General features: G+C 44.7%; 5 protein-coding genes and 2 non-coding genes across 11 annotated transcripts in view; 6 read left to right on the forward strand and 1 right to left on the reverse strand.

Moving 5' to 3' along the window:
- The first annotated feature begins 3,478 nt into the window (after nucleotides 1-3,478).
- su(r) (dihydropyrimidine dehydrogenase su(r)) lies at nucleotides 3,479-30,071 on the forward strand. The gene is made up of 22 exons (XM_070524792.1): nucleotides 3,479-3,945; nucleotides 8,939-9,049; nucleotides 10,229-10,311; nucleotides 11,223-11,310; nucleotides 13,063-13,224; nucleotides 13,830-14,026; nucleotides 14,515-14,596; nucleotides 14,712-14,793; nucleotides 14,874-14,981; nucleotides 15,286-15,455; nucleotides 17,098-17,308; nucleotides 18,382-18,566; nucleotides 18,915-19,130; nucleotides 20,228-20,392; nucleotides 21,002-21,070; nucleotides 22,540-22,623; nucleotides 22,721-22,841; nucleotides 24,327-24,589; nucleotides 25,523-25,702; nucleotides 27,052-27,198; nucleotides 28,402-28,485; nucleotides 29,679-30,071. The coding sequence occupies exons 1-22, from the start codon at nucleotides 3,889-3,891 to the stop codon at nucleotides 29,934-29,936; spliced, it is 3,123 nt and encodes a 1,040-aa protein (XP_070380893.1). The 5' UTR covers nucleotides 3,479-3,888; the 3' UTR covers nucleotides 29,937-30,071.
- A 17,685-nt stretch (nucleotides 30,072-47,756) lies between these two features.
- Nucleotides 47,757-61,020, reverse strand: LOC139049731 (uncharacterized). 4 transcript variants are annotated; one of them, XM_070525522.1, is made up of 7 exons: nucleotides 60,797-61,020; nucleotides 59,558-59,653; nucleotides 50,665-50,724; nucleotides 49,799-49,840; nucleotides 49,430-49,450; nucleotides 49,239-49,319; nucleotides 47,757-48,003 (listed from the first exon to the last, which is right to left on the reverse strand). In XM_070525522.1, the coding sequence occupies exons 2-7, from the start codon at nucleotides 59,630-59,632 to the stop codon at nucleotides 47,986-47,988; spliced, it is 297 nt and encodes a 98-aa protein (XP_070381623.1). In that variant the 5' UTR covers nucleotides 59,633-59,653; nucleotides 60,797-61,020; the 3' UTR covers nucleotides 47,757-47,985. The 4 variants fall into 4 exon arrangements, with proteins under 4 accessions (XP_070381623.1, XP_070381621.1, XP_070381622.1 ...); XM_070525520.1 differs by having other exon boundaries at nucleotides 49,430-49,529; XM_070525521.1 differs by lacking the exon at nucleotides 60,797-61,020 and adding an exon at nucleotides 60,533-60,637 and having other exon boundaries at nucleotides 49,430-49,529.
- A 1,816-nt stretch (nucleotides 61,021-62,836) lies between these two features.
- On the forward strand, nucleotides 62,837-62,909 carry TRNAA-AGC (transfer RNA alanine (anticodon AGC)). The gene has a single exon. It is a non-coding gene; the product is annotated as a tRNA-Ala (tRNA).
- Nucleotides 62,910-72,837: 9,928 nt separating this feature from the next.
- On the forward strand, nucleotides 72,838-72,910 carry TRNAA-AGC (transfer RNA alanine (anticodon AGC)). The gene has a single exon. It is a non-coding gene; the product is annotated as a tRNA-Ala (tRNA).
- A 4,811-nt stretch (nucleotides 72,911-77,721) lies between these two features.
- LOC139050119 (carbohydrate sulfotransferase 11-like) lies at nucleotides 77,722-84,182 on the forward strand. 2 transcript variants are annotated; one of them, XM_070526333.1, is made up of 2 exons: nucleotides 77,722-78,375; nucleotides 82,063-84,182. In XM_070526333.1, exons 1-2 carry the CDS (start codon nucleotides 78,310-78,312, stop codon nucleotides 83,062-83,064), a joined length of 1,068 nt encoding a protein of 355 aa, XP_070382434.1. In that variant the 5' UTR covers nucleotides 77,722-78,309; the 3' UTR covers nucleotides 83,065-84,182. The 2 variants fall into 2 exon arrangements, with proteins under 2 accessions (XP_070382434.1, XP_070382433.1); XM_070526332.1 differs by having other exon boundaries at nucleotides 77,727-79,310.
- Nucleotides 84,183-89,287: 5,105 nt separating this feature from the next.
- On the forward strand, nucleotides 89,288-109,608 carry LOC139049613 (uncharacterized). Its single transcript, XM_070525234.1, has 7 exons — nucleotides 89,288-89,464; nucleotides 91,173-91,259; nucleotides 101,653-101,697; nucleotides 102,130-102,171; nucleotides 103,258-103,278; nucleotides 107,110-107,172; nucleotides 109,349-109,608. Exons 1-7 carry the CDS (start codon nucleotides 89,441-89,443, stop codon nucleotides 109,490-109,492), a joined length of 426 nt encoding a protein of 141 aa, XP_070381335.1. The 5' UTR covers nucleotides 89,288-89,440; the 3' UTR covers nucleotides 109,493-109,608.
- A 26,123-nt stretch (nucleotides 109,609-135,731) lies between these two features.
- Nucleotides 135,732-144,179, forward strand: part of LOC135903751 (pyrokinin-1 receptor-like) — a 407,309-nt gene continuing 398,861 nt past the window's right edge. The window contains exon 1 of the mRNA XM_070525621.1: nucleotides 135,732-136,614. Within this exon, the coding sequence (XP_070381722.1) occupies nucleotides 135,732-136,614 (883 nt within the window). The remainder of the gene's footprint in view (nucleotides 136,615-144,179) is intronic.

The raw sequence follows: 144,179 nt of genomic DNA on the forward strand, positions 1-144,179 counted from the left end.
GGGTGCCTGATAGGCGCTGTACAAAGATAAAACATACTACTAAAAAATAAATGAAGGCGGGAATCAATCGAAAAGCCACTCGATCTTGATTGGTTGTTTGATTCCAGGAAGTCACCATAGTTGACAATAGGGACTATCCGTGTGACCTCACGCAAAGAACAATTTTGTCGTTCGAAAAGCTCTGGAAGCGCTGCAGGAAATGAGCGGACCGAGATAACGGGAAGTATCGAGTGCTAGCCATGGGAAGAAAGGATGGCTGAAACAACGGCAGCGCACACCTTTTCGCTCTGTATATAGTGAGTAAGTCTTAGCCAGGTAAGCGCTAAATGTCTACGACGAAGAAAGCGCGAAGCGCTGAATATACAGTATATGTATTGAGAAAATATGCACATTAACATATTAAGACAGTGCGCATCAAGAAAAAAAAAAAACTCATTTGACTGTTGCTGTTTTTTTGTTGATTTGTAAGGCAGAATTCAACCAAAATGAAATAATGCATGCGTCTCTCGGTCCTTGATTTCATCACCTGCTAAACCTCGTAGTCCATTCGCCTCGGCTTGGTCGCACGAACAACTTGGTCGCGCGCGCACCCCCCCCCCCCCCCCCCCCCACACACACACACATGTCAAAGTCGCTATTGATGCTCTCTGTATAGACCAATTTCATAAAAGGGCTAGTAGCAGGTTGGAACATAATGTCACAGGGAAATAAAAACAGCTTCAGCGATCAAAGAACAACGAGGCACGTGGATATGCCTCTTGATTTTCAGGCCGGCGCGTGAAACTGGAGATAACGTTTTATCTAGAAAACTCTGTGGGGCTCTCTGCCCTAAAGGGAATAGCGCTGACGGGAAATCCTGTACGCTCGCTTACCCGAAGCAGTTATCTCAGCATCCGGAATCCCACAGCAATTGTACGCTTGTGAAAAGCATAATATGTTAGCCACCGCAGCTCCCTGCGCACATAATCCCCCGCCCCTCTCTCCGCTTTCTTACCTGCGTTAAACACCCACACGCACGCACGCACGCACGCACGCACGCACGTGCGTAAGGGTTGAGGAGTGTGTAAGGGAGAGAGTTATAGGCGTCGGCCCGCTGATTAGCAGGCAAACTGCATAAGCCTGACGTTATATTTACCTAGAGCGACCAACTTATGTTTCGAAAGCGTTTGCTTGTGGCGTAAGAGCGGGTTTTGTCCTATGGGTGGAATGTAGTCGGAGTGGCCTAATCTCGTAAGCTTTATTCACTTGCCAATGGTCTAACCACAAATGCAGTGAGGTGTGGCTATGTGTCTACATTCCATTTTGGAAAAAAGAAGCAGCGCACGGAACAATATGCAGAGGAGTGGACGCAGAGTGGACGCAACTCTGCATTCAGAACCTCGTGTTTTTCTTTTCTCGAATTTTATTTTTCGAATAAAACGAAGCTCTGATTTCAGCGTCCGTTGCATCCACTCCCGCATTTACGTTTTGTTGTGCCTGCACGTCCCCATCCACATCCCCGTACTCCACTTTGTTTCCCCCGACCGGTTGAATGGTCGCTAACTAACCCCAATATATAGACAATTTAACGAACTTCGGGTCTAAAGATCGTGAAGCCTGCATGACTTGTTTAGATGCGGGTCACTCGCACTCTGTGGAAATTATAGCTTGTCAAAAGAAAAAAGAGGTATAATACGCGAATAGTTAGGACAGCGTAAAATGAAAATTCTGAGTAATATGCGTCAGCGTTGTCTGCGCGCTGCCGGTAAATTGAGATTCCCCTGCAGTGTGGAATCAAGACGGGCGCGCAAAATATTTCTTCTAAGTACTGCACTTTGGCACACTACAGCATAGTTTCAGAAGCGCCGTCAATTTTTGAGCAATCTTCGATGACATATTTTGACAAGCACGCGCACCTGCCGCCTTGTGAACAATCCTTGCACAAGAAGCGTTGGCGTGTCAGCCCGTGGCGCTGTAGAATACGATTTAATTTCGCCTCTAGTGGAGCCAATTTATGAGACATAAAATACCTTGTCTATAATTCGTGGCCTACTGAATATCTGAAGATGGAATTATGATATAGTCGTGTCTATAGCGCTATCACGCGAAACTCGAGACGGCGATGCAAGACGGTTATGGCGCTGCTGGCACGCATACAGGAGGTTTCGGCGAACACTTTCAAAATTTTCGAAAGGTTGCCCGTGGCAGATAGCTCAATTCTAGTTCATGAGTTGGCGGACACTACTTGCACAAGAAATTGAAATGCGAAATCGACTAATTACCAGAACGTCAATAATTAACTATTTAGTTAATTACATTGCGACCCGTATTGCAATTCATAAATTCTAGCCGTGGAGTTCGCAAGGTGGATTCACTTGGAACGAATTCTCAGAATGACACCAGTTTCGAGATATTAGTTGCCGAATTTTGCGGAGAGATGCATTGGCGTTCCAGTTACTTGCGCGCTTTAATGCATACAACGATGTTTTGTTCGCAAACTAACCGGAACACCAATGCATTGCTCTGCAAAGTTCGGAAATTAAAATCTCGAAACTGGTGTCATTCTGAGAATTCGTTCCAAGTGGATCCGCCTCGTGAACTCCACGGCCAGAATTTGTAAACTGCAATATGGGCCATAATGTAGTTAGTTAAAGAGTTAATTAGTGATGTATTGTCAATTCGTGATTATGTATTTAATTTTTTTTTTGCAAGCAGTGTCCGCCGTTACAAGTAGGCCAGCTCTTGGACTACAATTGTGCTATATGCCACAGGCAAGCTTTGAAGGTTTTGAAAGTGTTCAAAAACAGTTAATCGCGATGAATGCTCGCTCAAAGATTCCTGACAAGAACACTGCCACATGCGATTTTTTAAAATTCCGGGAAACTTAAAGATGATCCCCCACATGATCGCCGTTTTACTCATGGCTGTACAATTGAAGCCCAAAGCGAAGATGGTGCCGTGAGCATCAGTGACTGATCACACACTTTTTCTGGCTCATTCTTTCCTTAAGTTTGATAGTCCAGGACAACGGGGAGGCCCCAGATTACAATCTGGATGCAGCGAACTTCTTGATAGCTTTCACAACAGATAAGACTTCTATCTCTCTTCGAAACGAAAACTCCAAGCGCCTCTATTGGAATGTCAAGGTCAGGAATGCAAGTGGAAGGCTTCGAAGCTGAAACTTGGGAAATAGTCGCGCCGAAGGGCTCGCCTCTGTTTCATCTCCGGCACGAATATTGTAACCCTTCCTCTCCGAAAGCTGCAACAACAGGTGGCCGACGAGAAACGTAATGCTCGATTGCTCACGTGGGCTGCCGGGTGCGAGCGACGAAACTAATTACGAAACGTCGCCGAACGCTCCGGGCTGTATCTCCGGCCAAGCAACCTGGTTATCACGAACGCAACTCTGCCAGCGCTTGCGGCCGATAACTAAGAGGGCTGCTTCCTCCAACCCTCCTCTGACTGCTCTCTCTTCGAGGCCTCCTCTCCCCTCTCCCTCCCCCGAGGGCTCCAAGCGGCGGGAAGCAGTGGGCGAGCTATGTAATCTGCTCGTCCAGTTCTCTGCTGTTGCCCCTCTCCTAACTCGCGACCCACAGGGGCCGTGTCAGGAGCATTCGTCGAGAAACAACTGCCGGTCGACTCATCGAACTACTGCCCTCTGTCTCATCCGGTCGGACTCTCTCGTTCAAGCTTCCTCCAACCACTGGGAGCCCAACAAACCGAAAAAGCGTCGTGGAACGCTTGTTAGCGCTGTGCCGCCCGCTGCGACCCCCAGCAGTGCTTGTTGCACCGTGTCTGGTTGACCTCGTCGTCGTCGTCGTTACTCGGTGCAGTGTGTGTATCCACACAGTGGCCGGGTGTTGAGCTAGTACAGTGGTGAAATTCAAGCTGGATCTCTGACGTGAAACAATGCAGTCCGCCGCGCGGTTTCCGGATCAACTGAGTGTGGATCCGCCGGATATCGAGGTAGGTAGCGAGCCACTGTAAAACCTCCTCTCCCTTCCTCGTCACGTTTACTCTATCAGCCTTCGTGAAACTGGCTCAATTACGCGACCTTGCCCTCATTTGCTTCCGGCTTCGAGGAGACGTGGCTAATGCTCGCTAAAGCTTGCGCTTGGTAGGTTATACAGTGTTTGATGGCATCTCGCAAAGATGGCGTGTGTCCTGTGAAACTGCTGTTAAGAAATATTGCTTAGGAGCGTGGGCCTTCATGTGGTACTTTAATTGCCTTCCCTTTTGGCTTGTTGCGTGACTCCCATAATTTCTCTTTGCATTGAAATAAGAGCGCGCTGCTGCCTTTTAGCTTTCGAAACACGGCGGCGGTTTAAACAACACATTGAAGAGGTTGTGTAGTAGAGTAAAGGCTACGTGCACCCCCTCTTCGACCCGCCCTCCCCCCCACACACATACACGTGGTCTACTTATCGGCGAATAGGCGTATCCGTATGACCTAATCTGCAGCATGCTATTTTGCCAAGCTTTCGTGCTTCTAGTTGACGTTTCGACTTTTGCTTTAGCATCTGCTCAGGTATGTACTCCAATTTGGACAAGCACACTGTCAGGGTATCTACTGTGCGGATGGACATTCGTGGGCGTATCCCATTCAAGCTAATTTTGCTAACACAATTCCAAAAGTGACAAGATATCATCTTTTATATTCGAGCTCGTTTGTGCTGGCGCTCCTGTGCTCATCACGACAACTCTGATGGGGAGATTTATCCCTTCGCAAAGCTAGACTCGCTTGTAGTTAATGTGTACCTCCTTGCGTTTAAAGCTTGCTATGACGGTCCACACGATTCTTCTTTGCGTGTTGTCACTCGAGTGTTTGCCTAACACCTCGCGGACTTGGCTACACAGGACAAGTGAAAGGAGACCCTGCAAATGCCAGTGTTGCTAGCGGGAACTCGAAACCCAAGCTGGTTTATTTACCGAACATCGCGGCGAGCCATCGCTGCTCCCATTACGCTCAACAAACAGGCGTTCAAGGGCAGGAAGGAAACCACGTGCTTTGTGTGGCGTTTCTCGAGGCTTGTTTCGAATGCCCGGTTGCGCTGCTGCCAGCCATGGCGTCATCGTGAACAGGCTGGCAGACGCCCAAAAAAAGACGGCTGCCAAGCGACAAGCTTGACGCTACGGGAAACAGGTGCGAGGAACCCTCGGATAATGCAAACTTCGCGGCATTCGCGGCACAAGAAAAATTTAGATGTGCTTGTTTGCAGCAAATCTTTGAAGTGTCCAGGATTTCTGCGTAGTTCGACGGCAGTAAAACCAACTATCAAGTGCTACGCATCATTAGAAAACAGTGCTCAGCTTTCTTTACCGCTTGTCAGTTTTGACGTCATAACCCTCCGGGGAATTCGCGGAATCCATTCGCATTGCCCTATAATATATGCCCTATAATGGTCTGATCACATGATCATATGAATTTATATGAGAAAATACATATTTGCAAACAGGACTCCGTATAAGGACAATGAGACGTGTGACTTCCTTTATATGTGTGTTGAACTTAAATTACTCGCATTAGAAGGGAAATAAGTGCCCTCTTGCAGTCTAAAAATCTCGTTATTGTACAGAAACGTATATAATTCTATTAAGAAATATTATAAGAATTAAAATGCTTGTTGATCGCCGCAACTTACGGACCAAACGATCTATGAGGAGAACCGAGCTTTTAATTGCATAGTTCTGCAGTTTTTAGATCGCATGCGCGGTCACATTTCCTGCTCCAAGAGAAAGTCAGTAGAAGGCAAAAATTCTTCGCAGAGGTATGCCAATCTGACAACCGATACAAAGACAGCGAAGCTCTACCTAAACGAGTTCTCACACCTTTAGGAAGTACACTATAGAGGGTCTGTCTGCTCGCTCACGGCCTCGCTCGAACGCAGCAGTTGCTGCTGCGTCGAGTGTATTCGTTGCTCATTATTCAGTTAACTTCTGGGTCTTACGTGCCATAACCATGATCTGATTAAGGAGCACGCCACAGTGGGGTCTCCGGATTAATTTCAACCACCTGCGGCTTCCTTAACGTGCGCCCATTGCAAGGTACGACGGCGTTTTTTGCATTCGGCCCCAATCAAAATGTGGCCGCCGCGGCAAGGACTGAAACCGTGACCTCGAGGTTAACAGCGCAGCGCCATAGCCACTCGGCTACCGGCTCTTCTTAGTGCCGGCTCCCAAGCTGACTGCACTGCAGCACCAGGACGTTAGCTTTCACTGCCACAGCATACAAACACTTACCGTGAAACCGGTATAAGGTGACTTGACAAACAAAAATTGCGGATAATTGGTAAAAAAAAAGGCCCATTAGGGTGTCCGTTCGAGCAAGATATACACACGGCAACTTTTATAATTATTGCTCGTTAGGCCTTAAATGAAATTTCGGGTTCCAACACACGTGGTGTTGCATTTATATTTGATATCAACAACACATTAGGTGAGGGAACAAACGCGAGTTAATGACATCTTAGTTGAAACCAAGAAAAAGAAATGGGCATAGGCAGGACATGTAATGAGGAGGGAAGGTAACCGATGGTCATTAAGGGTTACGGACTGGATCCCAAGGAAAGGGAAGCGTAGCAGGGGGCGGCAGAAAGTTAGGTGGGCGGATGAGATTAAAAACTTTGCAGGGACGGCATGGCCACAATTAGTACGTGACCGGGGTTGTTGGAGAAGTATGGGAGAGGCTTTTGACCTGCAGTGGGCGTAACCAGGCTGATGATGATGATGATGATGATGATGATGACACATTCGCCCGTCGTCGTTCACCACCCCCCAAAAAATGTTGGAGGACACCCCTTAACAGCTTAGCTGTAGAAAACTGGAGATCACTTGTCAGCTTTGTGGAAAGATTCGACCGCTTATCGCGAAGAGAAATCTCTTCACGTTCGTTCCGAAGGAGGAGAGCCGGGAGTACGTATCATAACAAGGCAATCTATATTCTTACACTGGGTTTCGCGCCGCTCCTACATTGTTACATTATCACGAAGTGGAGGCGAGTCGTCTTATCGTATCGCTCGCTATAAACCAGTGGCAAGTGTCGTCACGCGGGATTTGTAACCGCAGATAAAAAGGAAGCCGTTTCCTTTTGTTTCCTGACAGATGTTCGAATTTCCTTTTGGTCAAGCCTCTATTATTAGTTCCCGAACACATATTTCCGACAAAAGCGTTAGGCAGATAAACTCCGCTTCGTGCTAAAGAACGAAAACGACTATATCGTTGTCTAACGCTTAAATATGGGAACATATCTTCCTTGAAACTAAACTAATACAAATCGTCGCTGCTATATCGGAATATCTCGTTTTGTAGGATAGTTATCATCTAGGTTGTCGTGAGGCACGCGACACACAGCTGTCTCGACTGCCTCCTTAGCTGTGAACGTAGACAATCTCCGATTGATCGATCGATCGATCGATTGCTTGATTGATTTATTGATTGATTGAATGATTGATTGAATGATTGATTGAATAACTTCTATTCACAGCCTCCGATGCTGGCCAGAATTGGAACACCCCAATAGACGTTTTGGACGACATAACTCCCTACTGAGTTATTGACAGTGTTTCAAATGCTTAAGCATTTACAAACGCCATTCTGACGACTAGTCGACCGATGGTCGGCGTCTTATCGTTATTTGGTGGGCGTTGGTGACGTATTGGTCTAGTGTGAATGAGCCTTAAGGGTCCTAATGAAGCCTCATGCCACGTTATTTCTGTCTACTATGGTAGCGAACATTTAGACAATGATGTTCCGGTCTGTATTTATCCTGATAAATACAGACTTCATATCCTGAAGGATATGAAGAATAGGTTAAAGAACTTTTCATTTATATGACAAGATTACCCCTGCTAATTAGGTCTGCAGACGAAAATTGCAGACTAATCAGAGCAAGCAGGGTGGCTTTGCAGGATGGCGAATGTTAGCAGCGTCAGCGTAAATTCGGCTTCCTGACAGCCATGTACTTGTGTTCGCGATGTTTTTCTTGCGCTGAGCGATTGAAGCAGCACAATGCCTAGAAATATACAACCTTTTCTAGGTGCACACTATTTATCCCCATTAACCAATTATCAGCAAAGTCAGTGATGTGTTTCTGGAATTGGAACGTCATCACATGACTAATAACCCCATTGGGAACCAAGTTTCTCTGGACATTTGACCATAGTCTATGCCGTACTCTTTGTTTGGCGCCTTTTCTTTAGCTCGTCAATGAAATAAATGAAGAGGATTAGTCGGTGGCTTCTAACAGGCACCATCATTTCCTTGCATACAGTTAACAGAAAACTCGACGCATGGTCACTCCAAAGGCATTTGTGCTAAGGGACATCCACCGGAAAGTCATTCACGGGAGGTGACACATGACAAACATCCCTTTTTCGGTAACAATTTCTCACAGAAGGAGAGACAGCCAACTCCTTTATGATCCTGAACGGGTAAATTCATGCGCAGCTTTTCAGCAAAAATAAAACATAACGAAACACAATGGTGCGTTATTAATGATTTCAGTGCCTGCAAAATCTTTTTATTACTTATCAGGGAGACAATTTGGCCAAATATTGCATTTTTCTTTTACGTTTTGTTAGTTCCCTTCTCAAGAAGCAGTGAGCATCATATGCTTTGCGGCGTTGCTCACTGAAAACGTATAAAGGAAACCGCACCATGTACCCTGCGCCAGCGCCGAAACTTCTTTTTGTTTAGGGGCCTTCAGCGTAAAACAAAGGCATTTACTTCAAAGGCCCCGTGTAGCAGGGGTCTAAAACACTGACATTTTGACTTGACCATCGCAAGTACACTGCAGAAGCCCGAGCTGGTTCACCGCTGATTTATTGGCTGGTTTTATTAGCGCTGCTGTCTCAAGGTGCGAGCCAGCTTTCGAAACATACACATTATGGGAACGGTTCCTCGCAAGGCGATCGGAACACGTCAGTGCACCGACTTTGTTCAATCTCCTTTTCATTCGCAGAACATACTTGCGCTCAATCCACGCGTCAAGCAGACAACGACGATAACGCCCAGCGCCGACACAAAGCGAAACAAGCAGCACTGGAAGAGGAACAGCGATAAGAAGTGCAACGTAAGTGCACGCGACTATCTGGTATTTCCTTATCGCGCCTTCACAGTCTGCCTCACTCGCAACTACATTTTCTCGCTAACTCTGTATTCAACGAGATAGACTTGTCTGGAGTAAGAACGTTTAATTTCGAAGGAACCTGCAGGAGGACATTATGTGGACTACGCCGATAACGCAAACGCAATGAGTGGTATTCATCAATTTAAGCGGAGCATTTCCGTTAAAAGACGTGCAAGATTTCTGATGAAAAAAAAAATGAAATAAAGCATAGTATTACTGACATCTATCAAACAGCATTTCGTTTCTTACCGCTATTGTCTAAATAAACGGGATTACAACATATCTGTTGAAAAAAAAATGTACTTTGTATAAACTTCGTGACTGTTTTTACCAAGGTCAAAGCTTTGGGATATCGGTACTTCCTGAAAAGGATATATCAGGTTACGCAGCGACCAATAAAAAAAGAAGAAACGGTGGATTACACTACGCTTACAGAAGCCACATAAGTTTTTCACCATGGTGAAAAGTCGAAAATTACAACTGTAGTGGCGATAGGAACACAGTGACAATAGTGATGGCCATTTCTGCGAAGATATTATAACCCTCCTTATAGTTGCTCCTTGAAAGATACCATTCCAACACGCCGCCTTTCATTGAGCACAGGTCGATTTGCGGTCGCACGCTTATTGAATAGCAGCATTGAAAATACCTTGCTAAAACATACCTAACCTGAACCAATAAAGGTGCCAATAAAACCGACTTACATTCTTAGCTTGGTGAATTGTACGCAATCGGAATGTTGGCGTGTACTGTGTCGCCGGTTTCTGGATCAACTATACTTCATTGAATAATTAAAATAACGATAGCACAAGATTAATTAAACACATTGTTGCAAAAATGCAGTTTCGCAAACGTGCACTCCGCATCCTTTTCCTTTTGTATCCGACATGATGATTTCTTTTGGCGCTACAGAGTTAAGGAGGATTTGAGAGCGGGCTAATTAGTCTTCAATAGCTACTAAACTTGAAGCACGAGAAAAAAAAATAAGGTACGACAGGGTGTACACGAACAGGCACTAACTTCCAACTAAACTTTAAGACGGCACGATTATATGCGGAACCGTAACATGCACTTCCAATGCAATTCATGTGAATGTGTCATGTGAATGATCATTTATTTCAGAGCTGCAAGCCTCTGGAGAAAAACTTCGACGACATCAAGCACACTACCTTGAGCGAACGTGGTGCTCTAAGAGAAGCGGCCAGGTAACTTTGATAAAGAAGCAAAATTCAGTCCAATGAGCGATCGTATCAGTGTGTCCGACAGTTCTTCTAAACTTTGAGGTATCGCCGAGCGACAGGAGAATTAGTGCGTAACATGAAACTAAAATCCACTGGAAAATCTCGCTTCGAGAAATAGCAGCTATCAACAACAACAAATTATGGGGTTTTACGTGCCAAAACCACTTTCTGATTATGAGGCATGCCGTAGTGGAGGTCTACGGAGATTTCGACCACCTGGAGTTCTTTAACGCGCACCTAAATCTAAGTACACGGGTGTTTCCGCATTTCGCCCCCATCGAAATGCGGCCGCCGTGGCCGGGATTCGATCCCGCGACCTCGTGCTCAGCAGCCTAACACCATAGCTACTGAGCAACCATGGCGGGTCAGTCGCAGGTATATCAGATGCCTTTTCTTTTTGCCTTTAGCATGCTTGGGAACGATGGGTGAACCATAGGAAAGGTAGCAAGTAGCAAGAAAGCTGAAAAAAATAAGGTTAAGGTCGCATAAATAAAAATCACTCGGAAGGGTGTCAAAAAAAAAATAGAAATTGATATATTTGAGATAGTGGCCAGCATATTGGTGTAATAAAAAACCGACAAACATAGAAAAAGGGCTTGATGTACGCATACGTAACTATGTAGCATATAAAAATTCCCTATTGGTATTCCAGTTCCAGATTTGCACAGCAATGTTTGTCTACTCATTTTGCCTGTCTGTTGGTGCTATATCGTACAGAAACTGGCCAACTTTTCTACTCTTTCGACAGCCCTTGTCTGCTTTGCACGCCAGAGCTATTCATGGCTGATTAAATCGCTAAAACTAGAATTGGCACGACATGCAAGTACGTGCACTCCATATTCGGTGATGCCGCCAGTTTACCATTATTCTTACAGGTGTTTAAAATGTGCGGATGCTCCGTGCCAGAAAAGCTGTCCCACACAGCTCGACATCAAGGCATTTATCAGCAGTATCTCGACAAAGGTGGGTGCAAAGTACCACTGTTACTGCGCACGATCACTTTCACTAAACATCGCGTTGTGATTAAGAGAAAGGTCTCCCTTGGGAGTAACTCCACGATTTTCCTGTTTAAATGAAAGTGTATCCTTGAAATGCTCCGCGCAGGCAACCACTGAACTAATCTGTATAACACTGTTTAGAATAAGCTTAACTATACCTACTGAATAGAGTAGAATTCCGATTTAAGACTTAAATTCGTCTCAGAAAATTGGCAAAAGCCGGCAACTATAAAAATAACTAAACCTCACCGTTTACAAACCTGTAGCTTTGCACCAACACAGATATCGCATTTCTCTAAACTGCCTCTGCCAAAGCAGCCCAAGCAGATAAACTTTATAAATTATACGTCAGTCTGTCTTAGAGCACTTCCGTAGAACGTTAAAATATAACTATTTCACGCAGACTATAACCTCACAAAAGCAACCACTCCTAAAGTTAGTCAAGGATGCACGAAAGCGCTTCTTCAAATGTCCATCGTGGCTATGAGGATTGGTAGGCAAAAGTAACTTTCTCTCTAATAACCTATTTCTAGCAGTTAGACAATGAGATAAAAGCAGCGCAGTAACAGCACCAGTGAAAGACTAACGCAATCGCCGACTATCAACTGCTGGTTCATTCATAGGAACGACTGATGTGCAGGTCAGTCCACCTTTAAAGGGAACACTCGTATGTGCGACTATCCCTTCGATGGCGCTCTAGGTGCAAGTGTGGGCTGAAGCAATATCGGTGTGCTACACAGGGGTACATAGAAATTCCAGCGCTATTGATCCCACATCGTCTGTAACAAAAACTGGGTGATCGTACGCATGTCAGAGGGGGAAAAAATGCGCATGCTCTAGACTAATCTGTTCCATTTAAAAGTGTGCCGAGCTGTATTCATAATGGCGGAGAGGTATCAAAGATAGCCAGAGCCACACCTGTGAGTCAACAAAGAAAAGATGAGGAAAGGCTCACAGGCTCGGAACGCTGCTCCACCCAGCATCCCAACTTCACACTCTTGTGGAGAGACAGTGGTCGAGGAAAGGGATGGTGTAAACGTATGAGAGAAGGTTTCATGAATGGGTAACACTTGCTGTTCATAAGACAAGGCTAATGTGTTCGCCTGGAGTCTGATTCGCGCGCCTTTCCCTTTGACACATATCGAACATTTTGTTTCACCGCAAAAATGCAATCACGTTCACACTGAGCAGCAATACGGCGCCCGTAGTAGACTGGGCCCCAAGACTGGACCCCGGCACCGGCATACAAATAATTGGAGAGCTAAACCCCGCGTTCAATCACTCGTACTCAGTAAACCATTTTCTTTTTTTTTAAATATTTGCCACCGTGTAGTCTTGTAGCTCCTTCGTGCACGGGCACTGTGTTGTAGATGATATTGAACGTGACTGTACATTTGCGTACGTAACTAATTATTGGAGCATAGCTCTATATTACATGATTAAATAACTGTACGTTATTGTAAATAAGAAATAGCTGGTGAATAAAGTGAGAGAGAGAAAGGAATGCTGCCCGCTAATCATACAATATACTGCAAACTCCCCGCAATACTACGCCATCATTCTTTTTCTTTCTCTGGCTTCATTGTCTGCCTTATAAACGTTGTAATTGTAAATGTATAACGCGTACAACTGCAAACGCGTGACTTTGAAATGTGTAACTGTGAACTTGTATAACTGTGAATGAGACCTAGACCACTTTCTTTTTTTTTTGTCACAGAACTATTATGGCGCAGCAAAAGCCATCTTCTCGGATAATCCCTTGGGCCTCACCTGCGGCATGGTTTGCCCGACGAGTGATCTCTGCGTGGGAGGGTGTAATCTTTACGCTTCTGAAGAAGGGCCCATTAACATAGGAGGCCTGCAGCAGTTCGCTACGGACGTAAGCACTGCGCTTTCAGACAACGCCTTCAGCAAACCAATTATTTCTTGCTTATACGAGGGGCTTATAAAGCGTCCTGAAGTTGACGCTGGAAGTAAGTTTAATAGATGTGCTGAAGCGCGAAACAGCTTTGCACAAAAACGCAAATGAAATTTTCTCAGTGATTTAGAGTTAAGAGTGTGAATGGTGAGCCATGCGGGTCGACGGGGAATAGCTGATGCGCAGCCTGTTCCTTGTGCTATGGTGCTCTTATATGTTATCAGTTAGATGGCATGAAAGGGGATTGGGTTTGTCTTGCTATGGCAGCTATTATGTTACTCTGATAAACCGATGAATATTTGTCTTGTGCATTATAGTTACTTAAGAAATACTGTACGCGTTAATAATCTTTCTCTTTGAAGTCTTACTGAATTTTTATAACTATAGTACAGAATTCAGATCACCTATGCGTTTGCAGACTGGAGTCTAGAACAGGTGACTAAAGTCAGGGTTTGTGTAAAAAAAAATCGACCATTCCTTTCTTCTTTGATAAACAAAGAAAAAGAGTACCAAGAGTCCACTTCCAAATACATGCTCCTGTTTTTTTTTTTCGATTTCGTCCAAAGGTGTTTAAACAGATGCGAGTCCCTCAAATACGGCCTCCCAACCTTCCCTCGCTCCATGAGCTTCCAGAAAGTTACAAAGCTAGGATTGCCCTTGTTGGATGTGGCCCGGCCAGCATGAGCTGTGCTACGTTTCTGGCCCGGCTCGGATACTCAGACATCGTCATCTTTGAGAAGCAGCCTTACTTCGGCGGTCTCAGGTGAGCTCTGATATTCACATGAGCTAAGTGTCAAGCCGTACGTGATTGGCCTACACAGAATGGTCTGTACCAGATACTTTCTACTTGCATTAGTGCTTTTCAATTGATTTTCCCCGTTGATGTCTGTTCCTTCTATGCTGTGTTTGTTCCTGTTTGTCAATGGTCTTGAAATTGTGCTTGCAAGCGATCATTATTGGTTTATTACAAGGCAGTGAGTTTGAGCTCTTCCTTCTAGTAACCAATGCAAATGTATATACTTCCAGCAAGTGGAGTACATCTTACGGTTCTATAAAACTTCAGAAATGGTAATATTGTGCTTTAAAGCAGATGAGAAGCTGGAATAATTGAAAAGTGAAAACGATAATCGCGTAAAGTAATATTACTTTGTAACGTAAAAGAAAGAGTGATTTAAGAACTATTCCATATTTAGAACTACGAAAATAAAAAAAAGATATGTATATAAAGAAGGAATTAAATGCCTCTTTCAGCTCCGCCGAGATCCCGCAGTACCGGCTTCCATTCGATGTCGTTTCATTTGAACTTGATCTCGTCAGGGACTTGGGCGTCAAAGTGAGTAAAGAAAATTGATTATTTTCGAAGTCTTCGTTCATTTTCTGATTACTAGTCTAGCCATAAGAGACGTACAATAATCGTGATAACTGTAATTTTGATAACACTTACTTAGGTCGAATTCAACAAGGCTCTCGGCCGGGACTTCACTCTCCAGTCTCTTAAAAAGGACTACAATGCAGTCTTCCTTGGCATAGGTCAGTGCCACAATATCACTGCTATGACGTAGAAGCTTATGTTGCCTAAACCAATTCTGATAAATTTCATTGTATTTCAGGACTGCCAGATCCAAAAGTCATTCCCATATTTGAAGGCCTAGACTCAAGCCACGGATTTTTCACGTCAAAGACGTTCTTACCGCTTGTAGCAAAAGCTAGCAAACCAGGTTAGTTTTCTTTTTGTTGCAAATTACCGTCAAACAATGAAATTAAAATAAGACTGCTAGTTGTTTGTAAAAAGCAATTTCACTTGCTTCCCCATCTTATTATTCCCAACCGTCACTGCACTTACTACACCTTCTCAACACTAAACTTGACACACTCGATTTACGCTTTGTAGCGCCGCTCACCCGGCACGTGCTTCGTACAAGATATGCACACAACTGTCCCCTGCTCTAGATAGCCCAGATGCCACGCAAGCGCGCAGCGCAGCTAGAAGTGTAGTCACGCATATACTCGTTCTCTCGACAGGAATGTGCCACTGCAAGCAGTCGCTGCCCAGCCTATACGGCAGCGTAATTGTCCTGGGAGCTGGAGACACGGCATTTGACTGCGCCACGTCAGCGCTTCGGTGCGGAGCGAGGCGGGTTTTCGTCGTGTTCCGCAAGGGCTTCACAAACATCCGCGCCGTCCCAGAGGAGGTGAGTGCAGCGACGCCTTGGTCCTGGCTTAATAAATCCGGGCCAGTGTTGCGGAGGCGACGTGATGGAAACAAATTGGTTCAAGTTGGACGACATCTGTCTCGTGCAATGCGAAACGAAAGCAATGCAAACAGAACGTACCGGAAAGGGATAAATTTCTACCAGCTAGACAGGTTTCAGCGCGCGAGAAAACAGATTGCGAGTTTAAGGCGTGCGCGCTAAACAATCACGGGAGCCGACAAGTAGGGTTGTGTTAGCAGGAATGGGCAAAATAAAGCAGCGAAACGAAATGCGACGCAGCGTCTTAGCGTGTACTTGAAGATGCACGACGTGCCTGTAACAATGTTCACGTAAATATTTTGAGGAAGGATGCATGCATTTAAAACCAGATAGGAAGCGACACATTTACGCGGCAGATGTTTAGATAGCTATATAGAGTGTTAATGGTGAGCCGTGTAGATCGATGTGGCATGGATGGCGCGCAACCTTTTTTGCACCGGTAGGGGTCCCTTGGGTTACTAGTGGCGCATTCCACTGGGCGAACAGGATCATTCAAAGGCGGCCCCAAAGTGCTCTCTCAAAATTAGCTGCGTCCCAATAGGCGAACAGGAACAGGAGCGCTGCAACGAAATGGCAAAAGAGGAGAAGTCTGGCGATGCAGCGAGCAGTTGAGAGAGCAGTTCGAGCTGGCCCTGCGCGCAAAGCGAAGTGCGAAGGAAGTCAGATGACGCAAAAGCATCATAGCCTTTTATTTTGATTGTGTTTCCGTCGTTTTGCTTCGGTGTGCAGGAGCAATGGCGGCTGAGAATCCAAGTTCGCGCGATAACCGCCTCGGGGCATAAACAATCTGGTCACGCAATGCACCTTCGCCCTAGCACCTGCTCGCAGAACGCGTGAAACGTTTGAATGGAGGAGCAAGCGGTCCCACTCTCGCTGCGCTACTGCTCTGCCCTTCGTTGCTCTTTACCTCCGCTCCTGTTCTGCCAAAGGAATGCGCCATAGGTGCTGCTGTGCTATGAGATGGAATATGACAGGCTCCAGACTTTACCGCATTTGATAAGTGGCGCTCGGATAAGGCAATTGCTGCCAACTTTTTCAAGTCTATGTAAGTCCTCTTGCAGCGAGCAACACCAGTTGTCTTTCTCCGGCTCTTACTTTAGTTTGCGTATGGGTAAGATCAAAAGCGACCGCACCGTTAGGAAGTGCTTCTTTATTCCAGCTATCATATCATAATATAGGTCTTCCACAACTGAAGAACTATTTGACAGTTAACAATTTCAAATGCTCACGAGTCTATTACTAACATGCCTGTTTCACGACGCGACAGGTTAAAAACCGCAATAACGTTGATGTCACTTCTCAAAATACAGCAGTATCATGCGAATTTACGAGTAAGCCTGGTTAAGCCACAAGTGTAGGCAACGCTTTGATAACAAGCTCCAGAGAAGGGGGCCCGACGTAAACCAATTTTTTTCTAGGTTTCGTTCCGGAGTGAAAAAAAGAATCGCAAACTTCCGGTTCAGTTCTGGTTCGGCGCAGAAGTAACGTATTGTTTGTTTTAGTTTTTGCTTTTTGCTTTAGCTCCAGTTTGATACCCTGCTGGCAAGGTGTACGAGTAATTCATTGTATCGTTGCCTTGCAGATGGAGTTGGCGAAGGAAGAGAAGTGCGAATTTCTTCCATTCCTGTCCCCGCGCAACTTGCTCGTTCACGATGGTCGCATAAAGGGCATGGAATTCCTCCGGACGGAGCAGGCCGAAGATGGCAGCTGGATCGAGGACGAAGAGCAGGTCGTCCGGCTTAAGGCGGACTTCATCATCTCGGCCTTTGGCTCCACACTCGGAGATAATTCGGGTAACGTGGCAAACCGTGATGACCTGCTCTGAGTGCCCCGCTTAGAAGTGTTGTGAAACACAGCTTCAGATTTAAGCCGGAACGTTTATTGGGTGGCTAAAGCCTTGCGCATTCTCAGATTACTGGACACTAATAATGACTCTTTGTATGACGCTCGAATGAGAACATCGTTGCGACAATGTCTGTGGAGGCTTGTATTTCTCTCTGTTGACGAGTCGGCTGATTACACACCGACTGGTTGCGAGGAAAGATTTATCCTAGGCCTTGGTGCCCACCGTACCAATTTAGGATCCGTTAACGCAATCCAAATGAGGACGCTGTTAGGTCATGCCTTCGCCAACATTTCGAGAAGATGTCGGGTCAAAGCTTAGGCTAGCCGGTGGCAGTGTGTCCTGCTTCTCCTTTCGGCTTGGCTGTGATGCCACTGCTTCTGCAGGCGCACAGGATGAGTGGGCATGAGTTTCTGGAACGTGCAGCCCGGGCCCATTACCTTGTTTTATGTACAGAAAAAAGTATTAATCGCGAATCGCCGCGAAGAACTGAAGATAAACTTATGCTTTGGATAGGACTTGCTAGGTGAGTGATAAAGGTGATGAAGTAATTTTATTCTATCACAGAGCGGCTCAAAACATTCTAGCCTGTTAGTAGTGAAGCTTTGTGTTCGGCAAATTCGATTTCCGGAATTTTAGATCAACCAAATTCACTTATACGAGAAGGTTCAATCAACTTGTAGGTTGAGGGTGATAAATATGCCTAATTGTTTATAGTTGAAGGTGTCTCAACGTGGCTAGTCATCGGGGAAAGCAGGGGTTATTGTATGGCGTATAGAGGGAGAGGAATGCAAATTTTCAGGCGACCGTGCCTTGTACAATTATTTCTTATGCTTTTATTTCTAAAAAGAATTAGCCGTACAGGTGAGTGAACAGGTTTCCGAGTCACGCTTCCATTAAAACTAGGCTTCCAGGACTTATATTTAATCAAAACAACGCTTGGGCTGTCAATATACGATGTTCCCATGATTGCGTCTAACACTGTCTAGGTTCGCAGTTACGTAACATGAACTTCGTTTTCAGTTGTCGAGGCACTCAGCCCGCTCAAGCTGAACAAGTACGGGCTGCCGGAAGTTGATACCAAGACGATGCAGTCGAGTGAGCCCTGGGTGTTTTGCGGTGGTGACCTAGCCGGCATCGCAGAGACTACAGTTGAGGCTGTCAACGATGGAAAGACAGCGTCATGGCACATCCATAAATATCTGCAGGTAATAAAACCTCGATCTGTGCCAAACTAGCTGTAGTGTTTTCTTTTACTAGTCATCATGCACTGATCTAAAGTACTTATTTGAAATACGGTTTCAATTTTAGTTCGTAGCTGCGCCTCTTACCCCTCTCCCCCTTTCCTATCGTTGTTCTATACACCAATATTTTTCGCGGTGGTCTACAATTAGTGAACAAGGAAAGCATCATCTTGAGTTGCATGCAACTTTCTTTGTTCGTCTACTGTCGAGCACTTGTGAGAACACATTGAAACGTATTTATCCACCTGTGACCCCTTTGGTCTCTTTTGACTGCCCTTCGTAGTGATTCCTTATTGTGTTGCGTGGATGCAGTCGCTGCACAACCTGCCCGTACCGCCAGTACCCGAGTTGCCCCGCTTCTACACTCCCATCGACTTGGTGGATCTAAGCGTGGAATTCTGTGGACTCAAGTTCAAAAACCCTTTTGGCCTCGCCAGCGCTCCGCCCACAACAACCAGCGCCATGATCCGGCGAGCATTCAAAGCTGGATGGGGATTCGCCCTGACCAAGACTTTCGGCCTCGACAAGGCAAGTGGTCCTTAAGGTCCTCTACTGAAAGGCACAAACTGCAAACGATATATGGTGGACTTCCTTTTCTTACTTTACTTTCAGTGTTATATGTGTTAGGGACGGTTGGTGCATCCGAACGAGGGGAGTGGGGAGGGGAAGGGAGTTAAACAACGCCAGGAAGTGACGATGAAAGAATGATAGCGCGAGAAATGTATATGCAATGACTTGTGTCTGCAAATAATCCGGCTCAAAAAGTTCCAATTTGACGCATTGTGCATTGTGCTTGGGTCGCTAAAACGCCAGTATGGACGGCGTTTTTTACTGTCCAAGAAACAAATCTTGGACAGTAAATCGCTTCACTGTGTCCAACTATTTCTTCGTGGTCTTCTTCGTCCAGTGAAGCTTTATGCGTCTGCTAGCGCCTCCAAGGTCATTGGTAACCCTACATTTCAATCCTTTGTTACGTACAAATTATTGCACCGAGCGAAGGTTTAAATGTAAGGGAAACAGAGCTCATGAAATAGTTCTCGAGTGGCTAAGCTTATTTAAAAACGAAAGGTATTCAAATGCGTTGCAAATAACGAGGGCTCTATTTATTTCATCCGATTCTATATCGACATCTATGATTGTATGTCACAAGCACTGCTTTGTGAAAGGTGGAAGCTTGTTGCTGCAGAATTTACTCGCTCTCAAATGAAAAAAAAAGACACATATTCTCTATGAAACTAATATCTAATAATTCCGTATGACATATGAGAACATATGATTTTTGTATAGAACTTCGTGTTTAATATCGGAGTATTGGTTAGAATGTTATGGGGCATAGATTTTTTTTAGGATCAGGCGTCACCAGTATTGACGAAATTTCATTCTGCTTACGACGCATAAAATAAATGGTTTCGAGATCTCTGCTGTATTCGTGTTAAGTACATAGCGTTCGGTGTGGAACCTATGGAAACAGCATTGCTAAACTTCTTGCGGTTGAATAAGCTTTTGTCTTTAGTTTGAAACAGAGATCGTTCCTTTTGCTAACATGTTTCTAGTTGGCAATGCAGTCGAATCTTAGCAGTCACTCTCACTATGTTCGTTTATCAACTGAAACTGCATGCGCCCAGGATGTCGTGACCAATGTTTCACCTCGCATCATAAGAGGATCGACATTCGGTCACACGTACGGACCGGGCCAGGGATCCTTCCTCAACATCGAACTGATCAGCGAGAAGACGTCAGCGTACTGGTGCGGCAGCATATCGGAACTTAAGAAGGATTTCCCCGATCACGTGAGCACTTACGCCAATTTCATTACTAAGTTCTTACTTTCTGCATCTCAACTTGATCCATAATGTGAAAAACAGCGCAAGGATTGCTCGTGCTGGTCGTCTTACAATTTTTATCGATGCTTTCTTGCGCTATTTTCGACTATATGTAATCCCACTAACGAGGCCAGTTCTCAGTATTGACTCAACTATATCGTCTTGCTGGATAAAAAAAAAGAAAAGCAAACGTTATAGCGTTTATGACAAGCAGAACTGCCGATCTGCAGTAAGAATTGCTTTCGTTCCTCAGAACTTGCTTTATCCTTCTCGCCCACCCGTCTGCAAAGAGAGCGCGAGATTAGCACTGAGTGAATAAACATGTCTGCAAAAGAATAATTTTAATTCACAACAGAACCACCGGCGAAGTTCATCAACCATGAGTAACCTTCGTGGTTGAAGTACTCCGTCAGTGCGAAGCAATAAACGTGAATAGCAATAAAATTTGTTCTCCTGAGCAGGCTTAACGGAACAATTGTTTTACTTCAGAAATAGCCGACTTTTGCGCGTGTGTACATATATATTCTAATGCACTGCTCTAATCAACTTTACATTGCGGCTCTTTCTTGCGTTTAGATTGTGATCGCCAGCATTATGTGCACATTCAACGAGAATGACTGGACAGAGCTCGCGCAACAAGCTGAGGTGAGACAAATTTAATTACTTTGAAGAATCGCAGCCTAATTTATTACTAACCTGTTAGCGCTGCTATAATACGCGGAAAAACACGAGACAGGAAGGATTAAGGGTTCATCGCTTCTTTGAGGACACCAGCATACCTACCAAGCCATGCGCTCTAAAATTCATAAGTACAAATCCTCGTGAATTCCGTGGATGTAAATCCATAAATCCGTTAACGTAAATCGTAATTGTAAAAAGCAAAACATAAATAAAACCTAAAACGCAAATCCCATAAATCTCGGAGGGAGGGGCGTTAAGATGAAAGAAAGCACGAACCCTCATGAAATATAAGAACACATTTTTTTTTTGGCATACGTCTGCACTTTAGACACAACACACTAGGAGCAGCAGAATTTTGAACAGCAGAGACTGACGAACAACACACTGTCTTGAGATCGCATCGACCTTTTAGCAGCTTTACTGCCGTAGGTTTTGTCTGTTTCAGGAACTATGCCGAATAAAACTTGTTCACAGCAAATTCGACACTGATATAAGGCGTCTTGCCCCACCAGAAGACGGCATGAATACCATTGAAATCTTGTAATAACACTTTTTTGCAATCTTGCGCCACCCGATTCTACAACACCTTTAGAACAAGTTTGCGAACAGAATTAATTTTGCGTAAAGTATAACGCAGCATTCGTAAACTCTTAGAACGAGCCCAAATTTGTGAACTTCACGAAAACATAGGAAGATTTGGCAGGTACGCGCTACTGACCTCACGGCATGTTGTGAAGCTATGAAATCGAGGGTTCGACGGAAGCCCGTCTGGTCGGGATGAAGCATTGAAGAAGTAAAACCAAGGACACCGACCAACATAGAAGTGCTAAAAAATGAAAAAATCTAAAAGACGTTGTGAAGCTATGAGTGTCTCATTAGTGCGCATGCGTGAAACCATCTGGTGAAAGGGTAAAGTTCTCATCGTTTAAGGTTCTCATCGCTTCACCAGCCGAAACCCTTACGGGTTTTTCAGAAAATAAAGAAAATAAATAAATTTTGTCCTCCCTCGGGTTTTGAACCCAGGACCAATGCTTTTGCTGGATGGTTGCTCTACCATCTGAGCTAACCACGAGGCTAGCAGGTCGCAGGGCGAGGGTGAATTGATCCGCTACTCGAAGCACTGGGACACTGAATAGCAAATCAGTCTTGCAAGTGATTGCGCGACTGCTTTCGGTGCTTTTCGGCACATTTCGTGATTCAGTTTTGTGTACTTATTATGCATCAAAGGTCCCTCAACAGGACATTACATTATGGGAGACTTCTCCTCGCCACATGATAAAGGAGAAGTCGGTGATACCAGAAGCGCCAGCTTCTCCTTCGAAATCGTCTTGACGAAAACATTTTTTGGCGCTCCTATGCTACTAAAGCATAAGCGCGGGATGAGGCTAGCTCAGATAAGATCTCAATGTGATAACGTTCCCTCTTCATCGCAGACGGCAGGCGCAGATGCACTCGAGCTGAACCTCTCTTGCCCGCACGGGATGGGTGAAAGAGGAATGGGATTGGCTTGCGGCCAGGTAAGGCAAATCTCGTGTGGCAACGAACCCGGGATGCTCGTTAAGAGTAAACACGCTATGAAATAACGACTGTACCTTTTTTTACCAATCTCCGAAGGATCCAGAGCTGGTTCGAAACATTTGCCTTTGGGTACGGAAGGCCGTGAAGATTCCATTCTTCGCCAAGCTTACGCCAAATGTCACCAACGTTGTCACGATTGCCAAGGCAGCTTATGAAGGTAAGCGAAAGTGGACAGGTGTCCTGCTACTTAACGCAAACTAACCTTCCATGGTTAAAGTTGCCTTAAGAATCAGAACCTTGAAGTTTCGGTAATCAGAAGTTGCACAACTATGCACGTCCTTCACAATGCAATGATGGAGCCACTATCGAGCGCTGACATTTCAAGTGGCGCCTGTTATTGCCGATAGCTACGAAACCGCTTGTAGTGGAGCTGGCATAAAGCTGCTCACTTAAAACGATGCACAGTGTGTTCGCAGGTTTTCCGCAGCATTTCACATAAACTGCGAAACAAACTAAAGAAGCTAATAATTTATTTTATTGCAACTGAGCATGATGCGTTAGCGTTCAATGGCAGCGACGAAATAAAGCGAGAGGCACCATCGGAACTAAATGCAAATATCTCGCTGAGCAGTACGCTTTGTCTACGCAGCATTTTAAAATTGGTCTCACAGCTTGTTAGTTCGCATTCGTGGAGGCAGTTTGCAGAAAGCAGTGAAACGCAGCATCCCCTAATTGCCCGGCGTAATATATTGAAAGTGTAAGGCCATCGACCTGTCTTCTTCACTGTCAGGCAAAATGAAACCTCTTCGACATATTTGCTTTCCGAGGTGGGCTGCCGTAAAGCACAGTAGCATTAAATAAAACGGACAACCGAAGGAAAATAATAACGAAAGCAGCAACAGCACCAGCACGAAAAGCTACGAGAGTTTTACGATAGTAAAAACATACCGGGGAGTTTGCTTTTACTTAGAGGTCGTCGACGAGAGGGAAAAACGAAGTGAACGTTATATGTACTGGTCTTCCATGTTTCGCTCTTGGCAATTGGAGGACCACGAAAGTCATTTACCAAGGCTAGTCATCACAGTGCTCGTATTTATGTGTTTCAGAAAAAATTCACAATTTCATATCAAGATATACGATGGTATACTCTTTGACTTGGTGAGGGGGCGTTGAACCCTTACATAAGCTACGAAAAGGTTAGGAAAAGCGACATTATGTGGCATCGGCAGGGGGCTAACAAACGTGCGAGAAAATGCGCCCAACGCGCTTTCAGTTTTCGTATCATATCTTCTCGAGCTTTTCGTGACGCATCCACTCGTATGACAAACTTAAAGTTTTGCACGGAGCCTGCCACACTATGTACTTTATTTCAAGCTAGGCTTTTTTTACGTATTACAAAATGCCGTTACACTCGGCCTTTATCCAGAAAAGTGTCTGGTTGGCTACACTACGCTGAGGAATAGGCACACGGGAATATAAAGAAGGGAGAGATGGGAACGACATATGCGCTGTATGTGTGCACGCGAGTGGACGACACCACGCAGTCAAAGACGTCCAGTCCCCCTCAAGAAGCACAAAATCATATTGTCTCCGTGAATGAACTCATAGCATTAGGGCAGCAGAAATCGATGAAGTATGCCAATTTTTAATTCACACGAAGGGCATCGTTATTCAGTACGCGTGCTCTTCCGTTGGTTTGTAGGTAAGGCTGACGGCGTCACCGCAGTCAACACGGTGTCCGGTCTGATGGGCATCAAGTACAACAACGATCCATGGCCGGGCGTCGGCATCGAGAAGCGTACCACGTACGGCGGCATGTCCGGCAATGCTATCCGGCCCATTGCACTGCGCGCTGTGTCCGCCATTGCCCGGGCTCTGCCTGGATTTCCGATCCTCGCTACTGGCGGAATAGACTCCGCAGAGGCCGGATACCAGTTCCTACAGGCTGGAGCCTCAGTGCTTCAAGTAAGCCTCACAATCGTTACTTATTACAATATTTGGCTAAGTACTTCCTTATTACCACTGTAGCCCATGGCATGCTTTGAAGTGGGATGTCGATGGCAAAGGTTCAAACTATTACAAGGTTATCAACGACGTCTTGAAGTAATGAGCTAAATGAATGACTTCTGCAGAAGTCCATGACAATTATTTTAAGTTAAAATCTCCACGACTGAGAATTTCGCACAACTAATTGGATTCGAGCTTTATTTCACGCCTCATGGGCTTCGTCTTGACGGTTACTTGGGCCTTTCGCTGTTACCTGACGCGAATGATATGCCGGTGGCTTGTTTTGGTGTGTCAAAAGAGGACAATTATTCCAGCTTTGAAGTTCACTTACTTATGAGCCTACAGAAATTAGTCGATAGCATTTCTTGGCAACTATGAGGGAGGCAAACTTTCGTTTCTTTTACGCCTAATTAAACTAGATTGGTCAGTTCAATAACTCAGGTTACGATGAGATGCGGAAGCTCGAATTGAATCCTCCATTTATTTCTTTGCATTTGTTTTATTTAACTCGCACGTCAAGCACCTGTAGCATTTGACCGAGCAGATTTAAGATAGCTTGTTGGAGTCACCGCACGCATACAGCCTTCTCATCGCTCAGACTGTACACGTTAGCAGGGGCGTAAATACAGATTTCAGCATTTCAGACAATTTATTTAAAGCGTAAAGCATTACCCCTGATTCCAACTGCAAATAATATTCTTGATATCGAAACTACGAGTGCCAAAAATAATTCAACCAGAGAGGTGGGCAGGATACGTGTAATAGAGAGAATAAAATTCCGAATTGTTGTTGTAAGACGAAGAAAACTAATCTCATTATGCTGTATCGATCATTATGAGTTGATTTACATTTACGGCCGATTCAACCGTTTACAATGATTGGTCGTTCTAGGTGTGCAGTTCCATACAGAACCAGGACTTCACGGTGATCGAAGACTATCTGACGGGACTGAGGGCAGCACTGTACGTAAAGAACCTCGAAGGAACGGAAAACTGGGAGGGTCAGTCGCCTCCGGTAAGGCCGCACCAGAAAGGAAAGCCGATACTCAAGCCTGCCAGACTGGGAAGCCAGGTACGGACGTTTACAATATTTGTCAGCTTTCATTGTACGAAGGGCGGTCATAAAGTTTTCATTATCGGCACCATAAATTTCGAGCAGGCGTACACAATATGCACCGAAATAAGTGCACACTTCTCTAGCTTTAGCAGAATGTAAAAATTGTTCTATACACCAAAGCGGAGAACCGCTAGGGCATCGAAATAAAATGGCAGCTACCATCGGAATACTTGGTCGCAGTATGAACAGTGATCCGCCTTCTGCATTTGAAAGGATACAAGGCCAGAGAATTTCATGCCGAGTTAGTGGCGTTGTACGGTGGCGGTCATTGTACACCACCACCAGCACGGTTGCCTGCCCTGCAGGCAAGCATCTCGTATGGGAGTGCCGTTATCTCTGAGAATAAGAAGAGTCACCTCTTCAACAAATGTTAGCGCGTGCCTGTACTCTGCCTGTGGCTTTGGTGTTGCGCTGCTAAGCACGAGGTTAGGGGATCAAATCCCGGCCACGGCGGCCGCTTTTCGATGGGGGCGAAATGCGAAAAACACCCATGTACTTACATTTAGGTGCACGTTAAAGAAGCCCAGGCAGTAAAAATCAATCCGGTGTCCACCGCTATGACGTGCCTCCTAATCTTATCGTAGTTTTGGCACGTAAACCCCCCCCCCCCCCCCCTTTTTTTTTGCTATTCTTAGCTTAGCAACTGACGAAACCGCTACTATAATAGTGCGTGCGAAACTGATAAAACAATATTGTCATGGAAATATGAATAACAAAAGTTAAGTGGAGATCTAGCAGTAAATGAGAGATAAATGCGTTAGTATTACGTCACCCCTCTTTGACGTCCCGGATCTATTATTAAATCTGCGTTCAGCGCTTTGCCAACTTTAGTGCGGAGTTCACTAGCCCACACGTCCTGCCTGCTTCAGGAGAGAAAGCCACGCGACGGTGGTCCGGAGCAGACCACCGCCGGTTGGAATATACATATTATATAAGAAAATTACCTTGCTAGCACTCTAGCGGGTATCAATAAACTTCTACGCGTATGATCTCGCTGTAATTTTTATATGTTGGCAGAATAACTGGCTGCGTGCCGAAGGAAACGTTTACGCAAGAACAGGACCAGGATAATCAGGTGCCCACTGCTGCAAGCAAACAGGTGCTCTAAATGAGTTCCGTATATCTTTAAAAACGTCCACTGAGGTTTGTTTACAGTTACAACGCATTTAGATGGTTTCCCAGCAGTTTATCCGGCAGATCATGGCTGCATAAGCATTTAAGTTATGCCAGGCGTTTTGTGATAGTGTTGTTTTAGTGAAGCTTGCGTCCAGTATGGTCAAAACTGCATTCGACCAATCTTGCAGACGCTGCCAAACTTTGGGCAATATCTGCAGAAGAAGGAAGCCCTTGCTGCTGAAGAGAAACTGACGGCTGACCTACTTTCCGAAGACAAGGTGGCAGCGACATATCGAGATATTAGAAAGCTCAAAGGGAAGATTCCGAACGTTCAGGCAAGATATTTTTTGATATGACATTTGATGTTCAATTCTAGCCAAGCATACGAAACCTGCACAGCATAATCGCGCGCGACCAAGTTCCAGAGTGTCGGATTGAAACTTTTTTAGTTTTTGCTCCGTTTCTGTTTAACTCTGGAGCAAGAATATGAAGGCTTAAGCTAGTTTAAACCAGTGAGTGCTGGTTCACATAACCACGAATATTTAGAGGAAAACAGCATAAACTTGTTATTTAAAAGAACTCAACTGTGCTTCTGAGATCCATGGGCTTCACCTTCGCTGTAGGCGGATAGATCGAGTTAATACAGTCGGGCGAAGCCAGGTTTGGAGCGGTGTGCTAAGGTCTCCGGAGAGAGGGAAGGGGGCAGGGTCCTGTCTCTGGGTCCACCAATAAGATGACCTAGTATGTTTGAGCCACAAGTGCAGGCAATCTATGGTTGAAATAACCCTGAAAATGTGACCAACCAATACATACCAACCCAATATATATATATATATATATATATATATATATATATATATATATATATATATATATATATATATATATATATATATATATCATCATCAGCCTAGTTACGCCCACTGCAGGGCAAAGGCCTCTCCCATACTTCTCCAACTTCCCCGGTCATGTACTAATTGTGGCCATGTTGCCCCTGCAAATGTCTTAATGTCATCCGCCTACCTAACTTTCTGCCGCCCCCTGCTACGCTTCTCTTCCCTTGGAATCCAGTCCGTAACCCTTAGTGACCATCGGTTATCTTCCCTCCTCATTATATGTCCGGCCCATGCCCATTTCTTTTTCTTGATTTCAACTAAGATGTCGTTTACCCGCGTTTGTTGCCTCACCCAATCTGCTCTTTTCTTATCCCTTAACGTTATATATATATATTGGTTTCGTTCTCGAGTTTGTGGCGCTCGTGCTCAGTTCCGGTTCTTTGCTCTGCCAGCTGATATAGTAGCTTAAGCCTTTGTGCGAATACTGCCTGAATGTTTTTGTCAAAGTTGGCCGTTAAACGAACGTAGAAAGTTAATGAAGCGAAAGACACTGAGGGCAATAAAGGGTAATATTGAAATTGTAGCAAATATTGTAAGCTCTGGAGCCTCGGCGTTCGGTTGGTGTGAATGCACCATTGCGCCGTATATTTCAGCACAGCTCTAGAGGTCTCGTTTGAACTGGAGTCGTGTTGTTGTTCGCAGGACGTGATTGGTGCGTCACTGAAAAAGATCGGCACCTTTGGGGACCTGGACATTACTCAACAGGTTGTGGCATTAATCGACGAGGTACGATTACGTTTGTTTTCCATTACACTTTGAAGTGACTGTTCGTTCCAAAATTCGCTACCGCGATCGCAGATCGGCTGATGGGCAAAATGAAAAAAAGCCCGCATGGCATGACCTCGCCCAGAATTCAAGAGCAGTATTTATTCGTGGTCGAGGTTACGATCATGGATAGCTGTACTAATAAAAGATTTCTCGTAAGAAAACAAAAACAAAAACATAACAAAACAGTCAGTGTATGCTTGAGCGTCATGAGCAGTTACAAAGGAATGAAAAGACAAAAAGAAGTAAGGACAGTTCGCCCACGATAAGGAAAGGAGGGTCTGCTAACTGGCCGCCGCTGCACGACGTAGTTTGCAGACACTGTGTTGGGTGCTTGTCGAGCCCGAGGCGAAGAGATAATTTTTGCAACTTCCTTTACATCAGTAGTTGAGTGTCAGCTGGTTAAGTGAGCTCTGGAGCAAATGAAATTGGATGCCGAAGCGAAGACAGACTAAATGAAATATTATAGTTTCTCGCTCATAATCAAAATTGCTCAGAGCAAAACTTTAGGCACCACTGGAGGGGGCATCTATATGGAATTAGACTGTTTTACAGCATGAGTCCTTCAGTGGGGCTGGTGTCTTCTGGTGTTTGTAGCAATGGCCAACGGGAACGGGCATAGCCACGGGAAAAATCGTAAGCACCGCAGCGTGTAACAGCGCCGCAATGCACTTGGCGTGCACTCCTGTGTCATTCAACCTGTTTCTTATGCCCGCGTGCCTATACAATTACTTCAAAACACTGGGTTGTCATTATGCTGGCCCCGCGAACGTGTAAATATCACGACGGCCACACGGTATTACTGTTTATTTGCAAACGCCAACATGGTGTGACAGACGCACTTGGCTTTCCACAGTTGCGGTCACTCGCTGACACCATATGCGAGTGCCATAAAAGGTTCGCATTACAGCGAGAAATGGCTGGTGTACCACGCACAGAAATCACAGAAAGAGAAAGCGAGAGAGGAAAGGCAAGGCAGGGACTTTGTTAAGCATAGACACGTTGAGAGGCTAGCCCGCGAAGAGACTATCAATGCTGCGGTAAGCAATTAAACTCGCAGAATGATCTAGTCGCAACGACGCCTGTAACGCCATTTCGAAAGCACAGCATGTTTTCTTTTTAAATAGTTTTTGCCGTTCATCCTTTCCCTGCAGGACATGTGCATCAACTGCGGCAAGTGCTACATGACGTGCAACGACTCGGGCTACCAAGCCATCGAGTTCGACGCAGAGACGCACCTTCCCACCGTGACGGACAGCTGCACGGGCTGCACATTGTGCCTGTCCGTCTGTCCCATACCGGAGTGCATCCAGATGGTGCGTCGCACGACGCCTGCCGCGCCAAAGAGGGGTGTGCCCTTCGACCAGACCAAACAGTTTATGAAGGCGCGGTTCCCCATGCTGGCGCAGTGACGCTCCTGTTACGAAATTCACGGCTATTGACGAGATGGCCGCTGGTGCTTCGAATCCGCCGGCGTCGGAACACATCTAGAGACCCTCGAAGGGTGGGAACTATTGTAATAATAAAACAGACAGAAAGATGAACAAGATTCTGTCGTAGTTTCGGCTTAAGTTAATTATGATGATGATTACAATACAATGTTTAGAAAAAGTGGCACTTTCACCTGCTGTTTGGAGGGGTTAAGAGCATGGTGATATTATATGGTTGAAAAGATAGCCTGCTACGAAGAGTGATATCTACAAACAGGGCGCCGACTTCCCGGCAAAAGCCAAGACAGTCATAGGCTGAGCGATTGGTCGAGTGCATTCCTCGCAGCCGGTGATCTCTTCTTGCCGAAAGTGTCTTTTTCACGCCATATCGTGGGCTTGCAGCCCCAAACGAGGTGCTCCACGGTAGCTTTAAAGGGCTCTCGGCAGTCAGGGCAGGTGGTAAAGGTACCATTTTCTAAATTACCATTTTCTAAGAATGTCATCTTAAAGTCGACCAAAAGTTAAAGTCAACCAAAAGCTAACTTCAGTCAAGTTTTAAAATTATGCCGAAGCACTTAGGAGGACGCGACCAAATCCATGTTATTGTATGGAGCAAGCCACACTGCTTATTGTACTCTGCTTAAATGCGCTTAATTGCATAATAAGTCAAGAATATTTAATGAACGTCGCAAGTAATAACTTTAGGGCAAAACTTTCAATATAAAGTTATATAGCGTTCTAAAAGAACATCCAATTCAACAGCTCCTAACTAACAGATCCTAAAGAAAACCCGCGAGATTCAAATAAAAAAAAGAAAGCACGTGACACGCCCACTCGCGGCGCACTTGCAATGCTCTCAGACCTGCCGGCTACTCATGCGCCTACCTCGTGGCCATGTAGTTTCCTACAATAACTACTAGAGGCAACGCTAGCGCTGCGATCGTTCAACCGCCATGAGAATGATAGTACACGAATTTGTCTAATCTTCGTGCTTGTGCCTTCAAACGTTCTTGTAGCATCGTTTATTAGTCTTTATATCTGCTTTCATTGGCCTGTATTTCAAGGCAATCAACACTTTCTTTTTATATGCTGAAGACAACACTCAGGAGAACACGCGTAATCACTGCTAATTAGAGTGGTTCCGCTTGTCGATTCGTCCGTGGCGTAATGGTTTCAAGATTGGGTTTCTGTGCTAGAGGTCCTGGGTTGGAATCCTGCCATGGGATAATTTTATAATTTCAAGTTAATTATTTATAACGTAGTACCTTCTCGAAAACGATCAGCGTGCCAAGACACAAAGCCGTTTAAAGCCAGAAGGACGAATAAGATGAAACGTCTATTCATTCACTCATGAAAATATACATGACAACAAAATATACAGGAGGAGGTCTCAAAGCTCGGGGCTTTAAGGGAACCTTCTGTGCAAAGTTTAAAAAATAAATGTTAGTAACATGATAAACGAGTACTAACATGAGGAAGGCAAGAGATCAAGACATGAAATAATACAGCGTTATAGAGAATTGATGATATAATTTTGAATAAAGCATACGAACTGCAGTAAGTGACATATTGCACGAAAATAATCACAAATAAAGCAAGAGAGAACATATATTCCTTTTATAACTGCCTATACTGGGGAACACATGTTAGCTTTAGCAGAGTTCCGAAAGGACAGCGCTGCGAACAAAGAAGTTAATTTCCTATAATTAAACTTTAGGCAATAAGAAGTTATTAGCTGATGCACGTCGAGTTGTTTCATGATTAAGAAGCTGTCCTCGCTTAGAAATTATTTAGGGAATGTTTAAGTGAAGTGTCTTGTAGGCATGAATTGGCAAGCCTAATTTATGTGGATAGCTTATGAATTGTGAGAATGCGATGCACGTGCAAAGGTGCCGATGCGCTACATCGGAATGACTGGATAGTAATACAGCGGATGGCATGGTTTTGAACGCATTGTTATGGAGCTAGGTGAGAGGGATATGTGTAGCCCCATGGCGCAATGCAGTAGGTGAAATGAATGTGAATGAATGCGGTATGTTTAGAAAGCAAGCTGTTAGGCTGAAGTATGGGCGTGCTTTTAGAAGTATCCGGATACCATGTGCTGTTTTTGCTTTAAATGTGAGATATGGGGAATGTACTTAAGGTTAGAATCAAGGACAACCTCCCAAAATCGACAATGATTAGTAGCCGTTATGGGGTTATCAAATCCGGGCAAACCGATGCGCTACCCACCATTCCCATGCTTTCTGAATTGCCCTGCTGGCAGCTTCCGTAGACATTAGCCTCAAAGTTCTCTTTAGTAACTGTGATAATGATAAGTAGACCAGTAAGCGCATCCTGGTTAAATGCAAAGTTAGTTTATACATGCAGTACATTTGAGAGCCTTGCAATCTCGGTGCGCAATAGGGTATGTCACGTGTAGCTTCCTTAATGTTTTTCTTTTCTGTTTTCATATTTCGCGGCCTTTCAAAGATGACGCTGAAAAAACGATTACGTACTAAGTGCGAAGTTAGCAGCTGCTGAATTATACGTTTGTCAGAATGCTAGACTACTTTCGCATTCGGAAGTATTGCTTTACAGTTAATACTTATGAAGTTCGTTAATTAATTTTGACTAATTATGCAAGTGAGCAGTATAAAAGAAAAGCTGATCATCTCCATAGGATAGCCAACATGCGTTTGGTCGCGTCCTCCTAGAGCCCGCCGGCATATTTTTTAAACCTTGGCTAATGTTAGCTGGGACATCCTGTTTATACTGAAACGAAAACAAAATTAGAGCTGTAGTCACATTATAATGCTGACGGCTGCCCATTTTTGCATATTAGTAATGATAATAATCAAAATATTCCAAGAAACAATGTCATAGGCTAAAACAATCTAGAGCATACAGACCCATACACAAGAACATAAAGATAAAAGGCGACGTCTAGTTGCACCGCTTTGAGTCCCAACATACACACGTATGTAGAATTCCAAACACATACCCGAGGCCGCATTGCTGTCTGAAATGAGGAGGGGCACAGATGAGGAAGATACAAGTATGAAATAATATATGCACAGAGATACGAAAGACAAAAGCGCGCTTGATCATACAAGTTGCAAGAAAAAAGTATGACACACATAATACAGGAGTGAAAATTAAAAACGCGTAATGGAAGCGGGTTGGGGCTGCATTACTCAATCTAGTATGGTACATAGTACAAGTTAGGTATGCCTCTCTCTTCATAGACATGTATGAGTGCGTTCAACGCTTTTCGGCCTATTGTTTTCGAAGGCCAAGGGCCCAACAATTTTGCGAGTTCGAAAGGTTGGTGAGGGGATAAATTGCGACTAGCTCTTGTCCTAGCTGCTCTCCATGCGTAGCGTGTTTTCATCATTGCTGCCACAGGAGCAATCACGGGTATGAGGCCCGTTTCATGTCATATAGGAAAGGTTTTGTGCATGCTGTACTAGGGTGCAGTCTAAAAATTAGGATATGAGTACTTCTTTAAAGGTCTATAATCAACTGGAATTTAAGATGGGGGTCTATACTGCTTTAGCACTTACAAGCGTCGCATATTCATTCATGATAAAGAGATCGGGTGAACTTCCGTATATTTATGAGACGATTTTGCCTGTGAGTGTGTTGATTTGTAGCCCGCATATTCCGGGACCCATTGCAGTGACACTTCTTGTTTTCTTTCAGTAGCCTGAGCTAAACTTCTTAGTATTGCATGCGTTTATCGTGCGTGGGTTGGTTGTCATCAACATTTTCTAGACACGCTAAAACCGATGAGTCCGTACAAATTACCCACTTTTTTTGGTGGCTCTATTTTGATACACAACGCATCTAATTCTGCTGTTTTGGTACGCTCTAGCCGACAGACGTACTTCGCTGGTATAAATGACACACGGGGAAAGCTCATGCAGGAAATTGGGGGGGGGGGAGGGGGGGGGGCGAATATGCGGTTACTTCTTCCACTCACTATTCCTTCGCATCTCTCCTCGGTTATCCATAGAAGCATAACAAGCTTATACGACCATATGCGACACCCCGCCCCCCTTATATTACAATATTCTATATAACTACACTGTTTTCTATACATTATTCTACCCTTGAGAAAGGAGTCGAGTGTGCCAGCTGCACCTGGATAGTTCACTGGCCATTTTCTCACCACATGTTGACAAAGCCTGAGTGCGGCCATGGCGTGATGTATGTTTACATCTGTCCTCTGCGCCCCGGACATAATCGTGCTACTTTCTCGTAGCTTTTTCTCAGCAACATATTTTTTAGAAATTTTAATCTCCGATAGCACCTTATGACCCACATACAAGTGAAATGGAGTAGTAGTAGGAGGAAGCGCGTGCTTCCAACCTATCCCCTAGCTAATCCCTTAGCTATAAATCCGCTTGTCTTGGGTTCATACCCTGATTTACAGGGACAAGTCAAAACATCCATTCATTCACTTGTTGGAAAAAAAAAGAGCGAGATGACAGTGAGTTAATTAAGTAGCACACTGGGCGTAGGTTTGGTTGCGAGCCATGGGAAGCTGCGGCAGAAACGCTCCAGCGCTAAAACTACGGTGCGCGTCATACAAGAGGTGAAGAAACCTACGAGACGAAGAAAACGTACCTAAACCGGTAGGCGAAAGGAAATGAAAGAGGTGGGCACTATGACTACCGGTTGTCCTAAGGGTGCTTGAATTTAAAAGAAAAAAATACATTCTGGTATACGTTGCTTGTTATTCGTTTATTAAAATGTGCTCCAACGATGTCGTCAGCTCAGCTATATATATATATATATATATATATATATATATATATATATATATATATATATATATGTTTGAGAGGAAGGCGCCGGAAACCCAAACGCAAGGAGATTATGCCATAAAATTCACAAAAAAGACAACGTTTTTAAACAGGCAGGTATACGTTCGTCTAGAAATACCCAAGTGAGGCTGAAGTCGTGCATGTTTACGCGAAAGCGTGAAACATCTGTTTTCGTGTACAGCAAGCGACCGGGGTGGGGGGTGACACTTTCCTTGAAGCGAGTTTAATTTGGCAAAAACGCTCACGGAATATTTACGACAACAACTAAAACGGCTTGCGAGAGTCGTGTGCCTATGTAGGAGCCATTTGCCGTAAATTAGACCATCTCAAGTAGCATGAAAGTTCAGTGAAAGTGCATGAAGACATGTGTTCCCTGACGCATCCAGCAAAACGGTTCCTTGAGAAGTCTGCCTCTATCAATGCAGTGTTCGCAAACCAGGAAGGCATTTAGAAGCGGGAAGTAGCACGAAACAGAAAAAAAAATGACGTAGATTTTCATACCAATGATTATGCCTAGAACCAAAAATATATCGCCGCATTGCGCTGTTACACAGCCAAGCAATCACATTCTTATCGTGCATTGATTAAGGTCAGTGTGTAAAAACATAAGTACAGTTCTACGGATATTCATTGCGCTTAATGTTGCCAACCGCAGAATGTTTGTGCTGAAAGCGCATTGTCAGCTCCCAAGGTGCCTTTGTATAGCAGTGTCCTCTTACAGATATATGACCGAGACATGCCGCAATATGCACTGAACTGTCCTTAGTGGGGCAACAATCACGACGATTATTAGGTTCAATACATTCAAGACCACAGTCACGTGGAAGATGTTCACAACTCAATGTCAAATTCACACGTTGAGAGCATTTGTTGCTTGAAAATAACATCGATTTACCCAGTCATATTGATCACGGATGAATTTGTTCTCGAGATAATAGTCTCAAACAAAAAAAGAAAAAAGCAGAGGAAGCAAGAAAAAAGCAATAAGACAAAGGTTTATGAGAGCAGTGGGCCCCATCTGCGGGCATGAGCGTTGTACACACACATATTAGCGTCCCTATTGAGCAGCTGTGTTCCTGCCATATCGTGATGCATACAGCGGAAGAGGGTTAACGTCAAGCTAAAGCTATCTTATCCTTTCTTTGTGCCCCGACAAACGCCTACGGTTTTCCTTCTGTGTTGTCTCTCGCGCCACCATGCTAACGTGTGCCGCCATTGCCGGCATTCTTCTTCGCACCAGCGTTTTGACACTCTTGGTATTTGCTTGGGCGCTGTTCCTACTGCACAGCAGCATTTGACACGCGTGTTGCATCGCGCATTGTCGCCTCCGTGTATTTTTAGAACACCGTGCGAAGAGCTCTAGCACCACGCTTCACGTTGCTATCGCTTTCCGCGGGTTCCGCCTTGGCCCGAAACTACCACTTTTTCGTCTTCTTGGCTTATAAAGTGCGTCGTATATACTGAGTGCCATAAACAGCGCCGTACGATGCATTTTACAGACAGACTTTGTATAAACACCACGACAAGACCCTATTCCGTGTTAGATATTAGAGAGAATGGACAGCTTGCATGGCCATGTAGGAATGGTCGCAGATGCGGCACATAAAAGTGCACGGATGTGAAATTGTGTATTCCAAAATGACGTGACGTTAACTCAGTTGTTTATCTCCAGACTTGAACATGTTGGGCTTGGAAGAGGCACAACAAAGTAGTGCTTGTCGGTCTCCTTTGTGGTGTCTGTCCAACGCACACTCAACGCCAAGCAACTTACGCTAAAACCAGTACTCACAATCTCTGCGTCATGTTGCAGAGAATTAGTTAGGGAAGAGCAAAAGGGGAAGTGGAAGCCACAATACCGCCGTAAAAGTGGAAAACAGTTGGGGCCGCCGCGAGGGGGCTAGGTTTCACGACCATTCCCTGGAAAAACGATTCCTCTCGAGGGGCCCATAAAATCTTGCCACAGCGACGTCGACACACGGTCTCCACGCAGAGGCTCGCAAACACACACGAACTCGTGCATGCACGGACAGGCACTCACTTCCCCCGCAAAAACACACACACACACACACACACACACACACACACACACACACACACACACACACACACACACACACACACACACACACACACACACACACACACACACACACACACACACACACACACGTGCACGCGTGCGTGCGTGCGTGCGCGCGCGCGCGCACGCACGCACGCACTGTGACGAGCGGATGCAAATGCACTCGCAAACACAAACACACAAACATATCCACTAACGCGTGCCATATGGCTGTTCTTGACGTCGCCTTGGCACGGATGCTGCCACGAAGACAAACTTCCTTTCATTCGCGCCTCTCGAAGCTCGCAGTGAAGGCGTGCGACGCCTGTGGACAGAGACGCTCGTGTGGGGCGATATTAGAATTTCTGTGTGACGACGTGGGAGCGATTTCCCGAAAGTAGTTGGGAAAGGGCTGGTGCCTCAGTGGTGACAAGGAACGGCCTCTCGAAGATGGCGCGGCGCGCTTCTGCTTTACGAGCAAACATCGAGACAATGATGGCGCATTATTTGACTTCTTGGGAACCATACGCGCGATCGAATCATGCCTGCACGACCCGGGGAACTGAAGTTATAGCTCTGCGAAAATAGTTGAGAGGAGCTTTAAGAAAGGAGAGTGTATCAGGCCTCGGTTCATCAGAGCGGTCGCGCGAGCGTCTGAACTTTATATAGAGTCGAAGTGTAAGCAGCTGTGACACAGAACAGATGGGGTACTACACGACTTCCCTCTAAAATTTAAAGCCTGATCCAGGACTTGCACGTCAGGACTCGACAAAGACGCTGTAATTGGCCCACCTAAAATTAAATTCTGGGGTTTTGCGTGCTAAAACAACGATCTTATTAGGAGACACGCAGCAGTGGGAAACTCCGGAATAATTTTGACCACCTGGAGTTTATTGACGCGCCCGCAATGTGCGGACACGTGACCTTGTGCTTAGCAGCGCCATGCTCGGGCCATGCACTAAGCCACCATGGCGGTTTATCGCCCCGCTTGAGCCGATTTACACAAAAGGTTGAAGCACTTGCTATTTCGAACGTACAGTTTTTTTTTTACAGTACCTCAATGTTGGCAATGGTCGCACGCACGTGGTAAAGACATTGTCGCATTCGGACAGCTGCGTTGATGACAAGTCTTTCCTTAAATGAATTAAACTTCTTTCAACTTGCAAATTTCTCCAGAACCTATTTTCTTCTTCAATTTTCCTACAGCTTGAACTGACAATGCATTGGCTTTCATGCGACTACCTGGTGGCCTCCTGAGTATAGGTCATACTCAGAAGAATCCAAGAGAAAATCAAGTGGGTTAGATTATTTATACGATGTAGATATGGTTTTCTACCTTTCGACAGGCGCAGTACTTGCCTCGCCATTTGTAAAAAGGGTCATGCGTTTTCAAAATAATTCTGTTGCCAGTGAGTACCCTGCACCCAGTAAATATCCTCTAAACGAGGGTCTTTAAGGTAATAAAGTGAACGGAAGTGAAGTAAGAGCCATGTGTGTGTATCATTGATTTCTTTAATCCTCATTTCCCGTAACGCGTTACTAAATGTACTAATGGCACATCAAACGGCCTGATGGGCTTACTGTGTATCTGTATTCTCGTGTTACATTCGGGAAGATGACAATCTTCTCTTTCACCTAGCATTTTACGCAAGCCTCAGTAAAAGCGATTCGTCTTGTGACTTGCATATGCCGGGAGACCTCGACAGGCAAAATAAAGCATGCTTTCACCTCTTCCGGCTTAAATGGACTCTAAATAAAAATATTTAGTTGAGCTATATTGACAGATTATTCGTATAAAAGTCTACCATCGTTTTCTGCGTGCCATTGTAACACTTTGTCGTGCAGAAAATAGGCACCGAAGGTCTCGATGGTACTCCTCAAACTGAACCTCTCGCGCCAAAAACGGACGAGCTGACACAAGCCCTGTACTGCTTTCTGTGCATTAGCCAGTAATGACGTAACACTAGAGGTAACATAGTCCACAATCGGTGACGCCGCTGGGATTTTCCATTTTCGTAATTTTTAGCTCTGTTCTCGCACCGAATGAGAACGAACGTAAACATTACTTTCAAATCAATGAGATTCGATGCCGGTGTCTTTCTAGTGGGTCTGGGCACCCGCTAGGGACGCGGTTCCGAGAGCTGAGTGAGTGAGTGAGTGAAGTAACTTTATTTTGGTCCAGAGAAGACGCAGGGGCGACCCCGCGCCACCCGGCTAGTCCCACGTAGGGACCGCCAAGCCGACTGAGACCTTGTCTTGAAGCAGCTTCCTCGGCTCGCTGGACGGCCCAGAGTTGTGCTGTCAGGTTCGATCTGAGCAGTGCGATCTTCCAGCGCGAGCGGAGGCTGCCGGGGGAAGAGACGGAGCGGTCGGCACCGCCCGACTTGTTTGTTAAGTCCTGACACTCCCGTAACATGTGATTAAGTGTGGCAACCTCGCCACACGATGTGCATCTGTTTGTACTGTACTTGTCTGCATACATGGCGTGCATGAGTCTGGGGGTTTCCGTAAGAATCCGTTTGTAATTGTCTGACGTGTACTGCTTGCGTCCTGTCTAACTTAGCGTGAGGGAATGGGTATACGCGTCTTTGTAACTGGTAGTGTACCATGATGTCGTGGAGCCTGGTCATGCGATCCTACCACGCCCAGACGTTTGCAGTACCACACGGGGGCTCTTCCTCCGATGATTTATTTCTTTATTTGATTTTAATTTGACTGACAGACTCGCGTTCATTCTCTGTGTGCAACGCTCCTGAGGAGCTGTAACATCTTCTACATGTACGTAGCCGCTATTTGCCAGAGAGACACAATGCCTGTGGGGCACACTTCACTTGTTGCGCGATTCGAATTCGGAGCTGTGGCACATATTCAGCCTGTGGAGCAGCACCCTGTAACCACGTTTTGCTAGTCACTGAAGCGCTGCTGGTGCCACTAAAGAGTTAACAAAACTCTGTGCAGACTGTGCAGAGTTAACAAAAACTCTGTTAACTCTGTTCTCTGCACAGTTAACTCTGTGCAGAGTTAACAAAACTCCGTGCATAACCTTATTGTGTGTGTGTATGTGAGCGTGTGTGTGTGTGCGTGTGCCTGTACGTGCGTGTGCCTGTACGTGTGTGTGCGTGTACGTGCGTGTGTGTGCGTGTACGTGCGTGTGCGTGTCTGTGTGTGCGCGCGAGCGTGCTGTATATATTAGTTGCGTTTTTGTGTGATCAGTTGTATATGCCATAATTATCACCTAACACCTGGAGTAGCGTGCCATGTGGTCAACCGGCCTAGCTTCACCAGCTTTCACTCCGATCATGTCCGCATCACTCTTCTCACATGTATCGGGAACTGGGAGTGAAGTGACCCTGTTAGTATTTCAGCGTTGGCATTCAAATCTATGAAGAAGATTAGAGGAACTTCATGTGCGTGAGTGGAAGAGGTAATAGCACAAGTGAAACGAGTGGATGCAAGAGTTCGAGTTGCAGCTTGCCCACGGTTGTGCCACATTTTATCAATAATTCTATTTCCTTGCTCGCTGAAACTAAGGAAGCAGTTGGTATAATTCATAGCGTTGCGCTTTCGTCTGTCCTATCCTTTCGTCTACAAACGCCTGTTCACTTTTCCAGCATATACTCTTCTACTGACGTGCTCTTGATAATGAAATACTTCTGCACCGTTTCAAGCCGACCGGGCAACTGAGTGTTTACAGAAGAAATGATGTGTTGTTTTAACCCTGTAATTTAGCCCTATAGTTACAACATCAAGGTTCACCTTCATTTCTTGCCACGGAGAGAACTTTTGTACAAGGGAAATGAAAAAAAGAACAGGTGGTACTTGAGGAAAATCTAAATTAGAGAATAGTTATTAACATGTAATTGGTTTTGTAACCTATCAAAATCTGGAACTGCGTATCAAAAACGCTACTAGCGTACGTTATCCCTTTCCCGTGCTAAAATCAGAACTTTGACGTATTAAACTCAGTGTAGGGGATTACGACACGTTGTGCTTTACGGTGTTCTATACTATTGGGCTTTGCGACCATGTGGCAACATAGGGCCAACACGTGTCAGTATGTGGGCGCATCACTTATCTCTCTGCCTTTTTTACTTTTCTTCTCCCTTCCCTCCTCCCCCAGCGTCAGACAGCAAACTAGGCGCAACCTGCTTAACCTCATTTCTCCCCGTTTCTTTTCTCTCTCCCAACAAACCAGGCGCGCTATGCCCACGAAGGTAGCAATGAGAACGACCTCCGCGAATTGTAGCTCCGCGAAAACGAAGCAAGCGATGGCTATACCACCTAAACCGGTCGCGGTATCTTGGTGGCTATGTCGTCGTGTTTTGGAGCTCGAGGTCGTGGATTCGATCCCAGCCGCGGCTGCGCGCGCGCACTTCGATGGGGGCGCGTACGCTTGTGTACTTAGATTTGGGTGCATATTAAAGAGCCACTGCTGGTCAAAATAAATCCGGAGTGCCCCCCCACTTCGGTGTGCCTCATAATCATGCCGTGGTTTCGACACGCAAATCACCTGATTTTTTATTTAACTCCTTTTTTTTTTACTACTTATAGACTGGTGCTTTCTGCGCCCTCGCCTCTGGAACGCGCGCAAGGCTAGGCGTCAAGCTGAAAAGGCAAAGCCTCCCGCGGTCGTCGTCTATAGCACTCCTACCTCATGCATTATGCATACGAATAGCGAAATGGCCCGAGGCTACAACAGAGACACCTTTCCCGCACCTTGACTGCGGTGTTCGTGCGATCACTTTCTCCAGCTCGATACCCTTCGGCACTTTGTAATTTTTTCGTTTTCTTTTTTTACTTCGGCGTGAAGTTGAAACCGGTGTCGAGAAAATTGGTTGCGCATTCATTTTACGCCATGCCGGTAATTCAGTTTCGGAGGCAGTCATTTTTACGGAACGGGAGGCGAAGGAATACATATTTGACGCTGCATACCTATCTTGAGAAGAAGAAAAAAAAATCTGGTTGAACCAAACACATGCGCTGAACAAAACCCAAATACTCGTCTTTACAACCAAACAGTGAGAAAGGATTTTTATCCTTTATCAATAATACAGCGCACAGTTGTGAAACTCACAGGTGTGCTAAGGAAGTTGCTAGTTCGCAAGAGATGAAGCTGGGCACATCTGAATGCTCTTAAGCTACGAATCCGCTGCTATACAGAATGTATGCTGATAAAACATCATGGCATGCATTGTGACCACCTCATGGGCAATATCGTTGGCCATCACAATTAGCGACAACACAGGAACAGTTTGATGACGAAGTTGACTGACGCCGCCAATCTGTACCTTTACACAAATGCCCATCACGGATATGTAAGAACTTTACAAAGGTTTTTCTCAAAACGTTTAACATACTCTCAATGCTCAATTGAGATAAACATGCGTAACAATAGTCTATGGCCTTACATATTCAATAATAAATGCAATTGTCTCATAGCAGCTGCTCTCTGAGACTTATGCGGAATTGAAGTGGACATGGCATTTTGGGGTGGACGAAATGGTAGACGAAAGTTATTTCATTCGTCCGTGCGCCCGTAGGATTCGCATCCGCGACGACCTACTCGGCAACATTTCGCTGTTAGTAACGAAGCCAACGTGTCTATCAGGTTGCCAAGACGCGTATTCTGCTAGCTCCTCCCCCCCCCCCCCCCCCCCAGTGAACGGTAGCAAACCGGATTCTTCATTTGGCTAAACGCCCTGCCTTTCCTCTCTTTCATTTCTATTTCTCTTGGAGAGGTAAATGAGTCAATGGAATGTTCACAGATAGTCTATATAGTACTTGTATTTTCCTTTTCTTTATGAGGGCGAGCTCAATCTATCATCGACTAACGCCGCTCTACACAGAACTGCGCATTCTGGTGTAACAGGGTGTAGCTCTTCGCCTTAGACGTATACCTGCCTGCTCATGCGTGTCCTTTCTATGTCTTTAGGCAAGCGTACGCGCACGGGGCAAAAAAGAAACACGCCTTTTCCCCGAGGATATACGGCGTTCTCCGTATGCAAAATGCCTCCAAGTCACGTCCGACATAGCTTATGTTCGGGAATGCAGCAAATCCCATCTCGCCCCGTTATCCGCGATTCCGCAAATGGAAAATGTCCCGGCGACAGTCTCCGACATGTTGCGAAGCTGGCACGTGCTTCTGCGGGATCTGTGCTCTTTTGTAACGCGAACGCACAACGCCCCGTCATATTCTACCGTCGCAAATTTGCGTTGCTTCGTTTCTCTTTCCACATACGCTACTGGTATGTGCCGCTTCACGCACCGAACATCACGTTGACTATTCTCAAATCCTTGTTTTGTTTTTCTAGGAAGAATAATTTTGTGTCGTTGCAGGTTGTTATGTCACGTATTCATGAAAAAGATTTCTTGACGGTCATTGCGAGACCTGCTCCGTGATTACATGGACATAGAGCAGCCGTGACGTTTTATTTTTTGAAACCGAGAAAGTTGTTTCGACGTCTCGAGGACGTGGTGTGGCTTTCTTCGGAGACGAGATTCGGCGCAAGGGAGCTTGCTGAGTTAGTAGTTTCGCGTCATAGAGAATGTACGAATGCGTTGCATCATACGATACACGTGCAAGATACGCCAAATTGGCTGGTGCCGTCTAACTTATCATTTTATCTTCTCTCCACGTGACATATATATAGAAGCACGGTGGATGAGATTCTGAGCTTGTGATCCTGTCAGACTGCGCTCTTCTTCCACGGATGGGTAACGGTTCAAGAGCCAGTTAGATCTGCTTCTCGAGAAATGCATCCGCACTGCAGCTGATCGTGATCTTGAAACGACTAGGGTCGCCATCTCAAATTATACGCGTGTCTGTCCTATTTCGTGACGCAACGCAGTACTCTCCCTCCAAATCTGTAGACCCTGCGTCGCTGTCTCTAAGGCTTCGCCTGTCCTGGTCTCAATTTGATAGCTCCAGGTGATACTTCAGCCAGCAAGACGCGACACTTGTAGCTCTGGTTTTGCAACGCTCTTGTGATTAAGCATTGCCATTCTTCGCATTTAGGTTTAGCGGGGCGCTTGTGAATGTGCCCTGTGGTCACTTACCACAAACTTGCTCAACAGAGGACGCATCCTGAAGTGAACTGCATAGAGCAATAAACTCATTTACGGCATCATAATCATCAACCGCATAGTCATTGTCATCATCAGACAAACTGGAAGGAGAAAACATTGCTTGCAGATCAAACACGAGTTCATTATATTTTAATTGAAGTGAGAGGAAAGAGATGAATTTAGACAAGACGTGCGACGCGAGAAATGGATAATGGGTGGTGTGATAAGGGTAACATTTCGGATATTAGGAAATCGACAAAGAACTTGCGGAGGAACGCTATTGATGTGGCGTAATGTCTTTTCAGAAATGTGCACGCTAATAATATAGCCATTGGAGCTACAGATATGAAATTCTCGGACTGGCCGGCAGCATTTGTTCATTTCGTAACTACAACCTGGACGCGTCGATTTGGACTCTATTGTCTTGGACATGACTGCCACAAAGGCCGCGTGTAATATAAAATGCGTTTTTATTTGCTCTTTCCAAATATTCCACGCGTTAGCACAACTGGTGCGGCTTAGTGCACCCGACCAGCTGGACTATATAATCAGCTATAAAATGATGTTCAGGTTACGTAAAATTCTAATACAAACCCAACCAGGGTTTTCATCGCGCATAGAAAAAAAATTTATGGTTCTGTATATATTCAGTTGGTTATACGGCTGTCTGTTTTTTTGCCATAATTTTTATTTTGGTGCCTTGATGTCTGAACAGGGACGAAACAGTAGCAAACATGCCGGGTCTACACGTGCTACTACAACACGATCAGGTGACTCGAACGACATAAACACACTGGTTTTGTGTGGAAAGATAGTGACACACATGCCCTCCAACTTCTGTCAAAGCACAGGCACTCGGCATTTCAGGACCGTTTAGCTGCCCATTGAATACCCCAAGTTTAAACCCATCGAAGTGTACTTACAGTGATTGAAGAGCAGCATTATTCCGGAGCTCTGGTGAAACAGAGTAAAGACACTTGTGTGGAATACGATGATCGCGCAGTGAAGTAAAGCGCAAGACAAGCCACCCACTATGCCGAATGATACAAATTGCCAAGCATGATTTTTTAATGATACAAATAGTGTGACTTCTAGTGTTTCTTGATAGGCGCTGTCGACTCGCCGCTAACACTGGCGATAAGTTTTTGTACATGGTGCCATATAGTATAAAAGACGATAGGGTTGTTTCCCTGCTAGTCTATACGGATTACGTGTGAACGGATTAACGCACTCACGTCCATAAACCTCACGCGAGGAAGCTCCTCAGTGATTAGGTAACTTGTTAACAACTTTTAAACTGGAATGAACTGAGTATATTGCTTGACGTGTCCAACAATCCCACCTAAGCACGGTACCCGAATTGCTTTATACACAAAGAACGGTGCCAACCTCTCCTTTAATTTCATATATATAAAAAAATATCTAGAAGCTCAAAAAAAGATATGTCTTCTGCTCGGCTATACCTACGCTGTCCCCAATTAAATGCATGGGAAGCACCGATAGTTCTTGATTAGGTAATATTTAAACCGATTTGACTAAGCTTTTCTTCATTTGAAGAAAACAATTGAAATGTAGTCCCTACTGCAAATAGAATTCTATTTAGCCGTGCAATTTATTAACAAACCTGACGTAAGTTGAAGAAAACTCAGTCGGAGTAATACAAAAGCACAAGGAATTATAAATTTTGAACAGTGTAAAAAACTTAAACTGAACTGAGATAAGGCTCCGCCTGTTTTTGAACGTTTGAATTTGACTATAACGACTTATTATGGGTAATAATGACTGCCGTTGTCGTTTCAGTGCACCTTTTGGAGTGGCACACACAAAAAAGAAAGCATTCAATGTAAAATTTGTTATGTTGGTTTTATACCGTATTCAATTTATTAGGTTTCATTTAACAGAAGTGCAATAGGCGTTCAGTTGCAAAATTTCAAGGTTAATGTTTTCCGACGCAACCCCAATTCTGCCAAATATATAAGCATATTGTTAATATAAAGCAAACGTCTGCTTCCATCGATCGCTCAAGGGCCGAAGAACTTTACAAAAATCAATTAAGCCTGCAGCCGCTGAATGAAAATATATCACATGTACATGAATGGAAAATATACAGTTATTCTTATGTATGCTTCTGTTCTGAGCACTGCTACCACAACAGTAAATGAATACTTCTTTGGGCCATACACTAGCGCGTCATTACAGCGTTCTGTTCTAAAAGCCTTAATAACATTGTTGATTGAAACTGTCATTATCGCCATGTATTACCACTTAGCATGCCCTTGTGTCGATTTTGTACTATTTGACTGGTTTTACTGATCGACATCTGCAATTGTGGAAGCCGTAGAACGAGCCATTTCGTCGCTTTCTTTCTTTCTTTCTTTCTTTCTTTCTTTCTTTCTTTCTTTCTTTCTTTCTTTCTTTCTTTCTTTCTTTCTTTCTTTCTTTCTTTCTTTCTTTCTTTCTTTCTTTCTTTCTTTCTTTCTTTCTTTCTTTCTTTCTTTCTTTCTTTCTTTCTTGCACTGTGAAAGCGCGATAGAGAATCATTGTTTGTTGCTGGAACAGTTTTCACTTTCCCTAATCTTATCCTGCGACTGATAAACAATTTATCGCTTGTTGAGAAGCCGATGACACAACACTTGTCATCTTTTCGAATTTAAACCAAACAGATTTCTCAGAATAAGCCCTCAAACGATGCATGTGTACCTTTACCCACAAGTTGCAGAGTGACTAAAACGCGCAACTATATTAACGACAGCGCGCAAAACGCTATAATTTGAAAATAAGTCGTTTTCGAACGTCTTTAACGCTGCCCAGTGCGCACAATGTCTCCGGGCATAAGTACAATCAAAAGCTAGGTGAATTAGACCAAGTAGCATCATGTGGTATCCGTATAGCGTGCACTTAAATTTAAGTACACTCCAGCACTTCTGAATTCCGCCTTAAAGTGCAGCCGCCGTGGCTGGCAATCGAACCCGTGACCTAGTGCTTCGCAGCAGAGTACGCTATATAGGGCAATATTTTTTAGTGTTACCCAATATTTTAAAATTGCTTGGGGCAGATAGCGCAATTCTTGTCCTTGAGCTGGATTATTCAAAGAGGCGGAAATTACTAGCACGATAAATCGAAACACTTGTACAATTAATTCACAAAGATTGACTTATTACGTTCCAAATTGATCACTTTATGGCACATATTGCAATTTACGGATTGCAGCCGGTGAGTTTGGAAGACGTATTCACTGGAATTTCCTGGATGACACCAGTTTCGAGATGTTATTTCCCAGTGTGTAGGACGACATACATGGCGTTTCAGTTACCTTTGTTTTGCAATGCATAAAGGAGCGTTTTGTTAAAATAGTAAGTGGAATAACAGTGTATTCTTACGGCGAGTTTGATGGCGCATATCTCCAAACCAGTGTCACTCTGGAAATTCATTCGAAGTGAATACGCCTGGCAAACTCACTGGCGACACTGAGTAGATTACAATATGTGCCGTAAAATAATCAACGCAGGAGTTAACTAGTAATTTTCTGTTAATCAGTTGAATATGTGTTATGGTTTCTCCTGCATGTCGGCCTCTCTGGATAATCCAGAATTGTTATCGGCAGCAGGCGATTTTTAAACATTCTGCAAAATTTAGATATGATCACCCCGTACAGCAAGTGAACCAGCATGGTGGGTACAAACGGACACACCTGCTCACATTTTGGGGAATTAGAAGACAAGCGCCCCCAAATAGATCGACTAGTTAAGTCTATTGTTCGCCGTGGAGTGGAGTCTTCAAGTATAGCTCAGAAAGTCGTGCAGGTTTGCATGCAGTCTGTACGGTGCATTCTATGCTAACATGGAAATGACACATATCAGCGTTGCACTCGATTTATTTCGTATTTCGTGCCGTTGCGTCGAAGCATAAATCTCGACCCTGCAATATGTGAAATAGCACGAAGAATCAACGCTGATGGCAAATTGTGTTCGTGTTCAAACATAGCTCCTGTATACACGCACTGTTCAGGAAATAGACACGCAAAGTGTAATGTCAAATAGGAATAGAAAAGAGTCAGATTATTTCAGATAACTGTTGGAGCCGCCATCGATGAATGTTATCCAACGGCTCCTCCCTGCAAGAGAGAAAGTAAAAGTAAGAAAAGAAAGTCAACGAGTGGAGACGAAAAGCTATCGCTCTGAAACAAGACAATATATGTGCTTATCAGGCGTCACTTCGAGCACAATGTACACGACTCTCACTTTCGGCGCTAAACAGGGAAATACAGTTTGTCGGAATATTTTGTAAGATAGAAGCAAATTCAAATACTATGTATGGTAATTGTTTGTACACCTCCATGATGTCACTACAACCTGTCCTTTCTAGAGCTGAAATACCTGCACACGTGTGGTTTGTATTTAGTAATTCAAAGCTGGAAACAAATTCGTTCTCCTCGTACTAGTAGTATTGGTCGTGTAGAAATCATAGTAAAATCATTGGAAGTATAATACTTGTGGCAGCAGTAGTGGCGGTAATGAAAATATTACTAATGATGGTAGCGGTAGCCGCTGAAGCAGGAGCTGCAATGGTAGGTGCTGGCAGCATCAGTTGTACAACTGCAGTGGTCGAGCTCGTAGTAGTTCTTTCGCTGCATTTACGGTAGGCAAGCAGTAAAAGGGAGGTGGCGCTGGAGGTGCTATTACGGTGCCGAGGATGGTGGCGGTAGTCGCAGTGACAGTTTTGACTGCGGCGGCAGTAGTAACAGCAAAAACGGCGTTAATTCTTTCATTAATTTACTGCATTCTCCCTACTTAAATTTCTAATGAAGCACGATTTGCGTAGCGTGCAAACAACAAGGCGTCTATTTAACTTTAGCCACCATGATGGCATGGTTCGTTTGAGAGACCTCAGCTAGGCAACTGCTCCCTACGAGCGTACTTTCCCACTATCATCACACAGGTGCTAGTAGAAAATGGGTTATTCCACCTACTATATAAACTGTAAAATAATATACGCCATTAAAAGCGAATAAAGGTGTAAATGTGTCTAACTACAAGATTTTAAGGTTGTAAAGAATGAGTCAAAAACACATTCACGTGAGTCATCACTTCAAAGGTGGAAATTGGTGTAGATATGTGAGTTAGGCGCTTAAAAGTTAATAACGGTGTAAATTTGTCTATAACTCCCGCTCGTACGCTTTTATGCGTGTAAAGAGTGAGTTGAAAACACATTTACACGATTTGTCACTTTCAAGGGTTTAAATTAGGGGAAGCATGTGAGAAATACAGACATAGTTACACCCTTCTTTACTTATTGCAGTGTACTCGCATTTCCACGCGACCCGTGGTTAACCTGTCCTTCGTGTCTCACCGTGTAAAGGGCGGTTCCCCTGCAGCAGTTCTGCGAAATGCAACGCGCCTGGGTCACGTTGAGCGTTCGGGGGAGGTACACCTTGTTGAAGGGAGAAATACATCCAATCAACCAAGCCATTTAGTTCAATCTCAGTCTGTGAAAGAGCCACCCAACAGTTTACGGAAATTGTGAACGTTCAAGTTACGTACCAAGTTGAGGCAGATCTGAAGCTAAAACGAAAGAGAAACCACGTGATCCCGTCAGTAGAAAAGTTTCATGCCGAACGAAGATGCAGCGATCTACTCTTTTCTAGCAAAAGAGTGATGGGCACACTTCAACATTTTTATATCTAAACTTGATTTGTCGCCATTAATAATTTTTCAGTGACTTTGCTTTTCTCGTTCATTTCATTTCTTCTCAGTCCTCTCCATTTGAACAATCAAGCCTTGCATAAAATAAAGCTGACACCAACGGGTTTTGTTTCACTCGCTCTCAGATTTTAAAAGAAGAATGAAATAGGAACTACCATAGCGAAATGATTATTCATTACAATGCCTTAAAAAGAATGCACCACGAACCGTGTCCCTGAAGTCTTCTCTTGAACACGTGCAACAACGGGACTAGACGCACAGTGTTGGAAAGAGAAAAGAACAAAAACAAGTACACAAGATGGACGGAACAGTTAAGACCACTACGTCGATGCCACAATTTATGAAGACAGACAGCTGACTGTACCCCCCTTCCATTCACGTTATAACGCTTTGAAATCACTCGCAGCTTTGATTACATCAATAATCCTACGGATCGCTCACTGAATGTCAGCTGATTGCCGCCTTTATCGAAGAAAAAAATGCGTTTCAAGCGTTACATGTTTCGTGTATTTTGTATGACAAGCGCTGCTGTCCCTAAGGTGGTGGCGACCCTCGGGATATTTATATCACCTGCACTTTACACCTTTAGACACCTAGAGGATGTTGACAGACGCCTGTTAAATGCAGCAATATTGAGACTTTAATTACGTCACTCGAAGCTCATGAAACAAGCGCCCTCATAACCATAAGGTTAAATATTGCGTTACAGTAGTGCAATTATCAAATATGCAGAGCTTACAGTTTTTTCGTTTGTTAAGGTATCGTGGATAAGTACTCGTGTTTATAATGGATTTATTTTCATGAACCCAGTTCTTACCAATTATTTGTGTCTATAAGCATGTCCACAGCATTTTTTTTTTCTTCATGACGTATCCTGAGCAGTTCTAAGTAGTTATGCCAAACTCGTAATCCAACGAGGAAGACGGCACCTAATAATCACTTGTTTCCTTATATACAAACCACATATTATTCGTATAAAAGATACCCCTTGCAGTACATCCTAAAAAAGCGCGCCGCACGGAAATATTCGCTATGACTTCTGAGTAGGGACAGGGAAGCGTACTAAGGCTTACCTCGAAGAACTCCGTCTCGGACCTTAGACAGAAGTACGCTATTCGTCCTGGCGACAACAGCTGTAAACGAAACCATTGACGTTATTTACAGTAGAAACAATCAGCGCTGTTGTTTAACGTCCCGAAAGGGCACAGGGAGTTAAGAGGGTCGCTCAAGGGGAAGGTTACAGATTTTCGGCCAACTGATCTGCGACGTGCAACTAAGTCATCGTAAACAAGCGATTTGGAATGCGTCCCATCGGAATGCGGCCACTGCGACTGGGAATCGAACATGCAACCTCGTGCTCGGCAGCGCAGAGGCACATTCACTGAGTCACCACGGCGGTGCAGTACACACGCAATTATCCGAACATGTATTTCGTTTTCACAGAAATTCCAGCGAAATCGATTAAGCGACCTACTCTTAATGACTGGCACATTTGGCAGCCAAAGAGAAACAGTGTAGGCACGCGTGGCTCTTATCAATACCGAGATACATTCGGTGCAATAATGTAGGAAAAAAATAACCTCGTACTGATGCTCACTCATGGAAGTGCCAGAAGCAGACTGATTCCGCAGCGCTCTTGCCTTAAAATGTCTTGAAACTATTTCAGCTTAGCATTTGAAACTTAAAACACACTGCGATGTTTCGAAACTTGCTATTTTTAGCATATAGTAAAGAAGAAAGAAGAACGAGGAGCCATGAACCAATGACGGACGGACGAAAAAAAAAAAAAGAAGAACTGATGAGAGGTGCACCTGTAAGGTTGCCAGCCCGGCATCAGGCCACCCGGGCATTATGTGGGGTGAGGCGTAGCCTTTCCACCACTGCCCGGGCCCACTGGATTGCCCATAGTTTGTCGTGTAGTTCCTAGCTAGTCAGAGTTCTTCAGAAAACCGAGGAGGAAGACGAAGTGATTCTCGTAGGGACCACTGTTCCTTCGCGCTGCAGTATTTTCGGCTTTTTCCCGTGTTTTACTGGGTGACGCCGTTCCCATTGCCACGGCAATGGAAGTGGAGTCGGCAGAATGCCGCCGCGACGTGACTGCTTCGGCAGGTACCGGCCCGAGGAAGAGAAATTGCCCACCGAGTCAAGCTGACAGCGAGGACACTGCGCTGTACTCCTGCTCAAGTGATGACGCCTCAGATGACGAAGGCTTCGAAAGAGTGGTACATCGCAAGGCCAAGAGAAGAAACATCAGCGGACGGTCTTCGTCAAGTAAGTCTACCGTCATGCCACAGCGAAGTCCACCTGCGCACACTATTCTTTTTGTGCCGGACACACCCGCCGACAACCTCAACCGCCTTAATAGACAAGCGATTTCCGTTTCTCTGGAGGCTCTTGTCCCAGGAGAAATCAAGGATATCAGAATTAACACTCGAAAGAACGTCCTGGCTATTGATGTCCATAACCAAAGCGCAATCAATGCTTTGATGGCAGTAAAGCTCCTGGGCAACATCAACGTCCACTACCTCATTCCACAGGACAACGAAACCACGGCTGGTGTCGTTTATGATATTGACACATCGATTAGCGACAGCGACCTGCCAATTTTAATCAAACCTGCCACTGATGGTGTTGCCTTACTACAAGCTCGGCGCCTCGGCAAGTCGACCTGTGTAAGGCTCGTGTTTAAAGGTGACTGTCTACCATCACATGTAAAGGTCGGACATTTTCGGCATGTGGTACGACCTTTCGTACCCAAACCACTTATGTGCAGAAGGTGTCAAAGAATTGGACATGTGAGCGCTGTCTGCCGCAATACAGCGACATGCCCACGATGTTCCAACCAACACGACACGGACACCTGCCGTGCAACAGAGCTCAAGTGCCCTAATTGTCAAGGCCCTCACGTCGCATCCTCAAAAGACTGTCCACGCCTAAAGAAAGAGCAGAAAATCTTGCGGAAAATGGCCAGAGACGGATCATCACGCAGAGATGCTTCTGCAGCGATAAGGCGACACCACTCTCGGAAACGAAAGTCTACGACATCCTCTTTCGGTTCAAGGGAAAAGTCTCGTCCGGCAACGCCACCTCCTGTTCCATCTGTCTCTAGTAACAGCACGAATGTCAACGATAAAAGCGGCCCTGCTATTCCTGCTTCATCAAGTGAGGTGTGGCCAGCACTGCCGAAGACATGCCACGCGCCAGAGCCACAGCACATGACTCGCCACTTAACGTCAAATGTCACTTCAGTTGACCAAGTGCGAGACAAGGATTCACAAGTGATTGCTATGCTCAAACCCCTCACGAATGTCATGCGTCTACTACTGACAAACATGGACACTCCGGCTGCTCGTAGCGCACTGCAAGTGCTGGACGCGCTGACTCCAGTACTTGAAAGCATCGCATAGCACCATGGCCCGCCCCTCGCTGCCCTTTCACAAGGAAGTCAAGAAAGCATCTTTACTGCAGTGGAATGCCCGTGGTCTCAAATCAAGAATTTCAGATTTCAGACACTACGTTTTCGAAAACCGATTTCCCATACTTGTGATTTGCGAACCGAACGTGCAGAATGTTATACGCATTTCTGGCTATGAGGCATTCATGTCCTCTACCTGTGGTGATGTAAGCAAGGTAATTGTATATATTAGATGTGATCTGACATACGTGTTGCACCCAGTCCCGCCGCACGACGACAACCAGTACGTTTGTTTAATTGTGAAAACGAACAAGTTTACGTTCACACTCGTTGCTGTTTACCTTGCTCCTTCACGCGGATTCGACTCTAAACGACTGCACGACGTGCTATCAGCGACACCCCACCCTACGATTCTCACCGGAGATTTTAATGCTCACCATCCGCTTTGGGGGAGCTTGAAGATGGACTCCAGGGGAAGGAAACTAGCATCCTTTGCCACACAGCACGACCTTCACTGCCTCAATGATGGTAGCCCAACATATTTACGCGGGCTTACATACAGCAGCTGCCTTGACTTGACCCTGGTTTCTCGGCGTCTTGCAAGAAACGTGCAATGGTTTCCAGACATCGAATCCCGTGGAAGCGACCACATTCCGACGTACCTGAAGATCAAGGGACTATTTAAATGCCCCTCCACGACACTCCGGAGAATTGACTGGTCGGCGTTTCGGTCGCACATGGAGGAAGTATGTCAGCAAGGGAACCATTCAAGTCTGGAAAACCAAATTCAAAAAGCCATGCAAGATACTACGCGTACTTTTCAGCCTTTCCCGAAATACGAAGAATTTGAAGCCGAACTGCAGCGACTACGAGCAGTTCGCCGGCGGGCTGAAAGAAGATACAGGAGAACCAAATCCATCCATGATCTGAGAGAGGCAAGGCGGATGCAAAAGAAGATTCAACGCCGCATTGATGCACTTCAATCTCAAAGATGGAAACGTTTCTGCGAGTCGTTGGATCCACGTCAGCGATTATCTCAGATATGGAGAACTGTGCGTGGACTTCGTGTATCACCGCAACAGCGTGTTCCTTTTAAGTCCCTCGCTTTGCAACAAGGTCGCAGCGAAATAGACGTTGCCGAAGAATTTTGCTCAAGACTTGCCAGCTCGCAGCCTCAACGCGCCCTTACACCATGTGCCACTCCTGTGCCACGGGACTCCCGCATGGATGTAATGTTTTCGGTGGAGGAGCTTGAAGCGGCACTAGCGACTTGCAGGCGCTCTTCGTCACCTGGGCCGGACGGCGTTACCTATGCGGCGCTCGCCAATCTTGGGCAGAATGCACGCCTCATGCTGCTAAACCTTTACAACGAGTCTTGGCGCAACGGTTTGGTTCCACGTCAATGGAAATGCAGCCGCTTGGTTCCACTTCTCAAACCTGGTAAATCACCGTTAAACTTGTCATCGTACCGCCCCATCGCTCTGGCCAGCTGCATAGGGAAAATAATGGAACGAATGATTTTGACGCGCCTGGAATGGTACCTGGAAAGTTACAACGTGTACCCAGATGCTATGGCTGGCTTCCGGCGTGGGCGCTCATCCATAGATAATGTCATCGATTTGGTCGCGTATGTTCAACATCAAAAACGGATGAAACGACTCACTGCGGCATTATTCCTTGACATAAAAGGCGCCTATGACAATGTAGCACACTATGCCATTATAGAGGCTCTGATTAAAGCAGGAATCGGTGGCCGCACTTTTCAGTGGCTGTGCAGTTATTTGACTGACAGGCATTTTTTCGTGATGACCGAGGAAGGCGCCACGACTCAACACCAAACGTTCTGTGGAGTACCGCAAGGCGGAGTGCTGAGCCCGACGCTATTCAACCTAGTGCTCGTTGGCCTAGTCAGATGCTTGCCCAACACAGTTCAAGTATCAATGTATGCCGACGACATCTGCATTTGGGCGTCTGCTGTAACACGACTGCAGGTACGAGCACGGCTACAAAAGGCAGCTACCTTAACATCACTGTACTTGCGAAAACAGAACTTAGAGCTGTCTTCAGAGAAATGCTGCCTTGTTACTTTCACTCGGAAGGCAATGAAGCGTTATTCTGTAAGTGTCAACGGACAAGCAGTTGCAAATGCACGTGAACACCGCTTTTTAGGGGTAATTATCGACCGCGACCTATCATGGAGCCCGCACGTTTCATACCTAAAGAAGAGGTTGCTGGCAATAATACATCTCCTCAAGTTTCTCGGCGGAAAGTCATGGGGCACATCGGTGCGATCAATGCTGCAGCTTTATAACGCCTTGTTCCTCGGCTTCGCAAGATACAGCCTCCCTGTGCTTGGAAACACCTGCAAAACAAACCTGCGTGTACTCCAGGGACTACAAGCTCAAGCCCTAAGGACGTGTCTCGGCCTTCCGAGGTGTGCGTCTACAGCGGCAACGATTGTCATAGCTCGAGATCACCCAATAACAACGTACTTGGTAACCGACGCTCTCAGAGCGCATATTCGCCACGTTGCCCGACTACCTTCTCACCACCTTGCCGCTCTACCCGCAGAAAGGCCACACGCAGCTATCAGTCGTATGATTGTTGCCAATCGCACCTCATTGCCAATGAACTACATGCCTGCAGCAAGACCATCCACACCTTTATGGTGCCTGCACAGACCTGAAGTACGCCTAACCATCCCAGGAATCACTAAAAAGGCTAACATGCCGTCGTTTGCCCTGAAGCAGGCCACATTACAACTTATACATGAGGTGCACAGCGGCCGCGTACACGTTTACATCGATGGCTCAGTCACATCTGCAAGTTCAGCTGCTGCTGTGGTGATACCAACAAGATCCATTGAAATACAGCTAAAAACGTCGCATGTATCATCAACGACAGCTGCTGAACTGGTAGCCTTGCGTGCGGCTCTCCATTTCATTCTGGAGGAACCACCGCATGCATGGTCAGTCTTCTGTGATTCCAAGGCAGCCCTACAGAGTATACTCTCAGCACTGCGCCATGGATCACATGAACAGCTCGTCGCAGAGATCAGAGAAGTACACCATCGCATAGTTGACGAAGGACACGACATCATATATCAGTGGTTGCCTAGTCACTGTGGCATACACGGCAATGATCGAGCAGACGCAGCTGCACGATCTGCCCATGACGGCGTCAGGTGCGTTGCCATTCCTCTTTCGAGAGCCGACGCAGCGAAAAAACTTGCCGTACTGGCAAACAACCTGACATTAGCTCAGTGGAATTCATCCGATTTCACAAGTGCACGACTTCATACCCTGGACCCTACTCTACAACTTCGTATTCCGCCCGAACTTCCACGACGCGACTGTACCCTTCTAATTCGTCTGTGGCTTGGAGTAGCATTTTCAAATGCGTACTCCTTTCTTATCGGAATGTCCGACAACCCACTTTGTGACTTCTGCGGGTGCAATGAAACAATCGCGCACCTTCTTTGTGAGTGCTCTCGTTTCCACCCGCAAAGAGCAGTCCTCTCAGCCACCCTAGACAAACTGGACAAGCGCCCACTGTCAGAAAACAAGATCCTTGGACACTGGCCTACGCGAACATCAGCGCGATCGGCTATGAAGGCGCTGCTGCGGTATTTAAAAGACACTGGACTTTCTGACAGATTGTGATTTCACTGTGTGACTCAGGATTGTACGGTGCACTGCATCACAGTAGGAACGCCTTTGCGGGCTGCGTGACAGTGCCCACAGAAACAGTTTGTGTGTACGTGCGTGTGTGTGTAGTTTCCTTTTTTTTTTCAATCCTTCTCCCTCTCACCTATCGCTTCCCCTTTCCCCTCCCCCAGTACAGGGTAGCCAACCGGAGATAATCTCTGGTTAACCTCCCTGTCTTTCCTTTGCCTTTCTCTCTCTCTCTCTCTCCTAGCTAGTCAGAGCACTTAGCCATCGCTCCTTGAGAAGGTCCGGTTCTATGTTTTCCTCTACGTATATTTCTCTGATCTTTGTGCATTTCCGTAAGATTTGTGCCATGTCTGCGTGTTCGTGCTTGCAGAGCTTGTCTGGGTATTGTTTGGAATTTCCTCTGTTGTTTAAGTGTGCTGGGTTTCGGAAAGTTCTGGTTTGCAACCTTCTCCAATCTGTTTCTTGAGGCCTGTCGATTTGTTTGTGTGGTTGTGGGTATGCTTCTCTTTGTTTCTTATGGTGTTTCAGTATGAACCAGTGCAAATACATCCGTGATGACGATTATTATTGTTATTATTATTTACTGACATTCGATTTGAAACGAGACGGTGAGCAATAGTCACTTCCTGCTTGTTAATCTGACATAAGCATGCCCCTGCGGCAGCGTTCCGAAGCCCACTCATAGTGCAAGGAAGCATTGTTACTTTGTGTGGAGTTATCGCGACAAAAGTGGCAAGAACCCCAGTTAATGGACGCTTTGAGCGTTTGCTTAAGCTTATTCTCGGGTACGGATTACCCTTCTACAGGATCCGTGGACGGGACTAGCAATGGTGGTAGCGACAGGTTGGGGCGTTTTGTCGAACTGCAATACAATCAAACGGGTTCTTTTTTTGTGTGGTTGTTGCTGTGTTTTGAATTGAATGACTGGTCTCGTCGAAGAGGGATATCATAGAAGAACTGCATTATAATGATTATGTTGCCACCGACGCTTTACGACAGCACTTAAGTAGAAAGTGCTCGTCGCAGGATTAGATTCTTGGTCTCCGTGGTTAAACTCTGTGTCGCGCGACGTCACCACCAGCGCTGTTGCTACCGTAAGCTTTCACGGTAATGCAGTATGCAGCAAATGGTGATACCTCTACGGGCAAGCTAAGGCTCTTTATCGCTACCTAAAATATAGCCCGTACGAAGGCATATTAAGAGCAAAATCGATGTGCGGATTACGCAAGCAGAGTGACGTGCCCAGGTGCAAAACTGCCTCGAGATCAGAAAAAAAAAAAGTCTTCTACCAACAAAAGGCCGAAAGAATAGGTATTTATCGTACGCGTCACACCAGACGCTTGAAGTAGGCAGGACTAACGGTCCTGCTGTCGCGCGCCTCACAAACAACATCTCGCAATCAGCCGCCCTGTCACCCGTTTCTGTTTATAAAGATCACAAGACGCCGCCGCCTATAGCCTGCGAGCACATCGAGGGCGACCATTTGCCTGGTGGAAAGCCAATTAAAGATGCCGAGCGCCCGCGTCGAATCGTATGAATATTCAAGCGGGTGGCGTTGATTGCGTGACGATGAGACCTCCCTTGATTGCAGTAAACATGGGGGAAAGTGCCATTCGGGAGGCTAATTTAAATATTGGCCCTCTTCGACTTTTTTTCTCTGCTTCCACAGTATAATGAAAGGCGCAGAATAGCGTTAGAGGCATTCATAAATGACATTACTCAGTTTACATTTCGGATAATGTTTCATTCCGGAAGAAAAAGACAACTCTAAGTATAAAAAGGGAATCAGACGGAAGAAAGGACGAAAGTGGAGAATGAGCAGAAGAAACAAGGAAAGTTGCAAAATACGAGATAGCTTTTTTTCTGACGACGATGTTGACGACGTTAACAGAAAAATTTTAAAACAATATGATCTAGTTTGCAAAAGCCGCAGCCATAATTTTATTTTCTTAATTACAATCGGTAGGGACCCTTCAACAAACGTATCGTGTTTCTAAAGTGCTTAGCTTGTAATGTAGAACCGACTTAAGTTAAATAAACTTTCAAACGACGACAAAAATTAATTTAAAGGCGACACACAACAGAGGAACGAGGCTTGACCTACTTTAATATTATGTGGCAATTTTAAAGAAGCTGCTCGCCAAGCACCGATATATCGGAGGTTTTATGTTTGATAAACATCGGTTTGATTGTTATTCGGTATCTTCTGGAAATCATCGTTTATTACTCTAGAAAGTAGTAGAGCGCACGCTTTTCTCTAGAGCAAATATAGAGCGAAAATGATTACGTAAGTTCGGAGTGAAAATTACCCAATCGCTCGACGGAAGCCTGTTTTCCCTGAACAATCTCGGCGCTTTTCACCGAAAAGGCCGAGTGCGTGGCAAACTCCGATAAGCGGTGACCCTACTTTTATACTTTAGCTTCAAGGACATTCTTTAGCATCAAAATTCAGTCCTTCTGATCCGTTGAGCTCCTGGTTTTTCTTAGGTAGACGCATAATGCACTTTTTGCGGTCTTTTTATTATTGATAGAGATTGGGCGCCTTTCTATTACAGCCCTACGTAGATTGCACTACATATTCTAGAGGTGAGCGTAACAAGGGTGAAAAGATGTTTAGTGTGATATTGATCTGACGACGTGCGACCCCCAATGGCTCAACATTTCGCGCTTCCAACAAAACGCACCTCTTCCTCACTTCACCCACAGGCTTGTCCAAACTAAAAAAAAAAAATGCTCGGTTTACGGTACAGTAAAAGATGACGGATCCACTTCAGGAGTGGGCAGGGCATTGGTGCTTCAGGTGACTAAGCGAGCAATCATTGAATCGCACGTGCAGGTCTTATACTAAAGAATCACCGAAAGCAACGGCATCCTTACCTTGAAGAAAATGGCAACCACCAGGTGTGGTGCGACGAGAGTGACGATAACAATAAGCTGGACGCCCAGTCGCATTCTTCACAGCCGTTCATTTGCCTGCACGCAGTTCGGCACAACGCTTCATCAAAGCAAGTCGAAGCACGTCACTCAGCATCGACCTGCCTAACCTAGCAGTAAAATGCTACCATAAATGAATAGCTACGATTGCGTGATAGCTAACATGCAATAAAAGTCACTGACTGGTTGGTTACCTAATTGACTGACTGACGGATGCGTCCCGAACCTAGCAAATAGTTAACCGGTTAACTCATAGTTCACTGGTCTTTAAAATTAAACTCTTGAATTAGCGTACGGAAGGGATAAAAACTGGAAGAGATCCATCGCGGTTATAAAGCGTAACTCAATATTCATGCGATGCAGCTATCTGGCTAAAAAGACGAAGAACAATACGCTACATGAGCATTTTGCAAAATACCCGTAATCAAACCCACTAAACTAAACGTACAAATATAACGAGAAAAAACCGCAGATTGCAAGTGATATTTTTCGAGTTTCAAACCTAAGAATACTGAAGCACATAACACCTGCTACTGTAAAGCCGCCGGCTGATTTAACCCGAATTATTAAGGGACATCTTTAGACCGGTTTAACTTTGCCAAACACGAATGTCCTTTGGAAGGGATACGAAATAAACAAATCCATTCCAGGCACCCCATTAAAAAATATTAAGCACCTTCTTTGCAACCAAAAACCTCTCATTACCTATCTTCTCTGTGATTACTTTCGTTTCAATGTACTTTGAAAAAATACACTCTGCACCATTTTAGACAAGCTTGACGTCTTTTCTTTTACAAAAAAAAAGGAATTTTTGGACCTTGGTCGCAGCCGATGTCAGTCCGATTTGCTCTAAAAGCATCGCAAATGAATGCAATCACTTGAATTTCTGGTGCTCATGTCGACAGATTGTCCACATACCTCATTTCATTATTCAATCTTCTCTAATCCTTTCCCTTCTCGCCAATGCAGAGTACCAAGCCGCACAGCTACGCAGGCTAACCTCTCTGCATTTCATCTTTTCTCTCTCACCAGCACCCTCCACAGAAAAAGGGCGTTTCAGGCGTGTTCGGCTTAAATCTGAGGTGACGGCGACTTCACTTCCTTTTTGCAATGAGCCGTGAAAACCTGCCCAATTTCGTCATCTCCCGATTTCGAATCTGAACAAGAGTCCTTCACACTTACCCGCATCGCATGTCCACATTCCTTGAGCAGCGAGGGTTCTCACGCCCTGAGCGACAAGGGTTGCTCGCAAACCAGTCGGAGATCTTTACACGAAGCAGCGACAAGAGACAGGCCGGGAACGAAACTGGAAACTTTTCCTTCGGTCAGGTGAGCCTCGATTTGCACGCCGCCGAAAGTGTCACGTACGCATTTTTTTCGGGGCGCACGCCACCGCCGACAGCTGGATAAATTCCTCAGTGTGTAAATGGCGTGTCGCCGCGTGAGCAGCACGCTTCCACTAGCACGCTAGGATGGCACCTAGATCCGTGTCTCGGCGCTCAAAAGCCGACGGGCGATTTTCGGCGGGGCGAGCTCTGGGATGCGCCAGAAGCTTTGCTCAGCGCCCGGAAGGAATGGACGCGTCGAAATAGAGGCCACAGGGAGTTGGTGTGGCTGGAACCAGTAGTGGCGGTGTTCTTGAACTAAATAGGACGGGTGCGTTCGCACAGAATGCTTTAGATTTGAGACGCCACCTTCTAGAGTTCCCAAAATATGCCGCAGGAAGAACTAGGAAAACTAAACCAGTACACTTCTACAACACACCTACACACACAAAAACATTCTTTGAGCGTGTAGAGCGAGGAATCTGCAGAAAACTTTCAGTGTAAAAGACATCAGATATGAAAACAAATCGTCCATTTGCATTTTTGCACATTTGTTATTATCGCTGGAAGTTTATTTAAAGAAAGAAGAATAGTTTATAAGTATTCACATTTTACGTAATTGGTACCACAAAGCGATACTTGGGAAGGATTATATCCGACGTTATGCTGCTTGCTAGTCGATAAGTACGTATTATGCATTGTATGAAGCCTAACACAGCCTTCCAAATAAATGAAAAGCGAATATTGGTGAAAGAATGCATTTTTGAATGCATGCAATATGCATCGCAGAAAAATGAGTGGAGATGGACATCCAAGTTTGTTTTCATGGAACTGTTTCGAGTGCTTGCTAATCATTGTCATTGAAGCATCTTCATTGAATTTACGAGAACAGGGATAGGGCTAGTTGCTACGGACTCATAGTTACTAAAATGCAAACAACGAAGACGAAGGGGACACACGAAACGACAAGACCATGCGCCGAGCTTCGGCTGACATCTTTTTTTTTTATTGGAAATGAATGCGTGCTGCAACGACACGTGCACAGTGCAAATGCTCTCCTCAAAAACCCCTCGGCAAAGTTTGCCGCTTGTTTAGCACAATGTAACTGACATCAAAATCATGTTGATTATCCAAGAAAAACATTGGAAGATGCTGAATGTATACAATCAACTAATTATTGCATTCGTTGTCTTCTAACCCCCAAGGTAAATAACCGCATTAGGTCACCTTGTATTTATCAGATTTTTCTTTATGATTTGTTCATTCCGCGATCCCTTTGTTGGCATTAGGATCTCACACAGTCACGTCCCTGTGTATCTATATAGGCCGACGCCACTTTGGCTCTATCATCATTTTTCATTGCTTACTCTTCTTCCTGGGATAATTACACATATTGTTTTCCCTCAAAATGCTATAAAACCGGGTGAGTCATCTATGCTGATGAATTCATTGTGATTACTTCCATATACATTTCTAACTTCCAACTATTATACTAGAACGTCAGGTGCCAACTATCAACAATGATGATGCATTTTCCCCTATGTAAGCAGGTTAACGAGGGCGGTATTTTCACCTTCAGTTCACTCACACGACGTTCGGTTCGCTTACTAAAGTGCCTAGTGCTCGAATGTGTCCATGTGGTAGGCGAGGTTCTGTCAGATTCTACAGAAAACTTGAAAATTTACTTTGCGCGATACACGTCAACCTTTTACACGCTACAGCTGTCCCGAAAGTGTAACGGCAATCAAGAGAGTCCTTTTAAAACGCCGCGCGATGCCGCGTCAGGCTGGCTTGCGACGGCGGCGGACCGGTTCTTTCTTACACGCTGGTCTGCTTTCCTTGAAAAGTACGACGCGGTAGCTTTTAAAACCGGTACCACTGCCGCTACCGATCGTCCGGGGGTGTAGCTCAGATGGTAGAGCGCTCGCTTAGCATGCGAGAGGTACTGGGATCGATACCCAGCACCTCCACGACAGTTTTTATTATTTCTTTTTCTGTCAAGTCGACTGATTGCTAGAACCGTAGTTTGATTGAGAAGGACATCATTGTGGAGAGCGTTTGGTTAGTTTAGACCACCTGGGGTTCGGCCTGCTGGATTTACAACAAATAATAAATCACCAATTTCGTAACCATTTTTATTTATTAACTCTGAAGGAGCTCTAGTAAAAGGGGAGCGTAGATTAGTAAAAAAAAGTAATAAGGTTCAGGTAAACTGCTTCAAATACACAATGTAAACGAAATAACAAGTTCAGTAAATTGGAAACACAGCCATACAAACGTACAGCGTTATATATGAAAACCCACAATCCCTTCGTCGATTCCGTGGTCGCTCGTGACTGGAAAAGCTTGGTACTTTTGTACGACTCCTAATTCCTAGATCTTTGCGTCGAAATGACGTGATAAACGTGTCGCATATGCCTGACGACAAAAATGTTTGCGGCTCTAACAATTGCTGTGCAGCGTTCTGTGCAGTTGGATATGAATATGCTGTAACGTGTTTCACGTCCCGAAGTGTTCCCGTATCAATCAATCAATCAATCAATCAATCAATCAATCAATCAATCAATCAATCAATCAATCAATCAATCAATCAATCAATCAATCAATCAATCAATCAATCAGTACGAGCGCCCCGCCAACTGTTTTATTATGCCTTCAAAACTTGGCGGTACACTGCGCACGATTCCGGGAAGACATGCACAGAACCGCGAGACAGTAGAGCAGCAGCAAGGTAAGATAAAGGGCTTTGTGATTTCATGTCACAAGTTATGACAAGGAGCTTTCTAACCAGTACAAAAGTCACAGACGTGTCACTCGATACATCAATCTTCGGTTTTAAGGCGAAAGCCTTTCTAAGCTCATGGTGAAGTTTCTGTCAGTAGACCTGACCGCCGGAGTGTCCGCCGAAGCGTCATCACGCCAAATGAAGACAGATTAAGGAATGAAAAATGATTGATGGTGACAATTAGCCAATGATAACTTTATAATAGAGATTGGTATAGGTTAATAATGACTATTAATGACTAAAATGACTACTAATGACTTGTGATGACTAATAATTACTACAAATGACCAATATGTCTAACAACGGCTTGTAATGACCACAATCGATTACGAATAAACAAAAATGATTACTAGTGAGGAGTATTCACTAATAATGACTGAAATGACTTGTAATGACCAGTAATAACTATGAAATGACCTATATGTCTAACGGCAACTTGTAACGACTACAATTGACTAGAAATCACTAAAAATGCTTAGTAATGACCAGTAATTACTAATAATGACTGAAATGACTTGTAATGACTGCTAATGACTATGATATGCTATGACTTGTATGGGGCACGACACCACTTCCAGAATGGCAGGCTTACGTCCGTTGCCTTTTCAGATGACGCTCACCTGGGTCGTGTGTTCCGGACTGCTCGGTTCGTGCCATGTTGCTGCAGAGGATCCGCTTACAGCACGGCCGCCATGGTTGCGCAAGGCGCCAAGTTTGGACACAACCAGCCAGCTCATCTGGCAACATGGATCCAGCACGACTACGGTGGACGCAACCGGCTGCCTTCATAAACGTCAGCTGGCAGCCGCTTCGCTTGGGCACGACACCACTTCCAGAATGGCAGGCTTACGTCCGTTGCCTTTTCAGGTTAGTTACCTGAAAGGTGCTGCTTGCGTTAAATCCAGTAATTATGGCTTGTTGGTGGTGTCGTGCCCACGAGACCTGAATGATGTGTTCAAACAGTTCTTGGCTCTTGCGTGTGAAATATGCTATGCCTTGTCTGCTATAACACTGATGCTGTCGGGAGACGTTGAAACTAATCCTGGACCAATGACTAAGGCTCAAGAAGAAGCTTTTGCTGCTGCACTAGAGGCTATTAGGAAATTAGAAGAAGCGCACTCACACTTGCTTTCTCAACTAACTAGTGTCAAAGCCAGTAATACGTCAGTTATAAGCAAGTTCCAAAAGCTAGAAAACGAGTAGGTAACACTACTCGCTGAACTAAAAATTTCGAAACAAAAACAGGAGGCCGCTGAAGGGGAAATCAAGCTGCTGAACGCCAAGATCGCCGCGCTGGTCGATACTCCCGCATCCGGAAATTCGGCTGTTACAACAGCAGGCGCTGATATCCTTCGCGGTGTATCTGATCGCTTGGCCACAATTTCTTCACGATGCGATGACACTGAGAATAGAATGCGACGCTCAAACCTGCTCTTCTTTAACATAGCGGACAACGAAAAAGAGGACTGGGCTGCGTCGGAGCAGAAAATTGTCGATTTCTGTGCCGGAAAACTTGACTTAAGCCTATCAAGCACGCACTTCGAGAGGGTGCACAGATTAGGCAAGCACGCCGATAACAAAACGAGACCGATCATAGCAAAATTGACCTTTTACAAGGATAAAGAACGCATCTTGTCAGCTGCACGAAAACTTAAGGGCTCCGGATTTTCGATACGAGAAGACTTCTCCCCAGCTACACGAGAAGCAATAAGAAAACTGATCGAATTCGAGAAGGCAAAAAAAAAATATTTCAAGCTCAGCGTCGACAGAATGCGCATAGATGACACAACCTACGTGTACGACGGCGTCACTAGCACAGTAGTACAGCTGAGCAGATAGCTAAAGCATAGCACTCGAACCCATCACTGCCATCAGGCATCAGAACCTCGGATCATACCGTCACTATCAATATCATTTACTAATATTCGAAGCCTGGTGCGCAAGCTCGGTCAAGTCTCTTCTTTCATAGACGATACAGGTTCTGACATTATCATCTTCACGGAAACATGGCTGCATCCTGACATTTCAGACAATGAAATAAGTCCCATACATACCACGTATAATATTTACCGATGCGATCGCACTAATAAACGAGGGGGAGGCGTACTTATAGGCGTCAGGAAGACGGTAACATCTTATTTAATTGATTCCGACACTAACCTAGAAATTGTCTGGGTCGCGTGCATGACTCGTTTTGAAAAGTTATTGTTAGGTTGCTGTTATCGTCCTCCTGACTCAAGTGTGTTGTTTGTTAGCGACCTGCGAAACAGCATAACTCACGCCATTAGGGCTTGTCCGGCTGAAAGTATTTTTCTTTTCGGCGACTTTAATCTTCCCTCCATAAACTGGAAGCAGTTGTCATCGACCTGCCGCCTTTCCTCAGACTTCATTGCCTTAACATTAGATTTCAACCTGTCACAGATCGTAAGTCAACCCACTCGTGATTCCAATATACTAGATCTAGTATTGACAACGGTCCCTAATACTGTTGAAAAAATAACATATTTAGATGGTTTCAGTGACCATAAATTAATGCAATTAAACCTTAAAGTACCGTCCCGTTTTTCTGGTACCACAACTAAGATAATTCGTGACTATAACAGAGGAAACTACAGTGTTATTAACGCTGAACTTGAAACATTTCTTGTTAGTGTATTACTTCCTCGTTTCAGTAACCGAACAGTTCAAGATAACTGGGATTTGTTCAAAAACAAGCTAATAACACTGGTTAGTAAACATGTTCCGTTAATTAAAATAACAAATGATAAACGCAATCCGTGGTTCACTAAGTCACTTAACCAACTGAGAAATAAAAAGAAACGATTGTACGCGTCCGCAAAACGCGCGTCCACTCCAATATCTTGGAAAAAATACACCGACTTCTTGAAAAGCTACTGCTCCAGAGTACGCGCTGCCCGAGATAAGTACTTTTCGCACGATTTGCCATTCTGCTCACAAATAAAACAAAAAAATTTTGGCAATCAGTGTGTCCGGAGCGACAGGATGGCAACATCATTTTGCATGATAACGACCACATTCCCATTCCAGATTATGACTGTCCAAACGCGTTCAATTCATTCTTTTCATCAGTATACACCATAGAAGACGACTCAAACGTGCCTGAGGTAGCTGATCTTGACTACCCTTTCTTACAGCCCATCGACATTAGTGTCGACGGCATCGCGTCCATTATAAATAATGTGAAAGTGTCCACATCAGCATGCATTGACGATATAAACAAGGCGGATTTAAAGTGGTGGCGAAGGCTGGGCCGAAAAGTGGTTTAGCGCGACTGCAGCACAACCAGAGGATGGGGGGCAAAACACTCATATAAAGAAATGATAAAGCTACAAAATTGGAATGTAATCTGCCTACAGAAAAGAAAAAAATATATTAGCACCTTGTTTTATGAAAGTGGTAAGTCATTTTATTAAAACCTGGCAAATTTTGTATTTTTGCAACACTCTTGACCTGCCCCCTATTCATGAGTGTGCGGTGCATTACAGCGCGTCTTTGCAGGCCTTGGTTCGATACCCGGCTAACCCGGCCACAGTGGTGGGAGCTTACGAAGCGATTTATTATCGCCACCTGTCTGCGATGGCGCGCCTGGTAAAGCGTATGAATTTAGCTCGCCGGTCTCAAAATGCTCCTTTTGCGAAGTTTTCGTCGTCCTTGCACGTCGCTTCTTTGTCACCGTTCGGTAAGATTTGCAGCCCGCTGCACCGCTGCGGCAGTTTTCTCGGTTTTGTCGTTTCCTTCGGCGTGCGGCCAGTGCGAAGTCTTTTTCCGTCTTTGCACGCTTCGCGCTCTTCTTTTGAAGCGCTTAGCGCTTCATTTCAAGATGAGCTTGCGGCATGTGAAGAAACGATGCTCCGTGGTACACTGCGACAGCGTGGATGCCGCCTTTGCCGATCAGAGCCAAGTTCTCTTGTACTTAAGTGTCAAAAATCCTGGAGAAGGTGACTTTGGGAGCCTGTCAGTTCCTACACCCTCGTTTGTAGCTTTCATCAATGCTTGCGAGCAGGTTTTTGTCGCATCTAGTTCCAATATTGTGGGAAAAGAACAAGTAGGGCATGATCTGTGCATGTTGCTTCATGCCAAGGTAGAAAAATGGCTGACTGTGTGTGGTGATGACGTTTATGATGGTTTGTTTGCCTTGTTCGTCAGGGTGAGGCTGCATTGGCTTGCACGCAGAAAAAATCTTGAACTGCACAGTCAAACTACTAAACGGAAAGCCACAAAGCAAGCACTGAGGCTAAGCAGATGAAAAAGATGCAATTCCTGAGCTGTTGGCTGAATATTTTGTGAAGTTGCAGGCTATTATGCAGCCTGTGCAACAAATCAGCTTAGTCTGGTTTAACGGTTGCAAAGGGTTTTTTTTCTGGTTCACAGCCTGCTTTTATTCTTTTATTTTTTACTTGTGTATTTTGATTTGCTAGGATGTGACGCGGTTGCTCACAGGGGCAATGGTTTAACAATGTAGCATCTTTCATCGTTCATTCCACTATGTCACTCTTTTAGGGTACTTTTATGCCATGTACAGCCTGTTCAAGTGTCACCTATGTACTTGTGCAATATTGTCAGATAAAACGCCATACCGATAAAGCGAATGCCTCTGAAAGGAGACTTTCTAGGCAATGGATTAACCTAGTTTCCGTGGCGCTGGGATTAATTTTTCCACCTGCTCGCCCCCCCTGCAGTTGCGTGCTGGCAGGTATAATTAAATCAACCATTGTCATCATAACTACCACTCGGCACCACTGGCTACCAGGCCACCTTTTAGCAGGCTAGTTGCATCTGAGTTTTTAGTAGGATCTTTGTCAGCGCAACGAACAGAACAGCGCTGGACTTTTATCTGGCTATATTGTAGCGTACAGTACACTGATTACATGCTTTACTGCCCCGCGAATGTCCTTGCACTTCACTGTACGCTGTACTTCATGTGTACTTTTGTTGACGTAAAATTACTTCAAATTGATCCGGCTAACGACTAGAAGTACTCTGGAGATGGTACGCCGGCTCAATGTATGGTATTTGCTCCTACATTGAGCACGTTGGATGGTGCTAAAGCTGGCTTTAACATTGCCTTGCAGATGTAAACGCACCTGCTATATTCTTTCAGCTGAAGAAATTAAATGTGAAGAATAATCCCAGTATGCTCTATGGTCTGTGTTGATGCGCCTACTTATGTCATGTTATGTTTGCTTCAATTGAAGCTGTCGTAGCATTGTTTTCTATACTTTTCAATTTCCTAACTGACAACGTTCGTGGCACTTCAGGGCTTTTTCCTATCTGCACTGTGACTATTGAGATGATTAGCCAACTTAAACAATACTGCTTGTGCTGCCTGTGACATGTATTTTTTGTTTGTGTGCCAAGGGTGTGCTTTGTGACTGTATTTGTTTGGTTGCTGCAATAAACAATGAATATGAAACTACGAAAACCATACTTGCCGTACACTCTATTGCGAACTGTGCACTTGAGCCAGTGCTTTGTGCATCATACCTTGCTGTACTCAAAAGCTCTCAAAAGTACTAGCACCAGTATTTGCACTACGAATCATGCATGCTTCGCCAGTGTCTGGAAGTGTTGCTGCCTTTCTATGCTGCCCCTCCTTTACTAGTCACTTTCATTGCGTTCCCAATTGCACATTAACAAGGCCATAACTAGCAGGAACTCGAGCACATTTGACTGGCAAAGGTTGGGGCGCGCTGAAAGGCAGCAACCTTCGAGAGGTACGGGCTCGAAAACGCGGACTCTACAGAAAGACCGCTTTATAATTCGCGCCAAAAGCATACGTATGCGTGACGTCATTCTACGTCACGTTTGCGTAGTTTGCCCCCCAAAATCCAGGGGGCGCTCGAGTGCCCACGAGCCGCCATTTTTTGGACCAATGAACGTCTATGGAGCCTTCGCTACCAGTACATCTACCTTGATATAAACTCAAAAATACTAAAAAACACGATATCTGTCAAGAGTAAACTATTATTTCATATATTCCGACAATCGTTATCGACAGGAACGCTTCCCCAAGACTGGAAAATCGCGAAGGTCATTCCCATTTTTAAATCTGGCAATAGATATTCACCACTAAACTACAGACCCATTTCACTTACTTCCATCTGCTGTAAGATGCTAGAGCATATAATCACCTCCCATATTTACAATCATTTAGAGAATAATAACTTTTTCTTCACAAACCAGCATGGATTTTCCAGCTTTTCCATTTCCTTTCCAGCTTTCCATACTATATTAATAACAATCCTGTGTCTGTAGTTACTTCTTACAAATACCTAGGCGTAACCCTGACAATAAACCTTTCCTGGACTACACATATAAACAATATCTGCGGAAATGCCTCCCGATCCTTGGGATATTTACGCCGTAACCTCCGTATGACGCCGACAAATATCCGCAAATTAGCCTACCTTACATTTGTTCGCCCTAAACTTGAATTTGCTTCTTCAGTATGGTCCCCTCATTACATTTATTTAACCACTATGCTAGAATGAGTTCAGAATAGAGCCGCTAGATTTATTTCACAAAATTACAACTGGAACGAAAGTATAACGCAAATTAAAAACAATCTATCAATTCCTTCTTTGACCACTCGTCGTGATGTAGCACTTATATTGCTGTTTCACAGGTACGTTCACGGACCGAGGCCATCACCAATAGCTTTGCAAGTTTCTCCCTTCACCTCACGAAGATTGCATAATCATCTTTCTTTCACGCGCATCTACGGCAAAACAGACGCTTTTAACTCATCTGCGCTTCCCCGTGTCATCCGCTTGTGGAACGACCTTCCCGATATCCTGGTAGCTGAAGCTAACAAAGAAAAATTCCGTCACGACATAAACATTCATTTCTTACTTTAAAAAAAAGAAAAAAAAACTTGTCTGTGTTGCTTCTTGTATGCTTTCTTTTTCTTTTTCAGAATTATGTACTTGGTGTAAACTTGACCCTTCGTTGTGTTTTTATTAACAAAGCATTGTATAATTGTATAATTTTGCATAATTGATTGCTCTTTATACTGTGTCAATTTTTCCCCCCTTACCCAATGCCCATTCTTCGGGCCTGTAAGGTATTTTGAATAAATAAATAAATAAATATGACCAACACGTCTAACGGCGGCTTGTAATGACCACAATTGATTACAAATACAAATTACTAAAAATGCTTAGTAGTGAGCAGTAATCACTAATAATGACCACTAATGACTATGATATGACCAACATGTCTCACAACGGCTTGTAATGACCGCAATTGATTACAAATGACTAAAGATGCTTAGTAGTGAGCAGTAATGAATAAAAGAAAGAAGATAAAGAGAAGAGGCAAAGAGAAAGAGGCGAATGATAAGAGGAAGAAGAGTAGGCTTTCGCCGTTCACCTCTAGGTGGGTACTAAATTACTAGGTGGCTGTGGGGGGAGAGGGCGGCGGAAGAAATGGAAGGGCTCTCCATCGCAAGCGCTGTGCCGTAGCCTTCTAAAGAAAGAAGTTAAATTATGAGAAGTTAAGTACCACAACCACGAAATGATTACGAGGCATGTCGTAGTAGGCAACTCCGGAATCATTTTGACCACCTGGGGTTCTTTAACGCGCGCTTAAACTAAGCGCAAGAGCTCTGCTGCATTTCGCCCCCCTCGAAGTGCAGCCGCCGCTGCACGGGTCGAATCCGCGAACTCAATCTGAGCAGCGCAATGTCATAGCCACGAAGCTACCATGGCAGTTAAAGTAATGCTATTACTTCCTTAAACCAACTGGCTACCGCAGCCGGCGAATAGCAGCGCGCAACGACTAGGACATCATTACCATTACATCATTACCATTACATCATTACCATTACATCATTACCAAAGCTGTCGATCCGGCGGGTGCGAGGTATGCTCGGTTTAAAAACCTATTCATAGATGGCGCGACCGGCAATATACACTACTTTCTTCAATTTGTAGTTGACATTTATAGAATGTTTGCACGCATTTTTCATCTGTGGAAAGGTGTCAACAAAAAGTGGTCGGCGATGAGGAAATTTCCGACATTATCTTTCATAGCGACGTTAGTGAGGAGTCAGGTGATGACACTCACATCCTTGCAGAGTGTCCTGAAGACGAAAAAATTAAAGCAAGCGGGATTTTGAAACCTTCGGTGGCTGCTCTCAATGTCTGAATTTTTGAAGCTGTTTCATTCAAAAATGAATCCAACTTCTACTTCGGGTTCAGAACTGAAAAGTGTTGGTTCAGTTTAAAAATAGAAATTATTTCTTCGTATTCATCGAGGATTTATTACCGCTGAACATTATAAAGGACGTGGCAGCAGAATTTACGTGGCACCACTATGTGCCAAGAATAATCGGTATGGCGTGCGTAAGTAATACTTGGTCGTCAGTGGGTTAAAACCATACAACAAAAACCGCTACATCAAAATATTCTTGAAAAACTTTACTTTAGTAAATTATGCGCTGCATGTAGATTGAACGTTAGAGAAGAAAGAAAGGCAATTTTGTTTTAATTTCTTGCCGAGACTGCAGCGTTAATGCATCAGTGTGACGTTGCGAATTCAGCTGTTGGTTTCGTTAGAGTACAAGGCAGTCCATCCTTAACGATAAGTCTCAAACTGCCTACGTCAAAATCCATGACGTCACAGCAAGTTGCTGCGGGATCTTCCAAGGAGACGTCGCCACTTGTTCGTTTTTGCATCTTTTCTGGCTCACTAGGGCTCTTCTTACGGTAAGAGGGGTTTTTCTGGTATTGTAGAAGGGTAATTTGCTACTGCAGCTCATATTTTGTTTTCTCTATAGCGTTCATTTAAGCAATTCTGGCATCACGAGTGATCGAACCGATAGATCTATCAGGAGCCTAAACAGAACATAATAGTTCATACTAAAAATGGAGGAAACTGGTTATCTGCTGCAGAAATAAAAATTCCCAATGGAAGGGAGAATGGCGGTAACGCGACTGCAGTCAAAGGCCTCGTTTACGCCCCACTGATGGCACCACACCCGGTGTGAGTTGCTCGTCAGAAAACCGGTCGCGCTGTTCCACTTTGTTCGAATACGAGTACTCCAAGGTTACGAACCACAAGGACACTTCCAGTAGAACAGGACAGCGTCCGGGGGTGTAGCTCAGATGGTAGAGCGCTCGCTTAGCATGCGAGAGGTACTGGGATCGATACCCAGCACCTCCACGACAATCTTTTTTTCGCTCTTTTTCAAATTGTCGTCATGCTAGAGTCACCGTTGCTACAGTTTTATCAAATAAAAATGTACTGTGTACACAGGATTCAAGCTCCTGTGTACGCAGGAGCTTGAATGTCGGCATCCGAATCAATTTATTGATGATATTCATAGTACTAATGGGCAGTACAGGCTTTGGACACACATAAACGCAGAGGCGCACTTGTGTGTGCGCGTCTGAACAAATATTAGAATAAACAACACCGAATAAAAATAATTTCTTTTTTGATTCTGTATCAGTTCTTGTTGCCGGTGGTCTGGAAGAAGTCGCTTGTTCAATTCGAAAACAGGAGTCATGGAATTAGGTAGCAGGCATACTGTTATATCTCGGCATCCCCTAGATTTCGTTCATCGTTAGGATGTAAATCGAATATTTCTTTCCGTATAACTTCGCCAAGCATTCTATTTTAGTTCCTGTGCTTTGTCGCACTTAATCTTGTGCATTTGAGGCCTTGATTACCCAAAAGGCCAAATATTTTCAACTCCTTACAGGGAGAAGTGCTCACTGTAGTTGTTCTTTTCACTCCATTTGCGCATTGTTCTCAAGCTACTCTTTCTTTGACCAACTTTAGGACTTCCTGCAGACTGAAATGACGAGCGTAAACGTGTTTACTAGTTTTGTAACGGGTTGATCGTTTGGTCGATTACAAGAAATTCGTCCTGACTGGGTGATTACTGGTTTTAGTGATCCAGGTATACGGTTTCAAATACAAGGCAGCACATGATTTCCAAAAAAATGTCTACATGGGATGCCTTTAATAGCTGTCAGTTTCGCATAGATTAAAATTATTGTCGCCCACACCGGAATGCATTTAGTACGAGATCAGAAAGGTGAACCTTTCTGATGGACGAAACTCAGACAAAACACTCGCTGATGTTTAACTCGGAAACAAAATCAAAAGTAAACAAAGTTCCACAAGATACATTGCTCCTCCCTATATCATCGCCCGCATGCAGGAAGGAAGGAAGTCATATACAACTGATTTAACACTAAAGCGACGCTTAGTCACAAGAGAGAGAGAGCAATACTTAATTTCAAAGACGCGGAGAGGTCAGCCTAAGCTATAACTAGCTCTGGCATGCTACTCGGCACAAAGGAAGAGAGACCGGAAACAAAAGTAGTAGTAGCAGCTGTAGTAGTGGTGGTGGTGGTGGTGGTGGTGGTGGTGGTGGTGGTAGTAGTAGTAGTAGTAGTAGTAGTAGTAGTAGTAGTAGTAGTAGTAGTAGTAGTAGTAGTAGTAGTAGTAGTAGTAGTAGTAGTAGTAGCAGTAGTAGTAGTAGTAGTAGTGGTAGTAGTGGTAGTAATAGTAGTAATTAATAATAGTAGAGATAATAATAGCAGTAGTATAGTAGCAGTGATGACGATGAACATGAGGATGATGCTTATATACTTGTGAGAACCGACGAAAACTCAAGAACATCAATTTTCAAGTCTGTTCTCATTAGAGACTCGTATGTTACGAGCGTAAGTATTAATTAAAGAGATTCTCTTTTTCTCTCACTTCCATGCGTCTCTGCATGCATCTGAATTCATATTTATGATGGATAATTTTTTACGTAATTATTTCACAGTACATATTGAAAATAAAATAAATGAATACTGGTAAGCGCAGTCTCTAAACGGCACAAGAGAAAGACACCGACGCACAGCACAAGCATTTGTCCTGTGCGTCGGCGTCTTTCTACTGTCCCGTCTTGAAACTGCGGTCACCAGTATTCATTTATCAGCATGAACCAATTAGCCCAGCAACAAGATTTGCTAACCATATTGAAAAGGTTTGAGGGCCTGTACAGTGTACAGCCTCCCAAAAATTAATATCATATTCTCACGCGAGCGAACAGCGCACGGCGCGCCAGCGGCCTTGTAGAGGCAAGGCCCCTCCTAAAGTGAACAGGGGAGCAGTTGACACTCAAACTGGAAATCGCCTTGCACGCCTGCACATACTGTCACCGATCTCCCCACCCTTCGCCGCTACAAAGCCGCTGACACAGCGTACGGTCGACGCTTGCACGATGCTCTTTTGCGATGCTGTACAAGTTACATCAGGATGATATACGAGCACACTACGTTGCGGCATCTCTGAACCCATGTGTCAAGACAAGAGGCTTGTAAAAAGGCGAAAGCTGCCCTCATAATCCTATAGGCCTTTAGTCGAGCCACTGTGGATTTTAGTGCGGGCCGCTTCTTTCAAAGAGAAAATAATATTGCTTGAATGATTGATTGATTGATAAAAACATAGTCATAAAACGAGTCAGACACGTTGCTTTTGGTTAATTATAGTGGAACAGTGCACAACTTGAACATCGCCAAAGAATTTGCACGAAATCCAATTTTATGCTGATATGGCTAGATCTTCGTTTAGATGCCGCCTTCCCACTCAAATGACATGTTTTCATACGTGGACAAAATATGGGGTCGTGACATCCGAGCGTCTAAGATGCGATGCAGAATTTGCACATATTTCGGCGTCAAGCCTATGTTACGCAGATGCGAGCAGTCTCAAAGCGCCGTCGCAGCTGTCTGCGCGTCAAAACGCAGGTAAAGCGCCTTAGACAGTTTCACTTGCCACTTTCTTTCATCGTATTCAAATGTTACGTTCACGACACCTCGCAAAAAAGCGAACCGTTTGCAAAATTCCAGGAAAAATAAAACTACGTGTGTTTACGTTTTCACTCGGTCGCTTCGCTGGAGCCTTAGCCTCGTCCTTTATCCGTTCTTTTTCCTGCTGTCAGAAGATAGTTATGCGAGGCTTTCATGAAGCAGAACTAGTGTCGTGCATTTCGTTATGCTTGACGAAATGTTGGCCACACTTCCTTCGCTGTCTCAGATGCGGGGCTCTTTCTGCATAAGACTCAATGGCAATGGTGTTGGGCTGCTGAGCACGAGGTCACGGGATCGAATCCCGGCCACGGCGGCTGCATTTAGATGGGAGCGAAATGCGAAAACACCCGTGTACTTAGATTTAACTGCACGTTAAAGAATCCCATGTGGTCTAAATTTCAAGAGTCCTCGACTACGGCGTGCCTCATTATCAGAAATTGGTTTTGGCGCGTAAAAACCCATATTCTAATTTGTTTCTTGCACTGTGTTTCTAAGCATCATTGCTTACTGTCAAGTCTTCTTGGAGGGTATCGTCAAGCTGATATTTATGGCTTTAAAAAAGTAACTAAAAAGAAGCACGACGATCACGTGCACACGCTAACGTCGCTTTGTCTCTGGATGATGTGGTAGTTGCTGCACGTCCTAAAATGTATGCCTTCAAGCATGAAATTATTGTTCGTAACATAAAAGTTTATGTGCGCATGCAATCATAAAATGTGTGTAGTTTTCGCTAAAGTACAACCGTAAATAACCTATGAATGTGGCCGCTATGTCCGTTTCTTTTCTTTAGTTATCTGTTCCAGTCGCATAAACACGAAACCGAAAAGTTTGTAGTTGTAGTCGACACAGTAGCTGAAGGAGATGTGCTTGAAGCTTCACGAGAATTCCCTGCGAAGTATACATTGAATAAAAGCACGCAGTTTGTAGATTTACTTATGGGTCACTCGACACAGCCTTGGTCGTTCAATGCATCCCGACAGTCCTACAGAAGTGCGTCTACAGTGAAATACGTTGCTGGAGTCAGACGAGAGCTTCCTCTCTCAGCGATGAATATTACCGCAGGAGGGTAATTTACTCAAGACATGGGAGCCATCGCATCGTTCCGTCTCATATAAAAAAATCTTTATACAAAAAGTTTCTGGACTGTGGAGCCACCACTGCACTTCCACGAATGCTATCCTTGACGTCACAAATTTCAAGGAGGCAGCCAACTACTGCATTCGTAAAAGCATCTCACGCAGTGAAACTCCCCCGAGACACATAGCGAACATAAATAAATGTACATAAAGGGGCCGCACAAAAGGGTTGCAGCTTTATTATTTCCGCTATCTCTGTTGCTCTTAGAACCCAGTTTCCTCTCACTATCAAACCATTGAGGAACTGGGTTAGAGGTGCAATGGCTTCCACGTATAGTTCCGATCGAACAGCTGCGAGCGAATCTTCCCCAGAGACGAACTTTTACGCACCGTCGCTTATGACCACGAGGTCACGACGTCGCTATAGGAGAAGACGGGCTTGGACTCGCGCGCCTTCCTGCAGAGTGGCATGCGTAAATCAAACGCCTTGCTAAGAGATTCACCTATACACTCCGCACGCCGGCTGCTTTAGGATTGCAACGGAAGTGCCGCTTCTTTCGTTCCCAAAGAGGGGTCTTTTCCCGTCGGACAACCAAGAGGTTGTCTCGTTCGCACGGCGGAGCGCACGAAAACTACCCAGAAAATGAGAACGTAGCCGAACAGAGAAGCAATCGCAAAGAGGCGTGATTTCTGCAGAATCGGCAGACACACGAGACGCGAGCGGGGAGAAGAAAAATATATGCAGACGTACGGTAAACCAGCACGCAGCATGACGCCGGGTTCTTTGAGAAGAGGACCGCGTCTGGGCGTGCTCGACGGCTCTTTATTGAAGAGCGGCAGGAGGTCCTTTCGGGTGAAAAAAATAAATAAACCTCTCAGACTTGGGTGCGAAGGGCGTGGGTGCGCGAAGAGAACTAAGAAAACAAAAGTGGCTCGGCCAGAAAGCATCAGTCTCCGACAGGTAAGAGGGAAGGAGAGGGAATACGCGCGCGCGTGCGTGTGTGTGTGAGTATTCCTAGACGTAACGAGGAGATGTTTTGCCACCATTTTCTTCCCTCGCTTATTTTTTTTTCGCGAGAGGCTGCACATGCTGGAGATCAGCGGCAGCAGCCGCGGCCGCCGCAGCAGCTGTAGGCATAGCGCGAGCTATAACGGAGTTGCACGCCCGTGGTCATTTGTGCCGCATCTCGAGGGAAACCTGCGGAGACGACGTCACTTGATCCTAGGACACGATCCGAGTGAGACGTCCTCAAGCAGTTAGTTTGTCTCTCGACAGCAGAGCAGCAGTAAAAGGCGTCTGCCCCGCATCCGACAGACTGATAGAGACCCGGGATGACAGCTCACATGCGGATTGAAGAAACAGGGCCGAAAATATGAGCGCCCGACCTACCGTCTGGCGAATGCATAGGACGATTCTACGAAGAACAGCATCGGAAGACACTTTGTGATGACTACGCCGGACACGTAGTATTTACCAAAGAACGGAGCAAGAACTACAGCGAATCCCATCGGCGTGTGGGTCGACCTCGTAGACGATGCCAAAGCGTGGCTGCCGGTCTGGACCATGTTTATCGTGGGTGCCTGTGTGTGGTTCGAGATCCCAATATTACGGGTGTGACAAAGAAGTGCACGTAGGATCTATCGCATTGACGGCTGAGTGGTGAGCTGTACGATGGAAGAGAAACTAGGAAATTCCCGACTCCAGGGCAAAGAACCAAGCAGGGAAGTCAGTCGGCTGGTAAAGTGCGCAAATCCTATCGTGGATCGTTTCTTGCATCCCGTCTAGACTATGCACGCCTACGTGGTCCAGAACAGCGGACAGAAGGGATGAAAGAGTGATATTAAGATTGTGTTAACGACGGGGTGTATGTTTTTTTCACCGCTGGACAGCATCCAATTGTTGGTATATTTCAGAGCCGACCGACAGCAAGGGCAGTATGCAAGGTGCATTATGATAATTCTTGCGTGTTGACTTCTAATCACGTTAATTTCCGAAAACTTGAGACGTCAACAGAGCTAAGGATGGGCTTATGGCTGAGGTCGGGTGGAACGTAGAAACAAAGCAAAATATGAAAAACAGTCGCCCGAGTGATATGAAAGTCACTTAAAAGGTAAATTAATATTTCGCGTTATTGTGGTGCCGAGAGTCTCGCGTATATGCGTTGCTACGGCTCTTGCCAACTGAAATGACGCTTCTGCTATGATTCCGCAGAAGACATCTGCCGCAAGGTGTAAGCGCTGAAAGCTGCAGGCGATGGAGTGATATTTATTACAACGTGAACTGAGGCGCGGACCGTGTCCTGCGGAGACGTCCTGCCCAACGGGCAACTTCCTCTGTGGACTAAATTATTCGCAAGTTTACGCCAGCGACTACGCTGCGACAGAAGCCACGACAGTGTTGCTAATGTGATCACGGGGTGTTCGTGCAGATAAGCTCGCGGTGAGCATTTTCGTTCGTGCGCAGCATACTGGTGATCCCTTATTGAAATTATGAATAGTGCAGAAGACCTGAACGCGATGCGGCTTCGAGTACACTTGCGTGACCATCTCTGAGATGTGAAGTGAACTTTTTATTGAAACATGAGCGGACTGTCACCGAGCTGTGAGCGATTGACGTTCACGTGCTTGTGTATTTGCGGATGTCTTTTCGTCTTCACGACCGTGTTTGTGCAGGTAGGAATAACCAACACACACTGTTTTATCATCTTTACTTCACTTTCAATGGGTTATTACTCGCTCTCCTGCACGTGAAGGCAACCATGATTGCGACCAGCTTCCCGTGTTTCTGTACGTTGTTTCTTTGTCTCTGTATAGTAAAGGAGCAGAAGACCTCCTCAACCTGTTTAGCCTACGGTCGTTATTTTCCGAATACCGAATCTGAGTTCATGAATTCAAACGGAGCGTTTTACCGCGAGAGATCCTTAATATGATCTCATGTGTAGTCACCCAGCAAAAAAAACGCGTTAGCTTGTCGACGTTCACGGGGATTGCAATGGGGGCTTGTTGGTAATGCATCTTCAAGGGGTGTACAGTAGCGCGATTAAAAGACGGGACAAAAGAAGACACACAGGGAAACTCGTCTCTGACTCAGAAAATAACGCGCTGCTCACGGTGCTACCAACCTGGTCGAACCTTCCAAAACACACATGCGGCTTGATCCATACAGGGGCATAAACTGAAGTTGTCATTTCTGCATTACCGACTGTTTTACAGACAGCTGTAAGAGGTGACACGGTTCAACTGCCAAGTCTTAATTTGTTCAGTGGGGAACCATGCCGATATAAAGGCGTTGCTTTGTGCTTGGTGCCCATTTCAGTTTTGTCTAAACGAGCCTACAAATCTCACCCGAGGTAGCTAATAGTGTTAAAGTAAATTTATATGTTCTTAACCCGTACATCACTGTTTCTAACTGCAATTGGAACGTTTATCATCAGGCGAAGAAAATTCAGCCTAGAAGGAGTTGAGACCTTAACAAAGTGCAAAAAGTACATGTAAAGTTTGTTGACGCACGAGTTGATTTACCATAAACGTGAAATTGGGATGTCATGAGTGCCGTCACACTAAAATGAAAACTGTCACTCGATCGAATATATTTACCGCATTCGTTAAAGTAAAAAAGAAAGGAAATAGATAAGCAGGCGCTTATCTATAGCAGGCTCAATATTGCCACGTTGTAGTGACAGTGAAGCACGCAATGGCAAAAGAATGAATAAGCCTTCCCCTACTGGAAAATTGGTGTAAGCGAAGCTTGTCCTGCGTGCACCTGACCTTTGTCGCAGTTAGGTAAGGTAATGGTGGCGGATTGCTTTGGACGCCAACTCCCTCCACTCGGGATCTTCTCGTTGTTGTCGGATTGCCTGGGCTCGGGTCGCTCTAACGGCTGAATCGGCGCGCCGACGGTGAGCCCTTTCATGGGCGAGTTCTCGCCGCTGCTCGTCGAAGGTTGCCATTTCCACGGGAGAACGCACAATGCATGGCCGTATCATCAGCTTTCCGCGAGTGAACTGAACAAAAACGAAGCTGGTGCAGCGCACGCGACTTTCCTTTCCTGCGATTTCCCTCCCCGGCTGAAGCGAAACGGCTCTGATTGCTTGCGCGCTTATCGTGAGCGCGTGCCTATGCAGCTGGAATCGTTGCTGGACTCACGCTCCGGCATCGCGGTGCAGCTGTCAACTCATGAAACCGCCCCTTCCTGCAGCTGCTTTGTCCTGGGAGGAACTGGGTTCGCCACCAGTTCGCCACCTAATCTTGTTCGCCAATACAAGCTTTGCTGGAAAAAAATGTTAATCATGAAACTAACTTTTTATTGGAAGAACCTGTGCCTACAAAAGCAAGTGACACTCAAAGCACAACAATATCGGCAAGCACAGTAGGCGATAGCCGAAATCCGATCTGAGAGTCAGGCGCGTCGGCCTTTATGCACGACTCGCGGAAGGTTCCAGCGTAAACGTTGGTGCTCACAAACCTTTTTGAAAGTACGACACTAGTAGCGTCGCACACGCAATCTGATTACACAAGGTTCAGCAAGAACGTAAAGAACAATAGACTCAACGATAGCATTAAAGTAAGTTGCAAATCATGCAGATAAGTCTTGCGCTGAACAATAACATTAGGTGGCTGGCGGGTGAAATGGTTCCCCGGGGAAATAGTAGACCTGAATGTGAAGCCTATAGGTTAAGCATTCGAAGACTCAGAGACATGTTCAATATTTGGTGCCATAGTCGAAGAAGGAAAATATAGGAAAGAAATGTCATACGGTAAAATTCATCTTGAAATCATAGCGCCGATAATGACCAAACAGGACAAAGCAATTTGAACCACCAATGATCATTTCAGCTACATTGCTTCATGTACTACTTGCAGAAGAAAAGGCGGAATAGCTAAAGAAATCCTGAATAGGAAAGGGAAGTACAGAAAAGAAACGTGCATATTTACACGGGCTATGGTTATCAAGGAATGAATGTATCAGTTATCCCAATACTTTTGCAAATAGGTTGTTGATGCATGTGACTCACGCTTGTGAGTCCTCGCCAGTGTCGTGTTCTTCTTTTCCTTTGTCCTTGTCTGTTTTGCGCTGTTAATTTCCGAAACATGAATCACCACCAACTCGCCCAAGTTTCTCTTCTAGTATAGTTTGTCGATGGCCTCTCCAGAAAATTTTAATTGTTGAATGAATAAAAATAAGGGCATAATAACATCAAAGGTTTGCAAAACTGCAGTTCAGGAACCTTCGTTTAGCTTACAGCCCAAACCATGTAGCTACCTGATTTCGTACACTTCACTATAAAGTTCTTGAATATAGTGTAATAGGGCATAATAAGTAAGTACGGGGTGCTATATGAGTTAGCAGGTTTGTTAAGATAAGTTCACGTCCAAAACAGCGTGACCAACGTCCTCATTGCACTTATGCTATTTCTATTGACAGCTCCCAAGATTTCGTACCTCCATCCGATGGGTCTACGATTCTCGATCTAGAGGAAGTCAGCCACTGGTCTCTGACAATACACTTAAGGAGCACAGAACTGTTAAAGCCACAAGCACACAAGGGCCAAGTCATGAAGTTCAAGATCTCACGGAACGCGTGCGCAGATTCTGTCAACGTTATACCGAACTGCAGAACAAGAGGCTAGAGAAAATGAACGAGACGACAGCGGGCGCGTTGAAGGTCATTTACAAAACCTACAAGCACCTGCTCTACGCGGTAAATCCGCGCAACAACCGCAGCGTGCTGTACTGCTCGATTCCCAAGGTTGCCAACACGAGCCTAAAGACTCTCTTGTTAAGCCTGAACGAGAGCCATAGGGGCAAATACACCGATTCAACCATGCATTTCTACGTCTACTCAGCCATGGGCCTTCCATTCATGTTATACAGGAACGATGTTACCGTTAGCGATCTGGCCAACGCATTCAAGGTCATGTTCGTCCGCCACCCTTTTGAGCGTCTCGTATCCTTCTTCGAAGACAAGACGAGACGTACTGTGCCAACGGGAAAGTACTTCTATTACAAGTACTGGAACGATGCCATGGTTCGCTTCAGAGGGGTCGAGAACGTGGACACGCAGAAAGACCTCATCACGTTCGAAGAATTCGTCGACCTTCTTCTGAGCATCCACCCGTCCAAGTACGACTTGCACTGGCAGCTGTACAGTGATCGTTGCGAGCCGTGCCTCGTTCCTTACGATTTCGTGGGTACTTTGGAAGACGTGCCAGTAATGTACAGTGCGCTTGGAGTGACAAATCGTTCTCAGTTGTGGGTGAACAAGGGACCTAGCGACACTAGGAATGTAGCCCTATCATACTTTTCTCGACTGCCTAGGTCAAAAGTGGTGGCGCTGTACGGTATCTACGCCGTAGACTTCATGATGTTTGGTTATAGCGCGGAAGAGTACCTCAACACGGTCATCGGCCCAACGGATGCATTCTAACAAGATAAATAAGCACGCGGTTTAACGCAACGATCTCGCAGTGGTCAGTCTGTTGTGTGGACAATGTGCTGTGTCCGTACGACAGAGTTGAATGGCATTTTTCTACCTGATAAGTAAATCAACGGTACGAATGACAACGCAGCTTCCTTATAGTGAAAGGATGAAGAACGCACATATAACATACCCTATGTTTGCACCCTAGAGTATTCGAAGATCGCACTATATGTGTGCTGAAACTATGAACAATATGTTCGCGGTGAATTTTATTGCCCAGGGTAGACAGTGAAGAGGGATATCTCAACACGTCCAATTCATGCGTCCGCTGCCCAGTGCCTTGCTACAATAGTACGACATGGTTTGTTTGTAGAAGTTTATAAAATACCATCATTCAGTAGTTTTCATCCCCACGAATCGCATTAAAGGCGCTATGTTATCAACTACTTTGCACTATGATGAGAAGCAACACGGCCAACCTTAAACGCAAGCGCTCCGGTTCTGAAAGGAAGTTGCTTCTAGACAGCATGAGAAGAAAATGGTTTTTCATTAACGTGAAGAACAGTTAGTTTTCGTGAAAGGACCACGGACAGCACTCAAGTAAATATCGCGCATTCTACTAACATTTCTGCGAGAAGCTCTAATGATCAACTCATGGTGACCTATTTATGACACGGAAAAAAACGCTCAGTAGCCGGCCAGCTGGCCAACCATTCCTGGAGTAACATCGCCACCATCACCACCACCCTCACCATCCCTATGAACTTCCAATCCCCCTGGGCTTTAGCCTGCTTGCTTACAGCAGGCGATATTACCTCACCGTGGCGAGGAAAATCGTGGACGCTATACTGGCGCTCACTGTGTGGACTGCGGGTGTGGTGCACCTTCTGAAACTACACCGTAGATTCCGTGGGTATTCTCTGCAAGCCAAAAACGTAGAGTAACAGGACCTAATACCGCTCGGGTGCCTCCTATTGGAAGCAAGAAGAGCGTTTTGAGAACAAATGTGCGTGCGCTTTTGAAAATGTCACGCTACATGGAAGCGGTATTGTTGGTGCCGCCTCATAAGTACAGTGTGAACTGATTAAAATTCTGTTAATAAACTTCGTGCTTCTCGTCAAAAAGGGGATAGGTTGCGAAGAGATTACTTAAAAACCTTGAATAGAGGAACCGTGGGAATTCTCGCTCTAACAGCCCCCTATTTTTAGCTAGCAAGAAACGATGCTTGCGTCACAACGTAGAGGTCAGGAACATAATGAGTGTTTTACAGCAAGCAAAGTAAAAGACGGATAAACAGTAGGTGACAATTAGGCTAGGTTTAATTGGTATTGCTAAGTGAATAGTGTAGAAACAACACACTTCTGCTAACTCTTTAACTTTCCCCCACCGGGTTATGCGCAGCATGCCACCTAAAGAGCAGCACACCTAAGTGCTGCCTAGTCAACTGAGTCATGAATGCACGGCATAATTAGAGCGATCACGACAATCATAACCATGGAAAAAAATGAACTTCGCGTGGCCTGAACACGTTGAGGATCAGGACAGTTTCGTGGTTATGTAACAGTGAAAGCAAATGTTATGCAATGTTGTGAAAAGCAATTCTACACAAGCCGTGACAATATGCATATCGATAATGAGGGAAAGATCGTGCGTTCGACTGGTAGAAGGATCATTCGCAGAAGTAAAAGTCTTAAACCACAATGTAGCTCAACAATTAAGCTCCAGTGGCTACGTTTCTCGCAATGTGCAGGAATTTAGTTTTTATCAGTCTACAGACCTTGTCAGCAGCCACCTATATTGTACAGAAGTACATTGCGCATCGTATTCTATTTTCTTGCTAGAGTGGCTTAGCGTACCCCCTTAGAAACGGGGCCACTAGGCAGTTATTATATGCACGGTCCTTTTGGAACTCAAACATGACGTTGTGAATGTACAACAGTCTATTCGACCATTAATGAGCATAAAGAAATGTATATAAAAAGATGTCGAATGTTAAAGGTGTTGATCACTCTCATTCGAATCACAAACATTCAGTTTGTGTTCGAAACATGCAGTCCTTGAGCGCTTATAATAACTGAATCAATGACACACGGCAACTCACGCAGTGCCATTATGGAGCAGGGAAACAAACCGTTAATGTTTCTAAACAAACCATAAGAGCTGTTTCATGACTTCAATAGTAAAGGAGCAACACTGGTCGAAAACAAGCAATGTCAGAGGCTGCAGCCAACTTTCCGACAAACGGGACTTGCCTCGCCACGGAAACAACGACAAAAATTTACGAAGACAAGTTTACTTGCCGACACGTGGATTTCAGCCTGTCACATCTCTCGCTCGGGCACTACAGGCGGGCACTACAGTTACCGAAGGCTTCGCTTTCGGTAACTGCATTCGCTGGAAGCGATTAGGAAGCGGTAGACACGTCATAGACGCCATGTTTCAGACATCACAAATAGTTAACTTCAGGCCTCCCTTTTTCTGTGAACCTCTGTCTTGTACAATCGGAAACAAGGGGGTTAGGCAGAAATCAATTCAGATCTAAAGTCAATTTTAGCTTACGCTTGTTTTTGAGCGAGGTGGTACAACATTGCGTTCACGATCAAAGAAAACATGATTAGTCATTCCTAAACATAGTATCGTATTAGGGCCACGTATGACACTGACTGTACAGAAAACTTTTAGCAAGTTTTACCCATAAGTGATAGCGAAACCCACAAACTTATCCCAGCCTCAAAACATAGAAGAAGTTACTTACGCGGCCTTGTTTTACAGCATCCCTGCTGGGCGAAAATTGACGAGCATGTCATATCAAAGAAAACCCATCTCATGGGCGCCAGGCATAAAGCTGTGTACGTGCTGCTTGAAATACTGCTGACTAATTGACGAGATGTCATAAGCAGCTGCCTCACGCTCTAATGAAATGCCGCGTACTCAGTTTCATAGGCTCCGGAAGCTCAGTTTAAATTTAGCAGCCGTCAGCCTGCAGCTGTGTCAACTCGGAGGGCTATCACCGACCGCGTTTATGCAATTCAATACAAAAATAAATCAGGCAGGCAGTTAACGCTTGATGTTAAGCACTTGAGCGTCGTTCTTGTCGGTGAAGGCAGTTCACAGTAATCACATAAGTGTGGCTCCTGTCGGCGAGGCATCAAATTGTTATTGTAAAAGACCGATAAACATCGCTGCACTGTCAGCTACACAAGGTAGCCTTCTAAGTTATCGTTATGTTTTCACGGGCTTTCAACCGTCTAACGGAGCTTCTCGAGATATATAAAGCGACAGTGTGCCGGCCACTCATGATCATGTCGAACGAGGCTTGTCAACCTGAAATTTTTGTCATAAAATGGAGAAAACAAAAGAACAAAATGAAACACATGTAGTTCAACAAAGTGCTTATTTTTTAAAGTTGGTGCGTACTATGGAAATTAAAAAAATACAGTGCCTACAGGCGGGACAAGAGGCAAACGACACATACGAGTGCTGCACCCATATGTGTCATCTGCCTTTTGTCTCGTCTATAGGTGCTGTCTTCTGTATCTGAAAACACAAAAGTAATACAAGGACCTCCGGGAAATGTTTTTCTAAAAGCGTCTGACAGGGCTTTCTTTCTTTCTTTCTTTTTGCGCATGCCGTTTACGTGTATTCGCATAAGGTGTATTTGTGATAGCCAGTGTTGACTTTAGGATGAGAAAGATTTGAGCATGATCATAACAGATATGACATTATAAGCTGGAAGCCACTGAAGTACAAAACGTGGAGACTTGGAACACTCGTGTATTGATTTCAACTCGATGAACAAGGAGTATTTGGAGAAGTAAGGGACTTGAAAGGCTAATCACCCTACATGATGTAGCACGTAGCCACAGTCACTAATTAGGCACAAAATGCCGTCAAGGCACCGAAGACACATTAGGACGCATGTGCTAATAGCGTGGATTTGACTGCCATTGCCCAAAACTAATCGAAGGTGCCTTGGAAACACCTACATCCCACAAAAACTTTATTTAGATTTTTAATGACGATGCTCAAACATGTGTCGTTGGCCTTACATACGCGAATGTTATAACGTAGTTGTTTGATTGATGAACAACAAGGTGAACTATATTGAAGCTGAGCCGTTCAATCCCACAGCTTCTCACGAGGCAGCAATGACGAGAGCACTCATTTCTCCTGGTTCTTGCGCACATGCCACTTCCGGCATTTGTGCTGCAGGATATTGGGTTAGCTCAAGGAAGCGTAAGCAACGTATAACAAGTACAGGGAACCTAACTACATCAGGTTCCGTTTGGATATCCCGTGTTGAAATGAAAGGTGGGATTAATGGCGGTGAATTGAACACAAAGGGCTGAAAAAGAAAGGAAACACGAGAAGCTTTCAAAAGTCGCCACGTCTCTTTTTGGTCACGGCCATAAACAGGAACTAGACAAAAAAAGAACGTTCATTTATAACAGATCCACGTGCCGCAAATGAAGGTCTGCAAAGTGAGCTTGTGTCAACAGAATCTCCGCCGAGCAATACCGCGCACGAAAGCGACCCACCGTCACACAGAAGCCAAAGCCAAAAGAAGCGAAACACAAAATTCATTGTGGAGAAGTACCAGCGACGAGCAGAACGAAAAACCGGGCACGGACGGGCTATATTTTTGTAAACACCCATTCGACAAAAGCCGACACACTTTTCCCCGCATGGAACGCCAGCGGCGGGACGGGCATTCATCCTTTCACGTCCTTCGTGTCGCCGCATAGCGAACAACAGAGCGAGTGCTCTTGAACACGTGTCTATTGAAATATTACTCTCATGGCTCCCGTTAATATTTTATCTTTGCCATTTATCGTCTAATGATGCCCACGGGTCATTCAAAAAGAAAGCGAGCGGCTACCACAAAAGAAAGAGAGAAACTGCTCCGCTATCGAGGGTTACGCGGGATCGCAATTGAAATCTAAAGTGGCACATTTGTGGTCGCGTGTTTGCCGAGAGAGGCTCGTTTACGCCCCGAAAAAGCGATATTCGCGTGGATAATGCCCACTGTTTACGCGTTAATGCCATCACCTTCTCGTGACGCTTCGTATTTTCAATGTGAAGATAAACAGTGCTCGTTATAGCGTAGCTTTAGAACGCACCACCAGGGGAGACGGCTCCACTGCGCCAGCTTACATTGCCTGTAAACAAGTGTTGTCGAACGTGAAGGTTCCTCACTCGAGTGCATAAGCCCCCAAGAGGAATATGTTCACTCAACTTTCAATTTTCCGTTCACTTGCTCTCGTCCTTGTGCTTGAAGTCAGCTATGAAACAAAGCTTGCAACATTTAACGAAGGAACGCCAAAGCGAAAATAATTTTCTCGAAGTGAAGTTCTGCAGCTTCCGTGTGGGAATAGATTCTGCATTCTTCTGTGTATGCTAGACCACTCACTGTGTCCTTCAACACTAACAAAAGAGTCACTGTCGGTGTCGAACATACGGAAAATACTGCGCGCTCCCTGAGCAAAAAAAGAAAGAAAACCCAACTGTGGGACACTGTGAAGCAAAATTATTACGAAATGGACGAAAATACGAACACGAAAAGTGGGGAAGGCAATCCAACTGCGCCATGAGTGGCGGACATCAGGGCCACGATAGAGTACAAAGGGACCACGCTTTGGCCAAAAAAAGCGCTCACGAAAAGAGGAAGGAACACAAACGCTTCGAACGGATGTGGCGCCTGTAGTGAATAACGTGATTCCAAGCTTTTTGTCGCAGATTGGATTTTTTTTTCGGAGTCTATGAGGACAGGCAGAGATGCAACCGTGTTGACCACGTGGGCGACGGTTCCGCGCGCGCCCAGCAAGCTAACGCATCACGCGCTCTCACAGCGCAACCGACACACGCAAGTACAAAGCCAGACACATGTACAAGCGTATGGACACGCACTAACATGTTCTACGTTTGAATCTGGCGTCCGCAGGTCTATGTATCGGTAGTTTCTCATATATTTGTTACGAGCATGCCTTTTGAGTGTGAATGCGCGTTCGCAACCGAATCACACATACACGCAATCCGTCATATGACGCATTATGCGGTGCGTGCGATTATTTTGAATCTTCATTTTTTGCCAACAAGCTCACACACACACGAACGCCCCCCCCCCCCCCCCGCACACGCACAACACACACACACACACACACACACACACACACACACACACACACACACACACACACACACACACACACACACACACACACACACACACACACACACACACACACACACACACACACACACACACAACTCGAAACGGTTTCATCGTGTTCGGCTAAAGTGGACGGAGAGGGCACGCCGGATTTGAGCGGCTGGTGTTCGGCGTGGTGCACCTTTTTTTGCAGCCATTCGACTCGTGACCCCAATGGAGATGCGGCCACAAATGGAGGTAAGCCGCTCGACATGCATCCTGTAACATGGCGCTAGTGCGTAACCTACTTTTGACAAAACAAGTACGGTTAGTGGCGCTTATAGTATTACTAGACTCCCGTAAACGCGACGCTTCTTCAGCAGGTGATATGTTTGCGCTATAGGGATGGAAGTACTGCAGCTCCTGCAAGACGAGACGTCGGGTAAGCTTCCTTGGCGCGGTGCCTGACCGTAACCTAGTTTTTGCTAAACAACTGCAGTTACTGACGATTCAAATAACAGAGTTTCAGAAATGCGAAATAGCTGCGTCAAGTCAAGGTAAATTATTTATGCAACGTAAGTGCAGAATATTTTATTGTTTGTCCCTGAAACGCGAGTCTGGTTTGAAAATTTCCAACTTATGAATGTGTTTGTCAGAGCTGTTCTTAGGACACTTATGAATGTTTCGATTCGACGTTTGGATATTGCGGCTCAGGTCATCACTAAAGTGGTGTTAGTGTTGTCAGACACCTGAATAGTTGCATGACAGAAGGGACAATGGTAAAATGTAAAATATGAAGACATGATATTAAGAAATCTGAAAGCCAGCATGGGTTGTGTTGACGTAGGGAAGATTGGGGTACCGAGGAAGGGGGAGGGGGGTGTTAAGCGCCCTGTCTTACGGTGACCGGGACATAAGTTATAGTGATGGAGCTTTTCTTAGCTGACTTTCATTATAGGACTAAAAGGATGTGTTGGTGATGACATTAAACAAGGTAGAATACGAGAATAGTGACTTTGGGGAGATGGCCGAAACGCTAGCGTTCGAGGTATCTGCTTACCAACGCTCCGCTCATACATAAATTCCCTGATCAATAAAATTGCAATTTAGGTGTCAGTGATTGCTTCCGTAGTATGCCACTTAAGCATGTTTTCAGTGATGAAGACTTTTTCTTGATACATGGATACACACATTCAGAGAAACAACTAAACCATTTAACGACGCTTTTTAAGAAAGCTGAGTCACACGCGGAGAGAGACAGGGGGTGGAGAAGAAATAGATGCCGTTCTTGTTAAGTTACTGCTGCCGAAGACATGGATCTACATACTCCGGAGACCCCTTGTGCATTATGAACAGGTTGTCCGAATGAACAGATTATGAGCAGATTCTTCTCAGAATTAAATCGGAAGCGAATAAGTAAGATATTGATCCTAGATATCAAGTTGGATGCAATCTAAACTGCGTGGCAGTGTTTTCAGTATATACTAATCGGTAGCTTTCCTTAAAATTGGCTTTAATGTAATCTAGGGCGTTCTCCCGTCACCGACGACACATATGAAATGCATTTTGAATAATGTGCCAGTATGCATTTGAACCCAGGACGTTACTAACAGCATACCAACCAACCACACGATGTTACACTATCTCTATCTAGTGGCAAAGAAGGGTAATTGTGACGACAAGAAACAGGAAAAGCGATTATGTCTTTTACCTGTCTTCAGCTCGAAGGAGAACACTGCGCTATGCTCTTTACGCCTCGCTATTGGCAAGAGGCGAGAAAGTGGGACAAAGATTCGTTCAACTAAAATGATTGAAAAAAGGGAACCCATTGATTTCTACTTCAATTTCGCCTCTATTTGCACCCTATTAATACTCTCGCCCTACTGCTACTTTCGCCCTAGCTACTAACCGTTTCCAATTTCTATTGTCAGTCAGTTTTTGTTCTGATGTGTTTCTTTTTTTGCAGGTGTTTCCACCGTTCACAACTCTTGTCACTTCATTATCCCTTTGTTCGGTGGTTGCGACAGCATTTTTCTTTGGAGGATTGAATCAGGTAAGTGTTTTTACATTGTGTGCGTAGTGCCAAGGGCGCATCAACTGTTAGTCTTAAGAGCCGTAGAGAGATAGAAGAGCTTAGTGGAAGAAACGAGAAGACGGCTTCTCAGGCTGTCGAAAAGAACCCTGTCATTCGAAATTCGCTCGGGGCTTCTTGATCGATGGCGAACAAAGGAGACACGTAGCTCGCTAAAGCATCGGGCTACTGTGATTGAAGAACCCGTGTGATGCGAGTTGGATTTCGCCCAGAACAGGACAAACTTTAAAGGATTCTTTTTTTTTATTGGAGAGCGGTACATGCTCGGTGGCACATGCCAGACTTGCACGTGGCGAATTACATGTACATGATTACTCGCAATAAATATATCTATGGTAGCTTTACAAGTTACTGATTACTTTGTTTATTTGATAACGCTCACCGCAATTCACTTACTTTTTTCAGTATCAATTACGTTGTAACCAGGTCGTTTATTGACAAAACAAGCTGTAACAAGAGACGAAGATTTAGGCACTCGAAAGCTAGAGAAATACTTTTATTGAAATGAAGTCGGGTGGAAGTCCTTAGAATTTGGCGGCAGTACTGTAAAACGCCTCTATGTCTGCAATTCACATCGTCCAAAGGGACGAAAACATATACATGGGTTGCTTTCTTGCCACAGTCAGCATGATACAGTTACACCTAGATCATCTGACCGTGGTCGGCTTGCAGGTTTGCACTCGTCGTTTGGAGGTTCTTTTAAATGGCATTTATAGACGGGAACAACTGTTGCTTAATTCTTCGCTTAGTGCAGTCTAGACTTCTCTGATATAGTGAGAAGTCCATGCCATTGAACGCACGCTTCAGTCTGTCGGATACATGATTCATATACACTTAATTTTGCTACTGCAACCAGCGAGCAGTATTTTTAGGGCTCAATTTTACGAAGCTTTGCAGACGGAATGCAGATGAAGACAATGGCCTTGCAAGACACGTCGCGCGAGAAAGCGGCAGGAGAACATGGAATAACAGTCGATTTAGTCAAGCATGAATTAGATATTATGCTTGAAAGCTTGCGACCCTTTGCACACAATGCCTCACATCAAATGTACCAGAGAGCTGGAAGAATGCTTACATTATACTAACCCATTACAAGGAAGACCTTAAAGAATTAGGCAATTATAGGTATATTAGCTTACTTTGAGTAGTGTATAAAGTATTCACCAAGATAATTTCCAATAACATCAGGGCAACACTTCAATAAACCAGCAGAACAAGCTGGCTTCATTAAGAAATATTCTACTATGGATCCCATCCATGTCATCAATCAGGTAAATGAGAAATCTGCGGAGTATAATCAACCTCTCTATATGGCTTTAATAGATTATGAAAAGGCATTTGATTCAGTAGAGATACCAGCAGTAATGGAGGCATTGCGTAATCGAAGAGTACAAGAGGCATATAGGCATATCTCGGCAAATATCTATAAAGATTACACAGCTACCTACCATTACCGTAGAGGTAATGACCACCTCATCGAGCAATTTAGAACAAGAGTTAGAAATGTGCTATCTGCCATAGGCGATCTTTAAAATATTTGGTGCAGCTGAAGAAAGAAAAAAAAAACACCCTGTGTGATACTTTATAACACTCTTCTATGCCTGGTATATAGCGGAAACTTTGCAACAGCTAGCATATTTTTCCCACTTTCTTGGGGTCACAGGCAAATAAACGAATATGATATTAAAAAACTAAAAATAAAAATACAGTCGAAAATAAGAGATTGAACTCCTCTGTGCAAATTTCATTGAGTTAGGTTTAATAGTAATAAAAGTAGATCACTGAAGCGCCTCTCCCCTTAAATTATATAAACGAACATTGCATACATTCAGAACTTATATAGAAGAAGTTGATTTGGCAGACTTGGGCCTCAAGGGACGCTTACCTGAAAAGTTAAGCTTAGGCAGTCACAATAACTGTTAACAATGACAGCACTTCTACAGCAGGAAGTGAAGTAAGCGAACCATCGCGATGGCAAGTACGAAAGGTCTCCGTCCATAGGTGGTTTCCGCTATGCGGCATTTATGCTCTTGTGCACCGAAGTCATGTAAGGTTACTGGGCTTTTTAGGTGCCCAGGTTAAGTTGGGGATGAATACAATTCAAACGCCCCCTTGATACGAAATGTTCTGCATTAAAGTGTACTGCGTCAGATAATGAGTGATGATTAAAATTTGATCATTATACACCCAATTAAACCCTTTATAATGAGAGGTGAATTTGCCAAAGGCACCGCCATGCCTCGTCAACTGCGTTGTAGGTGTGCTGCTGCTTCGTCGACACTTGGCTGCAGTTTCTGAACCCGCTGCTGACAGTTACACCTAGTTAAAGACTAACTGACAGGATAGTTTGTCTTGTTTAACTCTTGAGGTAAATAAGCGTTACCAAATAAGGACACGTTAGAAGAGATGGCCACGATCGCTGTACATTTAATGATTAATTAGGAGGAGGAGCCCATTGGTGTATACTTGTTGTTAATAAACATTTGAGAGGAACATTTATGTGGAAGCTTTTGAATGCGATAGTTCACGTCGATGGTCACCCTTATAGCTAACGAGAGCAGCCGGAAGGGCAAACATTTGCGTAACTTTTCTTCAGGTGTGAGTCCCTTGTAGGGGTAGCCCTGCGGCATTTCAAGCTCTCTCGACGCATAAGGCATTACATGTCTGTAATCTCTAATTGAAATATTTTAAGCAAAACCCTCTGTGAGGTCTGCGAGGTGTGCGGTGTGCGAGGTGTGCGCATTGAAACGAAAGCGGAAAAAGCGGCCGCACACTGTGCTTTCCACGCCACACTGAAGCCGCACAGGTAGTAAAAAAATTCGAGCTTTCCATTGTGACGCCCCATGTAGTTTACGGGTGTAGCTTCCGACCGTAGAACTCTTTTCGTACAAACATCTTAGTGTGCGATACGGCAGAGTCGCTTGAAGGTATATCTTAACTGCAGTAAATTATGCTGACGTACATGTAACAAACATGCTTGAGAAGAAATTGCTGCCCGTACACAGATAAGGGCGGTGTCTAGGACTAGCAAGCAACAACAAAAATGTTGAAGAAAACTTCACGCGACCAGTGCCGATTCGACATGCGTTCTAGATAGTTTGCTACATAACTCGCATGGTGATTCTCTTCGCACACAAAGGGTCTTGGCTCACGGGAAATGCTGGGGCGGCTCTTGTAGCCGCTTTTGCCGACGTTTTTACGCGAATAATTTAAGGGCGCCGCACGGAAGGTACTAAACGAGAGCTCTGTTCGAAGAAGACAGCCATTCGGAGAACCATGCAGAGAATAAATCATAGCAAACAGTCTTCGTATGCTTTTCTCTATTCCCAATCTACTTCTGTGACGTTCTAAGAACATTTTTGAATGATGGTTACACAGCTATTGCTCCCGCTCGTAAAACTTTTTTTGACGTGCACTATGAGTAGTCTCAAATACAAAGAGGTGCGTACATTAGGCAGATGAGGTTGGAGATGGTAGGTTGTCGGTAAAACCATAAAAAAAAATAACAGGAACCGCGACCTGTCTTTATGTCAGGCATTCAATAACTGACACTGGGGAAGCGCAATTAAGGGAAATTCTCATTTGATGAACTCTCAAGTCTGCAAGATTACGTGCTCCGTAATCAACACTTGTTATTCCGAAAGAAGCGCTGCGGCGAGTTCGTAGTAAGATTGGATTAGCTGATGAGCTGAACACTAGCAGTAAAGTGCTGCTTCTCAAAGTCGAGCTCTGTTTACTTGCGAATGTATTCAGCTTTTTCTTTCGGCAATAAATGTATGCAAGATGATGTTGGCACATCGTAGAGGCGCCAGCTTCTTCGCTGCACCAACGTGCGATCAAAGGAGAAAGAGTTTGCAAAGAATAAAGCAGTACCGTTACACGAAACACCCAATGCGGGTTCCCGCGAATAGTTCGTAAGCCGTCAAACACAAGTCAAAGGCTTACAAGCCGGGTTGCAAGTCGGAAAAAAAGCCCAATGCAGTCCGTGTAATAAAAGTAAAAAGGAAACCAAAAGAAAAGGAAAAGCACTCTGTGGTAGCTTAGTACCTATGGCGCTGCACTGCTAAGTTCGAGGTTGCAGGTTCGGTTCCCAACCGCCAAGGTCCCGTTTCGATGGGGGCGAAATGCAAGAAAACTCGTGCCTTTTGATTGAGGCATGAGATGAGATGGTGATTTCGGCACATAAACGACCTGAATTTCTTTTCTTAAAAAGAGAAACAGCACAGACAGCGCTTCCGTTATCATTGACATAAATCTAAATGATGGGGAGTATCGTTGCATAAGTATTCCTTTGTTATGATGTATAGCTGCTCGCTTTATTGCTTTAAGAGTGCCCTTGCAATGCGAACAATTTTATATTTTGACTTGTATGTGACAATGCAACTTTGTTGTAGCTATCCTCTATATTGTTATATGCTATATGTTACAAATTTATGTGGTACTTACAACACGATTAAGAGCCAAGGATTAGCGGGCGCCGTAACTGTGCGGCAACATCTTCTGGTATGATGTCCATTAAAAAAAAAGGAATAGGTACTAGGCTTCAGTGACTCCTGCTATACTCTTCGTCACAGGAGAGCACAGAATTAAAACACGAAAATGCATTGGACTACACTGAAAGCAGCCTAAGGAGGAGGAAGAGTGTTGCTTGCTGCAGGCGAACTTGTTGCGTTGCAAAACTTTACAGCAACTGCTCCGCCCGACCGCGATTCATCAAGGGTGGTATAGGAACCGAAGCGCGCCACATTCCAGCTGGTAAAATAACATGATCTGTAAACACAAGAAGCTTAAACCTCGGCGCAACAGGCAGTGCGCTATACATTCCTCGTATAATGCCACATAGTTCACAATCCAAACTCTAGCCCTTTATGACGAACGAACTTTAGGAGGTACTAAAGCACCCATCTCCTAATATACCCATCGTCCAAGAGCATGATCAGATCCTTAGTCCTGCAGAGGAATCAAGAAAGATGTAGGATAGAGTACAAGGCACGCAGAGATTTACATATATCCGTAAATAAGTGAAAATGTTGAAACGAGTCAGAGAACACGCTATAATAACTCAGTTCATGGAGGATAATGTCATCATCATCATCATCAGCCTGGTTACGCCCACTGCAGGGCAAAGGCATCTCCCATACTTCTCCAACAACCCCGGTCATGTACTAATTGTGGCCATGCCATCCCCGCAAACTTCTTAATCTCATCCGCCCACCTAACTTTCTGCCGCCCCCTGCTACGCTTCCCTTCCCTTGGGATCCAGTCCGTAACCCTTAATGACCATCGGTTATCTTCCCTCCTCATTACATGTCCTGCCCATGCCCATTTCTTTTTCTTGATTTCAACTAAGATGTCATTAACTCGCGTTTGTTCCCTCACCCAATCTGCTCTTTTCTTATCCCTTAACGTTACACCTATCATTCTTCTTTCCATAGCTTGTTGCGTCGTCCTCAATTTGAGTAGAACCCTTTTCGTAAGCCTCCAGGTTTCTGCCCCGTAGGTGAGTACTGGTAAGACACAGCTATAATATACTTTTCTCTTGAGGGATAATGGCAACCTGTTGTTCATGATCTGAGAATGCTTGCCAAACGCACCCCAGCCCATTCTTATTCTTCTGATTATTTCCGTCTCATGATCCGGATCCGCCGTCACTACCTGCCCTAAGTAGATGTATTCCCTTACCACTTCCAGTGCCTCACTACCTATTGTAAATTGCTGTTCTCTTCCGAGACTGTTAAACATTACTTTAGTTTTCTGCAGATTAATTTTTAGACCCACTCTTCTGCTTTGCCTCTCCAGGTCAGTGAGCATGCATTGCAATTGGTCCCCTGAGTTACTAAGAAAAGGCGATATCATCAGCAAATCGCAAGTTACTAAGGTGTTCTCCATTGACTTTTATCCCCAATTCTTCCCAATCCAGGTCTCTGAATACCTCCTGTAAACATGCTGTGAATAGCATTGGAGATATCGTATCTCCCTGTCTGACGCCTTTCTTTATTGGGAGGATAATGTAGATACACACAAAATTAAACCCAGTAGTTTAGGTGCTTCTTGAAGTACACGTTTTGGAAAAAAAAAGATGAAAATTAAAACATGAGAGCATCAATGACCGCAAAATCCCCCCCCCCCCCATATCCATCTGATCTTCATGAAAATAGTTTTGTCTGCTCAGAAGCTGAACATCTGAGCTTAGGCCACCTTCAGAACGTTGTCTTTTGCAAACGACGCGCACGGCCATGGTCCGAGAATCTGCGCTTCTAATAGCCGTCTTGAGTCCAGTCGGTTTATAGCTATCCGGCGCTGGCGGTCGCAGTGGGAACAAAGACACAGAAGATGCTCAATAGCTTAGGTCCCGCACGCTTCACACGTACTTGATGCGTCATCCATTCCACGGCGGAACGAGTAAGCTTCTGCGAATGTCACACCGATCAAGGGGCGGCAGAACAAAGTCGCAACTGCATGGCACACTCGTGATCGCTGTTGCAGCTTTAAAGATGGCTTCAGTTTATGTAGGCGACACTTAGAGGAGCTGGAAAACGATCAGTAAGTGTGCCTGATAGACTAAGCTACCATATAAATTTTCCTTGGAGAGTCGGTTCTCGATAACACAGTGCTGGGTAGAAAACCTTAAGTTCGTCTGGTTAACCTACCTGTCTCCCTTATCGTCTCCCTTTATTGTATTTTGCCTTGAGATTCATTTCAATAGGGTAATTTTTCTTAAAGTAATATCTATTCAAAATGTTAATGTAACGGACGTAATGTTGTTAAATATAGGGCGAATCGCGAGTGCGATTTCATCCATAAACAGTGTTCACCAATAACACAGAGTTGAGTTCATCCACTAAGAAATCGGCGCTTCTATATTTTGTTCAATGTTACCTATAGCCGCGCTATATTTAAGTACAATGGAGTGTTTGCGAAAAAGCAGAACCGAGTGGCCCGATTCTTTTTTTAGTTAACTATATGAAGCCAACCGGCAATGAAGCAAACGAGACACCTAGAGTAAATTGTTTTAACTGAAATGTCGAAGTGATAAGGTACCTTATTTTATCATTTGTGGGTGCGGCCCGCTGCGCCCTAATCGCGCGCACCGACGGACCTCAAGATAGCTGTTCATCCATTCATCCATATGATGCCATCAAGTATCGTAAGCTACCTCTCCGTATCACTTCTCCATTTCAATGGAAGCAACAATTTACCCTATGCTATCTGTGGCTTCATTGTCCGTTGGCTTCGTATAGTTAATATGGAAAGCTGCCATTTTACCTCAAGTTACTGCGTAATCATTTAATAATTTTTATTTCATGGAGACATGTGCGGCAGTGTAGCTGCCAACATTTTTCAACAACGTACAGTTGAATCAATATGGTTATCAGCGTTTTGGCGACAACGAATAAATCACGCTAATTAATAGTTTTCTAAGAAACTGCTGGCCAGGAATGTTTTAGATAACTTTGAGAGGAACCGGAGTAGTGATAACCGCGTAAAAAGCCCAGCTATTTATTTATTTATTTATTTATTTATTTATTTATTTATTTATTTATTTATTTGGGCGTGTGAACATTACGGGATCAGCACGGGGTCGCGCGCTCGGTTTCCGGCCACGGCAGCCACATTTCGATAGATACGAAATTAAAAAATACGCCCGTGTACATAGATCTTGGTTAACGCTTGTGAATCCCACCATGTGGGAAAATTTAATCCGGTGCCTTTCACAACGGCGTTCATCACACACCCGCTGAGCTGCTAATGAACTTTAAACATCATGAATCAATTAAATAATCTCTGTATAATCAGTACATATGGTGCTGGATTCTTATGTGCTCTGCTGCATTGTCCTTTTCTTGTTTCATTGTTTAGCATGCATAAAGCACGCGCAGTGAGTCATCAGTAAATTTGGAATACTAACAACGGCGTCACAAAATCACGCAGTGACGCAGTGCCAACTAGCGTAGCGTGAAGCACGCAATCTCTGCTGCGCCTCGTCTCCGGCGCGTTTCGGTGAACCACGTGACAGACAGCTTTCCTCCATTTAGATAAGCGCTCATTAAATACTGCACTGCTTGGGTACCTCAACGGCCTGGGTCACGTAGAGAAAGCGGTACGGATTCAGTGCCAAGGTCAGGACGTGCTCAGGAAGCTTCGTCGCAATTCTCCTAATTACATTTGATAATCTCGCCACAGTAGTCTTACCTGTGTAAACAGAAAGACCTTGCTTGTCATGCTTCGAAGGATTCCACCGATGCAAAAACATTGTACGGCGCTCGGGATAAAGCCGAGAATTGAAGGTTAGAGGTTTGGGCATGGAGTGAAGCATACTTATAACGAAGAAAAATAAAGAGAAAATTTAATTCTGAGGACTACTTTTCAAGTTTACTTATCTTCTAGAAGGAAAAAAAGAAAGAGTGCTCAATGTATTTAATTTGCTAGCGATCATAAATGAGCTCTTGGTTTGCACAGGATTCTGCCGGTGCCAACCGGCAGAATTCTGTGGAAACCGGAAGAATTGAATTCAGACTACTGCATTTTATTTTTATTTTTCCTCGGAACGAATCCTCTGGACAGCACCAGTTCCCAACTATTAATTTTCAAAGTGCTCATCGGAACGAATTGGTGTTGCAGTTATTTTTGCGCTTCAATGCATAAAACAGAGGTGTTGAAAAAGTAACTGGAACACGAATGCGTTTCGTCACATACATTGAAAATTAAAATCTTGGAACTGGTGCTGTCCGGAGAAATTGTTCCAAGTGGATACGCCGTGCGAACTCAGCGGCTATAATTCGGAGATTGAAATATGCGGTGCAAAGGAATTAATAAAACAATTATTTAGCGTAATTACGTTAGTTATTCAACTGAAGATTTTGATTTCTCGTAGAAGCAGTGGCCGCCTCATCGAGTAATTCAGATCAAGGGTTAGAATTGTGCGATCTGCCATAGGCAATCTTTAAAAAAGTGGTGCAGCTAAAAAAAAAGGACCCTGTATATATGAATCGGGTTTGATTCCACCCCACACCGGATAAATTTTAAAGGAATCTTTTCTTCCTTTCGTTGAAGAATGGCACACACTCAGTGGCACATATCCAGTTAGCCATGTTGATCCGGCGGTCGGTTTTGAAACCGGACTTTTCTTCAATCAATACTGCTAAGCTTAATTCAGCAAATTGATCTATATCGAATTGCGTCGAGTCAATATTTCTTAAAGGTCGTGTCTGAATTCAATACGAGGCCCACAAGGCTCTACTGCAGGAATTCTTAACCACAGAACTAGACGCTTCTGTAGTTCCCACACCCTGTGTCATGGGATGTGTTAGGGTGTTCATTCCTTTTGTTTCTAATTTTTTTCCATCTCCTGCTAAGGTGGGTGAACATGTTCCTTTCAGCAGACAACTACTAGCCTACGTCCGTTTCTCCTTTTGTGATGTGCATGTATGTTTGTACATTCAGCGATAATGAGGCAGCAGTAGTCATGATGACAAAGGTGGAAGACAGCGAACGATTTTGGAACGATTGTTTCAGTCGCGACAAGTGATATATCGCTGGCGCACAACGCGAGATGAAAACACGGCGTTACGTAAGGGCTAAATAATTACATCCGTTTAATGAAGGAACCTTCAGGTTAAAGAGAAGGGATTCTAGCGCACTTCCAGCAAATTATTTGTGAAATATCTTAGTTAAATCCGACTTAAGCTTTTGTATTTAGAGAGGAAAAAAAAAGAAGACCCAATTAGCGTCTCTCGCTTATAGATACGCTCTCTGAATGTCCTAGAAAAAGAAAGTATGATTGCATGCATCTTGCTGCTAACAACAATGGCTGAATGCTTCTTAGCTGTATGAAGTACTGTTAATTAGGTTCGTATTGAACCCTCATTGTGCTTAGGAAGATTATATGGTTATTCACCAATTAATTACGCTTCGTGGCTCTTTCAAGCAGTACAGCCTGAGATCTTAAATCCTAGGCGGAGCTTCGCAACTTTGACATTATTATGCGTCATATAAAATAAACGGCTTAACAGTACCCAAATGCTGGCTCATCTTGGTTGGTATGATATATAGTAAGTAGCGTCCCAGGAAATTAGTGCAGCTGTCGTCAAGACCATTTGTAGACATTCTTACCGATAACTTAAACGATTCTGTAGAAAAAATAGAAGCCAATGGGCAAACACATTGTTTATCCGAACCCAATGTTACTGTAGAAAAGTTCCGCTTACCTTTTTACTGAGCTGACAATAGCATGTCGCGCAACTCTGGGAAGCTGATTGAGAGTACTTATTCAAAGTTTTGATAGCCAGATAATAAGAAGTTGCAAAAGGGCTTTTATGAGATATTTGAAAGGTTCTTCTGATTTGATTTTCAGGCAAACGTCAGGTTTTGTATGCTGTCTCAAGCGTCCTCGCTCCAGGTAAGCATTCTTGGCAGTACCGGGCACAAAGTATGACTGAGCACGGTACGAGTTGGTTACGCTTTCCGACTGATGAGTTTGATATGTCATGAGACAGCCATCGCTATTCGGGACCAAGCAGGTACTCTCAGGACGCGACTGCATCCTATCCCACGCCATCAATTAAGAAAGCTTTTGGCATGGTCATTGTCACATTTCACTACGTCTATGCATTTTAGTTCGGATGCAATGCTCTTGCTGAGGTTCTTGCTTGTTTTGTTCTTGATTGCATGTCCATTACATCATGAGTCCCACTCCTTAAATGCGCGTTGCGTGAGGAGGATTTTGTGACGAAAATAAGATCTTTATGCAAAATCTAGCCAACAAATTATTTCAGAGAGCGAAAGTTACTAAAGCAGCTAATAAAAAGTAAGCAAGTGTTTTATATTTCAGAGCCAATGCATTTTGTGCAACCAACACAAGTACAACACCGCTGTAAGTATTACACTATATCTAAATTATTACTATTTTTACTTGATACCATGTTCATTCCTACAGCGATTTTCCTTTCGGCAATCTTTCCTGACACGGCTGTGAGAACTTGTCCTGTTTTTGGGTAGGATTTCTGAGAAAGGAAAGCATACTTTTAGACGTCTGCTGAAATTTCGTTGCGTCACAAACATTGCACTGTCGCAGCTTACAGCCGAGTCAAATACGCTTGGGGCATGCTTTTAGGTTTATTTCAATGAAAAAATGCTGCAAATGCACAACGTAACCAAGAATCGAAATTAGATACCCTGGCATTTTGTGCTGTAATTTAATTTAGTGTGATTGCGCTCATGAGCATTCTTATTATTATTTCAATATTCCGCCTAGTTCATGATTACGCTGCGCTGAGTTTTACACTGGCAAAAAAAATACAAAGGAAGGAACGAGGACACAGACCGACGAAGCGCTTCGTCCGTCTGAGTCCTTGTTCCCTTCCTTGTACTTTCTTTTTGTTTTTGTTTTTGGCAGTGAAAAACTCAGCGCAACATATTCGTGAAGGTGTACAATTAAGTCCTTCCATTGATTTACCTAAAGCATTCCTTCTAGTGATTTTCACAACTCCGGTGGTAAGTGAGATTTCTATGACTTACGAACACACGTTAGTTCATGCTGTCTACTTCATTCACACATACTACCACATGATGGCTGCCGTAATATGAAGGTTGTCTGCTACAGGCTGCTGCATCGGTTAGCTTAACTAGTAGCAGCATTTGCAGACGACTGAGCGAGTCGGAGCAAGCGCTGAAACATCACAATGTTCTGCACCCACGTGACTAGCTGCGGCGCCATGACGCGATACGCTTCTTGGTCACCGAATATGAAAGCGATTCAGAGAAACGATAATACGCGGAATTATTTCGGGTACATTGAGGCATGGGAGTATGTTTTTTTCTGTGGTTTCACCTAACGCAAAAACGTAATGACCGGTTAGAAATGTTAAGAAATATTAATATCGATAGTGATGTTGATGCCTTACCGTCACTTGAACATGTGAACGTTTGTCACTTATGCTGCATTGAATTTGTTTTCCAGCTGAATGGCTGCTTAAAGCAGGTAAGTCCCCAGCCATGCTTTCGAAATCACGTTTCAAAATCTTATTCTTTACCAGCAGGCGGTTTGTTGGCTTAGTTGTCACCGAGCCTGTCCGTCAGCCAAGCGTAGCCGCTGCAGATAGCAGCTGTTGATGGAGAGTAACAGTTTGTCTATTAACGCGCTACTGCTCACGAAGTACCGGCTTACCAGAGACACGGCTCGCATTAACAACGTTGGTAGCGACATGTTGCCACGCTTTGCTGAATCACGACGAGCTAGAAACATTCTCTTGCCATAAATTTTTTTCTTCCGGTTTTTATTACATAATATTTCGAAGATGATGCTCAGCCTTTAAAGAGTGCCGACTAGTTATTTTCACACACATCGAATATTGGAGATCAGTTCTGAGAAACCCATATTTTCTTTTTGATTTGGTAGACTTGCCACAAGTCATATGTACAAGAGGTTTAACAAAAGGCTTCAAAAGAAACCCGTATTTGGTTTCCTTTGTAGCTTCATGTTACAGACGAGTGGCTGACAATCTGCCCTTTCATCCTTCTCATATCAGATATATATATATAGAAAGAATACGCCGACTCTGTAGAAAAGAAGAGTAACAAGGACCCAAAGGTCACATTTGCTGTCAGGTGACAGATACGCACTAAAAACAGCTCACGACAGAGACCACAAAAAACACACTGGAACGCAACATGATCTCACACAAACGCGGGAAAGACAACTCACAAAAGAGAGTCACATAAAACGCACTGAAACGTAAATGCAGTTTACACGATACAGTCACGAACTCGGATCATAAAAAGGCACGTGAATTCGAGTCGCAGATACGAACACAGAATAAGGTCTAATGAGACTAGGCACTGTACGGTGGATTATATCAAAACTGTAATTCATAATTTCCAGCTACATAATCTTCCTTCAAAAAAAAAAGTGTTTTGGTCTAAGGAAATTACAAACGAAGAACTGCATGTGTCACCCTCAACGGTTTACACTAACAGCTAACTGCGTAAGGTGATAGCGATAACACCTCTCGTTCCTCTCTAGTTAAACTCTGGGCCAAAAAGGTGGCGCCACCAACGCTGCCGCTCACGCGAACGCCTCCTGTAACCCAGTTTTCCGTAAAATTCAATACTTTTATGGAAAGGCTGTTCTTTAATATAGTAGTATAGACGCATGTGATGTGAAGCATCTAGTTGAATTCACACACCTTGTCACCCCCGTTGAGAACGTAAAAAAGAAAAGTTGAAAATGATGCAAGAATGTGAAACTAGAAATGATGGGAAGACGTCAGTGGTTCTTGTACATAGGACCCGCCTCAGATTGCCCCGACGCTAGGGCAGTGACACTGATTCCGGGTGTCGACAGGTGCCGGCTTTGTGCAGAGCGACTGTGGATGCTCATATTGGATTTGTTCCCGAAAAAGTCGATGGCGTCGGCACTTTATGAAAACTGGGCAGACACGCGGCTATAGTCCCTCCGACATGCAAACCTGCATTGCTTTAATGCTTAGGTAGTATGGTTGCGAAAACGACAACAAAGGGAGCGTCCAGTCTTTTGTAAGCGCATAGGCGTTGACGAGACCAACACTTTCATCTACAAGTGTGAGCCGCAATTTCAGAAAGCGGCCATTGCTTCTTCGATGACGGGCGTTGCGGCGAAAGGAAGGAAATTAAACACAAATATTTGCCGCGTCATCCGAACAGCCGCGGGTGCAAAAATATTTCACAACGTCCTGAAATGTGCGTACAACAGACGTCCTGCATCTTCGTAGTTTCGTACCGACAACACTTATATAATGTCAAACGTGAACATTCAGAATCATTCTACGAATGGAAGGATAATCAAAAAGAATGCAAAGAAAGCCTGGAAAATTGTGCATATATTTCTGGGTGCTCGAGAATCTTTTCCCCGTCTTTTTCCTCAACATCAAAAGTGAGGAGCCAGACTACCGAACTCATCAAGAGAGGAAGGCACACATTTTGCAACGTCGGGAAATTGCGTCCGATAAAACGTCAGCAGCAACAACAACCGTGGACGACTCGGGCAAGCAGTGCAGGCGCGCACAAGATCACAACTGTCACCCTCGAATGCAAGCGGCACGTCTCGGACGAGAATTGCCATTTTTTCGCGATAACTGCATTCCAGCAAGTAGCCCGGTTGATAAGCCGGACTACTTGCCGAAAGAAATAAACTCGGAAGACTTTTCCTTTTTTCCTCTATACATAAAGCTTGGCCGCCTACTTCCTGAGAACATTTACGTGCTGCACGCAATAAAACTGTTTGGCACGAGTAAGAAAAAAAAGAAGATTGCATCTGAGTTGACAACATGATTGTGAAATATTGTGTTTGCCATATTTTTGACTACTGGGAGGACTCGAAAATACAAACAGTCGGCGAAAAGCGTATCTGAAGAAAGCGCTACAAAAAATATAACAATGCAACAAAAAACTCTCACACAGAGGATGGGCGGACGTCAGGGGAAACAGTAAAGCCGCTGAAACCAAATATCTTCAAATGAGACTGAGAAAAAAAAAATGGGGCGAGGGTAGGGGAGTTGTGGTGGTGAAGCATTCGAGGATTGTTTGACGAGGCTGAAATGCCTGAAAGAGGAAAAGAAAATGGAACCGCCCGAGGGTGTCCAGAATAATAGGAAAACGGCCGGGCCGTATGGAGACGAGAGAAAACTGAGGGACGCGGTCGATTCATGAAAACAGGCAGTCTGGTGTTTTGTGTCCCATAAGAAACTGGCCGCTGAAATGACGCCAACGGGTTGTGGACCAGCACCGAAAACTTGGAGTCGAAAAAGACATGTGCGGGAACCACGCATTTCCACCGTCATTTTTGACATACGCTTAATCTTCTAGCTCTCTCTCCATCGTCAACCGCGTTCGGCTTGCTAGCGCATGCTTTTCTCCACGCCAGACAGTTTCGAAATGAAAGGAGTGGCGTCTAATGATACACCACGCGTCCTCAGTTCGAGATTTGTACTTAAATATTCGGCTCCCTTGTCCGCCTGGGCTGCTCGCTGACGGGTTGCACTTTTCTTTCCTCTAAATGCTTAGTCTTCTATACTGCACTTCACGCTAATACATGCCCATAGCCAGCGTTGCCGGAGACTGAGGTTCCGAATGAAATGCGAACTAAATATATTTGTCGCACCCTTCTTCAGTAACGTGCGTGCCAGGTGAAGCACCCTGCAGCTAGCGGAACCATTTGGTGAACGCAAACTGCCGCAAGTGCCTCGTACTGATCAGACGCAATAAGTTTGCATTGGTCGCTGGGACCTGCGTGTGGTGATGATGCCTTTTTCATCAGAAATATAACGCACCCACTCAGTGCTGAAACGCAATGCGACACGGAATATTTCACAGTGGCCACATTTCGCGAACAACGCTTACTTGCTTAGTTCGCTCGGGTTTTAAGGCGGCCGACAGAAGCTTAACGCCAGACAATCTAATATGATCAATGCGTTAAAGAAATATCAGCTTCGGCAGGCGAGGACGGCGAAGAATTCACATGATTCAACTTGTTGAGTTCCATCCGCGGAGTAAACACATGCGTCAGAATAAATGGCAGGCCTCGGGACCGAAGATGTCGCGATCCTTCGCTTTTCATATTTACTACACCAATCCTCCGTCTTACAAATATCGCTCACTCAAACTAAAAAAAGTTTACCCCCTTTGAGGTGTAACTTGTACCCTAACAATAATTGTCACCTGCCTTGCTTGCCTTTCCTTTCTCGCATACTCTGCACTCGGTACTTTCCTGTCAAGAATGCCACGTCACGCTGATAACACGCGAGGCATGCTCAATAACATGCTCTTCATTTTGCAGAACTCGCTGCCGGCCAATATCTCTCAAGAGGAAGCATTCTGCATTCTAGCAGCATGCATCGACGTAAGTGCGAAATTTGCGTGGATTTTAGCTTCCACGGGAGTTCGACAAAACGTCTACCTGTATGCGTGAATCAAACGACGAAGCCTGTCATTGTCATTGGTCTTTATATATGTACGCATTGACATAACGTAATAGGAGAGGTCTGTGCATTTAGGTGGCACTGCCTACCCCTCTCGTCGCTTGGCAAAAAAACATATTTTAATAAAATTTGTTACAAAATGCGGTGCAGAAGTATCACAAAAACAGTCAGTCAGCGATACCACAAAGTTATGTACATGAGTTCAGGGACCCACAGAAGGTGAACATGTATACAGTTGCAAATGTGAACATATGTGCTTCGCATTTCCATAGAGCACACAAAGAAGTTCCGTTTCACAAATAAACAAGTCCACTTTCATCCGTACTAGTATACCACATAAACTTTAACGAAATAACAAGCATAGACTTGTATGATACATGTATTCTTCAGTGGACACTAAAGTTTACTATAAATCTAGGATACTTGCGTTTTCTCAGAAAACCTCTAAAGCGAAAAGTGTTGTTTGCTGAAGCCTTGTTATTGGCCATTACCCTGACTATATTTTTCAGGACGAATGGTCGCCGATCTAGTAGCATTAAATCTGCTCTCGAATTCTGTCTGGGCGTTTCTAATGCCCAGATGAAAAACAAAGGCATTCTCACGCGGAGATCTCTAGTTACTTCAGTATAGCGCCATCTCACTCCGCCCTAAGGCTACAAGTTTGGTAATCTCCCCACCGCACTTAATCATCTGCGGAAGAACGGTCAATCGCAGCAAAGGGCATCCACAAGCGAGTGTGTGTACGTTACAGCAACTGAAAGCTCCTTCACAAAAATCACCCACAGTGCCCGATCTCAGCTCTAAAGAAATCCTACGCCACTCATTGGCTGCGTATACTTTCCCTTGCCACTCGTTCTGTTACTGAACAGGCCACTGCTTATGTGCTCTCTAGATTGCGCCACCTTGAGCTACACTTCTTCCTTTTAATATCGACTAGAGCATCAGCTGCTCCCGTTCGCTCTCTAATCCGTACTGCCTCCTCCCTGTTTCTCTAAGGTTACTCCTATAATGTCTCGTTCCATCGCTCGTTACGCTGACCTTAGCTTATTTTCGAGTTCTTGGTTATCCGCCAAGCTTCCAATTTCTGAACTACCAGTGCTTCAAGTTAGCAGGTCATGCGGCAAATTAAGCCCGTCGTTATTCACAGTGTTGTAGAGGGAGTCGGCAAGGAAGGAAGGAAGGAAAAAGTGGCGAAGGAAAGGCAGGGAGGTTAACCAGTTTATCTCAACCGGTTTGCTACCCTACACATGGGAGCGGGATGGGGGGATGAAAGATGGAGAAGGGAGAGAGAGAGAGCATATAACACAGCACACACATCGTCAGTTAGAGTCCATCACTCTTGCGTGGTACATGACATCATTGTCACAGCCGCTTGTCCAATCCCGTCTGTTTCAAAAACCGAAGTTGACACGTATATACACAACAAGAACTGTACGACCGTGGGCGATTCCTTTTGCCAGAGTAAATTATTGTGCCGCATTGAACTACGTTTTCTAAAGTTCTCGCTTCCCGCCATACCAAAAGCAGGGCACGCATTTGATCGGGGGAGGGGGCCGGTGGGTGATGTCGCACGTCGTTTTATGGCAGGTATACCTGGTACACAATTTCCTGAGGGGTGGGGGGTCAAATTCCTACGTGCCCCCCCCCCCCCCCCCCCCCCGCCTCCTTGCTACGCCCTTGGTTTCAATGGAAGGGAAGCGCATGCAGGGGTAATTGGAGATCACCGATAGAAACCTTCGTTCCGCAGTGGACTTAAAATAGGGTCACGGTTCAAGAATCTCCTTTAATAAGGCGATTCTTTCGTAAGAAGCGAGATGAATCTGTTGTAACAATACCTTGGTTCAGGTGAATTCGTTATCTTGACAGTTTTCTTAAAAAAGCGCTGAACACGAAAACAAAATAGCACGCATACGACAGCGCCCATCCTGCATTATGTGTGTTGTGCGGGAACTATGAAATGAGAGAAAACGCAAGGGATGTTAACTTATTTTTATTATTATTATCGTTGCTGAAACCTAGAAACAGTAAGGAAGAAAAAGACGGAAAACAAAGTGGGACGAACGTGTTGTAATGGGTGACGGGCAACCGCCTTCGCAGAGTCCCCGGCAGACTCCGATAACGCTTGGCAAAAGGAAGCGGCGTGAAGGTGGGACCCCGGCTGAAGATGAGAACGTGGTCGACGAGCAAGTCGCCCACTTGGTGATGGAGGACTACGAGCTCGACGACGACGGGAGCTTGTGAAGCTCCTGCGACATGTTGCTGCGCCCACGCGCACGCGCGCCATCGACCAATGCGTTCGTTTTCTAAGGGGTCAATGGGCTCTTCGAAAGAAATAAGAAGTCCTAGTGAATAAGTGCTCGCACCGAAGTTGCCATTACAAGCGGATTGATTCCGGAGGTAAAGATGAGCTTATAGACGGCAAATATTGGAAAAGAGAGAGAGCGAGTAAAAAACAAGGAATTAGCATGAACTACTTAAAATTTGCACTACTATATACCGTTAAATTCATCATCGCTTGCTTTTGAACGCAGCTACAACTTCTTTTGCAGGGGAACTAGATTCGTCTTATCAAAAAAAAAATACACTGACACATTTTTGCTGTAAGAAAAGTGTTAGCAATTTGGCTACTGAAGACGCGATCTTCAATATCGTAATTGAGAAAACGTCTGTATTCGAAGATAAATAAATAAATAAAGCACTACAGGAAGGGAAATAAAGTAAGGCAAGTGCATAGACTAAGAAGAAACAAAGAAACATAAAACAAGATTGAATTTCTATAATTAAACGGTACCACCCTTGTATACAATATATGTCAACACGAGATGTTATGAAACAAGTATGAAACGTTAAATTATTTTTCGACTGGTATTCGTTTTGCGTCGTCATCTAGGTTCGTCAACGTGAAATTGGCTTCTTCACCCAAAGACATGTTTGAATTTACAAATAAGCAAAGGCACTGATGGCGCTAATAGTTGGCCAAGTAATTAGATGGACGAGTGGGAATGTTATCGTTCACCTTTTATTGTAAGGCTCGAAGGCTTGCTTCTGCTTGAAAATTGTATGAAAACGAGGACTGCGTGCTTTCTGCACCGCCGTACATTGCCGTTAGTTACGAAATAGATGCATGGGTACATACAGATTTATTTCGATATGTTCACGCCTCTTGCAGCGAGCACAAAAATGTGGAAGCGACAGAGTTTTTGATTTTGTGAGTTCTATTCCAGTATGCGGGGCACTGGCTGGGACACTGCAGTGAGTCAGTATCAGGAACACGCGCTTCCATTATATCAAACAAATGTGCGTGCGATGGATATCGGACGAAGGCGTATCGTGCACAGGACAAATAGTAGAATTTCGCTCGGATCAGGCGCTCCCGCAAAGCCGTATGACCGCGAGTATGCGATAGTAAGAACCACGCCAACAACGTTATCAGCCGAAGGTGTCAACTCTCTGATCGCCGGATCAAACCACCAACGTGAAGTCAACCTTGTGCACTCGTAGCGCAATGCATGCTATCGCAAAAAAAAATAGAAAAAGAAGGGACGTTGAGTTGCTTCACTTATGAGAGGAGGAGACAAAGGAGAGGAAAGACAGGGAGGTTAGCCAGTGTAAGTACCGGCTGGCTACCCTGTGCTGGGGAAAGGGGTAAAGGGAATAAAAGGAGAAAGAGGAAGAACAGGAAAAAAAGAAAAAAAAAGAAAATTCAAACAGTAACGCGGAACTACGCGACCGCCTTTGCTTCACTTATGGTGAATAACTAAACACGGGCAAAAATACAAAGCCAGCGGAAATGTATGCCACGGCGAGTGGAAGTGGCGTCATCTATGGCCCAGACAGCGACGCGAGACATGAAAAAAAAAGCGTAAATAAAATAAGCACGTATGGGAGGATGGTGTACAATGGTGAAGAGGCGGGGGAAGGGCAGCTAGCGTGCGTTCCTGATTTACACCCCCCTTCCGAGGAAGCCATTGTCCACGCCGTAACACGTGCTTTGTGCCGAGTCGAATCACATATACTCGCTCCAGTAACCATAGACACTCGCCTTCCGTTGCCGCTCCCACTTTATTACTTCTTCATTCCTTTCTTAATTCCTTTCTTTCTTTCTTTCTTTCTTTCTTGCTTTCTCTTGCTTTCACTGCCACAAACCAAACACACTTGTGATGGTCGAGTGTACTACGGCAACGATACACAGCGACTGTACACCGCACTTACAAACCAACCCAACTGTTTGCCGACTCTCAAACACGCTATTTGTTTTCTTGTTTTCCCTCCTTCGGACATTTTGTTCCCTTTATTGCGGCGGGCTCGGAGAGCGCGAAACCTCTGTCCCAGTCGAGATAAGAGACCAACGGTTATGTGCCCCCCGGGGTACATTGACCCCCGTGAGAGACAGGACGCGTCGGTGGCCGTCCGGGGGAGGCTGATTCCCGGTCTCTGGCATGACCCCCTTGAATGGCACTAAGAGAGAAACGCAGCCACCGATGTCGGAAAAAAAAGGCGAAAGCAGCTCTTACGGGACCACCCGACCCGTGGAGGGCCGTGCGAGAGCGTTGGAACTCTCACTCGGAACCAGCCCGCAGACGGACGGGCTAGTCTCGAGAGAAGAGTGGTTGTAATGGATGAAGCCAAATGGCCGTCATAAAAGCGGCTACGGTCGAATCGGACACGCGGTCTGGTCGGGACGAGGAGTGTGTGGGAGCCTGCCGAATTTTCGCCGTAAGTCGATCCGGGACCGGCGGATGCCGAGATCGGGGAATATTTCGAATCTTTCGCAAATGAGGCCGCGCAGCCGTGCCGAGTTGGTCAGACGATGCGTTGCGCCATTCCGGCCACGGAAAGAAAGCGTAAGTATGTATGTAAGCGAGCAGGAGCGTTATGATCGAGAATGTCGAAGTGTCGGCGCGATTTCGTGCGGGGGCGTGGAATTGCGATAAGCGCGAAGCGCCGATTCGAGCTCTACGTGCTTCAACAACTTTGCGCAGTGTGATATCGGCTAATGAAACGCGATGACGCGTGCCCACTCTATAATACGTGCGCCGTGTGATCACGCCTAAAACAAAAATGAATCGAAAACGCGTATGTCTCTGGTATTCATTCATTTGCCTCTATAGCACTATGTACACGGCGAAAATGGCCCATATGTGAGCCTCTGAAACTTTTCTTGCACCACATATGCTCTATTATTGTTCATACTTCGCGCACTATTCATACTGTGACCTGGGAGTATTACCGTATGTTGAGCGCTTTGATACTGAAGAAAAAGGCAGAGGAAGCTTACAGGGTCAAGGACAACGCCGGGCACGCAAACACGCTCACGTGACCTGTGTTGCTCTTATCTTCCTCACACATCGGTTGAATATTTGTCTTAGTTTGCTGGTTTTCTCAACTTCCTTGTTTGTTGGTGCCTTTTTGCTTTATTATTTGTTGCAGTTTTGTCTTACCGTGCTTTGATATGCTGTAGCCATTTTTTCCATCTAATAGATTGGTCGCTAAATCCCATACATGTAATGCCGTCGGAAATAAAAAGAAAATATATGGCATGTCAGCGCTTTTGTGCTATTTGTTTGCTTTTTCCTGGTGTAATGACACTTAATTAGCAACCCGCCGTAGTTGTTTGGCGGCTATCGTGTGGGGCTGTTGAGCACGAGGTCGCGGAATCGAATCCCGGATAAGGTGGCCTCATTTCGATGGGGGCGAAATGAGAAAACACGCGTGAACCTAAATTTAGGTGCACGTTAAAGAATCCCAAGTGGCCCAAATTACCGAAGTCCTGTACTACGGCGTGCCCCTTGATGCAATCGCGGTTCTGGCTCGTAAAACAATCGTCCAGTATCAGAACTCAGAACTTTAGGTCAGTGCTCCGAAAGAACATCCGCGTTGAAGACCTTACTCGCGTTATTAAGGTTCCTGCGGCCTACGGGGCTTCAGGATAGGCTCTAAGAATGCCGCCCCCTACCACTCTATAGTGTATGCGCTTTGTCCGTGGTCGTCTCTCTATCTCTCCCTTCCACCCCCTTTCTGTTTTTATCCCCCTTAACTCTTTCCCCCGTGCAGGGTAGCCAACCGGAACTACCTCTGGTTAACCTCCCTGCCTTTCTCAGCATTATTTTCCCTCTCTCTCTTGGCTCGTAAAATGCTATAATTAAAATGGCATCTAGCACAAAGTAGGCGATAAGGGGGGGGTGGGGGAAAAGCCGTAAAATGTGAAAAAGAAGACAAAAAAAAAGGGGAATCAGCGCAGATATTCATTAAAGAACGCTTCTGACAGTGAAATATTATATATATATATATATATATATATATATATATATATTATTATTATTAAGCACATGCAATTTCCCCTATGTTGCACTTGGTGTCAGTGTTTGTTGGCTTCTCATTATATGACTATATATATATATATATATATATATATATATATATATATATATATATATATATATATATATATATATATATATATATATATATATATATATATATATATTCAGGTAAGTAAAGCTTATGGCTTTCGCATAAGAACAAATCAGAATAAACCCATGGAACAATGAATCGCGCATAGTGACATCAGGGTACCTTGAATGCGACAAAAGTTGATTACATTAAGACGGTTACTTGATTATTATAATAATTAATATGAGCATCGTAATCATCATCATCATTATTATCCGGTGAACATTTCTGAGTTATAAAAGGCAGGTACAGAATCCTGAAGGTAAGCTCTACCACTCTCAGCTATGGGAGCTTAAGCTAAATGAGCAGAGCTACTAAAACAGACTAAAAAAATTGAGTTTATCTTCCCACTTAATAACCGGTAACGTGCTTGTAGACGTTCGCACGGCCTCAGATAGGCAGTGAGGAAAGGGCTGCTATGTTTTCTTCTTTCAACCGCAATACCGCACGCGTGCTGTAAACGTGACAGAAAATAAATGAAAATAAAGCATGACGCAGGCTGCAGCTGCGGATCACCCATCGAACAGCAAGCTTATGGCGATAACGCACAAATAAATGCCACGTGTTCTCTAACGAATGACGCGTGTGCGCTTCGCAATTGTGATTTTGTTGCGTAGTCAGGTGGGCCACACCTGCCCAGTCCTGCATGAGAGAAGCGTAACGCGGGGTACGCGGCGTCACCAAACGCTTTCACGATGGTTCAGAAGCAAGCTGAGAGAGGATGCAGACGAGGATTGAATGCGCGTTGATTGGCTGCAAGACGTCCCGCTGATACATTAGCGCACAAGGCTATTCACTCTTCGTTTACCATTGAGGCATCTGTTTCGGTAGAGAGAGAGAGAGAGAGAGAAAGAGAAAAGGGGAAGGCAGGGAGGTTAACCAGAGAAAAAGATCCGGTTGGCTACCCTACGCTGGGGAGAGAGGGGAGGGGGAGGTAAAGTGGTAACAAAGTAGAGATAAGGAAAGGAAGGAGCGTAGACACACCATCACAATGGTCACTGTCACCGAATACTGTCATCGCACAACACAGGGACACTTGCCGCACTATCAACATCTGTTCAGGCTACAGCCGCCTGTCCAATTCTATCGCCCTCAAAAACCGCAACAGTGCCCTCGGCACCCTCTGCTGCGATGGCTTATGATGGCGGTATTTTAAAATAAGTTCCTCTGTGAGAGGTCTTTGGTCAAAGCGCGCTATCGCGGTTGCGAGTGATTGTATCTGTTTGGGTAAACAAACAGGCCACTCATGCTCCTTTTAAGAGTAACAAAGTCCGGTTTGGTTCAGCAATAGCGTAAGTTCCTGATGCAGCTAAACCAAATGTGCCTTTTAAGCTACTCTATGTAAACACAAAAGAAAGTTGTCTAAATGATAGGGTCTAAATTACGTGGCAAAACCACGATATGATTATGATATAGGCCGTAGGGGGAAGTTCCGGGTTAATTTTAACGACCTGGCCTTCTTCAACGTGCTACAAAATTTAAGCACACGATCATTCTTTCATTTCGCCATCGTCGAAACGCGGCCGCCGCGGTCAGGATGAAATCCACGACTTCCAGCCAAGCAGCGCAGCGCCATAGCGCCAAAACTACTGCGGCGTGTCCGTTAAACGGAGCAACCGCACGCGCATATCTGTGTGCGCTAATGCAACAGTCCAAATGCTTAGTCCTCGCTTCGTAACAGAATAACAATCGATCGCGATGGTATCTGCCCAGGCGGATAGCGGTAGTGAGCAAACAAATGGTTTTGTCTTAATCTCCGCCATATGTTACTACTACTACTACTACTACTACTACTACTTCAGAGCGACGGAAAGGCACAGGCCGCCATCACAAAGATCAAGACTACATCCGAACAGATACTTGGTATGATTCGGAGGGTATCAAACAGAAACCGAGGCCTTAAAGAGGACGATGCCATGCGCCTGGTACGCGCGTTCGTCGTGTCGCGGGTTACCTACTCCGCCCCGTATCTCCAGCTGACGAAGGCGAATAGGGACACCCTAAACACGATGCTTCGTAAGGCAACGAAACAAGCACTGGGCATACCCATATACTCATCCACGCAAAAACTGCTAGACATGGGGGCCCACAACACGGTGGAGGAGCTCATCGAAGCCCACCTCTCTAATCAGAGAATCCGGCTCAGTCACACGGAACACGGACGAGCCGTCCTACGCAAGATAGGATGGCAGATCGAGCCAGTATCCATCAAGACGGCCCTTCCAGAAGACTGGAAAATGATAATTCAGACAAAACCCCTTCCCCGGAACATGACGCCGGGCAAGGACGATGAGAGGCGCACCGCGCGAGCCAAAGCCCTAGCCCGTAAGCTAGAAGAGAACCCCAGGGTCCTCTACGCGGACGCCTCGCTCCGAAAACACAGTGACCGTGCAGCCGTGGTGGTTACTTCAAAGGAGAGGCTGATCGTCAGCGCGTCCCTGAAGACAACAGACCCCGCAGTTGCCGAAGAAGCGGCCGTAGCCCTCGCACTCGCACAGCCGAGCGTGGGCACCGTAGTCACCGACTCAAAGACAGCCTACAGAAGCTTCCGCAGGGGGGTAATCTCCTCCGCGACCCGAGCCATTCTAGCCAAGCACAGGCCTCCGGGAAGAGCCATAGAGCTCATGTGGGTCCCGGCTCACTCGCAGGTAGCAGGCAACATCATCGCCGACTACCATGCCCGAGAAATGTCAATCCGGGCCGAGCACGAGCCGGAAGAGCTACCGCACCCGGTTACCAGCTTTCGCGACATTACCCGGATGTACCGAGAAGAAAGGTGCAGGCTGCCAGAACCGCACCCCAAACTCACCAGGCAACAACAGACGATCCTGCGTCGAGCGCAGGCGGGATCGCTTGCGCATCCCGTACTGATGAACCGCATGTACCCTGCGGAATACGATATGCTCTGGCCTTTTTGCAGAAGAGAAAAGGGCACCCTGCCGCACGTCTTGGTAGAGTGCACAGAACTCAAGACCCCCCCTCCTCCCCTTCCCACCAACACCCCCAATCCCCAACCCCTTGAGCGATGGGAGACCTTGTTATCCAGCCCCGCCCTACCGATTCAGCTCGCACTGACGGACAGGGGCCAGGAGCTGCTGGAAACATATGGGTCCCGTAACTAGGGAACCACCCCGTCTGGTGCCTGCGTGCACCACCGATTTATTTCGGGCCCAGTGAATGTTGCTTCATCATCATCACCGCCATATGTGTCATCTGTAGGACACCGAAAACACGACAGAGAAGGGTGGCTTGCTGGGCGAATACCAGCAACGTGAAGCAACGCCAAGCAACGTGCCCACCTCAAGACAGAGAACTTTCCTCACGCGTAATAATAACTTCCGCACGATTGTACTGCTAAGAAAGGTAACAACTGTCATACCCGAATGTAGCCCGAAGCTACAAAGGGAACCCATACTGATTTCTCATAAAGGAAGCTTCAAGTTGAAAAATAAATTGCTCCGATCCGGGATTCAAACTCGGGACCAACGCCTTACCGGAATGGTTTCTCTACTATCTGAGCTAACCTTCGTTTCGAGCGGACGACAATCTTGTTCATTTCATTAAATTTCATCAACCTTGCGGGTTTCCGCATACTTGATCTGCTATATTTCTAAGTTTTTATGTATTTTGGAATAACACGAGAGCTTCAGGAAAGGTTCCTCGTGCAGCTTCACATGACAGGAAAACTCCTCAGACAGATAGACAGAAAGATCAAAAAGGAAAACGATAGGGGAGAAAGAAATGAATAAGTGGTAACCGCGCACAGAAAACCAATCAAATGTCCAATCAAACGCGATAGTCCAATCAAACGTCCAATCAAATGCGATAGCAGCCGTACTCTGGCGGGCTTGTATGCCCCGAATAATCCCTGAATTTGTTGATGGGCACGTACAGGTAGGTTAGAGCAAGAGAACGGTCGCTCCATCTGCTATTATAGATCCACGTAAGCCTGCACGTCGTGCCAACGGATGGCGCGGCAGTCACGCTGCCGGTTTTTTGGGGCCGTGGCAACAACTTGTCCCGACAGCTACTACAGAGCTAGGTTTATTTCTTATGAACTCGCCATCTGTGGTAAGAGTCCCTGACGCTATTGAATCGATAAATACTCCGTTCGAAATATTGACGAACATATTAAGGGAGGCCGGAGCGTTCCCTGCCAAAGCAAGCGTTAGCTGCTGTGCGATGGCGCGCTTTGAAACTGTCGATTACCAGACTCTTACCACTGTTGCGAATCATTGATTGGCAGCAGCTACTTGCTGCAGGCCGACCTATGATTCCTCCAAGGATGCTGTCAACTGCACCATACGAGCGCCACTTAGCAAGAGGGGTAGAATTTGAAACCCGTCACAGAACATCTGTGGACTTCAGCTGAGGACAAAAGAAAAAAGCAAAGTCGAAGTGGCATTTGACCGAGGCACCTTAGCTTAATTCTCAAATGTTAAATTAAGTTTGTTTAACACACCTAAAAGCTGACGAACGCATCGGTACACCAATATACAACACTGCTAGTGCCACCTAGTTAGGCTTATGGCGCATTCAAACCCACTTCCTTGCGAATAAAACTTTGTCAATAGAAGTTCAGCTGCGTCCCAGCGCTTGACTTCCTGGATTATATCGCTTGTCCATCGTCTTCTCTCACTGTGTTTTACTTGAACGAGAAAAATCATTTGAAGCTAAACGTATACGAACGAATAAAAAATTATGAACATTCCTCAGTGGTATGGAGGCTATTACGAAGTCTTCATGTATACACACGATAATTAACACCTAACTTCAGGTGTCTAAAGGTACAGTTAGTGGAAAACTAAGCTAAGCGGCATTAGTAAATTATTTTTCTAAAGTACAAAAAGTGCCTTTCTTACTGGTAGAGGAGCCATACATTAAGTCAGAAAAGGTGCAAAGTGTAAGTCGGCTGGGAACGCCGCCAGTTCACCGTGTCGTCATCAATTACGACAGCGTCTGCTAAGGCCCAATTGATTTTGTTGTCACTACTAAACACAAAGCACATCATATTATAAATGGGACAAAGACTGAACCTAGCAAGTTTCGAGAACCTGTACTGAGTTATATATACAGCGCTACAAATACGAGAAAAATTGAAATCTGTGACGTGACACTGACGTACCGGAGATGAAGTTTTGGCACTGAAATAAAGAAATGGTTTGGCCGCATTCTCTTCTAGTATACAACTTCTTACCGTAAAGTTAGCGAAAATACAGTTCTGAGAAAAATAGTTAACAAGTCTAAACTGATCTGGTGTGCTTGCCCAGTGTCCCTGTAATGGTGCGCTAGGATATTTTGCAGAAAACCTAAATGAATTCAATGCGGGATAAAATGATGGCGGATGGATCTAGTTAGATTTCCCATGTTGATAAGAGGTGTAGCGCGAAACAAGAAAAGAGGACTTAGGAGACAGAGAACAATCAGTGCCTATTGCCAAATAGGATTTATTGCGCGAAACGTCGGTATACAGACTAACAAAAACGGCGATAAACTAGGCAGATAAATTTAGGCAGGAATTTCACATCAGAACACGGGACAACCACAAGCTGATCGATGAAATGCGTGAGCATGATATCACAGTCGCCCGCAGCGCCTGCCGGCCTTCTCAAGAAGCACCAGTACTTTTGGCGAGAGGGCGATAGGCATGGTAAAATTTGCATAAACAGGGGTAAAGTACCTATGACAGGCTCGCGGACGTTTCGATACATGGGCATATATTTTACACAGGCGGCCTTGTTATCCTTGGCGTGCTTATTTTAACGAGTTACCAACGTGACGTAAAGTGTTGTCACTGTTGGCGGTGGTTATCGCTTGCCGTGGGGACATCCCCTGACTGTCTGTTTAGTAACCTCTCAACTAATACGCCAAGGATGACTAGGCCACCTTTGACAAAAATAGGTCCACCACTCGAAACGTGGGATGAGTCTGTCTGAAGCACTTTACCTAAAGTTTATACAACCTTTACCTCACATCTGTTGTCCCCACCCCCACCCCCCTGCTCTTGAAGACGGTTTCAATAGTGTGATTCTAAAGAATTCTTCGAGTCGGGTAGAGCTCATCAAATGGCGAGGTGGCACGCTATTGCGGAGTGCCGAGGGCCATCGGCAAGATGGAGAGACGAAGCGTGTCTCGTGCGTCAGGGCGCGTGCAATAAATCTAGATTACTCCTCCGTCAGCTTGCGCCAGGTCGGGTAAAAAGAAAGGTGGGGGCGGGGGGAGGGGGGGTAACGGCTGCTGCAAAGTAAGATCGATCCTCTCCAGCGGTCCAGCGTTCGCAAATAAAAGAAGCCGAGATCACGGGGCCGGTCCTTTACTGGCCTGGCGTATCCTTGAATTCTCACGCACGGACGCCTCCTTTATGAATTCCAGGAGGACACTGTGCTCCCCTTTACACACGCAGGAAGGTGTGTGGAATTTTCACGGAACGTCAAGACTCTTGTTGTCTTTTCTTTAGTTTGAGAAGAGCCTGTCCTCAACACAAAGAAGCTCGGTGAACTTTTTATCGCGTTCGTCTTGTATGTGACGTGAAAGGTAAGACGTTATTTACTTGTGACCGCTGCTCCTTATTGCGTTGGGAAATAAAGACTTATCGCGCGAAAGTGCAGTCAGGTGAAACACACGAGCAGGTTTGGTTAGAACGTGGTCATAGTTTGTTCATGACCTTGCTTGTTATGAAAAAGAGATTGCGAATTTGTGTCCACCTGCGAACCCTTTGATGCACGAGAGCTTTGTTCTTTGTGACATTATACTCCACGTAAAATTGGCGTGTCTGCACGCATACCTACATACACGTTGAGCCTTAATTAACCGCTACAGTGTTCGGCGAGCGAGAAAATGAGAAAACAAAATAAGTGCAATCCCTGGAATTAATAGCGTCCACACATTCCAGTTTATGACGGCCATCATATACATTACCAACCACATGTGGGTCCACTTCAAGTCTCTTTTGATATATGTGCTAATGAACGAGAAACCAGGGGCTTTGAAAAGTCCAGATGAGCCGAGCCTTTTTCTCATCGGTTGACACTCAAAGGAAAACCTGTAGTTTTTCGTTTGGATTCGTCTTCTGAGAAGAAATTGGCCTGCTGTTTAGCTGAACTTTACTATGTTTTAAACAGATTTAAGTCTCCGCGGAAGAAATCAGGCTCTAAAGAAATTTGAATATCTCTGCACTCGACACAAGATCATATCCTTCAAAAATTGCCAACGCGGCCAGCGAAAATTGATCGCATTTAATAACGTTCTTCAGCAACCTGCTTGAAAGCAAGGAGTAAAAAAAATCAGTGTCGCAGTGCGAAGCGCACGCACGTTTAGACATTAAACCATATTTAATGCGCCTATTTTTATGTTTCGTTCTTAGCATCATCGTAAGGCTTTTCTAAAAGACATTTCTTTCTTTCTTTTCATAAAATCAATTTGCTTCCAAATCGAAAATTATACAGTTCTTCGGTTAGTCCCATTGGGCTTTCAGATCGACGGTGATTGCATATCTTCTGATTGGATAAAGAAAAAATTTAATTCTGGCGTTGTACGTGCCGAAACCGCGATGTAATTAATTTTTAACCCCTTGGATTTCTTTACCGCGCACCTAAATCTAAGTACTGCAGTGTTTTTCTCCCTTTCGTACTCACCCAGATGCGGTCTCCTCCGCGGTCGGGATTGAGCTTGGCAGCGCAGTGCCATAGTCCCTGGCCTACCAAGCGGCGGGTTCCGGTTAGCTGTAAAGAAAGAACTCGATAACTTCCAAAAACTCCCGTCTGTTTTGGGTTAGGGTAAAGACAGTACTAAGTTGGGCAAGTTTATGAAGTGGATTTACAGTTTCAACAAGGCTCGGACTAAACTTTGATGAACAGCCAAGGATACCAGAGGGTATTGAAGAGAGAATAGAGCGCCTTTCTTTCTTTTTTTTCAACGTTCTGCATAGGGCTGTTGTGCTTCTGTGTGACTACATATACAGGGCGTCACACGTGACTTGAGCCAAGCATTAAAGACATGCAAATGCTTCGTAGCTGGACAGAACCAAAGAAGTGTTGTTTGGCGTCACTTGGAGATACTGAGATTATTTTTTTTCCTTCCGCTTAAATAGATCAGTCCTAATTAATTAATCAACTTCTGAAATATTATATTGAGATGAAAAGCGTCAATGAGAAAATTATCGAGCAACACGAAAAACTCCCGATACAGCTTTCTGTTGCTCGATTACCTTGGTTCTGTGCAGTTGCGTGGCATTATTTTTATGTTTTGCTCAAGTTACGCGGGACACCCGTTATATAGCGATGCTTTCTGAAAAGAAAAGAAACTTTTGGAAGGACAGCGAGAGCTCTGCTCTCTCTTCTGTCCCCTCTCGTATCCTTGCGCTGTTAATCAAACATTAAAGCATGTTTTAATAACAAGCCCAATCTTAAACCCTTCTTAAGGCTAGGATTCACACGTAATTTAGGCTTGAAACAACGCATTCAAGACGAAGGTTGCCCTATTAAGCAACTGTCGAATTACTCCCACATTGTCACCCCCTCAAAGAGCGTTCTTGCGTTTAACGGGACATTAAATACAATGATCAGTCGTGATGTGTTAGTAAATTACCGGTCTACAATACCTAAAATGCTATACTTGCCATGATAATAGGCTTGATAAGACGAGAATAGAAGGTAGAACAAAATTAACGTGACGACCCCGCTGCGAACTTCTCGGACCACAGCTCGCAGCGATCTAGAACTTTCACAACATCAGCTCGGGCGTAGTGTTTTTTTTTTTCATTATCCGTAAAGATGGACTGCAGTTTATTTTAAAAGAATCAAAAACTGAACTTAACAAGTTGCAAGTACACCTACTCTGCCACAAGGTCCAAAATAGGAGAAACGTAAAAGTACTTCGAAATCTGTGACGTCACACCAACGAACCGGCGTTGGGGGTTTCGGCGCGAAATTAAAGGAATGAAACATTGATATTCCTTTTCTTTCTTCTGATAATAAACCAGGTATTGTTAAGTTAACTAAACTCTAGTTCTGCAAGAGTATATCAAGGCTAATTGATTTAGGGTGTCCATTTGTGTCCCTTTAAGAAGCCTCTCAATTGTTACATGTTTAGATCCTTGCCCGACAACAGTGGATGAAGGGGAAATAAAGTGATGCTATTAAACAAAATTACTTATGAGTGCACTTTGCAGACAATTTTTGGTATTTTAGAGCACAAAATTATGGTTCCCTTGTTCCTAGTTAGAAAGACCGTTTTAATGCTACTTATGCGATTCAAGTTCTGGAAAAAAAATGTAATTTTAAAATTCAATGTTTTTCCTACAAAAGCGCCAAATTTGTCTCTCACGTGAGCATTCGTACCTCTCAAACCAACGGCTGTATTTCATAATGCTTTAGAGTTTATGTAGGACTAATTATGACTTGTGCAATGAACTAGAATACAAACATATGATGCGTACTTGATGAATTATCTATTATAAACTAAAGACACACAGAAATCCTGGTTTTTGGCAAGACGATGCTTAGGGGAAGATAACCATAATATAAAATATTGCGAATAAAATTTAATAATCTCATTTCGTCACACGCCTTCCCATAAAATAAAACAGGCTGCAAAGTTTAAGAGAGAGTTTGACTAAAACTCCATAAATGATAGCGCAGCACAAGCAGCGACAGGTTTTCGTTTTGAGTAAAACAAGGGTGAAGATAAGTTGCAATATATGCATGAAAGCAAAATGCTAGTGGATTAGTACTCTCCAGACTTGTAACAAGGCCTTCCTTGAGCGTTATCCTTGTCGTGTTTCATACGTTTATCAGCTCACATGTTTTTTTCTTCCAAATTATTTTGCTCCATCGGACGACTGGAAAGATGCCTTCATAAGAAGAGAGTGGCCCTTTACATGGCAAGCTTTAAGGCTGAGTTAACCAGGTTCAATTCCAATTTGCCTTAAGACATCTAATGCTGTGCGGTTTCCCCTGTTAAAGTAGCTGATGGCATCAAAGGGGCCAAACATAATGACTGGTAGGCTCACGCAAACAAATCCTTTAGAACCGTTTGCCAATGATGATAATTATAATTTTGATTGACATTCCGTTGAAGCGAAGGAAGTGGGTGACAAATAGTAAGCTAGCCTGCTTGATCTAATCAAGCTTTACATCTATCGCAGTCTAGCATTTTTGCGTTTCTTTCCTTGACAATTTTTTTCTTCAGTAAAGCTATCGATATATTGCAGAGCCTGTTTCTGTAACGACTCCGGTTCCACCAATCTCTTCTTCCTTTTTCTTTCTTCTATTAATACACTAACCATCGCTTGCTTATCTCGACTGCTGACCAATAAATGCCCCCATCCGCTTTTGTTCCCGGAAGATCTGGACCGCGGCAAACACCTACCGTTATTGCCAAACCTGGCCATTGAAGTGTCCCTAAGGTTTTGTGAGGTTTAAGGAAAATATTGTCAAAATAATGTAAAATATTATGTTACTCATATCATATAATTGATGTAAGCAAAAAATAGTAATTAACTTGCGTATTATTTTAAAGAAAGAAAGTAAAAAAGTAAAACAATGTTGTTTTTTTTTCAGTTTTCGTCTTCCTAACAAGACGTACGCTACAACTTAGCCTGAACGAGAGAAGATAGAATCAATAATGTTTTTTTCGATAGACAGACAAGCGCGCGTGGTTGCATAATGACGTAAGTTTCAAAATATCTTAAAGAAGATTAGTATTTCAAAAGTGTACTTAAGCAACTAAAGCAAGGGCTCCGATTACATTGGAAAATAGGCGCCTGAGGGATATCTTGAGTGGTAACGCACGAAAAAGAAAATAGTGATGGTTGGTAGACAGTCACATTGAAGTCCGTAAAGAGATAAACCTACTTGTTCCATAGAAAAGGTAGCAGAACAAAAGGAGAACACTGATAAGCGGGCGGCTAAGTAGTTGGGGAAAATATTAATGTGCGAGAGTTGTCGCGCGACTGATAAAAGGAAAGGCGCATGATTGAAAGGCAAGAAGACGGTTGTTTTCAACTCACAATGGTTACCTTAGTGCTATCAAAGAAAAAAGTGCAACAAGGAACATACAAAACCAACATCATTAATTATGTCAAAAAGTTCCAATCAAGTTGAACGAAGCTAGCAGTTATAAGTTAAAAAAAACAACGAAACCAAACTACTTTTCAGCAATACCGTATAGCAACACACACGCAACAGCAAGCAACAGTTTGACGAGCTCCTGAATCTGGCTCTCGCGCCATTATTCTACTAGGTCCTTCATGTGCATATTTTAACGCTTAGCGTGCGCCTGAAGCAACAATGTATAAGTTCCAAGAATAGCCACAGGAACTTGGTACCGGTATGTAAAGAATTACAAGAAGTTAACACATTAGACGCATTATAAATTGAGCAAATAGTAACTTCTAGACAGGGATGCGTTTCATCACGGTAGCACACCTTGCAGCCCCACGCCCTGCCCAACTAAATGCATGCAGCCTTATGGAAGATAGAACTGGCGCCAAGAAAGCTGCATTCGCATTTGCGAAGCCGTTAGCACGTCCCGATTTATTCCCAGTTAATGTCTAATTATGCACACGTAATGGTTGCTACATCCTCATAAAGAAAAGTTTAAGCCCTCTAGAAGCTCTACTAACATATTTCATACCCATTTTGCGTTCATGCAAATGTTTTCATTGGTAATAATCTAAGAGCATCACACAGACAACAGCCAGAAGTTATGTGCCATAACTCCATATTGCGTACAGACATTCTGCGTACTTAGGAACTTATGTAAACCTATTGGAACTCTGGTCTGCAGACGGAGAGTATGTTTAGAAATAATCAGCCTACAGGAGTTTCGTGTACATAGGCAATGTTTTTTATAGATAAACGTTTGAATACATCCAGTAATAAGCCCAAATTGTGTCGCGGCTGACTTATCTGTCACGTGGATTCAAATGGTGCTATTACGACTGCATGCTTGCAGTAACGTCTGACCATTGTGATTTTCTTTCGTTGTCTATGGCAAACGCAGTCATTAATTGATAACCGCAACCATAATGTATTGATAACAGTGCAGTCACATGGAGGCACTTTTGTGCGCGTTTTTGAACTCCGGTGCACATCTGCATACTTACGAAACAGTACTCGTGCCTGCGTGCCCCGGTGCTGCCTTCTGTGCCTTTCTTCACTCGTGTGTGGTATCTCACAAGTATTCGCGCTCTTGGACTACATTAATTGTTTGTGAAGGCGTTATATGTGACTTCAACTTTTATCTGCCATGAACGAAGATTAGTCGGTGTCACTAAAGAAGCAAACCTCCGTTACAAAAGCAAGTGAAAAAAAAATGCTAGTAAAATTCCAATAATTCTCCAATCACGCGTAAGCATTCCTTAGCTTGGCTGTTACTTCACTTTTGGCTTACTTGCTTTTCCAAGCTTATGCGTGTCTGTCCATCGCATTCACGATGCCAAAGAATGCTTACGCATTAGTACAACATTTTCAGAATTACTGTAGCATTTCTGTTGCGTAGAATGTCTATCCTGCTTTGACCATATCATAACGTTCCAAACACAATTCTATTCCATAGAATTACGGGATCACAACCTTCTTTTGTTGCCACGTTCAGTACAACTTTATTCCTTGTGAATCGGACCACCTGCATTCCTTCTGTGGAGGCTGGGAACCTGCTTCTCCGTCTCTTTGAATGTCTCGCTGTTCCTTGTCGCCGTGGCGCTGCTTCTTCTTCATCTCCGTCATCTCCTTTTTTCCCCTTCTGCGCTGGGTCGAGTACGCAGTATTTCCTTTCTCATTTAATTTATTTACTTTTTATGATATCACGTGAGCGCGGTGACATCACGATCCTTTTTGTCTGTTTAAGGTTACCAAGCGTCTACTATTACGCTGTCATCACATTTGCCAATCAGCTATTCCATCAGTTTGTAAACTTAGCAATCCCGAAACTGGTTTGTTTGTACGCATTTCAGTAACGCAGGAACGGAAGCTTTCTAAATTCTAAATTATAAAGCTACCAATCATCTATATTTACACTATTATAACGATGAAATGCCTTAGCCAATTATACGTTTATTTTGCAGATATACATAGTGTGACACTTATCGCGTTACGGACACATTTTGTTTAGGTACTCGCCAGAAAGTGCTTACGCACTAAAATTGGAAGTTAGTGAGACATTTTTTTCCAAAAAATGAAGCGCCAACGGTAACGGCACACAAAGAAGGAACAAAAGACAAGACAAGGCGTTTTGTGTCCTGTCTTTTGTTCCTTCTTTGTGCGCCGTTACCGTTGGCGTTTATTTTCTTTAAAGCTATGCACCAACTAGCCCCACAACGTGTTTTACTTACTGAGACAGCAAGGTGTAGCGTTATGCTTGAAAATACGCGGGTCCGACTAACGTGGACGCGACATACGTGGACGCGCCAAAATTTCTGGCACCCTTAAAGAATTTAACACGTCACGTAGAGCCTGTAAAAACATCGCACAGGCGCCGATATGCTGCCCGTTAAACTTCGCGCGCCAGTGTAATGACATCAGTTTTAGGTTGTTAGCCCTGACATTGTTCTGCACGTTTAGTATTTCACGGTCTGACAAGATTTAAGATAATATGTGCTCGCGCTGCGAACGTTAAGTTTCACGATATTTGTTTGCGGGCCGCCATTGCCAAAATTCCGAGGAATAATTTAGTCATGAACGTAAGACCTTGTATGAACCACATTAGCGAGCGAATTGTGTAGCAAATAACCCGCATATGCGCCATGAATGAGCATATAGCGTACATATGTCTAAATAAATGCGTAGCCTCACGCTGGCGACGGCTGTGAAAATTCGCTTGGAATGCGCACAGAATTGCCACCTTCATAAAATTAACGCGTGGTATAACCACGAACCATACTAACACGCAAGCAGTACAGTGACTTAGGAATTAAGGAGCACCTCTGCGATATCGAACAGTGAAATTGAGCTCAATCTTCATTAAGGCTGCAATTGGGACTAATTGGTTCTACGCTGTATTCGACAAACGCGCTGTTCTGCTAAATAAATAAATAAATAAATAAACAAATAAATAAATAAATGAACGAACGAATAAATAGGTAAATAAATAGAGAAAAAAAAGGAGCCTAGAACAATTTCGAATGGGGTCGGAAAAGACAGCACACAAAACAAAAACTAACACCAGTTTATTTCAGACGATTTGGTGACGTGCTTATATACAGTCTGGAGAAATGTTTGCGGACCACAGCACGTCCAAAAAGAAAAATTAAATTTCTTCTAGTAAAATCGCGCAAAGTTAAATTGTCTTAATACATCAAACTTATCGAGGAGGCACACATAGGTTGTGCCACTTAATCTCAGCCTCGACGCCTAGGATACGGAGAAAAGATAAATTTTCGCGTCATATCCGTGGTTCACGGACTTTTGCTCGTGACTGTACATTCGTGTCATCGTGTTATGCGCGTTTAGATCTCATTCTTACTGTTTTGTGCAAAAGAGCGCGCTTATACAATGCAACTAAACTTCCAACGTGGTTTCATGCAAGGCTAATGCCACTGATAGTGTCCGCGTCACTGCACAGTATTGCTGACGTACTCTTTAGATATACCCTGTAGGGCCGTTAGCTAAGCGGTGGTTGCGATGGCGCGCCAAAGCGGGTAGAAATTAGGGCTAGCTTGAGCAGACGAAATAATTTATAACGCCGTGAGTTAAGGGCAACCCTCAGACTCAAGAAAAATGAAGACAGCTCGAAGAAAGCGAGAGAGAGCTCGGAGGAGATCCCGCGTGCGCCTAGCGGTTTACTTATTTAAAGCCGCTGACGTTAGCCTTATCGAGGTCAATAACCGGACCAGTATGAGCAAGCCATATTGTTCAGCGAATCTTCATGCTTCGGCAGTAATTCTAAGCTCAGACTTTAGAGTGCGCCGTCATGACTGTCGTCATCAAGGGAAAAGAAAGAAAGTGTGAAAAAGAAAAGTATGTATGTGTGCGAACATAATAGATACGAAATGCGGGGCTTTTCAGTTTATTAAGATCAATCCGTCCTTTTCGCGCATTACGCAAGCACTAATAACGTTCTTACTCTCATAACTTGTGAAATAAATAGACATATATTGCTTCATTTCAATAATACGAAGACACACTACTCAAAATTTTATTTGGTTTTCTAATCTTTCATCCTGTTGAGGTTGGGGGTGGAGGGCACTGGCAATGTGCAGGAGACTTCAGAAGGACACTTAAGCTGCATTTATTTAACACTGATAAAGCGTAAAAACAAACAAAAAGAAGCAAATAATACGTCGCGTAATTTTTGCTGAAATGCTTGGCCAAGCTTTTCTAATGAATGCGTATCAGTCAGAAGTGCCAAAAGTTATTTTCGCATTAAATCTGGCATTAGGCGACGCTTGAGAAAAGCAGTTGCGCCAGGTACAAATAAAAAAAGTTTAATTCTGTGGTTTTGTGTCAAAACCGTGATCTGATTACGAAGCACGCCATTGTGGGGGACTCCTGAATAATTTTTATAGCTTGGGGTTCTTTAAGGTGCAGCAATAAAGTACACGAACATCAAAATAAGTATAATTATCCTTTACAAATAACTGCCACTAGAGAACTGAGTATGCCCGAGATCCCATTTTCGATAGATGGTATATTATCTCAGATGGAACATCTCAAGGTCACATCGCCAGCCGGCTTTAATGAAATTACGGTGCTACCTGTTAGTATAAGTAAAAAAAAATAATTCGAAGTATTTACTAAATACTAAGAATATTCCTGCAACTTGCGCTTCTCTTTTGTATTCTCAGCCTCTTTCAACATGTCGCGTACTTGATGTCTGAAAAGTGAGAAAGACCGTTGCCATCCATAAATCAGGTAACAAATAGTCACAGTTGAATTATCGACCGCTCTCTTTAACTAGTATGGCATCTAAAATTCTGGAACACGTCATTTATTCACAAACCACGAACTTACCGACTCAAACAATTTCTTTATTTCTTCAAAGCACGGTTAGCAAATGCATGTCCTGTGAAACTAAGCTAGCTAGCTTTCCTCATGATTTACATTAAACTTGGACCGTAATTACCAACTGATGCCATCTTCTTGAATTTCGCGAAAGCTTTCGATAAAGTGTCGCATCAGTTTATTGTAATTAAACTTTCTGGCCTAAACATTACCCAAATTGTTCTTAACCCGATTGAAGCCTTTCTGGGTAATCACTCCCCACCGGTCTTCGTTAATGAGTACATTTCTAACCCTCCCCCAGTAACGCGTGGTTTCAGTAGGGGTCAGTACTGGGGTCGCCGTTATTGCTAATATATCTGAACTATTTACTTTTACATGTGACATCTCAGAATTGTATTTTTCGTACGACTGCGTCATTTATCGTAATCTCACTAACCGTTCTCAGCAACAAGCCCTTCAAAATGATCTTAACTGCATTCAAGTATGGTGCGACCAGTGACTCATGACGCTTAATCCCCCTAATTGTGTAAATCAGCATATTTATTGCGTCCTCATAACCCATTATCCTTAGTTAACAAATTCGGTAACGTCAATGTGGAGAGCGTCAAAACATATAATTAGGAGTAACTTCGTCGCACGATCTAACGTGGTGCGCACATGTCCCTAACCTAGTAGCATCTGCTAACAAAACACTCGGCTTTCTAAAACGCCATCTACATCATGCGTCTGAACACTTACAGTTGCTGACTTACAAATCCATTAGCATACCAAAGCTAAAGTATGCCACGGCCACTGGAGCCCGCGTCAAGTGTATGCCTCATAGGTACACACTTGAGGCAGTGCAGAATGATGCAGCCCGATTTATTCATTAATCTCGTTCGTATCGCACCAGTGCATCATGTTTGAAAGAATCATCTCTATTCACTCTCTCACTCCGTCGCCGCATCGCCACTCTAGCCCTCTTCCAAAAGTTTTATTACAGCACACGTGACCGTCCAAAGTTTATCACCCCACCAGCCTACATATCTCACCGCAGCGGTCATGTTCTTCGAAATGCCTGGCCATGCAGCCGCACTGCTACATTATCCGCTTCTTTTTTTTTTCCACGTACGGCATCCGATTGGAACAACCTTGACCACAGCATTGGCGCTATCACCTGCCCGACAATATGTCTTCGAACTGTAACAGATTACCTGTCGCGCCATCAGCATGGGGTTACCTTTGTTGAATTTTTCTGCATGTCCGCTAGAGGGGTCGTTAGGTGATAAAGGGAAGTGAAGTTTTTACATTTCCTCCCTACAGAAATGCGGCCGGAGCGGCTACCCCAGATTCCAGCTCATAAATTAACAAGCACACCTGTTTTGGAATAGAAACGTTGTCCTCGCATAGTCAAGGCTAATTACACCTGCGTTTGTGTAAGTTTTCAACCTGTAGGACTGAGAGCGTTTGTTAGCTTTTCGATAATGTGCAGTATTCTCTAAGATCTACTTTCTATGCCGGTCCTTTTTATTATTTCAAGGGAACATACTAACACCACACAATGAAAATTAGAATATGGAATGTCTTCCGAAATACACGGCCTATACAGAAGTTTCCAGTAGGTAGAGGGAGCGGTGCCTTCTGAAAGAGACGCCACACCCACGTGTTTAGAGAATAGGGAAGAACAGAGGAGAAGAGAAGAGGAAGGCACAAAGCATCATATCAGCCGTATAAACCCCAAACCTCTGGCACATCTATTGAAAAAAGAAAGCAAACACAACGGAAAACGACAAATATATTGCTGTGAAGCGCGAACAAAGTATGTTTCTAAAGAAAAGAATGTATGGCATAATGCCTATTAAGCAGAGCAGAGATACACGTTATCTGCTAGAGATACGACGTTTCTTCTTTTTTTTTTCTTTAAACGTTAACCGCCGACAAGAGGACGCGACGCTGTTATATAGAAAAACAAAAGACTAAGTGAGAGCAAATAGGACCGGAATGTTCGCGCCGCGCCTTAATCCTATATTTAAGGCTTCAGAGAAGGAAAATAAGGAAAGCTTGGAGGGCCGTGTTTAAGCAGAAGCTGCCTTAAATTCCAACCACTAAGAAAACTAACTGCAACAGCGGCGTTGATGAACTCCATGTCCAGTTTGTCATATGAGCAATGCTAAAAGAAGAAGAGGAGAACAGTCGGTATTAGCACTTCCCGGAAGAAATCATCTACAGGATTATCAGCAGCGTCTAAGACTTTTTTAAAACTTGCTGCTTGTGTAACGCGACATAGCCAAAGCTAGATTACGTTTCTTACACTTAGGGAATAAGAGCTCGCTGCAAGAGTTAAAACCAGGAAGAGTAGAGAGCAGTGCTCATCTTCCTTACTCTTGTATCAAGTCTTACATTCGTGCTGCTCGCCTCAAGCAGAGACCAGATTCCGCAAAAGCGAAGCGAATCCCTCGAGCTTACTTGAGAAGACTTTCCTTGGTATGTTTCCGTCTGGCTTCACTCATGCGCTGAGTTCTACAAGATAATATAGCTATTACTATAATACTTTCTGAAACAGAACCAAGCACAGCATGACGAGGAACACGATGAACGATGTACGTTATACTAAAGTACCTTTACTGCTACGTGGCAGGAGATTTATGTGAAAGTACGGTCCAGCCTTAGATGAAACACTTAGCTGCTAATGAAAGTGATATCTTTATATCTTAGCCTTTATAGAGACAAAAAGAACTACGGCTGATATGATGCATTAAGGTACAGAGTCTGCCATGATTCAACTGTAATGATAACCAAACATAAAACATAAATAAAGTATTTCAACAGTGCGCTACATACACTACCTTGTAGCGGCACGCAGCATTATGGACATTTGCTGATATTTATCCTAGCTTCCTTTATGTTGTTTCACTTCGATGCCGGTATATATATAAACTGGGGCGTGACGCCGTTCTCCAGGCATAGTATATATTTTTTTTCTCCCCTGAAGCTTCGGCGCAGTAGCTGAAATGTAAAGCCTCCGACTGCTGCTCTGTGGGGACGGTGTTCGAATCCCGACGGGACCGCGCCTTTTCTTTTCCTCCATTTCTTCACGATTCCTGCGACGGACGTCTGCAGGCCCCGGTGCCAGTGGCAAGCATCAATACAACTGAAGCAGTGAACCCATAAGAGCCATCACTCTGATAAAAGCTTAAAGGCCTCTGCGCGGGAGGTCTGCAGAAAATGCAAAGTAAACCCGGTTGCCGTTACTGAGGTCCGATTCACGCAGGCGTCGTCCACCCCGTCCCGTCACCGTCATGGCACCGGCGTCTGTTAGAAGAGAGTGTTTTCCTGAACGTTGTGCATTAAAAAAACTTTGGCAGAACGCATCTCATGATTAATTCCGGCTTTAATGCGATTAGCACTGAAGCGCCACCGCCGAAACGTGTCGTGTACAAGGCGTCTATGAAGCCGTGCTCCTCTGTCGTGCTTCCCTCTGGAAACACAGCGTTATCTAGTGGGGCCATCACGAAGGCCGCACCTGACGTCATGTAGAGCAGAGGATTGTTTGAATATGATCACGCGGGTTCGATAACGCCCAGCACCGGAGAAATTTGAAAGGATTTTTTTTTTGTGGTGGGCGCCACCTGAGGTCTCTACAACAAAACTGCCGGACCATTCTTTTTAATAAAGTTTTTAATAAAGTTGCCCCTGCACTTTTCTTGAAATTGTACTCAAGGTGAAACAAACATTCATTCATTCATTCCATTTTCTTTATTGTCACTCAAGAGGAGCCCATACTCAATGTCACATGCCCAGTGACCCAGGTTGGTCCGACGGTTGGGTTCGAACCCGGTTCCATAACCCCAGCAGCCTGATGCTATACCCATTAGGCCATGGACTACCCAGTGATCTAGGTCGGCGTGCAAAAGGTTAGGCGAGGACAAGTGGAGAGACGTACCGAAAACTGGGTGACGTTCCTAAGATATGTTATCATAGTACGTTAATTGCATTAAAACAGCATGGCAAAGACATTGCTTGATGCTATTAACGTCGTCAGCGTCATTTTTTAAAGGAGAAACCAGTGAGGAAACGCTCTGCTGACAAATGCTGCTGTCGTGACGCTGACGTGACAGGGCGCTAAAAAAAGAACGGCTCTGTGAATCAGGCCTCACAAGTCCCAACCCTGTAATTCGTGGAGCTAGGCGTGACTTGTTTCGTCTTTCTAAATGACCAGTTTCATCTACATACAAGTTCAATACGCGATCTAACTTGTAGGCGATGTTCTCAATTACTCTGATATCTTTGATGCCTCTTATGTTGCACTATTAGTGTTCACGTATGTTCTGCTACCATGAAATAGGCTTCCACTTGATGCTTGTTTGTGTGCCAATTTACTATTGCTGTGACATTTAGCTCATTGTTAACATATAAGATATGTTGGTAATTAACTGATTAAAGCATCTGATCACCACATCCGGAATATTTAATCAGTTCTCTCGAACCTGTTCAAACCCATACCGCACGCTTCATCGCCAAACATTACAGTAGGCATTTTAGCCTTACGGCTACAAAGAAATCACTGTCACTCCCATCTCTTGAAGCAAGGACGATAGTACTGCTTTGCTTACTGGGTAATATCACTCACAGTTAACACGCAATCACATTACACTTGCCCAGCCAATTCGCGCATCTCGCCGCTCACATAACACATAGAGTTTCACATGTGTGTTTGGCCGCACAAACGAATTTAATAAATTGGCATTACCACCGGAAATAGCAGCTTGGAACGAACTTCAAAGCGACATGGTTGAAATTAATAACATGCGATCTTTTAGCGAAACATTTAAAAAAATGATTCCGTAGTCATGCTCACATGTTTCATTTGTCCAATGTGACTTAGCTGTCGCCCCCCTCCCCCCATTCTTGTTTCTTGCTTTCCACTTATATGTATGCATACGCTTGCAATTCTTTGCGAAGAGTTTCATTGAGCCACGTGATTTTGTGATCGCCCAGTGTGTTGTTGCTTGTTTGCTTGATGTTACAAGGTGTCTCTTTTCAGTTGTTTGACTTGTCGTGTTAGTTATGTACTCCTGTTTTCGCTACATGTTGAGTTTCTTCGTTTTTTCGCTGTTGAGAAGAACGTTCGTGCTGACGGCTTCGAAGTCACATATACAGGCTACTACCCAAAAAGTATCACGGAACAGTATAGCTGTAGCATATGCTGCTGCCTTCCGGGAACTTTAGCTTCGCATATAGCTTCTCTTCTAGCTGCGAATGAACCAGGCGCGTTGTGAGGACTCATGTAATGCTATCGAATATCCCTTTGCAATACTTAAAAAATGTCAGAGCGACGCTGGTAGCGGAAAGTGCCAACAAATGATCCCGGACAAACGCCTTCTTTCAGTAAATCAAGCAAGACAGCCCAATCAAAGCGGCCAAAATAAGGACGAACCAAACGCAGAAGAAAACGCCGAGACTTCCTGCCGATCCACTGACCTTCACCAAGGCCACGATGGAAAACCGAATGCCATGGATCAAACAGAAAAAGAAAAAGATGAGACCCACGCAGCCCTTTTTCTATATAGAGAGACAACAGCCTGAATATAGCTCTTCCCCTCTCCCCCCTCCCTTTCTTTTTTTGTCACTTCGTCGAACCACCATCCGTTCTCCGTTCCCGTTGTCCCTGTACCCGGCGCCTGAGGAGAGGACGAGGAGAGACAAAATGCGCGGAGAGAGTTTGGGGAGAGTTCGTCCGCATCCTCTCTTTCGATTGGTTCTCCCGGGGGCGCGCGCTCGCGCCAGCCATGCAGCTCGCGCAAACTCCCTCCCTTCGCGAGCCTCCTCTCCCCCAAGTGCTCCCCTTTCTTTCCCTTCGCCAGGCGCAGCGTCGGTCGCCGGGGTTTGAAATCGGGACCAAAACTCCTCCGTCAGTTTCCCGGACAGGACGCGTCTCTTACCGCCGTTTTCGCTTCTCCCGGCCCGCGCGCGCTTCGTCCGTTATGCCGTGCTGACAGCGACCGTGAAAGAGGAGGAGCGTGAGAGAAAAAAAAGAAAGGACGCAGTAGTGGCTTTCCCACATCACGGTATCTCGGCCCCCGGTCACTGCCACTCGGTAAAAGACCATGGCCTACGACATGGACACCAGTTCCTCCTCGGAATTGTCCGCGGCGGACGAGTGGCCGTCGAGAAACTGGACCGGGGCTGGCAGCGGCGACAACAGCTCGCCGCTCTACCTCTCGGAAGGCGAGGAGGAGGAGCCGCTGACCACAGTGGTCGCCATGACCGTCGTGTACGCAGTCATCCTCGTCACCGGCGTGACGGGCAACGTCTGCACGTGCATCGTGATCGCGCGAAACCGGTACATGCACACGGCGACCAACTTCTACCTGTTCAGCCTGTCCGTGTCGGACCTCCTGCTCCTGCTGCTGGGCCTGCCGCAGGAGATGTACCAGCTGTGGCGAAAGTACCCGTACGCCTTCGGCGAGGCCTTCTGCGTGCTCCGGGGCCTGACCTCGGAGATGTCCACCAACGCCTCGATACTGACCATTACGGCGTTCACGGTGGAGCGCTACGTGGCCATCTGCCACCCGCTCAGGGCGCACACCATGTCTCAGCTGCCGCGGGCCATCCGCTCCATAGTGGGGATATGGATCGTGGCCGGGGCGTTCGCCGTGCCGCTGGCGCTGCAGTTCGGCATCGTGTACCAGCGCACCGCGGACGGGTCGGGCTTCCTGCCCGAGACGGCAGCGTGCATGCTCAAGCGGCCCGTGGAGCACGCGTTCACCGTGTCCACGGTGCTCTTCTTTGTTCTGCCCATCAGTGTGATATCGGTGCTGTACATCCTCATCGGGCTGCAGCTGCGCCGCTCCAACGCGGCCACGCGGCGCGACTGCTCGCCGGATATGAACGGCAAGAGCCACCACCCGAGGAGTAGCGCCATGGTCCCCATGCGCACGCCACGGCAGTCCGGCGGGGGCTCCAAGCGCGCCGTCGTCAAGATGCTAGGTGGGTCGAGTGCGCTCTCGCTTGTTTCTGACACCGTTGTCGCTTCTAGCGGCCTTGAAGTGTCCTTCGGTGTTATTTTAGCAGCATCGGAAGTGCATGGCGAATTCTGGATGGCGGCAGGAAACAAGGGAGAAGGGGAGAGGAGGTGTCGGGAAGCGGGTACTTGAATACCACCGCTTCCTCTCAGTGGCTGCCATTTCGAAGTCTAGATGCGAACCGCCTCTCTCCCGCTCCAGCCTCCTCTATCCGCTGCTTCACGCCCATTCTTCCATGTTTTCTGTCAGTTTGCCTCGAGTTAGTCGCCGCAAGTTTGCTAACACTTTCGACGCTCGCCTCGTACTGTTCCTTGCTGGAATGAATAATATACTCCTCTCACTAGCAGCTGCCTGAGGTATTTTCTATTGTGACCGATGTTTTCTGCACCATAAGCAGGACTGAAGGTATTTTGTATTCTTCTAAGTTGATTATGATATTGTTTTCTTTGCCTACAATCTTTTGGTGAAGTTCAAACTTTCCCCGGTGCCTTTATAGGAGGAGTTTCTTCTTTCGTTCTGCAATTGCTCTCGCCGTAAACACGAGAATAAGTGTACACCATTTGCTGTTGATAACTTTACTTTTGATTTATATTTGAATTTGTGTCATGAGAGAATGCTCTAAACTGGCTCCACAGCATGAGCCACTTGCAAAGATAGCTGCGATGTCTTAGTCGATCAGTGCGAAGCGTAATATCACCCTTGGAAGCAGTAGACAAACCGACGAAGTTTGAGTTGAAGTTTTTTATTGACTTACTTGGCTTCACTGCTGCGACTTTTCTTGACTGTCGTTCTTTACATAAAAAGTTTACGAGTGCAGTTCTCGCTCATTTCTTTAATTTTGCGCTGGGTATTGCGCTTTACTTGTCTCATTAAGTGAAAGTTGTATGAATATTGTCTCATCGATATGATTTCGTGGGCAATATGGAGAGATAACTGCGCAACATCATTTCCGTTGCCAAATCGTCGTTTGCCGTTATTGAATGAAACCTACTTTAGTTTTCATAATGTTACCGCTTTTAGTGTGGTTTTTTGTAGTGGTGCTTCTATGTAGAGCACTAATCACTCCTATAAGAGAGCTTTGGACGCCCTCTATGCAGACGTCCTCTTTGGACAACTGGAAGTGTTTATCCGTTATCTGTATGCCGCCCTATGGCTGCCTACGCAAACTAAATTATTAGCTTGACTTTGCGCCACAAGGGAAGTTAGAAGGGTAAGTACTTTTTTCATTTTTCTTTCTTTTGTAAAAGTGCTTTTTTTTTTTAAATGTATGATAGTGCATGCCACACTCAATGTGCACACCGGTTAATCTCCCGTGGGAATAGATTGCATACGGGATTCCGTTCAGCCGCGAATACCTATCGACTTGTCCAACCTTTTGTGCTTCCGATACAAGCAAACAAGGAAAAGTTTAAATTGATAGGTGATACAAACAAACCAAGGGAAGGTATGACAGCAAGAGAAAGCATGAGGGATACTTACAAAACGTCATATTGAATCATTACTTCAAGCTTTACCAGAGCAACGCACGGAGCCAATTTCCCGCGTTTCCGCGACTTTCTGCTTCGTCATAGGCCACCCCATTGCACTGCAACTGAATTTTATAAAATTGACCAAAACGACTGCATTCTGTAGCTCTGCAGTTTTATTTTTGCACCGACAGCGCTTTTTCTGTCTCGCTGGCGAATCATGTTAGCATATAGGTTGTGTTTTGTTCGACAATGCTCTTGAAGCGTAGCAATGGTCAACAGGTACAGTTCTACAATGCCTGCAATCTACGTTTTCGGGAACATTTTCACGAACTGGGCATATCTTTATGCACAGCATGCTGCCTAAAAAGCAGCACTACGGGATAATTGAAAACGTTGGGGGATAATGCTGCTTTGAAACGAACGATTTTATAAACCGAATTTTCGCCGTTTATATTTTGAGTTGTGTTGATCTGTACTTTTCCTACAGTCGCAGCTTAGCAGGCTGGAAAAAGCATGACGGGTGTGTCCTAGTTAACTATGTAGCACAGTGTAAAGCATCTGCTGATGGTATGTACCTTAAGGTCTATTCGTTGAAGCATTGTATGCTTTAACAAGTGCATGGTACAAAAATGAGCGAATGTGTTAATATACATAAATAAATAAATAAATAAACAAACAAACAAACAAACAAACAAACAAACAAATAAATAAATAAATAAATAAATAAATAAATAAATAAATAAATAAATAAATAATCAAGCAGGAGGGTCTTGTTGGCGACATTTCAAGCGAGATAACCCCGAGAAGTTCTCCAAGCGTCCGCAAGACGACATCTTGGTTCTGATAAATGTGGTTAGGCTGGCACAACTAGCGCCACACGGGCAAATGCCAACGAACCATACAGTTCTTTGACTTTGTCGCACCCACATAAACACAGTTCTCGAAATTTAGTTCGGTGCGCTTGAAGCTATGGTGTTTGCGTGCACCCAAATTCTCACGATTTTTTTTTTTTTGCAATTCTTCAGTATCAGTAGAAGTCCGTAAATTTGTATTGCTACAAGGGATTATCGAAACTGTTGTTCTTGGGTAATGTAGCGCACCCACTGGAGATGCGGGCGCCCTTAATTACCCGAGCACCGGTGCTGTCGTCACGAAACGTGATAATTTGCCCTATAGTTGATTCACACTGCAGGTTACGATGTAGCCCGCTCACCTTTCCCAAATTTCCCACCGTCTCATCGACACATTCGGAAGCACGCCCCCACCCGCTATCGCCGCTGCGCTTTGGGCGTCAATATAGAAACGGTGGCCACATTACGACACCGAAGGGACCTATACAAAACACAGCGACCAGACGTATACACGGGAGCGATGCAATGATGTTCCAGACGTGGTGACGTAACTTTCAGTGGTCGGGTGGGCACAATGCGTTCCCACCTCCCTAGATCGTCCACGTGTGGCTGGCGCAAGGTCAGAGACATTTGATTATATCTATGATGTCGTCTAGCAATCTAAGGGAAACAAAAATGAACGCCGCAGGGCAAACACTTGAATTGAAAAAAAAAAGAATGACGAGTCATTGAAAGATAAAGGATAATTGAATTGAAAGATAAGGATAATTGAATGAAACTCGGCTACGGAATTTCGGTCTTCACGTTTTTACAAAAATGAACGCCGCAGGGCAAACACTTGAATTGAAAAAAAAAAGAATGACGAGTCATTGAAAGATAAAGGATAATTGAATTGAAAGATAAGGATAATTGAATGAAACTCGGCTACGGAATTTCGGTCTTCACGTTTTTACTTTACCTCTGCCTCGGCACGAATTTGTGACTTACGCTCGGTCAGACGCGATGCGTTTTGTGTGGGGGCACGGCAGATTTACGATTCAATTACATAAATGGCATTATCTACGGTCGATATCTATATATTTATTTGCTTTTCCTTTTTATTTTTCTCTTTCTACCGTGCGTGAGGCGGGCGCGGCCACAATGGTTGTACGATGACCCGTCGTGTCATCAGTAATAAGCCACCAGAATTGGTGGACACACACGACAACAAGAATATCAGCAACGTGTAATACTGCGGCATTCAGCTGTGATCAGTTCAACGGCATTTCTCTCAAAACACGCACAATTAAACTGTCAAGATGCCGTACGACTACAACCGCCTCATAAGGTATATCTGGCTTGACAGTTCATTCATACACCAACGGCTCCACGCAGACGGAGCTCAAAGGCATGACCGTACAAGGCATAGCGCATACCTCCAACTTCATTATTAGGAGTAAGCAAACTATACACGGGGGAACTTACGAAATGTTTTAGCGTAGAAATCAGACAACAACCAAAGTTCATTTCCTTCCTTTCTTCTTTTTTTTTTGAAAGTCACTTTTTCTCATGTTCTGTTTTTCTCACCGAATGTACCGACTGATGTTTTGTCGTACGCGACAAAACATCATTGTCGGTACATTTAGTGGTACTTTATTTAGAGTCAAGTGCTTACGACAAGACCAAGCATTCCTTATGCATAATTGTCGTATTATACATATTTCGTTTTCTTTCTCCTTGTTCTTCATCATATGCGTATGTTCAACATTTACCTTAAATTACTGCCTATTTTTCTAACAACGCATATGCGTCCACGCCCCTAGTTTACTATTGCGAAGCATGAGCTTATACAGAATGGGAAAATTTAGTTATCGGCCGTTTCTCTCCCCATTCTTGTACTTCGAGGCGATTGATTTATACATATGACTATTTACTTATTGCCGCGCTTGTGTGCCTACACTGTAGTGTAATTAAGTCCTTGAAATACTTGCTAGCCTCCTTCCGGGCATACTTTTCCCTGTTTTTGTTTGGTATTTAGTTGTAGTCAATCGTAATTGCTGCTCTGACATGAGCTATCGCATTGCGCGAATAATAATTCAACTATGTTTATTTGTTTTATTTTTCTTTGTCAGGAATAGTGTTTGTTTACGCCTATGTAATCGTACTTACCCCCCCCCCCCCCCCATTGGAATCCTCTAAGAAATGAACTACAATGAAATGAACAAATAAAAAGCACCACGGATACGTAATAGGGCTCTATTTATATGTACACACACACCCACACCACACACAAACATATACACGGGCGCTGTACAGATAGAGAGATTGCGGTAGAGTCTACCTCGGTTACGTCATGTCTCAATATTATGCAGCGTGCCAATGTAAACCCGCATATGCAGATCGAGAGCGGTGCCGCGAGTCAATACGAGTAGACACTTGCAGCGTCCAGACAATTCAACTGCCCTGCACAGAGTTTTAAAGATACAATACGCTTGTGTATAACTGCCCGAGGCAGGCGCCAGAAAACTCTACCATATTGCCCTTCTATTTGAAACAACCGGTTGAGCCTCACTCAAAGCCTTACACACTCTCCAGTGATCAATCAATAACTTCTATTTTAGTTGACACCCACGTTCGCTGAGGCGTAAGCCACTCCAATGGGAGCATGCGCGCGCTATTTGCTCAACTGCACCGCACTTAGCAAATTGCCCCTACAGCTGTGCTGGGTTGCAAGCAACGCACCAACGCACGCATTTTTCGTATGCGTTCAGTTCGAGCCTTGTTGTAATCTAAGGCCGAATCGCGTCTCCCTACCATCGTTCGACGAGAACAGAAGACATGCCTCTACAATTTTAAGCCCTTGCATAAACGTACACACTTGAGCTTGTAAAGATTGTTCCGTTTTAAGGCTCACAAGCGGAAACTGCTATCTTGCTGGGAGTTCTCAAAGATGCTCCTGTCACAACAACAGTGCGTTGAACCGTGAAACTTCACTGCGTAACCGGTGTTTGTCGAAGGACACGAGAAGCTGCACTTCGCCCTCAGTGATTTAGACGCGTTTCGTTGAACAGGGAGGTAATGCTCGCCAAGATTTTGATAACGAAAGATATACCCTGTACGAATAAACTGCCGCACATTCTTTCGCGAAACTCGCGACGTATTTCAGGGCTTTGCAGGTTGCGCGCGAACTCACCCACCCACGGCCACATCCACGCATCCACGCACGCACACACATTCGCCTAGCCCCCATACTATCGAAGCATTCTCCGACTACCCACGCTCATCTTAATGTCCTGATATTCGAGTAATTTTTTTTTTACATCGTGGTGGTTACGAAATTCGGAGCAGAAAGTTGATGCTCAGGACCAATGCAAATAAAAATTTGGAGCAGGCTTAAGTTTCGCCTTTAAGAGTTGCTTTAAAAGGTTTCGCCTTTGGCCCCGTTGACGCCGACACCGTATGTTCTTCGACACGGAGCACGATAGAAAACAATGGTGGGTCAATCCCGGCGGCAGTGCAGGGCAGAGCAATGGCTCATACCCCCATAAGGTAGAGGCCACAAACAGTGACTCATCAATGGGTCATACCCCCCGTAAGCCAGGAAAAAAAGGGTTTGTGTATGAGTTTCCGCGTAACAAAATTAAGTTTTCTCGTACATTCAAATCCCAATACGACCATATCATGCCTGTAGGTTGTGTGAAAGTTGGACGTTACAAATTTTGTGACCCATTCTACTTTGAGAATTTCAATTACTTCGGTAACGCCTCGGCGCCGCGTGGATGGCCTGCGTGGTCGTGGTTGCGGATTATTTTTTTTCTGACGGATAACGGCGCGGACGACGGACGGCAGCACCATAGTTTTTACGACACGGGACGCTCAACGCTCTCGCGTTAAACAAGAGACGCGCACACTACCTAGATCGGCCGCTGTGAATTAGTGACTAGGGCGTTGCGCTGCTAAGCACGAGGTGGCGGGATTAACTCCCGGCCGCGGAGGCCGCATCTCGATGGGGGCGAAATGCAAGAATGCCCGTGTCCCGTGCATTGGGGGCGCGAGAAAGACCCTCTGGAGGTCAAAATTATTCCGGAGTGCCCCCCTCACTGCTGCTTGCCTCATTCAAGTCGTGGTTTTGGCACGTAAAGCTCCAGAATTCAATTTATTGTTTAGGTACCACTCGTTTCACTTTCTTTTTGAAAATGGCATGTGTAAGCTTGCTCTAATTTTCAAATGAAACTCTAGAAAGCTGACGTGCGGAAATCAGATTTAATATCCGCCTACTCTTCTGTGTTACAAGAGTGATCGCTAGCTGGCGTGGGCATTCGTACATCTTTATAAACGACGAATTTGTCAATGCTTTCTTCTTTTCGTTGTGCAATGCATTCAATGAGAACGCAATCGTAATTCAGATATTCCCGTTAAAATGGCCTCGTGTTGCTCTCTCTGGAGTGCGCTAATGGGCTCCCCTGTATGCATCCCTCCCTAATGTCTCTCTCGCTAATGCATCACTGCTACCAAGACATAAATGGCTGCATGAAGAAAAAAAAAATATTGTAAACTATACTTCCTCCCATAGTTCTTTGCATGCGCACGTTCGCGCTCGTAATGGGAGTTTTTCAAAGTACACCAACTTTTTTTCCGGAGCCCAGGAAGAACATTTGGAGCGCGAAATGAGGAACTTCAATAAGGTTTCTAGTTGTGGATGCTAGTTTTCCAAGGTAAAGATTGCGTAGCGTGCTACGGGCAACACATACAAGCATCAAGGCCCAAGCAGGGTGGCAATATAAAGGAAAGTAAACGAGGAACACTAATTCGAAAACAGCAAAATGAGCAAGAGCTATGTAAATAAAATAATGTTATCTCGCAGCCTGATCATCTCCTTCTATAAGGTAATTCTGTTCATCTATTCATCCGATTTAGTAGAACTTTCACTGCGTATAAAGTATCGACTGGCCCTGAACGTGTGAACTATATGTGCAGTGTTAAACATTCAAAAACAACCACAGTTCAAGAACAAATTGAATGCAGCGACAGATATAAAACGCAACATAACACACTCACTCGAAAACGGGCAAAGAGAAAAGAAGTCACTGCTTCCCTGTGAAAAACCAGAGCAATGTCGAAAGTATAGCAGAAAAAGAAGGTAACGCCGTAAAACGTACAGCGCATAGCTTGGTTGAAAGAAGCTCAATAAGTGAGTTAAGATTCCCGACCGTGTGCCCGCACCTACCTCT

This window comes from Dermacentor albipictus, chromosome 9 (genome assembly GCF_038994185.2).
Source record: "Dermacentor albipictus isolate Rhodes 1998 colony chromosome 9, USDA_Dalb.pri_finalv2, whole genome shotgun sequence".
NCBI classification, from domain to species: domain Eukaryota; kingdom Metazoa; phylum Arthropoda; class Arachnida; order Ixodida; family Ixodidae; genus Dermacentor; species Dermacentor albipictus.

Excerpts from the sequence above, each read along its gene's own strand:
- LOC139049731 (XM_070525520.1), bottom strand. The coding sequence starts at position 59,632 with ATGCGACTGGGCGTCCAGCTTATTGTTATCGTCACTCTCGTCGCACCA. Across the intron at positions 50,725-59,557 it reads TGGTTGCCATTTTCTTCAAG|CTGTTGTCGCCAGGACGAAT; the intron begins GTAAGGATGCCG and ends TTTCGTTTACAG. Across the intron at positions 49,320-49,429 it reads TTCAGATCTGCCTCAACTTG|GTGTACCTCCCCCGAACGCT; the intron begins GTACGTAACTTG and ends CCCTTCAACAAG.
- LOC139049613 (XM_070525234.1), top strand. The coding sequence starts at position 89,441 with ATGGAGATGCGGCCACAAATGGAG. Across the intron at positions 89,465-91,172 it reads AGATGCGGCCACAAATGGAG|GTGTTTCCACCGTTCACAAC; the intron begins GTAAGCCGCTCG and ends CTTTTTTTGCAG. Across the intron at positions 107,173-109,348 it reads TTCTAGCAGCATGCATCGAC|AGTCCCCGGCAGACTCCGAT; the intron begins GTAAGTGCGAAA and ends CCGCCTTCGCAG.
- LOC139050119 (XM_070526332.1), top strand. The coding sequence starts at position 79,218 with ATGAGCGGACTGTCACCGAGCTGTGAGCGATTGACGTTCACGTGCTTG. Across the intron at positions 79,311-82,062 it reads TCACGACCGTGTTTGTGCAG|CTCCCAAGATTTCGTACCTC; the intron begins GTAGGAATAACC and ends TTCTATTGACAG.